General features: G+C 35.7%; 1 protein-coding gene and 1 pseudogene across 1 annotated transcript; one reads left to right on the top strand and one right to left on the bottom strand.

The window, feature by feature from the left end:
* Positions 1 to 33045: 33045 nt before the first annotated feature.
* ER (enhancer of rudimentary protein) lies at positions 33046 to 112126 on the bottom strand. The gene is made up of 4 exons (XM_089832491.1): positions 111683 to 112126; positions 47824 to 47917; positions 33622 to 33742; positions 33046 to 33518 (listed from the first exon to the last, which is right to left on the bottom strand). The coding sequence occupies exons 1-4, from the start codon at positions 111683 to 111685 to the stop codon at positions 33386 to 33388; spliced, it is 351 nt and encodes a 116-aa protein (XP_089688617.1). The 5' UTR covers positions 111686 to 112126; the 3' UTR covers positions 33046 to 33385.
* LOC149558095 (3-isopropylmalate dehydratase large subunit, chloroplastic pseudogene) lies at positions 91334 to 92669 on the top strand (annotated as a pseudogene).
* Positions 112127 to 144179: the final 32053 nt, after the last annotated feature.

Genomic DNA, 144179 nt, shown 5'->3' with positions numbered 1-144179 from the left:
ATGAATTTCTCTAAGGATGCATCCTATTTATTGGATTTCATAATGTGTAGGGGGTGAGTTTGTGTAACCATGATCAAGGTAGGGTCAAGGTTAAGTTTGATGACGTGTCCCATGTGGAGGGTCAAGACTGATTCTCAAGCTTAAATGCTCAAGATAGAAAATCCTATTTGTGCTCCATATCTTCTCATTCCTCATCTTCCATTGGTTGATTTAATATATCATATAGTGGTTACTGAGAAAATTTATGATAAAAAAGTAAATTAAATTATCCAGGTATGATTAATGAATGTTATGGATTTAATTAATCAAATATGTATATAATCAAAGATTAATTCAATCACATAGTTGCTCAATTTTAATTTTAATTTAACCAATTGGATTGAGTTTAATAAATGTTCTCTATTGGCCATTTTAAGTTGTATGCATTTTCCTCTCTTTGAATCAATGTGTGAAGCACATTGGTTCAAAGAATATTCTAATGCCTAATGTTTGATTGTAACTTTTTAATGATGATTTGGTGATTTGATGCCAAATTGATTCATTGCTTGATTTAAATGATTTAATTAATTTGACTAACTTGATGTTGTCCAATTGATAATAAAACTTTGACATGAACTCCTTATTCAAATTATGATGAATTTTGATGCCCCAATTTAAATTTTTTAATTTGAAGTTTGATGTCCCCGATTTTGAAAAGTGCCCCAATTTCAAAAAAAATAATTCTAATTATGATATGCCCCCTCAAGAAATAAATCAAAATTATGATGTTTTGAATTATTTAGGAATTTAATATGAGGTTTTTTATTTTTTATTTTTTTATTTTTTATTTTTGATTGATTTACATATATAATCAAGAGGATCAAGGATATACTTGGAAAGAAGAGATCTGATATCTAACAGCAGAGTGCTAACTGAATGATCAATGTTGAAACATTCTAATAGGTGAATCTATAAAAATCTCTTAATAGAGTGGTCTTAACAGGCTTTTGTGAATCCTTTAATAGGATGCTTACTTTATTTTGAGTTTAAGGCCTCTAACAAGGCACACTTTTAGTGGGATGTTGAGATCCTTTAACAGTGTGATACCTAATAGGCTTTATAAGCCTTGAACATGGCAGACCTTTCACAGGGTAGATCATAGTTTATGATCAAAAAATTGTAACCTTAATTGGATATACTTTACACCTACAGTAGTGAAGATTTGTGGGTGTCATCCCCACCCTAGTTTTACCTTCTCATTGGAGGGCTTCTTGGTAACCAAATATCTTGTGTCAATTGTTACATTTACTTTATGTTATGGATGATATGATGTAGTTAGCTATTTCATTTTATATGCTATGTGATGAGATGGATGTGTGGTGAATTTTTTATGGTTAGAATTTTGAAGTGTTCATTCACGCCCCCCTCCCCCACCCTACCCCCTTGGTATTCATTTTTTTATTATTATATCTAGAAATTGGTATTAGAGCATTGGTTCTCTTGAAGGAAAGTTTGACAGCTTTGGAGGAACGATCTTGAAGATGGAAGTCTAGTTATTGAAAAAGAACATTGAAAATTAGAAGATTGAAATATAGCTTATCCTACATCAGTTGAATGAAGCAAGGAGTGTGCTACAGAAGTCACTAAAGAAAAGAAAATATTTGGTCATGCAACTGAATGACACACAATACAAAGAGATCGACACAACTGGACTATTTGCAAAAGGAAACTCTAAAGATTTTGATGTAGCCATTACAGATCTAATGGAAAAGAATGGAACCCTAAATGATGAATTTAGGAATCTTGAAAGAGAACAATTGATGCAATCAGTATTGATGTGTGAGATGAATGAAAAGAAAAAGAAAGGTGAGGATAAAAAAGTCATGATTGAAGAAGGCAAAATGGTATTGTCCAATAGAATAGAAGAGAATACATCAAATGTGCAAAAGATTGCTAACATGTAATTGGATACGATGAATCAATTGATGACTACTAATCATGAATTGAATGGAAAGGATATTAAGATCACAACTTTGAAATCACAAAATGATCTAATGCAAAATGAATTGAGAGCTAAAAGAGAAAAGATTAACAAGCCTAGTGAAGCCATAAAGTACTTTGAGAAATTGATGGAGTCACCAAGACCTAAAAATGACACTACTGGATTGGGTTACTGATGACGGGCCAACCCCACCCGTACCTACTCACAACCAAAATCACAACAAGATGGAGATAAAGAGATGACAAAAATGCTTCATAAAGCATCATCCATTAATACTTGAAATTCATTAGAAGAGATTACATTTGAAGAGCTTACAACTCAAGAACTTCTATTTCTCGAACTTGATTACAAATGATAATAAGCCTTGCTTAAATAGGCACTTCTAACCCAAGACATTACAAACACAACCAATGTGGGATAAAAGGTAAATACAACTACCTTTAAATAAATATTAAATTCCCACCCAAATACAACTAAGCACCCAACAAATATTAAATACATGATTTATCCAAAACCTTCTAGAATTTCCACCTACACACCTCGATTAATGGAATGACAACTATTTTTTTTATTTTTCTATTTATGCCACCTATGCACCTTTAAAATAGAAATTCATCTTTTCTCCTTTTTCCCTTATTTTGTTTTTAAATTATTTTTCCTTCTATTTTCGTCACTTTCTCTCTCCTCCACAATTTTTTTTTCTTTTTTTTTCGCTTTTTTTTTTTTTTTTTTTTTTGCTAATAATTTAATTTTCCCATGCAAGATGCTCCTGCATCAGACTCCCTTGGTAGATAGAAAAGTGTGTCCCACACTTTGATGTCAAAAGAAAGATATAGAACCATCTTCATCTTCACCACAAGCTTCCACCTCAATATGGACAAGAAAACCAACATACAAATCTTCCACATTTTTTTTTTGCTGATGCATGATGCTCCTGCATCCGACTCCCATGGTAGGAAAAATTTTGTGAATATGGATTCACAAAATGAAGTAGCCATTGTTGACAGATTTTTTTCCTCTTCCTCCAACACATAGCTGGAACAAGTATCTGATGCTGAAATTTCTCCTTTGCAATGAACTCTATCCAAGTATAAATCTCATCCTCATCCAATCTTGTTGAATTAATCACACCTGTAATAAATCCAGCAACACCATACCAATCTTCCTTTGCATACCATACATCACGAACAAGATCCTCATGCAAACCATCATTAATATCTTTTAAACTCATATCAAAGACAACATCCCATGATTCATAAGAATTTACCTGTTTGACATCTTCATCTTCACTTGCCTCTTTTATGTCTTCAACAATGCACGTAACTACTCCACTTGCTTGATCTCCAACTAAGGCACTATACTCTTCCTCCATTGTTTTAGTCTTCCAATCACCTTCATCTACTTTTGGCATACAAATCTGGTTATCTTCATGCTCTTCCTCTTCTCTTTCATCTTCTTCAACTTCTAGTTCGCAAATAATTTTCTCTTCATCCACTTGCTCTTCCACTGGATCATCTTCCTTTTCCACATCCAAGGAATTATCATCATCTCTTTTCTGGTGACATGCTCTTCGTTCTGCAACTTAGCTTCTAATTCATTCACTTGCTTCTGCAAATCAACTTACAATGATTGTTGATTTCTTGCTCTAAATTTCTCAAGTCGAGGAATCCTTAGAATCCATCCAATCACAAAAGTCATCTTCTTCTTTCTCTTCTCCATAATCAAGTCTTTAGAAGACAAATCTCGTCCAAAACAAGAACCTCATGCAAACTGCCTCACAGTCGGCGATCTGTCTACACAATCAAGAACTTCTTGACAAACTTCACCCAACTCAAGGTCCTGGTGAAAATTGCCTCATGCTCAACGATCTATTTTCACACTCAGGAACTCCTGCTCTGATACCACTGATGACGGGCCAACCCCACCCGTACCTACTCACAACCAAAATCACAACAAGATGGAGATAAAGAGATGACAAAAATGCTTCATAAAGCATCATCCATTAATACTTGAAATTCATTAGAAGAGATTACATTTGAAGAGCTTACAACTCATGAACTTCTATTTCTCAAACTTGATTACAAATGATAATAAGCCTTGCTTAAATAGGCACTTCTAACCCAAGACATTACAAACACAACCAATGTGGGATAAAAGGTAAATACAACTACCTTTAAATAAATATTAAATTCCCACCCAAATACAACTAAGCACCCAACAAATATTAAATACATGATTTATCCAAAACCTTCTATAATTTCCACCTACACACCTCGATTAGTGGAATGACAACTATTTTTTTTATTTTTCTATTTAGGCCACCTATGCACCTTGAAAATAGAAATTCCACTTTTCTCCTTTTTCCCTTATTTTGTTTTTAAATTATTTTTCCTTCTATTTTCTTCACTTTCTCTCTCCTCCACAATTTTTTTTTTTCTCTCTTTTTTTTTTTTTTTTTTCTAATAATTTAATTTTCCCATGCAAGATGCTCCTGCATCAAATGGCACCGTACCAACTCATAACCAAAACTGCAACAATATGGAGATAGAGAGATGACAAAAATGCTTCATAAAGCATCCATTAATACTTGAAATTCATTACAATATTCTTCCAAATGGAAAAACTCCAAATTCTTACAATATAAGAGAGATTCCTCACTAATGGCTTCCAACTAGAAGAGCTTACAACAAAAGAGCTTCTTCTTGAAGACTTCTACTTCCCAAGAGATTACATTAGAAGAGCTTCTATTTCCCAAACTTCTAATTCTCAAGCTTCCTTAAAAGAGATTACATTCGAAGAGCTTCCATTAGAAGAGCTTACAATTCAAGAACTTCTATTTCTCGAACTTCCATTAGAAGACCTTCCATTTCTTGAACTTGATTACAAATGATAATAAGCCTTCCTTAAATAGGCACTTCTAACCCAAGACATTACAAACACAACCAATGTGGGATAAAAGGTAAATACAACTACCTTTAAATAAATATTAAATTCCCACCCAAATACAACTAAGCACCCAACAAATATTAAATACATGATTTAAGGATCTTTCCACAAACTTTCTAAAATGCCACCTGCACACCTCGATTAATGGAATGTCCATTGGAAGAGATTACATTTGAAGAGCTTACAATGCAAGAACTTCTATTTCTCGAACTTTCTTACAAGAGATTACATAAAAAGAGCTTCTACTTGAAGAGCTTCTATTTCTCCAACTTATGCATCCCCACTCAGGTCACAAGCATGCATCAGTTACAACTCTATTAAAGAAGGAGAATCATTGAGAATTGGTGAATAAAGGAGTAATTTTGTCAACCAAACCCACTTGTCATAATTATGAAAAGCTAGGTAGTATAGAATATGTCTAGAGGAGTAATTTTTTCAACCAAAGTCCTAAGAAGAGATACAGAGGAGTTTTCTATAACTGCAACAAGAAAGGACATCATGCACATGGATGCAAGACCAAGACCATGAACACTCAAATATTTGAAGGAGAAAAACCACTTTTCATAATTATGAAAGGCTAGGTCATACAGCTAATGTCTATAGGAGTAAGTTTGTCAACCAAAATCCTAAGAAGAGATACAAAGGAGTTTTCTACAACTACAACAAGCAAGGACATCATGCACATGAATGCAAGACCAAGACCATGAATACTCAAATATTTGAAGGATACTGTTATAATTTTTAGAAGTGTGGACACAAAGCATATGAGTGCAAATCCAAGCCTAAATGGTCATCAAACAAATAAGCCAAGGTAAATCATAATGGAAAATCTTACAATTGGGATTATAATACAAGATAGATTTGTCACTATTGTCAATAGTATGGAGAAGTTCCTAAGAATTGCATTAAAACAAATTTGAAAAGTGTTTATAGGATATGGTTGAGTTAGACTACATGCTTTAGTTGTTTGAAGACTAGTCATGTAAGTAGGAATTGTCGAACAAGGTCACAAGCACCAAGTAGTGAATTCAATAAGGGTAAAGAGAAGGTTGATGTTGACAAAGTCAAAGTGAAAATGAACAAGACATGGAAGAAAAGAGAAGATTGTAGTACATCAAGTGAATATGAGGTCACTTCATCCAATGGATCAAGCAATTGCATCACCCTCAAATAGGCAATCAAAAGGCATGTGTGGGACTGATACTTCAAAGTTATTTCATACATCAGTTCCAAGAATCTAAGATCTAAAAATATTATATATGCATGAATTATATGCAATGTATTGGTTTGAACCTAGAAGAAATCTATAGTTTTGTTATTTTTTATGTTTTTGCTGAGCATGGAAAATTTCACTTTGGTTATCAAGCATGAAAGGAATTTCAGTTGATACCTATCTATTAAGTATGATAGTATTGGTTGAGCTCTCTATGTTTGTCAAGAATAATGGAAATCATGTGTAAGCTAAGTGAGTTGAAGTTGCTATGATAGTCGAGCTTACAGCTATATAAGCACTAAGCATTTATTGCTGAATATCAAGGGTTATATAGTCATTTTTTGACTCATTTGCATTCATCAGAGAATGAAGAGAGCATGGAGAGCACAAGGTGAACTAAGCAGGAAGATTCAAGTTTTTGTGAATTGGATTCAATTGCTACTCATCATCATTCATTAGATTCATAAGGTATTTATTGAGTGTCGAGTTATGTTGTTTGAATTTTTAAAAACCCTAGTTATTTGAAATGGCATCTAGCTCTTCTACAATTGCTAGAAAGGAAGGGAAAGAAGTTTTTAATGTGCAATTAATTAGCAATGAGGTTACAACCATCCTTCTGAGCTATTCCTGAGATAGCATACAAAGGAGATTTGTCTAGTGTGTTATCAATGATACCACCAAAAAAATTGATGATACAGGATGTCAGATGTTGTTACACTTGTAAGGTGGGAAGTATTGGAGAAATGGAAATTAGGGAGTTATACAGTAAACTTTGTGTAGATGGAGTCTTGAGGGAAGAGAATAAAATCATAGAAACAAGAGGATTAACCCTTTCCTTAGACTTCCCTAATGTATTCAAAATAGAATGGATTAAGATTGTACTTACAGAATAAATGACAACTTCACATGGCTAGAAAATGGAGCCATTAAGATCATAAAGAGGATCATACACCAAGTGTTAGGGTATCCTACCCTTGACAGACTTAAGAGCATGAGAAGTGATATGGAGGAAGTGATGAAGAAGAACACAAACCTATGTAGTACGAAATAAAAGAGGCATGTCAATAGACTCAATTTCAGACCCCTTGCTTGCATTTTTAGTGAGAGTGATAGCTCACTAGTTCTATCAATCTAGAAAATTGAACATTGTATCTTGTATGACAGTGGATTTAGGATATAAGATTGTTAAGAGAGACTGTACCTATGACCTTTTTGAGTTGCAACTTTAGCAATGAAGACAAAAAGTGTATCATAAAAATTTGGTTCTCTACTTATTTGCATATTATTTTATGTGCAAAATACTTTTCCCACATTTGGAAAGGTAGCATGGAAGAAAAATAGGCCAGTGGCAGTGCAGATTGCATAGTTGATTGAGAAACTTGGAGAGAATATTGAGTCAGTTATGAATAGTTACTTTGAAGACTTCAAGAAATCTATGAAGGAGAGATTACAGATTATAGTGTTACTAGTAGAATAGTACTATAATGATCTTTTCTTTCTAGTTGATGTTGATTATACATATGCGCAGGTAGTTATTCCTAGGGTTAGATGGCTCAAGCCCTTGCCTTAAGAAATTAATGTGGATGAGGTATTTGCAGCCATCATAGCTCTATTGGCCAAGGATATAGATAAGAGTGCCACCTCATTTGGTAATTATGAGGAATCCAAGTCCAAATTTACAATTGACTTGAAGACACCTTCTGTGGTGATGAAGAAGAATAAACTTGTGAAGAAGTTGAAAGAGAGATTTGGCAAAGGGGGAGAAGGAGAAGAAGAAGATGAAGATGAGGAAGAACAAGGCCAAGCCCCATTGGCACTCACACAAGGTCAAGGTGAAGACCAAGAAGTAAATGTAGAAGGTGCCAAGGAAGAAGAAGTCAAGGAAGCACCCAAACCTAAAAATAAGAAAAGGAAGCCAAAGGATCCTTTAACAAATAAACCAAAAAAAGTTGTGAAGTCTACACAACATAAGCCAGAAGTACCTATTACCAGGGCTAGCACAAGGGAAGCTACTAAAAAAGTAAAGGAAGTTGAGAAACCAAATGGGTAAAAGGACTATTGCTACTACAGAGCAAAGTTAGCTTGAGAAAAGGAAGAGAAGAAAGTATGTAGCTCCATATGAGTCAGAAGAGGAGAAGATAGAATCAGATGACATGAGTCAATTCAAGGTGCTAAGCAAGAGTCCCTCCTCTACCTTAGACAACTTGTGTGATAATATTAAGCATAATGTTGATTTGTCAAGATTCACACACATTGAGTTTGAAAATTTATGAAAGTTAGATATGAATAAGGTGGAAGAGGCTATATATGAGATGATGGCTATATTCAATACCACACCTATTGAGATTGTCAACTCCTTACCCAAAAGTCTATATGACAGAGTTGAGAAAAAATAGCAATTCATTTTGCAAATGAAAGATAGATTAGGGAAATCACATTAGCCCAAATAATTCTTGAATTTCCCAAGGAAATGATAGATGCGGCTATGGATTTGCACAAAGGTAAATTTACTTCCAAATATAGAGCATTTCATATCTTGAAGAAAAATATAGAGGATGTGATAACTAAAAGAAAATCTATGTGGAGATCTATTTAAAATTTACTCATTCCTACTATAACAAAAAAAGGTGACCAAGACATGCAAGAGCCTAAGAAAGATGAGCAATAAGTAGTAGAGACTGCAAAAGATGAGATAGTCAAAGATGGTAGTGTGTGAGGCACTAAGGAAAAAATAGAATAAGAGGTCATAGTTGAGGAAGAGTAACAAGATGATCAAAATGTACAAGATGTACAAGTTTCAAGTAATAATCCCCCACACATAGACCAAATGAGTCAGCATGAGTAATAATCCTTACTTACAATTGAGAAGGATGGAACTAAAGTAAAACTAGGTCAAGAAGCAAGTCCTGCACCTAAACCACAAGCACAAGGTAAAGAGCAGAAAGAGGAAAGTCAAGTTAACAAGTGCGAAGAGTTGAAGGTGACTACTACCATAGAGGAACAAGTTACTATACAGACTCTGGTTACTCTACCATTTCTTGTTACTCTATTATTATTCAAGCTCTTCAGTGGTTGAGCACTCATGACACACCATTGCAAATATCAAGGCCAAGTACAAAAACATCCAAAAGATCAAAATTTACATCTTATAGATATATAAGTCTTGATAAGGTGATTAAACTACCCAAGTTTGATCTCAACAGATTCACCATTGAGAAAATGAGCATTCTATAAGAAGTCACTAAGAGTTTCTAAGAAGGGAGAAAAAGCATAAGCAAGTGCTTCATGATATAAAAGACATATTACTTGATGCTTTCAGTCTCCCAGCCCCTAATGAAGAGAAACCTATTCTTGAGCAACTAGTGAATATTGTTGATAAGATAAATGATCAATACCTAGACTCAAACACCAAACTATTAGAATGGTCTGAGAAGAAGTTTCACACAAAAGTACAAGAGAATATATCAAGTGCCATTTCACTATGATAGGCTAAGCTAGCAACCAAGATAGAGAGGGTGAAGAAGGTGTTGGAGAATATATTTTCTCTGTATGAAAGACTTTGTGGTGTGAATTTATTCACACAAGATGTTCAGAGGGCTATTGACCTTCTACAAGGAGACCTACAAACAATAGATAATACTCTTAAGTTGTCTCTTGGTCAAATCCAAGCTCATTTTCAAAGATTGTTGTCTAATCAAGGTTAGTTAGCCATGTTACATACAAAAGATGCAAACATAAGGGCTACCTTGATTAGGATCCAGTCTATGTTGATCTCACAAGTAAAGGTGTTTCATAAGGAACTAACCTATGCTGAAATGTTGATGAAGAAAGATTCCCATCTTTCTACTCATGATGGCTTAGTAGACCTTTCCAACCAGCTAGATGTTTAGTACCAATCTCTAGAGGTGGCATGCAACAATTGCGATGCAACATTAAAGATCATTATGGAGGTCCATCAAACATTTTTGGACAAACACACTATCAATGTACCACCCCTGACATAAGTGTCAAAAAAGGGGGATGGTAGTTATGGGAGATAGTGAATAAAAGGGGATAGTAAAGGAAATACACATGCAAAACACATTTTTGAGAAAGAAACAAGGGATGGTAGTAGTACAACACATTTACTCAGCAAGAGTTATACAAAATTCAAATACAAAAAGGAACACTCAACTTAGGGGGAGTTATGAAGTTTCGGAGAGGTGTGACTATTAAGTCATCAATTGTGCAAAATATTGAAATTTTGTATGTGAGTCGAGTAATGTATATAGATTGTCTAAGTTATGCTCATATTGAGGTTAAATATGCATGATCAAGTGTTTTTATTGATCTCATTTTAGTTTTGACATATGAGTGACAACACACTTAAGTCATTACTTAACAGAACTTATTGCATGACGAGTAAGTAGTGTATGTCGAGCATAAGTTGTTAGGCAATACATGTCAAATAATATACTTAATTACTATCAAGCACCAGTATGTGTCAAGCAAATAGTTAGTGTTGAGTCACTCCAATGCCAAGCAAGTTAATATATGCTGAGTGATTTAGGTGTCGAGTAAAAGAGTGGATGTCAAGTGATTCAGGAGCCCAAGTTACAACATTAAGGATATAGTGAATGTTGAGCATCAGAGCTTTCAAGTGCTTAGTAAAGTAGTTTTGGGCATAGTTGTTTGTAATGGCACAAACTCTTATGTAAACCATTTTTGCAATGACTTAAGGATTATTTTTCAATTCTAAATGATATATACAGAGGTATATTAAGAATCCCTATGTAGTACATGCAACCAATTAGAAAAAAGGATGTATTAAGTGGCAAAATGGATGAATTAAAATCATTGATTTCTATCTAACCCTAGTCTACCAAAGATTTTATAAGGAGGAAAAGCCCTAAAAAATTTGTGAGTCTTGTATGCATCTGTAAGAGAATAAGGATGAATGCTAAGATCATAGAGAGCATTCATGGTGACTATGAAGGTTATAGCAGATATATGAATTACAAAATTGGTTAGAGAGAAAAAAATAGAGAAGTTAAAGGATAGAGGAGACATATCTGATCAAGAGGATCAGGGATATACTTTGAAAGAGGAGATCCAATATCTAGTAGCAGAGTATTAACCAAAGGATCAATGCTGGAACATTCTAATAAGTGAATCAATGAAAATCTCTTAACAAAGTGGTCTTAAAGGGATTTTGTAAGTCCTTTAATAGCATGCTTACTTTATTGTGAGTTTAAGTCCTCCAACAAGGTACACTTCTAGCAAGGTGTTGAAATCCTTTATCAGGGTGAGCTAGCATTCTTTGTAATCCTTTAACATGGTAGACCTTTCATAGGTAGATCATAGTTTATGATCAAACAATTGTAACCTTAATTGGATACACTTTACAACTGCAGTAGTGAAGATTTGTGGGTGTCATCCCCACCCCAATTTTACCTTCTCATTAGAGGGCTTCTAGGTAACCAAATATCTATGTCAAATGTTGCATTTACTTTATGTTATGGATGTTATGATGTAGTTAGCTATTTTAGTTTACATGATATGTGATGAGATGGATGTGTGGTGAATGTTTTATGGTTAGAATTTTGAAGTGTTGATTCAACCACTGCGCCCCCCCGTGCCTCGGCCCCCTTTCAGTATTAAGTTTTTCAAGTCAGGGCATACATCAAACAAATGTTGGAGTAATGGAAAGTCAAGTTTTAATGGTAAATGTTGTAGTGTAACAAATATGGACATAGAGAAAGTGAATACATAGAGAGAACTAAGTTTGAAGGAAAATGTTTCACATGCAACAAACAAGGTCATAAGTCTTCAGAGTGCAAAACCAAGAATTGGAATCCTACTAAAAAAATTGTGAAAGAAATCTTTGCTTGGGATAACAACACTTGGTACAACTGTTATCTTTGTGGAGAGTATGAACTCATTGGAGCTAACTGCATGAGGACTTAGTTCAAAAAAAGGAATCCTGCCAAAAGATGTTATGTATGCAAAGAACTTGGTCATCTAGCAAAGAACTACATGAATAGAGCTACAGTTGAAGATGAACAAAAATCAAAGGCTGATAAAATTAGGACTCAAATAAAGCAGCAATGGGTGAGAAAATCTCTAGAGAATTCAAGTGAAAATACTGAGGTTATTGACACCCAAGGAAATGAATTGCGTGAGGACCATTGGAGCTATGAACAAAATCATATTCTACATCAGTTCCAGTCATCCAAGCAAGAAAGTCAAGATCAACATATGATATGCACTTGGATAGAAGGAAGTCAGACTTGATCAAGCTCTTAGTTCTAACCAATTCCCTCCTTAGGCCTACCCAAGCTATTAGTTCTAAATAAGTTACTCCTTAGACCTAACAGAGTGTGGATAGACTCAACTGAGCGTGGTCAGTTAGTATTAGTCAATCTTTGAGATGCATTCAAGGTTTGAAGACCAAACCAAGCCCCATTCAACTACCTAGGTACAAAGCATTAATGGGGCCCTAAAATTTAAAATTTGATATCAAAGATTCATTTTTCACCGCAAATTCATGGTTTTTATAGAGCACAACATTCTTCAACCCCCCAAAGAAATTTAGAGGAAATTTTTTGAAGGAAAATCTCAAGCAAAGTCACCATTTTCAATCCTTCATCAAGCAAGCATTATGGCAGCATCTTTGAGAACAAAGGTCAAAAGGGGTTCTAAAATGTTGATAAAGATTTTAGACTGCATTCCACCAAAATTCAAGTTGTATCCAGTGATTACAAAGAATGATCCAAAAGGGGCACACTTGTCAATTCCTCCCAATGTACTTCTCATTCATGGTGTCAGAACAATTTATCATTGTTTTATTCAAGTACTTGGTAATTTTGATTCGGATTAGGCATATGGTGCATTATGCAAAAATGATGTGTTGAAGTGAGAAACAAGCATCTAGAGGTCAAGGGTTTGATCCACATCATCCACATGTCAAGAAATTTTTTAATCAAATGGATTAGGCTTATACTAAGACGAGTCCATGACATGACATTCTAGCTCGAGAAGACCTATCCCATCATAAAGAAGATGATTCATAGGATAACTGGGTATACAATGATGGGGAAGTCAAAGGCTACCAAAACCCTAGGATGGGAAGAACTAGAAAAGATAACCCTAGTTGAATGGGATGGCAGAGACTAACATGGAAATAAAGTTTGGCATCCATGTCATAAAACATAAAATTTATAGTTTAATTTGTTCAAATAGTGTGTCATGTGAAGCAGTGGACCTAGCATACAAGATTGTGGACAAGAATCTATGCTTTGACCTCACCGAGCTCCAGAGCATCTAGTTGAGAAAGAACATGGAGAGAAATTGGGCCTCCAAGAACAACTCATGTAAGTTTAGTTCAATCTTAGTTTGTTGTTCCTTTATGTGAAAAAAATGATTCCCTCAAAAGGAAGTATTGTTTGGAGGAAGGAAACCCCATTATTATATCAAATTAATGAGTTCATAGATGAGATGGGTGAGAATTTTAAGGCATCGTAGATGCATACTTTGATAACTTTAAGAAAAGGATGCAAAGTAGGCTTCAGATCCCTAAGAAACTAGTAGATGATTATGAGTAGGATATATGCTTCCTGGTTGACTATACAAAGTTCATATACAGGCAATCAAACCTAGGATTTCATCGATAAAACCTACGGCATATGAGGTAAATATTGATGAAACTAGAGACATTATTGAGGCTCTTGTCAATGAACCTGTGGACCCCAAGGCTACATATTTTGGAACATATGAACAATCCAAGACCATAATATCACTTGAGATTCAAATTCCTCAAATCCTAAAGAGATGAAAAAAAAGGTTGGAAAGCATTGAGAAGAAACTTGCAAAAATGGATTCATGACTCATGCTCACTAAAGGAGAGGGTGATGATATAGAAGAGTAAGATGAAAAGGAAGGTGATTAATAAGAACAAGAAGAGGAACCTTCTAAGAAAAAATCCAAATCAAAGACTCCACAAAAGAAACCAGCAGGTCTAGTCCTGTGATCAATGCCACAAAGCCAAGGAAACCAACGAAGAATTAAGGCTTAAGGATGAGCATCAGGATGATGATGATGATGAAGATGAAGACAAAACTTCAATAATTTCTTTGAAAAAGGCATCATCTAACTTTGAGAAAAAATTAAAAATAATAAGGGAAGGAAGTGGTATGGTAGGGTTTAAATTATTTAAGTATGATACTAGAATCCAAGAGGAGCATAAATAAGTTGAAGAAGCATTAGTTGAGAAGATGGCTAGATGGAAGTATGACCCTTCTGAAATAAAAGGACATGCTCTTGAAACCCTATTGAAGGTTGTTTCTCATCATTGGGCTAATGCAATAAAAATAGAGAAGGATAGTACAAAGAAGACTCTAAGGAATCTCATACCAAATCTCTCTAACAAAGAAATCGAGGAGGCTATGTCCAAGTATAAAACAAACAAACTCCTAGATTTAAAGCTTTTCAAGTTTTGTCAAATAAGATAGAAGATGTTGTACAGTCCATAACAAATATGTGCAAGACCATTTTTGATATCAAAGAGGAGGGTGACCTACCAAATGTTCAGACAATTAAAGAGTTTGATCTTGAGAAGATTGTTGCAGAGGTCATGGCATCTCTTCGTAACACTCCACCTAAGGTAGCACATAAGCAATAATCCATTGAGTTGAATCAATTTCAACCAAGCAGTGAAGTGAATAATGTTACATCTTCATCAAGCTCTCTCCCAGAGTCAACTGAGCTATAGTAGGAGAAGGACTTAGTTGAAAAAGAAAAAGAGAACATGCCTTCATTAGTTGTTAAGAGAAAAGGTAAAGGGAAGATAGTTGATGGAATTGATATAGATGAAGAGATTGTGATCCCAAATTGGGACCAATCCAATCTATCTGCTGAGTAAATGGATATTTTGGTAGAACTATGGAAGAAAAGGGCTAAGAAATGAATACTAAGGGTTGAAAGAGATAGAAGTAAATTTTTGGAGGACATCAAAGAAATATTTGTGGATTTTTTATCTATAGATGTAAATGAAAATCCCCCTATCATTGATCAATTGATTGATATTGTACATAAGTTCAATGGAGATACTAATGGGCAAGACAAACTCCTTGAGAAAGATGAAAGGAAGTTAGAGAATAAAGTGCTAGAGAATGTAGCACAAAAGAGAGAAATTGATCAAGTAGAATTATCAAATTTTTGCATTAGAAAATGTTGTAAATAATGTCGTGTCTTTATTTGTAGAGTTGAGTGATTCCACTAAATTTACCAAGGAAATAAAAGATAAACTGGCCAAGGTTGACATGCTTGAAGGATAGTGCAAATTAGTTGGCACTCAATCCAAGCTCCAGCTTAGATCATTTTGCAAAAACCAAAATTTTTGATAGATCTTTAGGAAGAACTACTAAGGGAAGAGGCCAAAATAAGGGCAACATTGGTTGATAGACAAAGTATGATACTTCCCCACATGGACATTATGTAGAAGAGAATGGATCATGCAAGGACACTAGTTTGAATTATAGTTACAGATCACATGTTTGAGTTATCGGCAAAGCTTCAAATTGATCTGCACATTCTAAAGGTGCTACAAGATAATTGGGACAAGAATTTGTCCTTAATTTTGAAGGTACACCATGATTTTCTTTCTTATTTTTGCATAACCTTGTAAATTTTTGGCATTTATAACCAAAACAAGGGGAAAAGTATTTAAGGGAAATTGCATATATATTTCTCTACATGTGTGCATATAAAGGGAGATATGTATAGGAAGGAGAAAATGTGTATGGTAGACAATATATGTAAAAAGAAAGATAAACAAAAACAATTTTCAAAAATAAAAAGTAGAGTTTTTAGTTCAAACCATGTTTAGAGTCTTTAGTGCAAACCAAACTAAACAATAGGGCATACTCAAAGGGGAAGCTTGACTGAAGAATTTTGATTTCATATTTTGTTCATGATAAGTTCTTTTGTCACTAATTACAAAGGGGGATATTGTTAATCTCATGACAAGATATATTTTCAATTAGTGCCAAAACACTTAGTCATTAATGGGAAGATAGTAGTAATAGACCTACCAATCAGCATTGCTAATCAAGCTCACAAATGAACCAAGCCAACAGTGTTAACCTAACAGGAAGGAAGCAATGTCAACTAAGTTTCAGTGTCAACTGAATTGATAGCTCCCACCAAGCTATAATGTCAACCGAGTTGAAAGTATCTACCGAGCTCCAGTGTAAATCGAGTCAGCTAAGTATTCTAGTTTCAAGATAATAACCAAGTAGGTAGAGCAATGTAAATCAAGCCAATAGTGTTTACCGATTGATCAATATCAATCGAGCATCTAGTATCAATTGAGTGCCAAAGTTAGCCAAGGTGATAATGTTCTCGAGTGTCTACAGTATCACGTGAGTAAGCCATTGGACCCAAGTTTTAGCACTGAGTTAACTTGGTGATTATTTTCGGAACTATTAATGTTGTACCCAACTATGATGCTATTATTTGGATGGATATAAGGTATTTTGTTTATCTAAATGGGATACTATGATTTGAAGAACATTTTATAGAAGTGAATATGGAAGAGAAGAATATTTAGAAGGCTATAAGCAACATAAGAAAAGGCAAAGACTCATCTATCACAGCTAGGTGATCAATTTACTTCAAAGGATCTTCATCAATAATCAGAGTTGCATATTAGAGATCAATCCACTAATTCACCCTAACAGGTGCATCAGTCTCAAATCCCTTAATAGGGTGACTTAACAGTCCTTTGAAGAAACTCCTAACAAAGTACATACTTGATTGTATTATATAAATCATTTCACAAGGTGCTCCTAATAGTCCTTCTTACTCTTATCTGATTATATCACCAGAAGTGATCAATTTTAAGCCTTAATAGGCCAACTTTATTATTACAGTAGTGAAGCATTGTGGGTGTCATCACCACCCCATTTTTAGCTTCTACTTGGAGGATTTTTGGGTTACCAAATATTGTGTTATGGTGTTGCTACTTTATTTCTTTGTATTTCATGTATGCAAGTAGATTAGATAAAATAACAAAGTGGATTAAGTGAAAGAATTTTAAGTGGTATCACCTAGCTTACATTTCCAATAGGGATCATCTTTGTAAACATATATGTTGAATTATAAATTTTGTGTATCTTTTCCAATCTTAGGTGTCTATCACCCAAAACTGGTCAAAGTAAATGGTATTGCAACTACATATTTTTTTGTCTTGCAAAGAAGAATTCTTGGCAAGATGAATGGCACTCTAGCTATCTGTATATAGATAATTTCTAGTCTATGAGTGTCCCAGTTCTTCCATGAAAGAATGTATCCATATCATTGTCTTGACTACCTTGGTGGTAGAAACATATTATACCTCTCTAGTGGATAAAGAATTTACAATTCATAGTTGTCCCATAAATAGTAAATACATATCCTATAGTACTTTTCTTGGTATCTATATCCCCTGTGAAAATTTGAGTCAACCTTGTAAATCACTAGTAGAGACCCTAAAATGAAAACATTTGTTGGATGTATCTCTCAAACATTTGAGAATTCATTTGACTACATCCCATTGCTCAATTCTAGGATGAAAAATATACCTACTAACGAATCCCACAACATGTGCAATATATGGCCTAGTGCATACCATGGCATACATTAAACTACCTATTGTTGAAGCAAAGGTACCTTGGATATTTTATTGTCCTCTTCTTTTGTCTTTGGGCACATCTCCCTAGTCAATCTCAAATGACTAGGCAAAGGTATGCTAACATTTTTTTCATTTTCTATATTAAATCTCTACAATACTTTTTCAACATAATCAACCTAAGATAGGGTTAATTTTTTGTTCTTCCTATCTCTGCAAATTTTCATACCAAGGATTTTTTTTTGGAAATGAATTTTCTAACTATTGTTTCAACCCCTTATTGTGATCTATGTTAGAGCCCTCCACAAGCATATCATAAATATATAATTATAAAATATAGCTATCATTATCTATGCTCTTAAAATTAATACAATGGTCTAAATGGCACTGACTATATCCATGCTCATTCATAAAGTTTTCAAACTTAATATATCATTTTTGACGTGCTTGCTTCAAATCATTTAGACTTTTCTTCAATCTATGCACTAAGTTCTCCTTACCTTTGACCTTAAATTCTTGTGGTTGTTCCATATATATTTCTTCTTCCAAATCACCATGGAAAATTTGTTTTAATGTCAAGTTGTTCAAGATGAAAATATTTTGTAGATGCAATACTTAAAATAGTATGAATAGAAGTCATTTTAACAATTGGAGAATGAATCTCATCAAAATCAATGCATTTTTTCTGTGCAGATCCTTTCACAACTAACCTAGCTTTAAATATTTTTATACCCCCATCTTCCTCTTTCAACCTATAAACCTATTTACTCTGTAAAGCCCTTTTACCTGTAGGCAACTTACATAAATCCTAAGTTTGGTTTTTTTTTATCAAGAAGTCCACTTTTTTCATTCCATGCTCCCACTAAACTTTGCTATCTAGCTACATCATTTCATCATAACATTCTATTTCACCTGCATATGTTAATAAAATAGAATACAAAGGAGAAAATATTTTTGGAAGTCTACTTAGCCTTTTTGATAGTCTAACATTCACTGGGTTTTGTGGTATTTGTTGTTGTTGTTGCAAAATGTGAGGGATCACTAGAATGACATATTTTGGAGTATTATCTAATACTACATAATCATTTTATTTCTTCCCATGCTATTGTAATAGATCTTTTTACAACACTTTCTCATTGAATATCACATGTTTACTTCTTAAAAATTTATGATTTTTAAAATTACAAAGTCTATAGCCAAATTCATCAATATCATATCCAATCAATTCACATTTCATAGATTTAGGTTCCATCATGGTTCTATTTTCATAATCTATATGTACAAATGTTTTATAACCAAAAGTTCTTAAAAAAGAATAACTCACCTTCTTACTTTTCCATGCTTCCTCTAGAATACCGGGACCCAAAGGAGTAGAGGGGCCTCTACTGATTAAATATAGAACATTATTAATATTTTTTATCCACATGTTTAAGGGTAGCCTAGCATGCAATCTTATACTCCTTACACACTCCATTATTGCCATGTCCATGCATTCAACCACTCCATTTTCTTGTCGAGTCCTTGGAATAATTTGTATGCCTACAAATAACTTTAGTGGAGTAATAATATTCAAAATATTTTTTTTCATACTCACCACCATTCTCAAATCTAAGAAATTTTAGTCTTTTATACTAGTATCATGCTCAAACAAGCTTTTCTTTTTTTGAATAAAAAAAAAAACATTAGATTTTTGTGTAAGGAAATAAATTCATACTTTTCTAGTTGCATCATCAATGAATATAATATAATATAGATAACCACCAAGCGAAGATACCTAAGATGGTCCCCATACATTTATATACACAAGCTCTAGTTTCTCATTTTTCTTTTACTTCCCACTCTTCAGAAAACTCATTAGCTTTTTCTTTCCTTACACAAAACTTTATTCACACTTTTTAAACCAAGAAATTTTTGTATCGAATGAAGTAATTTCATACCTTTTTTACTCATGTCCACAAGTCTATTATGTCATAGTGTTGTTTTAGGATCTACAACAACTATTTGATGTTCTTCCTACTCAACTACAACAATTTTTCCTTAACATTGGATTTTCCCTTAAACAATTAAGGTAGAAATAATAGTATGACTTGTACTAAGATATAAAATGTCTACTTTTAGAACTTTTTCTACTACTATGGAACCTTTTCAACCATTCAATCTTTATCATTAAAAGTAATTGTGCAACCCTCATCAACTAGTTGCCCTGGTGAGATTAAATTCCTACTCAACCTTAGGATATACCTTACCTCTTGTAGTACCAATGATTCTCATTCTAAAATTTAATTTTAATTATTCTCTTTCCAACAATTTGACAAAATTAATTATCTCCCAAATAGACTAACCCAAAATCCCCTTGGACTAATCAGTAAAATAACTTCTATGTGGTATAGCATGAAATGAAGTCTGTAACCTAAAACCCATGAATCGTCTGCATTTTCTAGGGAAAGAAGAAAAGAATCATCTTCAAATTTATTATTTACCACATTTTCCTCTTTATTTCTTCTTGCTTATCTCCTTTATTATTCTTCTAAGACCAAAAATCTTTCTTCATGTGACTTGGTTTTCTACAGTACTTGCAATCTCTTGGTCCTTTTGATTAAGACCTCTTTCTCTTTGATTTTCCTCTTAATTTCCTATGATTTCTACAATTATTTTCTCTCTATGTCATTCTATCCCTACTTTTTGCATTCAAAACACTACTTGATGTAGATCATCAAGAGTTTTTCCTATGAATTTTCTCACTTGGAATAACACCAACAACATCATCAAATTTTAGGGTCTTTGAACCAAAAATAAAGTTACTAACAATCATTACCAAGCCATTATAGGTTGTAGGCAAAGCCATAATTTCTTCATCAAAGTTTCTTCATCAAGATTGGCATTTACAAAAATAATTGACTCATTATCATATTAAACTCATTTAATTTATCAGCAATAGACTATCCTTCTATTGTCTTCATATTAAATAAAATCTTTGTGAGAAATACCTTATTTGAAGCTTAAGGCTTTTCATGCAACTTTGGCAGAGTTTCTATGAACTTTTTAGTTGTCCTCGTTTTTGTAATATTAGATGTCACTGCTTGTGCCAAGCATAAACAAATACTTCCAAGTGTCTTTCTATCCAATATATCTTAGTCTTCATCTGACATATTTGAGTATTTGGGTATTTCTTGGATTTTCCTCTTAATGGTTGTTAAAGATAGTCCTCCATTTGTATTTTCCATAATTGGAATTTTTTCCCATCAAATGTCTCAACATTCAACTTACTTTCGTCTACCATTACTCCCACAAAATTGTGAAACCTTCCTACAAAGGATAATTGAAACAACTACTCTTATGCCACTTGTTAGAATTAGATAGATAGAAAATAATAGTTATATGCTAATAAAACCGATATCACAAATGAATTAAAGCACACATAATTTAATAGAAGACACAAAGATTTAACATGATTCACCCAAATACCTAGGCTACATCCACCAAATAGTGAGTCTCATATTATTATCTAGTAATTTCAATCTATTACAATCTTCAACCTCCATTATAGCTCAGTATCATTGCAAGAACCTATATATTCACTTTAGAAAACCCTAACCCTAATCCAATATTACATGACATATGTCGGCTTAATAAATTAGCCCTAAACATACTTGATGAGTCAACCTTGAGAAATGCTTGAAAAAGATTAAGAAAAAGATAATGGATTGGAAACAATTATTGAACCTCAATACAAGAATCATGAAACTATAGTGTAAGAGCACTGGGATGACTTACAGAGATGATAAGATCTAAGGAAGATGTGTTGGGTTGAAGATACCCTCGTTTATAGGTTTGGGAGCCAATGACAAGGATAACCTAAGAGCCAAGTGACTTTGAATCCCCCAGGAGAGCTTGAATCAAACTCAACTTTGAAGGTGCTTCTAGAGGTAACGTAGGCAATGTAAATATGGGTTGTTACCTTCATGATGTTGAGGGTAGAGAGATAGCTAGATTGAAAAAATTCATAGGGGTAGAAACCAACAGCAAAGCAGAACTAGTAACTTTGATGGAGGGACTTCTTCTTAGTAGCAATGTGGGTATAGAGAAGTTGGCCATATATGGTGATTATATTATCATCATTAATGGCCTCAAAAAAGGGTCACTGCCTATTCAATGCAATTCTCTCCAAAAACCTTATCCTTTTGCAATCCTTTAGGAAAATGACTGTTAACCATATTTTTAGTGAGAGCAACTCTAGGAAAGATGAACTTGAAAATTTAGGGGTGGACGGCATCAATATATGATGATCCTATTGTGCTTCAAATAACAAGGTTATTCATTATTAGTGAAAGCTTCTTTAGTTCCACTTATCATATGAGGTAGTAGCATAGGACCATATGTATTAAATTTTTAATTTTACACCCATAGGAATACAACTATGGGTTTGATCTCTCTTTAACATGATAGTGTAGGTTTATCCCTTCTTCGGTCTCATTAGTTTCTTTCCTTTCTCTAAGGTAGATAGTGAACAAATTTTACCACTATCTGTTTTCCTCATCTCCTTGTTAGAAACAATAGTTCACCAAGATAATTGAGAGGTGGGGGGTGAATCAGTTATCCAATGATTAAAACATTTATCAACTTTAAAAAATCTTAACCATTCAACCAAAATCAACAGCCACCATACAAAGATGCGCATACACAATTACACCAAATACGTTAACTAGGGAAGCCCTTGATTAGAGGGAAAACCCTGGTGGGAATGATGCCCACAAGATGGTGTACTAATATAAATATTCCTTGTTAGAGGATGGACTTTGTTAGGAGATTATTACAATATTTAATACATATGAGTCCCTGTTAGGAGATTTTGAATCCTTGTTAAAAGATTCCAACCCTCCTAGGAGTTGTGCTAGCCCTATTAGGAGTTGTGAGAAGATAGAAGGACCCACTATCCAAACATCTTTTGGGGCAAGATCACCGAACTCACTATCCAACTGATCTCTCATTTTAACTCCATTCATCTTTCCTGTCAATCAAACCAATCACTATCAGACATTGTAGTCCTATCAACTGGACCAATCACTGTCAGACATTGTAGACTAGGTCACGAACCTCGGATCCAAGTATCCAACTTTGGATCACATAATAAAACCTCGACAACAAAGATTCCTTCACCTTCACTCTGCTCTACTCAATTTTGCTTTCCGCTCTTTGTGTTGCTTACAATCACTTCGCATCTATCTTTATGATAAAGGAAAATGTTGTCCTTTTATGTTGAATCCGTAAAACAATTCCCTAAGTAAGCTATTAAAATTTCTCAGTTAATTATATTAGGACCACATTAGGAACATGTTACACTTAGTGATAACATTAATCTTCTACCTTACATCTTGAATAACTTTGCATACATGTTTCATTATGATGAGTGAACTTAGCCACATCATCACCAACATGTCTTCTTCACATTTGTAACTTTGACTTCTTAGAATAATAACTCTGCTTAGAGATATAATAAGTTTACCAAAACACACCTCTCTAAACTCTATATCAGAATAGTCATTACCAAAACTTGCATAACTTCTTCCAGACTTAATATCTTATGCTTCTAAGGTTACCTACATATACTAAACACATAGTACAATCTCCCTTTAATCTTGCTTAGTGAAAATTATCAACTATCTATCCATACCAACTTGATCTTCTGACGTTCTTATGTCAAATACCACAAAAAATTGCTATGTTTACATCAATGACAAACACAATCATGAATTTAACATATCATCATGATAAAGATCCAATCATGTTTCCACAATACTCCCCCATAGGAATGTCATCAATATTCATGATTCCAACAATATTCCCCTTTGGCATTGATGGCAACATGGATGAAAAACATCTAGTTCCAAGAATACCAACAAAAGATTATTAATATTTCTTTTGAAATCCTCTTCATCAATCATTCTCCCATGCTAAAATTCTCCCTTCAATTTACTCAAATTTATTTTCATGCTAAAATTCTTCCTCATTGACATCAATGTCAGAGGTTTCAACAACCAACAATCTCTACAACAATTGTCTCTAACTAGCTCAAGTGTCCAAAGACACTATTCAAAAACAACATCCAACAAGAGTCTTAGATGACTCTATCCATCATAGATACTCCCCCATACAAGAAGCATTAGCATTCAGTCCAAACAATAATCATGCCCTGTTACATTGGACTGATGCACTTCTTGCATCATCTATTCTGATGTAGGAATGGGCATAACCCCTAGCATACCTTGCAAATACTCAGAAGTCTCTTTGGGAAGAGGCTTAGTGAAGATATCTGCAACCTTCTCTTTAGTGCTCACATAGTCCAATCTAATTTCCTTTTTGCAACTTTTTCTCTTAGCATGTGATACTTGATAGATATGTGTTTAGTCTTAGAATGCAACACTAGATTCTTAGACATATTTATTGTTCTTGTGTTATCAAAATGTATGCCAACAAGTTCACTAAATTTTATCCTTATATCCTTCATCATCTGCTTCATCCAAACAACTTGATTACAATTGTTTGTTGTTGCAACATATTCTGCTTCCCTTGTACTTTGTGAGGTACAATCCTACTTTTTTCTTAGCCAAGAAACTAATCTTCCTCCAAGAAAGAAGGCTCCACTACTGGTGCTCTTTCTATCATTCATACTACCTGCACAATCAGCATCAGTATAAGCAGATAAAGTGAAATCATTAGATCTGTCATACCACAATCCGAACTCAAATGTTCCTTTCAAGTATCCAAATATCCTTTTGACTATTGCATAATGTGCTTCTATAGGATCAGCTTGAAATCTTGCAACAATTCCAATTGTATTTGCTATATCCGACCTTATGTGAGTCAGATATTGCAATCCTCCAATCATAGATTTGTGCTTCTTCTGCTCAATAGTAGGTGTCTAGTCCTTTGTAGATAACTTGTGTCCAGTTACCATAGGTGTTCCAATGGGTTTACATGTTTCCAAACTAAAAAATTTCAGTAAATCTTTCAAATCCTTAGTCTAAGAAATAAAGATTCCTTCTTTATCCTGTACAATTTGTAATCCTAGAAAATATTTCATCTCTCCTATCATGCTCATTTCAAATTCCTTTTCATTTCTTTTGCAAACTTATCACTTTCATTATCATTTCCTCCAAATAGGATATCATCAACAAATATTACCAAAAGTCATCAATCCATCATCAATTTCTTTCCAATAGAGATTACTATCTGTCATACCTTTGCTATATCCAAGCTTTGTCAAATGCTTGTCCAACCTTGCATACCAAGTTCTGGGTGCTTGCTTCAAACCATACAATGCTTTCTCCAGTCTGCATACTATGTCCTTGTCATCTGTGAAAGGAAAATCTTCAGGTTGTTCTATGTACACCTCTTCTTCAAGTTCTCCATTCATAAATGTTGACTTAACATCCATCAAATATACTTTTAATTTCTTATATGTTGCATATGCTAAAAATATTACTACTTCTATTCTTGCGATGGGAGCATAGGTCTCATCATAGTCTATTCCTTCTTACTATGAGCAACTTTTACATACCAATCTTGCTTTGTTCCTTACAACTTCACCTTGCTCATTCATCTTGATTCTAAATACCCATTTGGTTCCTATCAAATTCTTGTCTATTGGTCTACAAACCAATTCCCATGTCTCATTCTTTACTATATGATCCAATTCCTCTTCCATAACATGTTTCCAATAGTCATTTTTACATGCTTCATTTTCATTCTTAGGTTCAACTTGAGATATCAAACATAGTTCTTCATTGATTCTTCTTTTTGTCATCACACATTTATCTTTGCTTCTGATGATTTGCTCAGGTGGATGATTCTTTGTCATATTCTTACCCGAAGTAGGAGTTGTTATCTCAACTCTTAGCTCTGTTGAAGGTTCTGAGATTTGTTCCTGCCTTAGCTCTCCTTCATTCTACAAATCATTGTTAGTCTCAAAGAATACTTCATCATTCCTTTGTTTAGTAACAACAACATCATCTAAATTGTAATCAACTACTCTTTCTTGTATCCTAAATTTCTCATCAAGTCTTACATTTGCACTTTCCATAATGGTCTTAGTTCTCATATTATAACATCTATAAGCCTTTCTTTTCAATGAATAACCAAAAAACATAATTTCATCACTTCTAGCATCAAACTTACCAATATCATCATCTTTTTTGATATAACACTTATTGCCAAAAATTCTGAAATACTTAACTATAGGTGAGTGACCAAACCACAATTGATAAGGGGTCTTGTATGTGTCTTTCCTAAGTTGCACTTTGATCATAGTGTAGATTGTTGTATTCACAGCTTCTCTCCAAAACATTTTTGATACATCATTCTCAGCTAACATAGCTATTGTTGCTTCTCTTACTAACCTATTTCTTCTCTCTACTATCTTATTCTTTCTCTACCTTGTCTCCTTCGCGAGGTTTGAAAAGGCCTTCCACTACTTCACATTCCAAATCTGTCAAACATTGTACCAATCTTACAGGCAACATCAATCCTATAGGGGTTCTTCACAGCATCCGAAGACTATGGATTGTCCACGAATGTACCTCTCTATTACGGATTTCTTTGTGATAATGAAGGACCCTTAGTCCTTACCTTGTCTTTCTTTCTTTTTGTTGCTTTCTTCCTTTTCAGTCACCGTTTGGTGCCTTTTCTTGGCTGGCTCTTTTGTTTGTATGCTCAGTCCCATAAACCATTTTGGTTTTTTGTGGACATTAATATTTTATCTTATCTTATCTTATCTTATCTTATACCATTCTATTCAAGGGTTCTTAGAGTTGATAACTGTCTTTCGATTCCATTAACTTCACAAAAGAATTAAACGCATTTGAAGTAAATTCTCCTCATCTATCTAATCTTAAACATTTAATCTTCATGCCTAATCCATTTTCAACTCTATTCTTGAATATCTTGAATTTATCAAATGCCTCAGATTTTTCTTTAAGAAATGCAACCCACATCATTCTAAAAAAATCATCAACCAAAATCATGAAATACCTTTCACCATAGAATCCTTTAGTCTTTGTAGGACTGTTGAGATATGTATGTACAATTCTAATTTTGTTGTAGTAGTAAATTTCTTACTGGGAAAAAAAGTTCTGTTATGCTTTGCCAAAACACACTCCTTGCAAATTGTGTTAGTAGGCTTTACAATCTTAGGCAAATCTCTAACTGCAAACATACTACTAGTCTTCACAATACTATCAAAGTTGATATGAAAAAATCTCTTATGCCATAACCAATTGTCATCTACCTTTGCAATGAAAGATGTCATTTCAGTAGGATTCAACTGAAATACATTACCTCTAGATCTAGTTCCTATTCCAATTACCTTTCCATCTTGTCTCTAATCGTGCATGTCTTCTCTATGAACTATAACTGATAACCTTTGTTCACTAGTTGTCCAACACTCAAAAGATTGTGCTTCAAACTATCAACAAAATATACATCCTCAGTGTTAGTCTTACCATCAAGAGTTATAGATCCAATACCTTTAACTTGGCATGTTGCATTGTTTCCAACTCTAACAATGCCCCCATCATAACTTTTGAAGTTCTCAAATTTGTTCATACCACCAATCATATGATGTGAACAATCACTGCCAATTATCCAATGAAATTTATTTTCAACGTGTGATACCAAAGCCATTTAATAGCTACAAATCCAATTTCATCATCACTAGCACTTACTGCTTGTTCATCAGAATCATCTTCTTCATTTGCATACAGACATTCTCTATCTCTTCTAGGTTTAAAATTACCTCTACATTTTTTCTCTCTTTTAGGACACTTAGATGCATAATGACTATATTCATTATGTGTCCAACATTTAATGATTTTCTTACCATCTATTTCTCTTCTTACTAGAAGGGTTATTCCTTCTTCAATCTTTCTATCCTCATTAGTTTTGTTGCTACTAGCAAAATCTCTTCTAGCACTTGTGCTCCTTGATAAACTAGGTCAAATATTCAAGGCACTGAAAGTTGTTTTTGTTCTAGTCAATTCCCCGGACTGCCTAAGCTCATTCTCAACTACTTCAAGTCTTCCAAGCAATGTTTCCTTAGTGAAATCTTTGGTACAAGAGATCAACAACTATATCATTTGAATTGTTGTCTTAAATGGTGGTGTTAAGCTCTTCAATGTCTTCCATATCACCTCATCATCTTCTTTGGTTCCTCCTTGAGATCTAATACCTATAGTAATTTTTGATATTTTGCCTACAAATGTTCTTATAGATTCATCTTCCATTATCTTAGCATCTTGAAATGCACGAATCCAACTTTGTAACCTCAATTTCTTAGAGTGTTCATCACCTTCGAAACTATTTTCCAAAGCTTTCCAAATCATATGAGAAGTAACAAGTGACTTTACCTGATTATACTCAATGTTAGGAACTATAGACAATAGTGCTTCTCTAGCTCTCATGTCACACATGAAAAGATCTCTTTCTTCCTCGATACAAGTTTTCAAATCTTTCTCAGCAATGATCATCTTTTCATATTTTGTCAAGATCCAATATCCTAGACCCATACACAGCAGATGTGTCTTCATCTTTTCCTTCCAACTATCATAATTTGTTCCATCGAACCTCAAACTATTGTTCTTGAATATATTCGCCATAGATCTCCCAAAGTTGTTAAACTTTATCTTCAACGACCTGGTGCTCTGATACCAATTGTTAGAAACAATAGTCCACCAAGATAACTAAGAGGGGGGGTGAATCAGTTATCCAATGATTAAAACATTTATCAACTTTAAACAATCTTAACCATTCAACCAAAATAAACAGCAACCATACATAGATGCACATACACAATTACACAAGATATGTTATCTAGGGAAACCCTTGATCAAAGGGAAAACCCCGGTGGAAATGATGCCCACAAGATGATGCACTAATATAAATATTTGTTGTTAGAGGATGGACCCTGTTAGGAGTCTATTACAACATTTAGTACATATGAGTTCCTATTAGGAGACTTTGAATCCCTGTTAGGAGTTGTGAGAAGACAGAAGTACCCATTGTCCAAACAGCTTCTATGGAAAGATCACCGAACTCACTGTCCAACTGATCTCTCAACTATTCCTTTTAGTCTAATTGAATGTATTGTATTTTAACTCCTTTCCTATGTCTTGTCAACCAGACCAATCACTATCAGACCTTGAAGACTAGGTCATGAACCTTAGATCCAAATATCCAACTTTGGATCACATAATAAAACCTCGGCAATGAAGATTCCTTCTCCTTCACTCTACTCTGCTCAATTTCACTTTTTGCTCTTTGTGTTGCTTACAATCACTTCACATTCATCTTTATGATAAAGAAAAATGTCCTTCCTTTATATTGCATCCATAAAACAATTCCCTGAGTCGATTATTAAACCTTCTCAATTAATTATTATAGGACCACATTAGGAACACATTACACTTGGCAATAACATTAATCTTCTGCCTTGCATTTTGAATAACTTTCCATATATGTGTCATTATGACAAGTGAACTTAGCCACATCATCACCAACGTGTCTTCTTCACATCTATAACTTCGACTTCTCAAAATAATAACTCTGCTAAAAGATATCCAGACCTAATATCTTATGCTTCTGAGGTTAGCTATGTATACTAGACAGATAATGTGATCTCCCTTTAACCTCCCTTAGTGAAAATACTCAACTGTCTATCCATACCAACTTGATCTTTCCATTGTTCTTTTGTCAACTACCACAGAAAACTGCTATGTTAACATCAATGACAAACACAATCATGAATCTAACATATCATCATGATAATAATCCAATCATGTTTCCACAATACTTCCCCATAAGAATATCATCAACATTCATGCTTCCAACACTCCTTACCACATAAAGTTTATAATTCCTATAGCTAATATGTTATCCATGTGGCGTCCCTAGATTAGATTTAAGCATTCTCATGGTTTTTATACTAATAGTACCTTTAGTATCTTTGAGTTTCTTATTAGGACATTCTTATAGAGGTAAGCATTTATCATACATCTAGATTGAACCATGCTTTCTTCAAGAAAACTATATGTTTGTTGGTTAAATGTATTTATGAGATTTTTGTAACATGGGTTTTATGTTATCAAGCTAAGCGATGGTATCCTTTGTATTGCCAATTTTCGATAGATGAGTAATCTTGACGTCTTATTATTATATTTGTAAATTTAAATTATTCTCTGTCACTCTCATAGCCACTATAGGTAGAAGTACAAGCTTTTTAGATGTTTTATATTGCTCTTGCCCAACATTCTAGATGTGGTAGCTAGAAGGTGATGCCTCTTCGTAATATTTGTGTAAAATTTCATAAGATTTATCGAAGGACCTCAAAAGACTCTATTAAGATATTTATGAATGTATTTTAATCATCTTAAAACCTTTTGGCATATATGTAAATATTTTCATGTATGGGGTTTCGCTAAAAGTTTCCTCTTTAAAATCTCATATGTATGCTTGGAAATATATGCTTCCAATTCTGAAGCAACCTTAAAGCGAATGGTGTATTTCAGAACTTTGGGTGGTGGACGAGGTTACCTTAGGAATCGAATAGTAGTCCATCTTGGTTTTCTTTGCTTTCAATCTTTATGCTTCAATTATTCAGAAGTTATCCTCTTCCTTTCTTCTTAACTAAGTGGATGTATATTTAGAAATCAAGATAAGTCGTGCTCTTTCTTTTAAATTAGTTGCATAGTTGAATTTTGTTTGGAAAACACTAACCTCGACGATACAGAAGGATTTGACTACTAACATTTGGCATTGTAGATAACTGACACAGACACATTGTTTTTACAAGTCATGGTTGGGGTCCCAATGTCATCCTGAATTGTTCATGTATCAGAAGTATCATTATGTCTTCATAATATTAAGGCATTTAGGACGCTCTCCTTTATCCCTGCCCAATGGTAATTGTATTGATCTATGTAATCAAACTGTAGCCAAAATTTGGATATGTAAATGAGGACCTTATAGTTCTCATCAGCCAATAGTCTAGGGTGGAGTTTAAATTTTTGTAAATTTGATTTCAGACTGTTAAAGTTTCAGGTTAGCCTAGAGGTTTTCCTTATTCTTTTCTATCGGTACTCACACTAAACAGAGATTGTATTGTATTATAATTTTGATTGTGATTAAAAATATTATCTTTTGACTTAAGCTTTTTACCGAACAAAATACACACAAATAATAGACAAAAACTTAAATACTATTTATAACCACAGTTTAGCATATAAAGAGAATGATGTTTCTAGGTTCAATCTTGTGTGAAATTTTAACATCCGAGTTTAGATCACACATAAAATGATATTTTAAGATGGTGAAGATGGAACACTAAGTGCAACCCAAAATATTGAAGCTATAGTCTCACACAATTGAATCATTAACAACATTCTCTTCATATTATGCTCAATTAAATATTTATTCTATACATAAACAATACCATAATCTTATTTATATTTATTCTATACATAAAGAATACTATAATCTTATAAATTATTTTATATTATATAATATATTAGTAATTTTAATCTAATATATATTAAATCATGATATTGTTTCAATTACTTTGATGCCATTTCTATATTTAAAGAGGACTTTTCACATCATGGGCTCATAGGATTCATTCAAAATATATGCAAGACAATTCAATGCATGTTAATTGTTAACTTTTGTTAATATTGTTTTATGATGCTATAATATAATTACATTTAATTTATGTTTGTATATTAGAAATTTCTAAATATAATTACATAGTATCTTATTTATTATCTTATATTATATAATATATTAGTAATTTATTATCTTATATTATATAATATATTAGTAATTTTAATCTAATATATATTAAATCATGATATTGTTTCAATTACTTTGATGGCATTTCTATATTTAAAGACTTTTCACATCATGGGCTCGTAGGATTCAAGATACATGCAAGACAATTCGATGCATGGCCATTGTTAACTTTTGTTAATATTTTTGTATGATGCTATAATATAATTACATATAATTTATATTTGTATATTAGAAATTTTCTAAATCTCTCTCTCTCCCCCTTGGTTCTCTCCTCTTTTTTCAATCTGCTTCTATCTATTTGTCAATCTCCCTATCCCTCCCTTCTTATTCCCCTCTATTTGTCCTTACATCTCTATCTCTTTATCACTTTATACTACCATCTATATTCTCATCTTCCCTCTCCCTGTATATATTTCTATCTTTTCCTCTCGTTTAATCCCTCTCTATCTCTCTATTCATTCATCATCTTTATATCTCCTCTACCTCTCAATATCTCTCTTTATCTCCACTTGCATCTCTCCCTTGTCTCTCTATATGATTTCTCATTTCTATCCCCCCTTCACTAGTCCTATGTCTCCTCCTCTTAAAAAAATGTATTTATCTACATTATAATTGATTTTAGATAAAATTGATGCTATTTACTTGTTCAATATGTTTTTTTGTCATTTTAGCTAGCCCTCTCTCTCCATATCTACTCTCATTCTTTATTTCCCTTTACAATCTTTAATTTTTTCTCCTCTAGCTATTAAAAGAAACTTTGACACATTACATCTCTTGTTACAAATTTGATTCTCAAAAACCACGACCATATGCATACCAACTCAAAATAATATTAGTTACAATGTAAGTGAACCAACTATAACAAAATATATCAAGCTCATTCACATAAAAAATATACACATAAAATTGTCATGACTTACCTCCTTGTGTGAAAAGGTGATGGATGCATTTGACCTAATGTTGGAACAATGTAGCTTTTATTCAAGAAACCCAAGTTTTATTTTATATTTGCTCAGACTCAAAAGGTTTCATACTTTTTTACGAGACAAACCTCGTGTTAGAATGTTTCATTAGATGAAAGGAACAAGACATGTCGATTTTGTTGTGCTCTGGAAGTAGTGGCATTACAGATGTCACTACGACCAACAATACTGCTCATGGCAGTTCATTCATAAAAAATGGGCCTCGGAAGGGCTTTTGCTCTATCACCTCTCTTACACAGCAAAAAGGAAAAGGAAAAAATCCATTCCCAATACATTTCAGATCAATGTTTATTAACCATTAAATTGAGAAAGATAGTGTGAATGGATACAAAGACATACCACAACCATCTTTTCACAGATTCTTAATCCCTTCAAATCCAGCATTATAAAAGCATGATGTTAACAAATTTTGTGGAGCCTAGTTTTATATTTACCATGATTTTGTTGACAATTTAAAATTGTTTGAATATATTATTTCCCTATTCCGTCACATTAAGGATTTGGTTCAAGTCAAGCAGCTATTGTTAATTTACATACAGAAAACTGCACTAGATACCACATCAAGTAAATGTGGCTCAATAAAAAGCCTGCAATCTAATAAGAAAGAAAACCTAGCAAAATCAATATACAGCTCGGAAAACTGCCAAAATAAGACTAGAGTCGAAGGATGTGAAACTCAAACGTAAATTAATTTCATCACACCCCCCAACAGTTAACAATTATCTAGATGCGAACTCAACTCTTTTAGTCATGGAACCTTATCTTTGTACATATTCCATTTACCACTTATTCCAGTTGTTGACTTTATTGCTATTCCAATCACTGACAGCAAGTTTCTTCAAGTGCTTCAAAAGCTGCTGTTTTATCCACTTCCGATCATTTGGCAGATAAGCATGTATTGAGTGATCCAACCTATAAAGCAAAAGGTTTTTCATGTATAAGAACCATATAAAATACAAGAATATGCAACATCTGGAAGTTTCAAAATGTAACTCTGATATACTATATAACATACACCAGTGCACTCAGATCTGCAAGACCATCGATGAAGCTGTAGATATCTTCAATATCATATGTAATGTTCTGTATAGAAGGGTTCAATTCCTTCAATTTTCGTTCATATAATCCACAAATACCTACACAATGCAGAGATAGTGAGACATTGTACACCACCTAAAACATCATCATAGATCTGATGCACCGTGGTGCTTTTCTGCATGTTCAAACACACACAGTCCAATATGAAACACAAATGATAAACACCTCCAAAGATGATCTGACAAATCAAAATACTTGTAACTTAAATTTGTGAAACTGTGGATGGCACTGGAGCAAGCACAAAATAAAAATGCTATTTCAAATTTCAAACATATATTTTACTCAATTTTAAGATTAAACAGGACACCTGTGACCTGGACTAAACAGAACTCTTATCTAATGATCAGACAATAATATTTTGTCTCCTTACTATTTGTTTTTACTTTTTTGGTTTTCCTATGATGGCAAGAACTTATTTCACATGAAACTGTATTTGATTTTACATCTAGGCAAGAAACTTGCAATTTAACTCATGCAAAAAGAAAAAAGATAGTTCCTTGCAAATACAAATAAAGATTCGCTTATTGGTCATGTTTATCAATGCCACGTCACACTCTGCAGTCAGAAATTTGTTTGCAGAAATTCACACATAGCTCAGAATCAAATGAGAAATGAGTGCTTTCAAACATTTGATGCACATGCCATTGTTATCATTTGAAATTTTTTGTAGCACATTCCTTCTGCATGTAAATCTCCCAAGCAAATTAAAATGTTTCTCCTTGCTTCCTCTCCAGACAGTTTACAGAGGCTTCTTGATGGCTTGGCTTCCTTCTGTGATCTGCGACAGCTTGTGGTTAAATTAAGACAGACTCGGATCGTGATCTTTAATTGTTTAAAGACTTCCCATCTCCATTTCTTTTTTCAGGGTCAAGAAATTGAGATCACTACATCCTATACTTATCTGGGGGTTAAGTATTCTGAACCACGATTCAGTATGAGGCCAGCTATTCAGCCTAGAGTTAATAAGGGCATGGGTTCTCTTGCTTTGCTTGAGAAACAATGTTTCAAACATCACTTTCAGGATACCTCATCTAAAGTATCTCTCTTGGATTCCCTTGTGAGGCCTACTGTTCTATATGGCTTTGTGGTTTGGGGTCTATCTCTTCTCGGTTCTGATTGGGCCTTGATCGAGCGGGTTCAAACTTTATTTTGGAGACGTATTATTAGATATCACAGGTTCACTCCTCATAGTGTTATTCTTGCGGAGTTCCGCGCTCATCCTTTCAGTCTTACGACCATTTTTTATTTGATTTGGTTCCTCCACCATCTTCGTGGTTTTGCGGATCACGTTGATGATTGTGATCGGTACTCCTATTTAGCTTATTGTTCATCTGTGTCTACTGCGAGTGCTGTGTCTGGTTCTCGTGCACATTGTTGGCATGCACAGGCCTCTTCTCTGCTTGATTCACTTGGGATTAATATTGACCGCCTCCCTCCCTTTCAGTTCTCGCTGGATGCCCCAATTCATCTTCTCCCTTCTAGGCAGGAGTTGAATGAGCATGTCAGACTTGACATATATAGACACTACATTGCCACTACCTGGGTTAACCCTCCTGGTGGACTACGCCCACAGATGGCCTTCTACGCGAATCACTTTTTGGAGATATCTGATGGTATTATTGTTCGTCCTAGCTATCTTTCCTAGAGGTGATCTCATGCTTCACGTATCTCTTTGGGGTCTTCCAGAGTTGGTTCTCACCGTCTTCGGGTTCAGACTGACCATCATATCAATAGTGGGGAGCAGATTTGCAAGCTTTGTACTTTGGGTGAGGTGGAGATAGAGACACACTTCATTTTCCATTGCCCCATTTATTATGAGATCAGAGGGAGATATTTCTGTCTGTTCCGGGAATGCTTCTTGCTCTAACTTCTTTAGCTATTATGATCAGCATTGTCTCACACTTCATCTCTGGGAGGCCACTATGCTCTATGATGGTATGATCCAATCAATACTTCCGCATCAGCACTCGTCTACTCAACTCATTACTACCTTCTTCACGCCATTATCCCCTTTGCATGGTGTGAAAAGACCTTCTAGCTCTACTAGATCTACCAAGCATTCCAGATGTGTTAGACCCCAGACCAGATATTTGCACCAGCAACACTCCTCTATCAGTGGTCATAGACAGAGCAGGGCCTTTTCTCTTCGGCATGCTTATCATTTAGTTACTGATTTCTTTTCGCCTAGAAAGGACTCCTAGTCTCCTCCTTGGCCTTCTCTCTGGTTCATTTTTTGCTTTCTCTTGTTGTTGTTTGTATTTATTTTTCGGACACCTTTGTGTGTTCCTGCTGTTGGCAGTCTTATTGTTGTAATCCTGCAGTCCCATAGACCTTTTGTTGGTCTTTTGTTGGACATTAATATCATTATCATATCTTATCTTATCTCCAAGTTTCCTTCACTGATACGATACTAGAACTGGAAATGGAATTTGCTAGTTCTCATAAGATCGGCAAGAGATGCAAAGGAGCAATATCTATTCTTTCATTGGATATGTCAAAATGACAATCACCACATTCAACAATTAATTGTCTTCACAGTTAAAATTATTATTAGTTCTTTAAGTGCAAACTTTCCTAGTTTTAAGTATAAAGACATCTATGAAACAGGGATGCACTGGGGATAGGGAGTTGTCATTCTGGCATTTCCAACAGTGTCACCAGTCCACCACCGTTCTAGCAGAAATAGAGGGACATCCCAGCATCTCCTGAAGGGACAGGGGATGGGCACGCGTCCCTCGAACCCTTCAAGGGACAGCTGGGCATCCCGTCCAAACAAAAAGAATTTCTGTTTTAAAAAATCAAATTTTTAATATCCTATTGGTCATATTGACTATCATATTATGCTGCTGAATGTAATCATCTTTATGACGAGATACTCATACTTTTGATATCTATGACTATTATTATTTAATATTTATATAATATTAGTTAGAACTCTTCCAATTTTTGACTCTAATATTTAAAAAAATTAATAGTTACTGTTCAATGTTTCACTTTCATGTTCAATATTCATGCAATTATTAAATTTAGTAAATTAATATTTTACATCTTCGTGTCTTATGTTGTTATACATCTTTTCATAACAAGCACTTCAAGTACCACATGTATAGTATATAGTATATAAACCCCACCCACCCTTCCATCTCCCATCACTATCCCCAAAGTGAGGCCCCTTTGTCTCCCCACCTAGAAACTATTACAATAATAGATAGCTTCTATTATTGTCAATTATTATTTAATAGTTATAAAGTTGTAATCTATTGTAAATATTAGACTGTTTCTAATATTTAGATAGTTGTTGATTTACTATTTAGCTAGAATAGAATGTTTCTATTCTTTACGATCATTTCTTAAGGCAACGTCATTTATTCTTTTATATATAATGATCTATAAACCCGAATAGGGTTTTTGACTAGGCGTCATTTTTTGTCTAGTTCATGGGTGTGTTATTCCTTGCTCATGAGTTTTATCTTTGGTTTCCACACACAACCATAACTCCATTTTTTGTGGCCCTTTGTCTCCAAAATGCATCTATATTGATGCCATTACTGGGCGACAATCTGCAAATTTTCAGCCTGCAATTTTCTGGAGCGTGCCTGAACCTGTTTTTTTTTAAAACTTGGTTTCTCTTCTTTGATTTTCGACCTTCTTCATGTTTGTCTTTTTCTCTATTAAAGGTGTCTAAGGTTTTTTACAACCCTCAATCTTAGATCCATGCGTAGCAACTGTAATTTTTCTGCCAAATCCACCATAATTTTGAACCTTTTTTCAGCCTAGGTAATTTTTTTGAAACTTAAAATTTTTTTATCGGACACAAAAAATTACCAATTCTTGGTGGGTTTTTGGAGAACTCAACTAGATTGTCTCTTTTTCTAGGTGCCTCAATTTTTGAGCCAGCAGATCCAAAAACCGAAAACATATTCCTTTTGCACTCTCTTCTAGGTAACTCTTCATTCTCTCTGGATCTTCTACTATTTTTTGCCTCGAAGTACGTGCCTTTATAGATTTTTGCATTTTTCACTAAAAAATAGGCCATGGCATCTCTGACAAAAATACTACTTGAGGGAAATCAGAAATTCAATGGTTGAAATTATGGCACATGGAAGCAACGGATGCTAACAATCTTTAAATATTGGAATATTGATCAAATTCTTCTAGGTGTTGCATAGCATCCAACTACGGCTAGTACTAATCAAGATACATGGGGTTAGTATAACCTGGAAGTGGTGATGCTCTCAAATTATCTATAGTTGATCATCAGCTCCCTCAGATTCCATCCAGCAAGACAACTGTCGAGATATGGGAGCATCTCAAGAAACTAAATGAGACTTCAGCCTTCTTTCTCAAGAACTCTCTGTTTTCTATTGTCATGGATGAGAAGAAATTGTTCTAGGAACACTTGAATACAATTCATGATATTGGTGATCAGTTACTTGCCATTGGATGCAAGATAGAGGAAGAAGACATTGTGGTAATAACCCTCAAAAGTTTACCCAAGTCCTATAAGCATTTTATCCAGACTCTCAACATCACTACTATTGGTGTTGATTTGAAGTTCACAGATCTCTACACACTTATGCATCAACAAGATCGGTGGAAACAACAGTTCTATACCAATTCCAACTCTACCTTCACAGAGCAAGCCTTTGTTGCTTAATCCTTTCAAAAGAATAAAGGTGAGTCTCAGTCTTCTCGGCAAAAGCCCTCTTCTCCAACATCAGAAAGCTCCAAGAAAAAGAACATTCAATGCAACTAATGACACAAGTATGGTCACGTGAAGATTGAATATCAGAAATGCTTAGACAGCCCAAAGAAAACAGTGCAAAGCACACTGAGTATAACGAAGGTGCCTTTTACACCTTGATGGTAAAAGACCTGCAGATCATGTGAAGTTGTCTTCCTGGTACAATGATTCAGGCGCTTCTCGTCATTTCACCCACCGCAGAGACTACTTCACTAACTACCAGAATTTTTCAGATTCAATTATTTTTGGTGGAGGGGAAGAGTACACTATTGTTTGGGAGGAATCTCATTTTCGTCAATGCGTACAATGTTCCAAGGATAGAACTCAATCTACTCTCAGTTAGTCAAATGCTGCGACACTCTCCACTATTGAATATCACCTCCAGTTCACATCTGAGCACCATCACTTATAGGGATACTCAATCTGTTGTTGCAGTTGGCCTTGAGGATCATGGTATTTTGAGACTTGTTGATTCCGGTGATTCTCAGGACCTAGCTATAGCTTCTCGACAGTCTTTTGTCAGCTCACTTTGGCATCAGCAATATGGGCACTTAATGTGCATTATCTCTCTCACCTTGCTTGGGAAGCGCTCGTCCTCGATTTGCCACAGATTCAAACTCAACTTGGAGTTTGTGATGCATGTCAAGCTGGGAAGTAACATCGCACACTTTTTCTTGTTAACGATTCATGGTGTGCCTCTTAGGTACTTCAATTTGTTCATGCAAATATCTATGGCCCGATGGCTACTCCTCTTGGGTGTAGTTATTTTCTATTGTTCGTTGATGATTTCAATAGAAAAATGTAGGTATATTTTCTTAAAAACAAATCAGATGTGTTAACTGTATTTCAGAAGTTTAGACCTCTCATTGAAAAAGAGTTTGAAAAATCTATAATTGCGCTTAGGACAGATAATGGGTGGAATTTTTGTTCTACTAAATTATCTAGCTTCTATGATATTTATGGCATAAAGCACCAATTAACCATGCCCCACACACCACAACATAACAGTGTAGTTAAACATCGGAACAAAACAATCACTAAGATGGCTCAATCCATGCTCGAACACAAACATGTTTAGAAGAAATTTTGGACTTAAGCTGTTAAGATTACAGTTTACCTTTTAAACTGATCACCCATTGCGGTAGTCAAAGGTAAGACTCTGGAAGAGGCTTGATCAAGTTGCAAGCCCAAAGTCAATCACTTGAAGGTTTTTGGCTCTCTTGCCTATATTTGGATCCCTGCTACGTCATGCACTAAGTTGGATGCCAAGAGTCAGATACTCGTGCTTACTGGAAACAGTAATCTTCACAAAGCCTACCGCCTGATTGACACTAAGACATCTTGTCTCTTGTACAATTGTGATGTAGTTTTTGATGAACGGCGAGAACCATTCATGCATGTTTCTCTTGTTCCTGATCCAACAGATCAACCTATGAAAGCTCCTAATTTGGGAGTTTGCCTTCCATTAGGTCCAATTGATGGGAGGGCTCTTGTAGCTCTGGTTCTACCAATGATTCCTTTACAGACACCTCCGATGCTTCACCCAAGTTTGATGAAGATTCCTTTGATGACGAACTTGGTCATAGAGCATCTCTTGATGCTAATGTTGGTCCTCCTCTCCGGCCTAAGTGGTGGGCTAAGACACATGTTGATCTTCGAGATGATGAGCTCATTGATAGGAGAACTGCTCAGAAAAAAGGAAAAACCTACACTCAGTTAATTTTGCTTTTTTGGCCAACATTCACAGTGTGTTTGAACCTTAGACATTCTTTGAGGCTAAAGGAATTACAAAGTAAGAACAAGTCATGAAATCAGAACACCAATTGTTGTTTAGTGTGGAGCCTGATTAGTCCCCATGTGAGAGATTGTTAGTTTGTGGTGACTGATCAGGGAAGTACTGTACATACTTCATAATTCTTTGGAGAATTTTGGGCCATGTTGTAATTAATTATAACCCTAAGGCGACAAAAATACTTGTATAAAAAGTGCTTAGGGTTAGGGATTTTCATAATGTGTGATGCGATAATTGTTTCTTGCAACGGTATTGAGCTGTAAGGGATTACAGATTGTAATCAGGTTGTAATCACTGGATCGTAATAATATTGGACTTGTTTGATAGACGTAGCCCAAGGATTGGGTGAACCACTTTAAATCTTGGTGTCTTGTGTTCTCTTTTGTCTGATTCAATATTTTCTGATATTGTTTTATATTTGCATGTAATTGTTATTTCTATCTATGGTTTAATCCTAATACCAAAGCCTGCTAAAGAATCACACCTAGGTACTTTCTGATCTTCCACTAGGGAAGCAACCCATTGGCTGCAAATGGGTTTACAAAATAAATACAAGTTTGATGGTATTTTGGATAAGTACAAAGCTCGTTTAGTTGCAAAGGGTTTTCCTCAACGTCAGGGCATTGATTATGACGAGACCTTTGCTCCTATAGCAAAGATGAGCACTATCAAATTAGTCCTAGCCATAGTAGCACAATTTAGCTAGAAGGTCCATCAGATGGACCTCAAGAGTGTTTTCCCGAATGGTGACCTACAAGAAGGTGTACATGATGCAACCTCTTGGTTTCAATGTTGTTGGTAAAGAACATCAGGTTCTTAGGTTAGTAAAAGCTATTTATGGTTTGTAGCAGGCCTCTTGGGCATGGTATATTAAAATCAATGAGTACCTCAACGATCAAGGCTTCCAGAGGATTTCTTCACACTCAAACTTGTACATCAAGACTACTGACAGTGACATCATTCTTCTGGTCATTTATGTCAATGATTTGATCATCACTTGCCGTTCAACATCTTTGATTCAGGGAATCAAACAGAGTTTATGCCACTCTTTGATATGACTGATCTCAAGCTCATGCATTATTGCCTAGGTGTTGAGGTTTGGCAGCACTTTTCTCCTATATTAATTTCTCAGTTCAAATATGTTAGGGCTCTATTAGAAAAAATTTGTATGCATGATTGCAAGCTTGCATCCACACACATGGAGAAAGGTTTGATGTTATCCGCCAAGTTTGCTTCTCCTTCAGTTGATGATACTACATACAAGCAACTAGTAGGCAACCTCATCTACCTCTCTACTAATAGACCTATAATATTAGTTTAATGAACTACATCTCACATTTTATGACAGCTCCTAAGGCTGATCATTGGATGGCAGCAAAGCGTGTGCTTTGTTATGTGAAGGGCACTATAGATTATGGACTTCTTTACTCTCGGAGTTCTAATCCTAAACTTAGTGGGTTTACATATTTAGATTGGGCAAGTTTTGTTGACGATAAAAAGTCAACTTCTAGATGTGTTCATCTTGGGATCCGATATCATCACATGGAATAGTAAGAGGCAGTAGGTAGTTTTTCTCTCCTCTACAGAGCTTAAATTCAGAGGGACGGTTAAGGTAGGTTGTGAAGTTGTTTAGCTTCGTCGGATGCTTGGGGATATGCAGATCTTACCAATAGGACCGACTACTTTGTTTATTGATAGCAAAGGCGTTCTCAAGTTAGAACGGAATACAGACTTCCATGAATGAACCAAGCTAGTGGATGTTCACTATCACTACATATAGCAACTGGTTGAATACAGGGTAATAGACCTGCAGTATGATCCTACAGAAGATCAGACTACAAACATTCTCACCAAGCTTCTTGGTCCTAATAAGTTTGTCAAATTCAGAGGACAACTTGGTGTTGTGGATAGATTAACCATTAAGGGTATTACGATAATAGATAGCTTCTATTATTGTCAATTATTTTGTAATGGTCATCTATCTGTAATTTATTGTAAATAGTAGAATGTTTCTAATATTTAGTTAGCTATTAGTTTACTATTACCTAGAATAGAATGTTTCTATTCTTTACGATCGTACATCGTTCGAACTTTATTCTTTTGTATATAGTGATCTATTGATCACTGTTAATAACAAGCAAGTATTTTACCAATTATTTTCTAATACTTTGTCCCCCTATAAGATGTCCCACATCCCCTAGGGCGGTGTAACTATGCTTACAACAAACTATGCCAAACAAAAATAAGAGTAAAAACATCCTTGACAAATAGCGAAGTTACCAATTCGAAGTGGACATGTGAATTTTTTTTTTAAATCCAAGGGGGGTTGTTGGATGTGTTTTGTATACACGTCTGTTTGTGTGTGCAAATAATATATAGAATTAAATCATTTGAGAGTGTGATACTTCACATCACTGATCAAAGCCAAATGTTAATCGAGAGTTCACAAATATTCAAATAAGTCATCATAATTGTCTATGTTCATGATTCCAATGGAAATCAAAAAATCATTACAATTACAAGTTTTAGTTCATCATTCATCAGCCATCATAACGATTGTCAAAGAAATCATCTATAGGATCTATTACAAGTTAAGGATTATTTGAACCCAATACAATTTCCCTTGCACTAGATGCACTATGTGTAGGGATGTAATCATCATCGTCATAAGCTATATTAAGTCTAGTATGATCCTCAATGGTTGCATCCAAGTTTGCACATTCAAGGACTACATCCCAAAGATTGTTGCCTCATCCTTGTAGTGTTCCTCCTTATGTGACAAAAGACACGAGTTGGAATGAATATAAAACAAGTTTTTAACTTTTTTTGAACTAGATTGTTACACATCACTTTGTGGATAAAGGAGTATGTACTCCAATTCCGTTCAACGGCACAAGAACTTGCAACTTAGTAGTTTTGACAAAACTTTAAAAAATGCAAGTAAATTAAAGATTGATAAGTATTAAATTGAAGAATACAAGTGATTAAAAAAAAATAGCTTCCATATTGCTTCCATGTTGCATTGGTCATTAATAGTTGTTTTGAGTATGACTTCTTCCTAAGGTAAACATGCCAAATTTTTGTCTAACTTCAATATACGCTTCTTCTTGGAAGAGTCTAGTAAATGCCTACTTGTACCCATGGCAACTTCATCTCTATATGGTGCTAATCTCTTTGGCATAGAAAGTACTTTCTTGCTATAGTACCTTGGAGATGAGGCATATGCAAGGAGGTGCAATGTAGTGGTCATCTTTTCCCAATGATAGTGAATGATATATTCCACTTTATTGCATAAGGTTTCACATTATATGGGGTCGTTCTCATATTTTTTGTAAAATCCAATTTTACCTTCTCTATCATTGTGCTCATGCCATCATAGACATCCCCCAAACAAAATGCATTTGTATCAATGAATCGAAGCATAGTCATGATAGGCTCGGTGCATTCAAATACATATTCCACACGAGCCCACCAATTATCATCAAAGAAGAAAGATTTGACCTTTTGGGCCCTCTCTGAATGTAAAGCCTGTTATACACCCCATTGGTCGTAACCATTTGACCCAACACCTCTTTCACCTTGAGAACTCATCTCATAACAATAGTATGAGATGCAAATCGAGTCTCAACAAGCTAAGCAAGTTAACAACAATATCATTATGTAAAAAAAACTTTAAAAACATATAAATTATTAAGCAAATTTATATAAAAATTGATAAATGATCATGACAAATAAAATTATTAAAATTTAATATTTACCCTCAACAACTCCAATCTTGACAAAAATTGAATATTGATTGTAACATTTGGTGGTCTTTCACAAACATTTGGATCTCCTTGCCCTCTATGTATATCCATTTTACCCGCTCTATTTGAGTGCCTATTTGTTTCATCGTTAAGTTGAGGGAGTGTACAATGCATGGTGTCCAAAAAATGTGCTCATATTGACTCTCAACCTAAGCACCTGCACCCTAAAATTTTTTGGATTGTTTATGATTACCCAAGGCACATTCTCACCACCCACTATCTCAATGGACTCAATGAGAATTCTGGAAATGAACTATTCATCCTTCCACTTCCCCTTCACAATCAACTACCCTCAAAAACATTGCCCCTTTGGGAGACACTGCAATAACACTAATCAATAAACAGTTTATGGCATCTCCCATCCATCAAAAACCATAGAAACACTTGGTTCAATCCAAAAATATATAACTGGTTGAAGAAAGCTCGTCTAGGGTTGTTTTAGGGTATTGTAAAGAAGAAAAAAACTCATAATTAAACGTGTTGTTTTTAGTGAAATTTTTTTTTTTTTTAATTGAGTAAAAAATGTGCATTGGACATCTGAATGCGCCCAATTGTGCACTAATGCTTAGAGGGAGCATGTTTTCTCCTTTTGAGTGCATCCTAATACGCAACACCTATTAGAAATAGGAAATACTAATAGGGTGGGGGGTGAATCAATATTCCACAAACTTTTGTCCAACTATGGATATCTTTAACAATCTTTAAGCATGCATATAAATTAAACTGAAAAGTAAACATAATGCAACTCATAACACCATTATTTGTTGACTAGGGAAACCCTGGCTAGCAGAAAACCCTGGTGGGGATGGTACCTACAAATTGATCCACTAATCAAAAGTGTATTTGACCCTGTTAGAAGTCTATTACATCCATATAGTGTATTTGTCCCTTGTTAGGGGACTACACCTTGTTAGAGGACTAGGCCTTGTTAGAAGACTCAACCCTATTAGGAGTTGGTATTACAATTACAAAAGTAGCAAGCTGAGCCCACTGCTCAAACATGCATATACAATGATATCTTTTCTACACAAAAAAGTATAGATACAAAAACCTTTTTGATAGTGTTGATATCTTCAATATCTAATTTTTCCTTGGTGGCTCTCTTCACAAAACTTCGCACGTACTGGTTTTTTTCTATTATGACACAAAGTTTACATCTTATAATAATCATAATACAATGACATAGTCATCATACAACTTCGCATACAAAACTTTTTCCTTATACCCAATTGTATCGTCCAATCGGCCTTAAATCTCCTTGCACGCTTCCAAAAGATAAAATCACTTCATGCTAAGTTAGGGTTAACATCTCGGATGTCATCCCATTATAGTTAAGTAATTACTTTGTTAAACCAAACTAACTCCTTAACACAATTAATCAGTGTCTCAACTTTGTCATGTTCTGCCTATGCAAACTTGTAACTAGTAAATCATTGATATCTCTGTCCATACAAGTCATAATGACTTGTGCTCTCAGGTATAGAATCCTCATACCCTGTACTTTCTTTTGTCAAGTGTGCACGTGCTAAAATGTTATCAATGAAGTGCACTAACCAAAAAGGTGTCTTAGCTGGAAGTCAATCTTCATAACACTTGGACAATTTTCTAAGTCTTCAGACAATTTTCTAAGTCTTCATACCAAAAATATGTCCTCATATCTTGCTGACTTAATACAAGTTATTTGTTGCCATAAATGACAACAATGAAGTATATCAATACTATGCTCTTAGCAAAACTACCAACATCACCCACAAGGAGAAAACACACTCCTTGTGAATATCCATGCACACCACATACTAGGATCCAAACCCAAATAGATCCACATCTAGATGTAGGGTTAGGGTACACACAATCAATAACGAAGACAAAAAGTAAATAAAAAGAAACAGTGTAAATATGAGAGAATTATATGTTCATGACTTGAAGTAATTGCATTATCTTATTCATAAGTATACAGTGTGCATACAGCAATTTACATGACGGTGTTCTAAAAAGAACAAATAGTTTAACTAAGCTTCAAATTGAAGCTAAAAATAGCACCTACGTCTTCTATTAAAAGAAGCCACTAAATGACCATTAACAGAACAAGTAAAAATGAAGGACAAAATATAATTAAATATTCTAATACCATCCATTAGTGGGCATTATATCAACTACCCTACAGAAGACAACCTACAAGTCTTTTGGTCACAAATGCATATAAGACCCTTTGGGTCAAAAATGCATAGAATGTTCTGTAAAATGAGTCTGCTTCTAAGACCATCCCTAATTCTATAGTACTTTTGAAAATGACCAGTAAAACCAAAATCCTTCCAACCTGATGTTGGGAAACAAAACCTGTCCCTCCCTATAGCTAGAGATACCAAGAACAAGTTCTCAAACTGAAACCGTGATTTTGAGGAAAAAACAGAAAACCCTTATGCAAGTCATTGCCCTAGCAACTGTAGGTGCGATACAAAACAGCTGCAAGCCACCACAATTTTTGTGGAGAAAAATGGAAAAAAAAACTGCAAAAGAAACCTTTGAAACTCATTTTCATGAACTCATCCTAAAAATCTCTGAGCCCTTCCATGAGGGAGCTAAACCCAACAGACTCCCACTTTGATACCATGCTCAGATAATTGCTTTATCTTTTTCATGAATACACAAGGTATATATAGCAATTTGCATGAAAAACAGTCTTCTAATTAAATAAGCCACCAAATAACCATTACTAGAAATAGTAAAAATTACGGACTAAATATAGCTAAATATTCTAATAAGAAAGGATTTGCCTAAAAGCCCTTGATATCACATAGAATATAGGCATGAACTACCTAGAGGAAGTGCACACAAAAATGGTCATGAGTCTTTGTGGCAGCATGAAATTAAATTCGAAGTATTAAAAATGTCAGCAAGGGTAAACCCATTATTTAACCATAGTACTTAAATGAGCATAATAGGAATTAGTATTCAGGGTCAGAGTATCTCAGCGAGACTTAGAAGAGTTGACATTTGTCCATTTTGTCCCAATTGCCAAGAAATTATAACATAATATCTAGGCAAGAGCTGTCTAGAAGACACACATAAATACTTAGTCATGACTGCAGCAGCATTAGATTCTGTATCCTCATCTAGTGAAATATTTACAGTAGAGTACTAGAATATCATCACCCATAATTGGTTATAAAAAACTAGGAACTGAAGTGAGCATAATAGCAATTAGTAATCAAGACCAGTTAAAAGAATGACAAGAGGTAACAGTTGTCCATTCTGTTCAGCTGTTTTTTGTTGTTGAGCATTCTGATTTGTTGAACCGGGGATTTGAGGAGATCTTCCACTGTAAGTGCAGCAAAAAGATCATTGCTTTGTAATGAAGATTATGCGGTTGCTGAGTAAACTCGGTTCTCTGTGACTCTAGATTGTCCATATTTAAATCCTTCAATTCCCAAAACTTCCTGTCCATTAAGGAGACATTTCTTCTGGTGCTAAACTATGACTTGTCCCTATAAGTAGCTTGATGAAGCAGCCAAGCATCAACACCTCAGTCATCCGTCATCATGTCAAATCAAGTGATATATAATTTATCCAATGTTGTTTTGTAGAAAGCTGGTGTGTGAAGCTACCAATTTCACTATAACTAAGGGTTTGCCTCATTCTATAAATTTGTTTTATTCGTATAAAAAAAAAATACAACTATATGTGATTTTTCACATCCTTGGAAAAAGCATAATCTACAGTATACTAAATGTTTTTCCACGTATGAAATAGCATTAAAAAACCAACTAATTTTCATACCATCCATAGCTAGACTGACTGAATCAAAATCCATGAATGTCCGTGTTGCACGGTTTTGACCTGTTTGCATCAAAATGATGGTGTGCCTGTTAGCCTGCAAAAAAGCAAACATGAGACATTGCCAGTGCATTTAAAGTTCACAAAATAAGTAGGTTATATTATAGCACTACTTTAATTGTGAAAAAATTCAATTTTCTTGTGCTATAGTAAGAACAATAGAAGTGCAGTGTAGGTACACTTTTTAAGCCTGATATATTAACATGATTTGACTTAGCTTGTAAATATGTTCTTACAGAACAAAGGAACAAAGTATTAGTAGTAGCAGTCAACCTTAAGCATGGTCCTAATAAATGTAAAGGAATTTTACACTGTCACCTGACTCCCAATGAAAATAAGAATCCATTCAAGCACATAAAAAAAGTGAAATGTGGATTATGAACTTAAAGCAAATCGCAGCAGTTTGAAAAACAATCATAAGAACCTGCCCAGAAAAATTGTTGGCTTTAGGTGTGCTTTCTTTACCATCCCACCCTGCATGGAAAGAAAGTAGGGAGAAAAGCCTACAATTCTATGGGGCCTATGGTTCATGGGAAACTCTAGCTGTTCCTAAATTAAATTCCTAGAGGGGCGAATAGTGGGCTAATTGGAGAACCTCCCTGCATGCAAGGGTGGACCTCACCTTCACTATCGTCCAGGTGAGTCCCTTCAAAGAGTAGGGGGCTCTGCATGCACCACCCCATCGCAGATATATAATACCCTCTGCATTCACGGCAAATATAGTAACCTCTGCACCAGGTTTTAAGATGCATACCCTCCCTGCAGGGGGGGCCGATGCATGCGTGCGCACGTGCAGAGGGTGGCTTCTATTATATTGCCGGTGCATGCAGAGGGTTCCATGAAATTTAGGCGAATGCATGCAGAGGGCTGCTATAGCCCCTACCCCTACAAACAATCAGACATGTCAATGCCATGGTCCTTGGGATCAAAGTTCCACCCAAGTGAGGACAACAAAAAATTGATCCAAGAAGAGTACCCCTAGATATATCTTCCATTAAAGAGTTATTCTTCAATAGTTCCACATAAATTAAAAGCCAAAATACAATAATCATTATTGAACATTGCCTTACAATCCACATTTAAATCTTTGTTGTAGCAAGGTCAGAAAAAGAAATGAAACATGTATACCATAACCAGTAAAGAGAGGTCAGCCCACAATTCCAAAACATGAACAAACTGGAACGAATGGATTTTCTAACAGCAATATAAACTGACAATTAACTAATTAAATGTAATAGCTGTCCATTTATAACCATATACGATGCACTTGACCTACATCCTAAGCATTCTCACGTACGGAATACAAGGAAACTGCTGTAATGTACATTGTATATAATAATTGATGAAGTCAATTGCACAATGCAAACACAATACAAGGTACTCTCCTGACAAAGTTAACCTGACTGCATATTTGTTTGAGGCACAGTTGTTCTAGAACTCTGACAGTTTAATATTTGACTCCCCAGATTTCACAAGATTCTTACAGAAATCTGGAAAATAAGTCTCAAAGGATTTGCTACTTGGTTTTCGTCCAAACATGCAAAATATGGAAAAGAGGGGAAATTGGAACACGAATAGATGAGAATATACAAACAAAAAGAAAATTACTAAACAATTATCAGTCAAAAGGATCTTGGAGGATTGCATCTCTTCAAAACTTGTAGGCAGCTTCTCCATCATATTTGTAAACCATTACACTCTTCCATGAGTACAACTGCATGCTTGGTTGGAAGTAACTTTAAACTTGACTCTGTCAAAAAGATTTTGCATACGTCCAGCTTGAATAGCATAGGTTGTTCTATGCATTAACTATGTGTGCTGCAGCAAGGAACTCTAAAAAAAATTTAACCTCAAGAAAAATTATTTCCCTTGAGCGTGTGCCAGAAAATATTAATTAAATAAGGCATAGGCGTAAAAAAATTGTCTCATCCTTTAAATATCCTGTTTAAATTGTATTCTCTTTATATCTTCTCTAATAAATCGCATTAAAAGCAGTTCCAAGGAAGACTGGGTGTTTCTAATCTTACATTTTTTTTAATAACAAGAGGCTTATAAAGTCGAATCTCTGTGAAAAGCAATATAATATTTTCATCAAATTTCCTATATTTATTTTCTTCCTTGAAAGCTCTCCTCTGATCAACTTTTGAAAAAATCTATCTCTTACATAGTTGAAATTATCATTATTGGCAACATATCGCCAAGGGCCACAAATAGCAGGCAAAAATCAGAGATTGGTAGGAAACATATTGGCAAAAAAATTGATCGTCATGTGGAATGTTGATTGCTAGCAGCCATACCCTGATAGTTTGAACTTTGAAGAAAACTAAAAATAGCAAATTACCTTTGTAAAACTGGGTAAATACAGATAGTCTACATCTTCCTCTTACCCTTCCTAGCAGCTCTAGTAAAAACTATTGGAGGGGTAAGGGGTCTGGTCCTCGAAGTCCATTGTAGTTGTGTCTCTTCCCTCTACACTACTGGTTGTGACTCGACCTCCATCTTGTATATAGATTGTGCTGACACTAGCAATGACTCTTCATCCTTGACCTTCTAATCCTCTTGGATGTCATTCAATTCCATTGCGAACCCACCCTCCTCCATACCTTGCCTCTCCAAATCGCACATATCATCCTCCGTAAACAATGGAGGTTATTCATGTGATATCCAATTACAATAAGGATCTATGTCATCCAAATCAAGTGGACTAACCTGTGTTTCCTCTACCTTTCTTATGCACAACCGAAGGTTATTTTGTACAAAGACGAATTCATTGAAGCATTTATGCACTAACCTGTTTCTCTTATTCATGGAGATGGCCTCGAACAAGCTCCAATTGCACTCACAACAGGATGAACTACAAAGATGGCATAAGATTCGCCACCAAGCATTTCCAAAATAAAATATTGAAGAGTTTGAAAGCAAGGTGAAAAAATATATTTTAGTTTTTATCTAATTATCATGGATGTGAAAGACTTCAGATATTGCATCTCAGATTTGAATGTTTCTTTGTAATGTCCCCATTTTTGTCATTATCGAAGTTTGAGAGATTAGCCTACTATTGTGATCCAAGGATATTGTTGCAGATAGAGGGTCTTCTGAGGCAGTGGCTTGGCTTGGGATGGTCCTATCTTCTCCACAACTCAGTAAGTTACAGGTTGGTTTTCGTTTCGCTCAAGTCAGACTTCATTTGGACTTAGTTTTGTGTACTCACTATTTATGGTAAGTTGGGTGTTGATTGAGATGGACCCTTTCTATTTTTGGAAAATGCATTTGGTCACATGGGGAAAAATTAGGAGTGACTCCTATTTCAGATGGCATATTTAAATGATGCATATTGTGGGAGTTGTAATTATTTTAGTGGCCAAATTATTATTAAATCATTAAATGACTTATTATGAAGTTATAATTTAACTTTATAATAAAACTTAAGTTGGGGGTGAGTCGTCACTGGAAGGGGTCATTTATTTCATTAATACTATGCCTAAGTCAAGTATTAAATGTTGCCAAAAGAGTTAAGTTGGAAAGTTTCAAAAGTTGAGTTCTTTTGGGAAACTTTCACAATTTTAGAAGTTCAGTTCTTTTGGAAACTTTTGAAAACAAAGGCATTATAAATATGAGCTCATTTCATTGGGAAAAGCATGCTTGAATATTTTGTTTTATTTTGATTCATTTGTGGCTTTTTGTGAGGTTCTGAAGTTTGTGCCCTTGCTGAAGTATAAGGGTTTGTTCTAAGGATTTGTTATTCACTACTGAAGTATAGTGGAAGATTGCCTGAAATTGGTAGTGCAAATTGTTGCTGAAGTATAGCAATTTGATTTGTCTTCTCAACTATATTAATTGTGCAAGAGAAGCTGATGTTTGTGAGTGAATTGGTTTGATTCAAAAGGGTTTGGAGAAAGAAATTATAAGTTGCAGACCTGTGTTTCCTTTGGATTTCGATGTTTTCTTTATTGGGGCAACGTCTATTACATGCTAACTGCGATCTACCTTAAGTTGGAGGGAGCATACTGTTGTACGTTTTTTTCCTTATACAAATCTACTACAATTTGATATCTACAGAAGTCACCTACAGATTCTTCCTTTAATTGCAAATTTCATGAGAGTTTTAGTTATGTGTTTCAATCATTAGATTGCATGCCAAACGTTTGTAAAAATGTCTATTGGCTGTAGATGCACATCTCACAGGCTGAAATCATATGTATGTATTTGAATGGTCAAAAAAGATTGCATTTGTACTTCAGCTTCTTTGTTTGGACACCTAATAACAATTTGCATGCGTCTAAACTAAATTTGAACCATTACAAGCAAGTGGAAGTAACCTAAAGATAAAAGATAGCAAGATAGAGATTTCATGCAAAGTGTTTGACGAAATGTCAAACCATTAATCTTGTGAAGGAAATTTGATGTTTAATTAAGCTATCACCTGTTGAGGGTTATTACAATGGTATCAAAGCGGTTTCCTGCCATCCTGTGGGGTAGGAAAGTTTTTTTCAGATTTGTTGTTACATTTGGAGGGACCAGCACTCTAGCATTTTCTAGCCATGGACAGACCTAGGACTGGCAGTTTTAGAAGTCGGTGGAGTAATGAGGAAGTTAGCGCAAAAATGAATGCTTTGCAGGAGAGTATGGAGAAACTTAAGCTTCATCAACAGAGGTTGGCAGAAAGCTTATCAGATCCAAAGACAGTTGAGAGGGCAGTGAGGTATATGGTTTCCGCCTTTAAAAGGCCAACATCAAGGTTGCAAGGAAAGAAGGCTTGAGTTTTCCCCGACAAGTGTCCATAATGTAGATGTACCTATATTTAGTATGACACCTACTAGTCCTATCCGCAGTGTTGATGATGGACTCATTTCACAAGGACATGTGGATGTGTTGGTGCCCGTGGTGGATAGCAACACTACGCTTCAACGGGTTGAAGCTCCCAAAGTAGTCGCTATGGTAAGTTCAGAGGCAATTGATGATGTAGTTGTCACTAACTGTTCAGACTCACCACAAGAGGGGGTTGTTATTGGAGACTTATATGTCAGGTACCGTAGTGTTGCTCCAGTATAGGAGAAAGTCGCTTCCTTAGGTGGGACTGAGGCACGTATAGAGTCACCCAACTGTGAAGTTGGTGATATGGGTGTTACAACGAAGTCGAGAGATGTGGATGCAGATAGTATGGACACATCTGATGATACATTTGATGATGCTATGAGCTGCACTGAGTATGATATCCCTTGCCAGGTATCAGTTGATGACTCCTAGGAGGTTTTGGATGGGTCCCAGGATCAGTGTTTACAGGATCTATCTTTTGAGGTGGAAGCTAAGACATGCGGGGATATTGATATTGTGAGGGCTTCCATTTCTTCAGATGAGGAGTTAATACTGGTACATAGTAGTTGTATCTTGGATGCAAAGTTGTACAAGGACGATAGCACACGTATGAGCAATCTTGTGGTGGGCAGTTCTAATTCGGTTTCCTATCACAGTGCAATTAGTGAGACAGGGAGCTTGTATAGGAGTCAAGGGTTACAAAGGCATCATGTGACTTGTCAATTGAAGGTGAGTGATAGTGACATTCTTTCAGCTCTTGAGCATTATGATATTATCCGTCAGATGCTAGCTACATCTGGTTGGGGTGCCCCTGTGTTAGATGAGCACGGTGATAGTACTCTTTCTCTAGCAGAGGTTCATGTGCTTCGAAAGGCTGTCAGGATCTTGAAGCATAACTATTCACAGCTAGTTGCTGACAGGGATTACCTTATGGAGTGGGGTAGCACCTGTTATCAAACATTGTTAGAGAGAAAGGAGGTGGTTGAGCTCACCCAAGAGCTTGAGTTGACTATGGACTCTCTTTAGTGTACTCAGTTGGCTCTTCAGAAGTCACAATCACAATTGGATAAGGTGACCGTGGAGTTGGAGCATGTTCAAACCACACCAGCCCCAAATCCAGTTCAGTTGCATATTGTGGTTGGTCGTCAGTTTGCTTCTATGATTGGGGATGATGGACGTGATAATGTGGCCGACACACTCATCCAGCATATGGGTGTAGTAGGTGCAGAGGATGTGAGAGCATCAGTGGAGACGAGCTCTCATGGTGATTTCTTCCTTCTGCTAGAAGCGAATCTATTTCTTCATTTCATATAGCTAGTACCATTGGACAGTTGGCAGTGCCACATTTGTAGAGGGATCAGTTGTGGGTCTCAGGGGAGCAGGTTGATGCTTCCACATATAATTTCTACTACACACATTCTTTCATGGAGTATCTTTTGGAGACTTCGGATGTGTGGGAGGATTCATATTGAGTGTTTGAGGGTATTCTCATCCGAGGCTCTCGTGCTATTTAAAGATTGGTGGTCAAGATTGTAGAGACTCTGTCTACCATGCTTCCCCACAGGGATTTTGAGGTTGGGTTTGCTGAGAGGGTTGCCCTAGATCCTACCCAACCAATAGTTCGGAATCAGAGATTAGAGTCGTCTCCTAATTCCTGGTTTTGTACTAATGAGCCATTGGCAGAGATTGGAGCTTTCTACCAACATTCTATAGTGGGGTGTGCTCATCATTTTTCTTTTAACCCCTAGGTAGAGGATTTGGTTTCACATATGTCTGGATTGGCTCCAATTTCATATCATCCATTATGGAATGGATTAGCACCATCTTTTGCAGATGGGATTGACATCTGCAAGTTAGGTCACTTGCAGTATCTACATACCCTGGATAGTTCAATAGAGGTTGGAATTGATATCAGTGTTTTAGGTATCCATGGTTATTACCATTGCCACAATGCAGTTGGGTATGAGTGTCAGTTTGATGGGGACCCAGGTGTGGACCGAGTTGGTATTTCAATTGGGTTGAGTTCTGATGTGTTGTTTCCTTCCTCAGCACCTAGAGTCGGTTTTCAGATGATTTTGATGTTGATGTCAACTATTTGGGTACTAGTGCTACAGGAGTTGCTTGTACATTGCAGGGATACTACACAGTTCTACCCTTGGGATCTAGGTGGTGTGTGGTTCATTTTGCTCTAGAATTTCTTGAGGACAAGCAATCTTAGGGAGGGAGAACTGTAATGTCCCCATTTTTGCCATTATCAGAGTTTGAGAGATTCGCCTATTATTGTGATCCTCGTAGGCTAATTATTGTGGAACGAGGGTCTTCTGAGGTAGTGGCTTGGCTTGTGATGGTCTTATCTTCTCCACAACTCGGTAGGTTGATCTTCGTTTGGCACAGATCTGACTTCATTTGGGCTTAGTTTTGTGTACTTACTATTTGTGGTAAGTTGGGTGTTGATTAAGATGGACCCTTTCTATTTTTCGAAAGTGCATTTGGTCACATGAAGAAAAATTAGGAGTAACTCCTATTTCAGACGACATATTTATATGAGTATTTTGGGAGTTATAATATTTTTAGTGGCCAAATTATTATTAAATCATTAAATGACTTATTATAAAGTTATAATTTAACTTTATAATATCACCAAAGTTGAGGGTGAGTCATCATTGGAAGGGGCCATTTATTTCATTAATACTATGCTTAAGTATTAAATGTTGCCAAAAGAGTTAAGTTGGAAAGTTCAAGAGTTGAGTTCTTTTGGGAAACTTTCACAATTTCAGAGGTGAGTTCTTTTGGAAACTTTTGTGAACAAAGGCATTATAAATATGAGCACATTTCATTGGGAAAAGCATGCTTGGATATTTTATTTTATTTTGATGCCTTTGTGGCTTTTTTTTGAGGTTCTAAAGTTTGTACCCTTGCTGAAGTATAAGGGTCTGTTCTGAGGATTTTTATCCACTGCTGAAGTATAGTGGAAGATTGTCTGAAATTTTTAGTGCAAATTGTTGCTCAAGTATAGCAATTTGATATGTCTTCTGATGTTTTCTTTATTGAGGCAGCGTCTATTACATGCTAATTGCGATCTACCTTAAGTTGGAGGGAGCATACTGTTGTACGTTTTTTTCCTCATACAAATCTGTTGCAATTTGATATCTACAGCAGTCACCTACAGGTTCTTCCTTTAATTGCAAATTTCATGAGAGTTTTCGTTATGTGTTTCAGTCATTAGATTGCATGCCAAGTGTTTGTAAAAATGTCTACTGGCTGTAGATGCACATTTCACAGGCTGAAATCATATGTATGTATTTGAATGGTCAAAAAAGATTGCATTTGTCCTTCGGCTTCTTTGTTCGGACATCTAATAACCATTTGCATGTGTCTAAACTAAATTTGAACCATTACAAGCAAGCAGAAGTAACCTAAAGATAAAAGACAGCAAGATAGAGATTTCATGCTAAGTGTTTGATGAATGTCAAACCATTAATCTTGGGAAGGAAAATCGATGTTTAATTAAGCTATCACCTATTGAAGGTTATTACATTCTTCCTCTCTTCATCATGTTTGAAGGGAACAGCTTGCCCCTTACATTTTGATACTTGTCCAATTCGAACACAATGAGGTCTCTCACCTCAACCTAGGGAATGATCCTCTACATGCAATTAATGAGGCCCTCTGTCACCTATTAAGCAATTGTTGCCAATAAATAATGGTCTTATAACCATTTTACTGGCGATAAGTTCACAACTCATCAGCAATAATTATCAGCGCTAAAATGGTGTATTTTATCACCCAGCAACTTTTATCACAATAAATACACTTATCACCTACGTCTCTTGCAATTGAGTTTAAGCATATTTTTGTTTAGGACTCAAAATGGATATTTTAGCTTTAAGCCTTGGAGCTTGTAGCTTTTTTACAAGCAAGAGCCCTCTGCATTGGTGTCACATCAGTTTGTGGAAAAAAAGTAGTCCCTGTTTATGTTTTCCATGTCCCCCATCAACATAATCAAGTGATTCATCAACCTTAAACCTATGCTTTTATTAAGCTTCTAAGGAATGCTACCTCAATCCTAAACTATCCTATGTACCGTAATTGTAAGTTTCTCATTGTGATCTTTGAAACATTAAAAAAGAAAGTTGTCTAAATAAAGACAAAGTCTAAAAGTAGAACAAATTAAGAAAACTTAATATTAAAACCTAAATAACCATTAACTAAGGTTATAGAATAACAGGTTAAATATGGCAAGTACCTAGGATACTAAAAATAATCTAGTAATGTCCCTTAATGGTCAATCTATCAACTACACTGCAGAAGACAATACATGTCTTGTATTTACAAATTCTTCAGAACAATTTGTTGTTGCTAGGACCCTCCTTATATCTGCAGAATGTCAATATCCAAGAGTACCTTTAGAGAAAAGCAGAGAAGTTGGTCCCTTTCTTCACAATGACAGGCAACAAGAGAATACAGCCCGCCACTTACTCTTCCATTGATAGATAATGGTTTTTTGTTATATCAAATTTTTGGCATAATAAATTCGAAAGTTTTAACAACTCCATCACTCGCAAGCATAGTTGTGTAAATCCTTCACTCCATCCACTCTGGTGAATTGAATCAACCATATCTTCTAATGTTCTGCAATCTGCTCAAGAGGTGTGCAAGCGCAGTTTCTACAGAAGAAAAGTTTTGATTGATTCGTTTAACGGAGATTAACTTTTCTATACAAGTCGACTGCCTACAGTCCCCGATGGCTCTTCTACAATTGCTCTTCTTTGTATTTTAATGTTGTTCATTCACTATGTAGAAACTCTCAACGATGTTAGTGGAATGGGTTCATATGCTTCATATACGTATATTGCTTAAGTCAAAATCTGCTCCATAACCGTTGTTTTCCACAAAAACTTCATGCCACACCATATAAGGTTATTGTCTCTGTGTATGTGTTGTGATTCCAGACTTTTCGATGATGTGGCAAGATTATATTTGAGCCCAACGTGGGGGTAAAAATCTCATCTAACTTTAATATCTCTGCCATGTTTGCAGATATTGAACACACCATCACTTGCATAGCAATATCTTCATATTTCCCACTTTTCTTCTGCAACATATTTTGTATGATAACTCCATCTGTGCCATGTCGTGCATTCTAACTTCTGATTTGACCACTTCCTCTTTTGTTTGCCTGAAGGTCTGATTGACTCATAAATATCATTGTTTGCAAATATATATGAATCGTGTGGACTATTCACTTGAGCAATTTTCTGTCAGCAGGTAATATAATGATCATTGTTTCTGGATATGGAGTTTGACTTGGTCTATGAAGATCTTTGCCTCTATACAAATGCTTAACTATGTGCTGCAGATTATTAACAAGCCCAAACAATAACAAGTTGAACTTAGTGGTTTTTAAGTCTGCAATTAATTGCTCTCCTTTCCTCTATGCCTTCTCTTTATCTGCTACATCTTGATAAAAACCTGGGCACCACAATTTTCCCACTCCAGATAAGAGCAACCTTCAAATATTCTCCTGAGGCTGGTATATCAGCTCTGGTGATAAGGATTAGCTCAGTTTATGATCCTCTTCTTCTATGATAATATTGACCAAAGACAACAGTTAATACTCCCTTTAATATAGCAATATTTGAGGAAGCTCTCTTTTGACGGATCATGGCTGACTGTTCACAATCTGCCGCTTAACAATCCTAGCTAGTTATTCATAGATGAGCATAAGATAGTTGCTCTCAATGGATGTTATATTTCAAATTGTTCTGTGATATCCTTCTTGTAACCTAGGCTCCAACACTAGCTTCCCAGTTTGCTAACTCTTCATAGTAAAAAATGGAGACTAAAATTAAGGCTCCATCAACTGGTCCATGGCTTCTCTGATCACTGCTTCAGTCGTATTGGGTTGGGCATTCTTCATTCTGTATTGTATGTTGTGTTGGCTCTGGATTCCCTTCTCTTCTTCGTGTGGGGTTTGTTTGTTTCAATTTCCTGTCCCTGGATCTCTCTCTCCGTGTTCATTGGTTGTTCTTCTTTGATTTTTGAAACCAAACAGAAAGTGAAATTGAGGGCCTCTCTCTAGAATAACACAGCTGCTACTGTGCCTATAGCAAGTTTGGATAAGATGGTTCAGGGGAAAATAGAGGATGAACATGTGAGACGTACTCGTGAGGTCAACCTACGGATCCGAGGTCTCCCTCCCACTTCTAACCCTCTCTCTGTTAGACACTCTTTCCTTACTGATCAGCTTGGTATCTCTAACATCATACTGGATAAATGCTGGATTGGCCAAGGAGACACACTCTTCATCCGGTTTCTCAATTTTTTTGACAAGCTTCCTGCTCTTAGAACGAAGAGGAAGTTGTTCTCTCTCCCCTCTAAGATTTTTCTTGATGAAGATCTCTCGAAGGCACAGGTTGCAAAGTTGTAACATGCTAGGGGTTTATGGCGGAGGCTAGACATGCTAGGAAATGGGCAGTTATGAGGAACCTTAGAGCAGTCATTCGTGATCCGCCTCAGTGGATGGGAAGCGAGACAGGCCCCCAAGACCGACAGTCTCACCAGCAGTTGAACAAGAGGGAGCCCTCCACTTGTTCTCTTCTTGTTTACTGTTGGAATGGTAATGGTATGTTATGGTCATTGCCTGGTCTCTTTCATGATGCGGCGGGGTCCGCTAATATCCTGGTTATCACTAAGACTCACAAGAGCCCCGTGTGTCCTCTTCAAGGATATGTAGGTTATAAGTAGTTATCAATTTGTAGAGAGGAGGTTCGTGCTTCCGAGGGGTCCGCAGATCTGAGGGTGTGGCTTGCTTGATTAGAGATGATATTTATAGTTCTACCTCTATAGTTCACTCAGACACATATGCCACATTCCTATGGGTCTGTATTGGCCATAAGAATCGTCATCAAAGAGATGTCTTCATTGTTGTGTACTAATTCCCGCCAGCTATTTCTCCTTATGCCATTCACGGACAAGGATCCATTTGCAAACCTTTATGAGTATGTCTCTCAGTTTGCAACTTTGGGGGACATCATCATTCTCAGGGATTTCAATGCATAGACTAAAGAGCTCCAAACTCCTCTATATGACTGTTGTTCTGATTCAATCTGCACTTCAGAGATAGATCCAACCTGTGTCGAACTTCAATGTACTTCTAATGATGTCCTTGGGCCGATTTCCTATTATGGTCACCACCTACTCCATCTTTGTAAGTCTACAGGTCTGGTGATTTTGAACGGTCTCTCATACTTTTCAAGTTTCAAGATCTTTACCTGTTGGCCTTAATGTGGGGGCGCAAGCATTGTGGATTATGCCCTCACCTTTTCTTCCTTCATTCCCTCCATTCATATCTTCACCATCTCACGCCTCCCCTTAGCTGACCATGCTCTCCTCAGTATTGCTCTTCACTTTTCTCCCCACTCATTGCCTTCTCTCTCTTCTCTCCAGCCTCCTCGCCTCTTGTCTATCACTACTCGCCCCTCTGCTAGTTTCCGCTTCCTTGACGATGATAGTGAGCTCTTTTCCTCCCATCTTAGTAGACTCCTTAACCCTGCTTGTTTTTGCGACTCTTGTGAGGCCTACTCCATGTTTGATTTACTTGTTGCTACCATTTGGGAGTCTGCTCTCCTCTCCATCCCTCGCTGCTCTTTGCCCTTCCTTAGAACCAAACCTCGTAACACCTGCCCTATAAACCAATGGTTTGATGCTGACTGCAAATCCTTTCATTGCTCCGTGCCCATTCCCCCGCATATGCTCGCTTGCATTCCTCTTACCTCTGTTTTCTTCACTCCTAGAAATGGTCCTTTGTTGCGTCTCACTGTAAGTCCTTATGCTCCATGCTTATCCGCAATCCCTAGCTCTTTTGGCACACCCTGTTCCCTCATTGGCCCACACCCCCTCCCCCACCCTCCACACTTGACTTTCACTCCCTAACCTCTCACACCATTGCTCTTTATGACATTACTAGCCAGCCATCTATCCACCCCATTCTGCCTCCTTAATGTCACTTAATCACCCCCTCCAACATTTATGAGGCCATTAGATCCATGAGATGTAGTAGAGTGGCTAATGAGAAGGGGTTCCAAGCCGAACTTTTCAAGTTTGATGCCTCGGTCCTTAGCTCCTACCTTCCTATACTCTTTAATAGAGTAGTTTTGTACTGGTTTCCCTTATCCTTGGTCAAGGCACCTAATTTATCCGATTCATAAGACCAGGCATGTTTCGGACCTTGACAACTACTAGACCATCATGATCGGGTATACATTTGCAAAACTTCATGCCATATCCCTAAATTCTATGTTATCTAGAGAGCTTGACAAGAGAGGTTTCAGAGCTAGAGAGCAAGCCGGTTTTCGGGCTAACTACCAGACCATGGATCACATTTTGACACTGCAGGCTATTATTGAGGAGGTTAGACATCGATTGGCGAAAGTTTACTGTTGTTTTGTATATTTTCACAAGGCTTTTGATTCTGTTGCTAGGATGGCTCTATTCCAAAGACTTCATGAGATTGGGATTTCTGAGATGTTAACTGCTATTATGAGGTTGTGTGAAACTGTGATGGGTAGACTGCTGAGGGCTTTTCAAATCCAATCCATAGCACCATTGGGGTGAAGCAGGGCTGCCCTCTCTCCCCCACTCTGTTTGATTTGTATATTGATAAGCTTGAAGACTTCCTTCAGATCTCCTTGCTTCTCGATGATCGGGGTTACTTACATCAGGCCTTATCTCAATCCCCATTTTTGCGAACAACGTGGTTCTTTTATCTTCTTCTCTGGAGGGTCTACAAAGGCTCCTTGATGTTTTGGCTTCTTTTTGAGACTAGCGACAACTTGTGGTCAATCTGGGTAAGACTCGGGGTTATGGTATTTAATTGCTTAAAGATCTCTCACCTTCATTTCCTCTTTCAAGGACAAGAGATTGAGATTACTTCTTCATATATGTACCTCGAAGTGAAGTTTTCTAGACCCCGCATCAGTATGAGACCAGCCATCTAGCCCAGAGTCAGTAAGGGCATTAGATCCCTTGCTATGCTCGAGAGACGATGCTTCAAACATCATTTTCAGGACACTTCATCCAAGCTATCCCTCCTAGATTCCCTGGTGTGACCGATTGTTCTTTACGGCTCCGTGGTTTGGGGGCCTTCTCTTTTGGTCTCGAATTGAGCCTCAATCGAGCGCGTACAGACTTTGCTTTTGCGATGTATCATTAGATGCCAGAGGCTCACCCCTCATAGTATTATATTAGCCAAGTTTGGTGCTTATCCCTTCAAACTTGCGGCCATATTCGACTTGATCTAGTTCCTTCATCGTCTCTGTGGGTTTGCAAATTAGACTGGTGATCAATCTAGATACTCCTACTTGGCCCATTGCTCCTCTATTACGACTGCAAGCTCTGATACTAGTACTAGAGCTCGCTACTAGTATGCTCAAGCAACCTCTCTGCTGAGCTCGATTGGGATTGATATTGATCACCTCCCTCCATATCAGTTCTCATTGGATGCCCCTATTCATCTCCTCCCCTCGCATCAGGAGTTGAATGAACATGTCTTGATATCTACAAAGAGTACATTACTACTACCTAGAGTAATCCTCCTAGAGGTTTACGTCCAAGGATGGCCTTCTATGCTGAGCACTTTATGGAGATCCGTAATGGGGTTATTGTTCATCCTAGCTACCTATCTCGATGTTGGTTTTATGCCCTGCATATCTCTTTGGGCTCCTTCAAAGTTGGTTCTCACCATCTTCGAGGTTAGACCGACCATCATATGGATAGAGATGACCAAATCTGTTAGTTGTGTATTTTAGCTAAAGTAGAGACAAAGACTCACTTTATTTTTCATTGCCCTAACTTTTATGAGATCGGAGGGAGATTTCATTGCCTATTCTATGATTGTTTCTCTTTCAGCATTCTTCAGTTACACTAATCAGCAGTGTCTCGCACTTTACCTTCAAGAAGCCACCCTTCTTCGTGATAGTACTTTGCAGTCACTACTTTCTCACTGTCATACCTCTGATCAGCTCATTACTGTCTTTTTCTCACCCTTGTCTCCGTCACGGGGTGTGAAAAGGTCGTCCATTACTACCACCATCGGTCACTCCAGGTTTGTGAGATCCCGCAACAGTTTTTCCTGACAATGACACTCCAATAGCTCTCAAAGACAGTTCAAGGCTCATTTGCAGTTATATCCTTCTGTGACCAATTTCTTTATGCCAACGAAGAATCCCTAATCCTTTCCTTGGCACTTATCTTCTCTTCTTGTTTCTTGCGTGCTTTTCTCAAACATCATTCGGTACTCCTGCTTCTCTCTGCTATCTTGTTGTCAGATCTCAATCGCATAGGCCCTTTGCACTCTTTTGTTGGACATTAATAATATTATCTTATCTATGCATGTTCTATTAAAAGAATTCGTATTTCCTTACCAGTTGCAGTAATTTATTTTCTCAATGTGTCATTATCTTTACTATCTCTCATCAACAACAAAACCATTCCCCCAAATTTATACATTTTTAATATATCATTGATAGCCTTTTTGTTGTGGCTTAATATACAATTTATCTACAAGAGATTCCTATTTAGATAATTTTGCTATAATTTCATTGTTTATGATGTGTAGAACAATTACTTGACATTACAAGATCCTTAATTATTTTTAAAATGGCATCAAACAACACAGAAACTTTTAAAATACGTTGTAAAAAGTACCCTCCATTTTTCTAATTTAAAAAAAGAAAGAAAAAAATGAAACCCATGAATAGTGTGATATTGACTCCTTGGTGTGAATATTAATTCCCAATGCATTGTTCAAAGAGAACAGCATTACCAAAAGTATGAAATTCTGAAGCCCAGGTATAGATTCATCTCTTCCATATAATCCATCTAACCTCAATATCAAGATAATATAATTCTTAGGTCAAATTATGTAAGCTTATGGTGTCATCAAATATGTCAAACCCCCTTGATAAGAATATGGTATCTTAATTGCTAAGCACCAAGTCATCCCCAGAAATAAAAGTAGCAACACCCTTCCCAATTCTAGAAAGTTGTGTTGGAGAGCTTTTTCTCATACCTTAAGTCCTTCGTTATCTACTTGAAAATTACATATCTTGATTGTTTGCCTTTGCAATGCTACATGAGATGAAACAAATCAATAAGCTCATATTAGCCTTTCACCTAACTCTAATTTTCTTCATCATCAATAAACTTAGAGTTTGTAGAGGTACCAATTATTTATAAAAATTTACATTTGTATAAGGTTCTCATAGACATTTTAGCATTTAACCATGTTTTTACAAAAAAATTGTTTGCTTCTTTACATATATTAAATCCTTGTTTTTGGTTTTTATGAAAATTTGGATATAACTTTTTGACAAAGCTTATAGAAGTGAATATGTCAATACGAGTTTAACTAGCTACCTATATTAATAAAAGGATCAATAGGGTATATGATGCAATAAATAATGTTATTCAATATTTCATACACTTGAAAAGTTTTTTCTTTTCTCACAAGCCAAACAAGATATCTTGTTATCATTCCACCTCTTCTTTTTCCTTTGATTTCAATTTTAAATTTGTCAAGTATAGTCTAAACTTCTTTTGTTGGGTAACCAGTCATACTCCTTTTTGAGCTAAACTTTAATATCCATCCTTACTTTCCCTCAACCTTATTGGATCAATTTATTACATATATAATTTTCATAAGCTTTTTTTAAGGCTTCAAGAAACCTATTGTTGAAGATTGTAGCTACAATAGAGATCTTTATCTCTGATTTTATGAAATAGAAATATGATCGTTATAACCGTTGTGGTCATCTTCAGCTAAAGAAGGCAATTTTGATAATATTTTGAGATAATATTAAATATAGAGACGTGTCATGTGTAAAGGCAAGCATATGGAAATGTGAAGAGTTTTATTTTGGAATTTAAAGAGACCTTCAATCATATAATGAGGTCTCTCTATTCTTTATATATATTACGTCAAGTGAAAAGTATTGTACTTGAATATTTTATTACCAATAAATGAGACATTTTTGTTGGTGTGGTTGGGTTTTTCCCTTCAAGTAGAAGGGTTTTCCTAGGATAGTTTTGTGTGTCTTTTGTATCTATTTTCTTCTTCCTTATTGTTTTCTTTATTTCTAGGCTTATCTTTAACATGGTATCAAAACCAGGTTGTATGTTGTAAGGTTCCTATAACTTGCTACATGGAGTATTAATTTACACAGGTGTATTCTCTTCATGTGTTATCGATTTCATTTGGCTTCTAGAGACATCAATTACCTTTGCTTTCACTACTCCTTTCTACATAGTCTATGTTCCTTATATAGTTGGATTGTCACATTTTTCAGTTGTTCATCATTTGAGAAACTCTCATGCGTTGCATCACATCTAGTAGTATCCTCTATGCAAATTGGTCTCCTTTTGCCTCTCCACATTCAATCCCATCCGCATGTGCAACATTCTTCGCGTTCAAGTTTAGTAGGAAGTCGATCTTCTACTACTCTGCCACTTCTAGCACCGGCGCCCACTAATCATTCATCCACGACCAAGAGGTTGCCTTGTGCTGGTCACGAGCGAGCGTGTGATGAGGTTTTCCTATCGCCTCCTGGCAATCTTCTCGCAATGGATTCCTCTCCAATGGGATCTGATCAACCGATAACAACTCACTATACTAATCTAGAGTATGTCGGACCTCGCTCTCCTCTGCAAATGGATCGTTTTGGAGACAACTGGAAGTCGAGTGCCTATCAAAGGTGCTCTCGTCTCAATGTCGCTCTGTCGTGCGCAACTTTTTCATGGTGTCGTGGCCTTCCACCTATGTAACGTCTATTATTATTAGTCAAATCGTTTGTTTTGATCATTGGCATTTATACCTCTTCGAGCATCTACATATTGTATGCAATTCATGATTTCTTGTTATATCAAACTACTCTTTAGTCGTATGCGAAGAGGAACACTACAATATTATTTTGTACAAAGAGTTTTTTGCAAACAATTAATACTAGTCAGAGAAAATGAAGGGGAAGAGACCATTTGTCTTTCTTAGAGTTTTGATTACAATAACAAGTAAAAGACTTATTGATTGTGGATTTGGTTATTCTGAGATTAATCAAATATCTTTTACAATTCTTTGTGTAATGTCCCTTTATAGTAATGACAAAGATCAAACAGAAGAGAAGACATGGGAGTGCAAGGTTTATGGGAATTATTATCTCTCATTGGTAAATGGGAAGAATGATTATCACTTCATAACATTTCTTCAACGTCGTTGGAAACATGCTCTCAGCAAAGGTTGGAACATCATTGCTATGCTTTAATTATTTGCACTAGTTCAAAGATGATGATTGATTTTTAAAAGGACCTCTCCCTTGGTGAGTCCATTCTTTTCGGCGTAACTGACATGTCTTTCTTTATCTTCATCAATTTTTTCATGTCTTCCATATATTTCATTTATCTCTCTTGTTTCATATGATATTGGTTATTCTTCCTTTCATCTTAACATCAATTGCACAAAAATTTCTTTTGCACATTTCTAAGTTCAATTTGCAACAAAAATGGCTCGAACCTCAATTGATCAAAATGTACATCTACGTCAATTGCTAGTGTAAAAGGTGATTATTGCTTTGTACAATTTTTTTTGGTTTGAAGACATTCTGTGTCAGCGAAGGATTTATGTCTAGAGTTATACCTCTATTATCCCATCAATCTGTTTGTAACCACAACAACTTGTTTTATATTCACAAACATCATAACTGGGATTATTTGGACCTGGCTATGTCCATTCGCATCATGGGTGTCATGGATTCATCTCCCATCCTACCGAGTCTCAAGAAACGGCAGAATTGCCGAAGATGTTCTTAGTTGTCATAGAAGGTGAGCACATAGTTTGTAGAGTCGGACTCAAAAAGTACTCGGCAAGCCCAAAATTTTCAACTCAAAAAAAACTCGGCATATACTCAACAAAAACTCGAGGAAACACGGCAACTCAAAAAGTACTCAAATTTAAAATCTCTTAACAAAACATATATTTTTTCGTAGAATACAATTATAAAATGTATTAAATTAGTAATTGACATTTCAATAGAGAAAATGTATAGTTTTATAACACTAAAATGATATGAAAAATGCATCTAATCCAATGTATTCCCTGCATCAACATTTTTACCTACATTCTTTAACATCTATATATACACAAGAGTTAAACTTGAGAGTAACTTGAGAGTACTCGGCAACTCTGAGAGTACTAGGAGAGTTTGAAAACTATGGGTGAGCATGCTTAACAAGCTAAGTGATTTCTTTTGTTTAATCTACTCTTAAGGAGACTGTGTGATTTATTTAGTTGGAAATCATTTGTTACTTCTAGTGTTGGTAGTTCTACATATGAATACTAGTTGTTGATCCATATTTATGTGCATGTTGAGATTCTTCTTGAGGAAGAGATAGGTGTTCCATGATTATGAATTTTCAATACATAATATATTTTATAAGTTATTATTAATCTCTCTTCATTGCAGGATGCAATGGGATGATGAGAGGTTATGCAAACTATATGGGGGCATTGCTTACTGAAGCAATGATGCATATTTGCATTCAAAATGAGATTTAGAATAAGCTTGTGATTCAGAGGGAGACGTTCAGCCTCAAAGTGAGGTTACATCAGCTATCTTATTGTGTCGATCAAACTTGTCCTTGCTGGGAGGAAGTCTTTAATTAAGAGAGAATCTCAGCCATTATTCATCAACTATCTTATTGTGATTGATCTTCTTGTTCATTATAATTTCTTATTCTTGTTAAGGACAGCTATGATAACTCTTTCACTTATAGTGAACATCATGTAGAGAGAGTCCATGATGTCATCATATTGAGAGATTTTGTGATGGAAGTTAGATCTCATGTTGGGGGATTCCACAATGGCATCATGTTGACATAGTCTATGAAGTAAGTTGGTTGTGATCCTTGCAACCCTGTCATGTTGAGAGATTCCATGACAGCATCACCTTGACAGAGTTTGTGATGTAAGTTGATGTGATCCTTGCATGCCTATCATGTTGAGAGAGTCCATGACTGATAAATTCAGTAAATTTCATATTTACTAAGAGGGAAAGCCCTTGGACCACCCTCTACGAGTAGGCACGGTGAAAGTCATGACTTTAATTTTATGTGCTTATAAAGTAACTATAGTAAATTATGTTATGTTGAGATAACATGTTTTTATATGATAATCTATGTGATGAGAATTCATCATTAACATCTTTGGTTGCAGCTATGAGTGACTATCACTAATATCTCTCTCTTGCTAAGAGGGAGTGTCGAAGATTGTAGCTGCAATAGAGATTTTTATCTCAGATTTTATGAAATAGAAATATGATCGTTATAACCTTATTGGTCATCGTCAGCTGAAGAAGGCAATTGCGATAATATTTGAGATAATATTAAATATAGAGACATGTGTCATGTGTTAGCATAAAGGCGTGTATATGGAAATGTGAAGAGTTTTATTGAGAATCTTGTTACATCCCAAATTTTTGCTTAATTTAAAATAATCTCCTAGGCGTTAAGAATTCATGTGATGTTAGTTGGCTGGTAAAGTTGTTGACATATTTGATCATGTGAAATGGAATTTATGGTTGTTCGTTATTATTTCACATGACATGTCAATTAATTGTTATACTTGAATTTCATATGATATGTTAGTTAATAGTTATACAAGAAATTAAAAATGGATATTATGGAAATTGGAAAATGATTATGTAATATTTTGAAATTTAATTGATATTTTGGAAATCATTGAAATATGTTCTTATTTTGGGATCTTTCTTCTTTTGCAGGAGCACGATGAATGGGGAGAGTGGGAGTTAGGAATGGGACACCAAACCCACTGTCAAAGCATCAGGTTTGAAATATAACCACCTTGATTGAAAGATAAAACAGCTAGACAAGCAAGAATGAACAAAGGATGACCATGAGCTAAACATTTAAATATAACATTAAAATTTACATAAAGAAAATATCCTTCATATGTGAATGATCTCTGTATATCTTGCAATTTCCATCATGTCTTAGTATAATAATATCATATCTATTCTCATACTTGTGAGGGTATAAAATATATACATATGTATATACATATACAGATATATATATATATATATATATATAAAGGCTATTCATACAAGCATGAATATAAAGGGTGATATCATTATGCTAAGGCATGATCATGAGAACATTGTTGTTGCTATCCTTATTATTTTGGACCTTGGTAATAGCTTATTCATTTCGCCTTGAGTGGCCACCTTCTTATTTTCCTTTTTTTTAGTCATCCGACCTTATAATTTATTCAAAATTTTGAACCGATGGCTTAGAGGAACACCTTGTCACCTCTGAATTTTCTTGCGTAACTGAGCATGCATGCAGAAGCCTTTTTGCATATTTTCGCTCACCCTCAGCGATGGACTTTTAATGGCACGGGAGAGACGACACACTCAGCTTTGTCTAGTTACTTTTGCATGTCAAGCTGTACCATTCACCAGGTCATGCATTATAATTTGATTCTCTTTGCATCTTTCCGAAAATATGCATTTGAATAAACCGATTGCAAGAAGGCTTCATTATTCTTTCTTAGTCCAGAATTTGAAATGCTTATCAGCCTGTGTATATCTTTTGTTGTTTCCTATGAAACTGATACAATAAGGAGTCATGATGTTAATAGATAGATATGTTTACCGAGTATGATGTTGCAGTCTTAATAAATCTCTGTTAGAAGTGCTAGCTCATACAGGGGTATTGTCAATATACCTTTAGAGATGAGTGCAGCACCTGTATAATAATGGATTAATCTGAAGTTATAATTCTCATTTATAATGCCATAGGCCAGTTTGGAAGGTTAAGACCATGGCAATGCTTCTCCTCTCTTCTAGATGCCAAGGCTTGCACAACACAAGGATGTTACCTGCATTTTCTTGGGTATCTATTTCATGTTTCTGCATTTCATTTGATGTATATATATTTAGACATGTATTTAGGTTTTGCTATTTCTTTATACTAGTTGTCATGATTCAGTTACATGGAAATGCAAAGGATATGATCGTTTTAACCGAATTTCATGTGATCCTAGAAGTTGAAATGTTAGTTCATCTTTATGTTATATGAATTGTAAGTTATAGTTAACTCGTATTTTCCCTTTCATGTGAATGAGTAGAATAACTGATATAATTGTCACTCATTTCATTCAGTTAAGATTGTAATGGTATTTCATCTAATTAATGGTTAAATAGATTACGAAAAATTAGCATGTTACATATGGTATCAGAGCGTTGGGTTCAGCTCTGAACCTTGGGCTTATCACACTTTTAACCAAACTAGGAAACTGAAAATGTTAAGCAGATGTATACCCGAATGACTCCTCGCAAGTAACCTCGGCATCCCATATTCTTCTACCTGGTTAAGGACATGTTGAAACATGACTACTCCTACTGCTCCACACCAAGGATAATGAAATCTTAGTGCAAGCATTGCAGCAAATCAAGAAATAGAGGGTCAGGTGGACTCCAGCTAGGAAGGCAATAATGAGAGACAAACTTATTCGGGCATGGAATGCCACGCAAACCAATCCTCTTATGACCTATCATAAACCATGTAAGGGGCAGGATCAGCCCAAAGATGAAAAAGGACAGAATACCCAAGAATAGGGTGTCCAATTTATGTTAAGTTTTTCTTTTGTTGTGTCCTCGGGAGAGGAAATTTTGTAAATAATGTTACTGCAATTGCAACAAGCAAAACTATGCTAAAACAATAAAATAAGCAAATGGCAATTCTTCTCTTCTACTGTACTTAATCATTCTAAGCAATCATATATTTTTTGTTTGAAAACAAATGCAAGCATGATATTGATTAAGAAACAATTGAATATTTCAAGAAACCCAAACTTAAAACATGGCCAATAATGGAAAAAAAGTAGAATGAGGTGACCAACGGGGTCAATCCTCATAACTCCTAGGATCTATTGATCCAGGTTTTGCAGAAACAACAAACCAAGTCAGAAAACATAGAAAAGAGAATGAACAAAATGGCAGCCCAGATTGGGCGAGGTCAGAAGGAGACTCACTCCTCGCTTCCTCCTAGGACTGAACCTGAGAATTCTGGCCACAATAAAAAAGAAAATCAAGCTTCATTAACTCCATATGAAAAACAAAAGAAACATGAGATAGTTAGTGACTTATCTACCGATATTAAGAAGATCAAACGTCATAGGTTCTCATGCTCTAAGTATGAAGAAGAAGATGAGGCCTGATTAATGCAATATTTCAAAATCAAGAGGTTTTCTAAAACATCCAAAGCAGTATGCGGAATATATCATCTCTTCAGAGAAGCAGCCACTTGGTGGGAAACACCAAAATAGAGCTCAACATTAAGACAACTGAAATTACATGGGACAAGTTCATCTCCATTTTCATAAAGCGATGGCTGCCAGAGACCTTCTATGACCAGAAGCTATTAGACTTCTAGAATCTCGAGCAAGGGGATCTCACTGTGCACAAGTGCTCAGAGAAGTTCACCCATTTACTAAAGGACACTAGCAAGACAAAGACCTGAAAGTTAGGAGTTTCATCATGGGCTTAGACAATAGGATCAGAGGAGTTGTGAATGTCCTTGCTCCACGAACCATGGAGGAAGCTAGCGAGCCATCCGACAAGAGCACAAAATCAAAACGGATGATTCTGTCCGAGATAACAAGAGGAAGACTAGCGGAACACCGATAGTGCGGATTCAGTGCCACACAAAAAGAGTTCTAAAAACTTCAAGTCCGGCAAACCAGGATTCAAGGGAAACAGCAGTAAGGAGTTTAAGGGTAACTCCAGTAATAACGGAGGCAACAAAGGGAATGAAAAGAAAGGACCACCTAAACATCATTTTACATGTGGCGGGGATCATTACGCCAATCAATGCCCCAATAAGCTTAACACCAACCTGATGGAGCCCTATTTTTGGCAAAAATCGGGACCTCCATTTATGATGTTGGAAACTTGAAAAAAAAAATCATTGATGTCAAATATCATGAGAACATGAGTATGAAGAATCTTACACTGAGTCTCAAGGAATGAAGCAGCAATTATTAGTATATAATGTGAGATAAAGTTTCCAATTATAATGAATTGCTCTGATGAAAACCCTTTCTCAGAGATCTGTTCTGTTCCAGCTTAGACGTCTATATAGTTCTTTGCTACAAATACATAATGGGCTTGCAAAAGATTTGAGATATGATCAATCATACCTAAAATGTTCTGAAACATAAATATCAAAGTATTTTGGACTGAGAACTGATCACAAAAGGCATTGAAGGTTATCTCAGATTTACTTGCTACAGGGGCTCTTCAACCAAAGAAAGATAATGGATTTGGCAGGGAAGCCAGGTGGTCTTTAGTATTTACACATACTCAGCTCCTTCCTCCAGATGGCTTATGTTACGTTGACTTTGTTGAAAGGAGATCAGCTGTATTTGAAACAGCTGGCTTCAAGAAGTTCAATATCCAGTCGAAGCTAATGAAGATGAAGCCTTTGTTATCTAAGACACCTTTGATATTGCATTTCTGCAGAAAGGGTGCAACGTTTGTATCAAATCTACCTTTGATATCAATATTTCAGAGAAATACTGTAACATTGTCTGGGAAGATTCTAGTAGTATTGATATAGAACAATGGACATTGCAATATGATGTTTTTGTCTATTTCTTTCCTCCATTGCAAGGAGCTTGCATTACTAGTGGCATAGGAGACACTGTAGCATTTGTATTGGAGTGCCTGTTGCACAACAAATGACCCAGAAATTCAAATTTTACAGACTGGTTGTTTCCTATTACAAGCAAACTGTATTTCATCAGATAAAGCTTAAACTAAAGACACAAACCAAGTAAGAGAAGAGATTGAAAGGACTCAAGCCAGACAATAATCAACAGATGCCAGTGTACAGGGATTCGAACAAAATAATAATTCCAATGAAGATATGAGTATTTGAAAAAACACAGAATCATTGCTCTATATTCAGATGATCTTCCAGAATCACACAGCCCTCAGAAATAACTTTACTTAGAGAATTTGATTTGTATATGTGCCATGAATGGGGGAAGTTGTGGGTATTAGCAAATATGCTTATTTTATCAACACCAATGACTGGAGACACTCTCTTGGATTCGATGAAAGATTGCAGACAATTTATCATGCTCGATAATAAAGATAGAAGCATTCAAGAATATTCAAATGGTGATAACTAACTCCAAGGAGCAATAGCCGGAAATAAATAGAAAGACAAAGCCTATGTATATGTTCAAAGATGGACATCGATAAAAGTATGACGCAAAAAACTCATTGAAGGAAGCCATAAAACATCTGGAGACAATTTCACTGGACACTGCAATAAAGAACTGGAGTTTGTGGAATAAAAGAGTGACTCGTTTGTGGAAGAGGACAAATAAAGAAGCAAATACAATGAAGTCTCTGTGCTAAATGTAAACAAACAAGGGTGTGTGACATCTTATGATCAACCGCTGGCAAAGAAACATCATTATATTTTGTAGACTGAAATATTGTATCATGCCTGAACAATGATATTGAACATTAACACCATGACACAGAGTAGCGTGAAGAGAACAGGAAAATCTCCACCGGAGGTTTGATATCTGCCAGAGAGCAATTCAAATGGAGTCTCTGAATAAAAACATGCACATAAACCTTCTACGCCAAGCAGGGGTAATAAAGCCTGATAATGACAAAATATAGAAGGAAGCCATCCGAATCCAATACAAGGAAAATCAAATATCATTTATGACACTGAATATGTGAGTGCATATGCAGTAGATAATTATGCCAGAAAACTAAAGCAATAAAATGATAAAGAAAACAAATGCAATCACCACGTATATGTGTGACTTCATAGACAATGGTGATGATGGAAGGTATGAACTAAGACAGAGACATGCGTGAACGGAGCTTCTGAGTGCAGATTAAAATTTATATTAAAGCCATACCACCAACAATGTAATTATAAAGCCAATAGATTTCTTTATTTAATTATCACCAAAACTTGCAACTAAAAGGAAACCATGGGATTATGATTAAGGATAATATATTGAAAAAAAGTGATGAATTATGTTTTAAATTAGAGATGTGTCTTGTTAATTCAAAAGACATGATTCTTAAAAGAGATAAAAGATATATAAATAAATAGTTCATTTTGAGGAAAACAAGGAACAATACAATTCAAGATTCCAACAAGCAATTATAAAGAGATGTAATATATTTATTTGCAAGGCGGAATAAGGTGCTTATAATATGGCTTGGTAATGTAAATTCATATATTTTATTTTAATAATAAAATTAAAGGTCCTTTGTTTATTTTTAAATGGCATGGAGACTAAAACTGCAGATGATTCGTCCTTTGTAATTAATTTTTGAATTATGTGTACAATTTAAATATCAAATAAGTGGGCACGGTCATTTAACATCTTAAACTCGATCATCACAACTATTGTGAAATATCAAATTGTTTTCATATCTATGTCCAGTTTGTCTCCCTACTAGAGGAGTTAAAGTTCAATCTGGACTAATTTAAGATTGCATATATATTTGATCTGTTGCATCTTGACTATTTATTTGTTGGCAATATAAATGTGTAGAACATTGTAAAGTTGTACGTGAAAATCTTCACTAAAGTTGACTCTATTGCCCGAATAAGTTAAAGCAGTGGTCTTTTTATCATTGAAGTCAGAATATCTACATCTTCCTTCTTGCAAGCATCAAATCCATTATTGACAAACCTTATACAATTCAACAATTCAAACACTCAGCATTCAATTTCATTTTGATCGAGTTCGAAGACCTTGCCAGTCAGAGAACTCCAAAGCTTAAATTAACTTTAGAAAAACTCTGAACCAAGTGATCAGGTTTGAGGAAGAGGTCTACCTGCCAAGGTGTAGCGGAGCCTGAAGTGCAGGGGAATCAAGTTGATTCTTGTTGATTGGCCAGAATTGATTGCAAAATCCTACTGAAGAAGTGGCAGGCTCTTAGATTTCCAATCTATGGTTTTGGGAACCAACACAACCAACAACCACGACCCCCACTACCCCCTCAGCATGTTGTTTTATCAACAATAGATTCATGCAATGTTGGACAACTGTCAAGTTGAACATCAATTGGGCCCTATAAAAACTCAAGCCAAGATTTATGGAAATCCCATCTCTATATTAATTGACACAAGAGCAACAGAATGTTTTATCTCCCTAAAATTATTGAATAGATTTCCTAAGCGAACTGGATTTATGGTAAAACATTGGACAATTAAGTATGAAAACTAGACAAGGGCTAGGGTAAAGCAATGTTTGTTTGAGGCCCGAGTAGACTTTTTGAACTTCTCTACTGAGGTAAATTTGTGCGTAGCACCTCTAGGATCTTATGACATCATCATGGGGATAAATTTGTTCAGTGAGCACAAAGCAAAAGTGGATTGTCTTGCAAAGGCAATGGAGTGTCTAGACGATCACAGAAACCTCATAAACATTCAAGAAATTATGCATGAGGTAAAACCTCGTCAAACCTCAGCCATGCGGCTTAAAAGATGCAAAAGGGGTGTGAAATCTTTGCTGTAAAGATAGATAACACTTATTAGGATGATTAGATCTTTGAAGATAGGGAAATTAGAGAAAAACACAATGAATCCTTCGAAGAAAAGTATCCATATCTTAAGAATTTTCAGGATGTATTTCCAGAAGACTTTCCAGACTACATTCGTCTAGAGTATTTGATTTCACTATAGATTTGGTACCTGGGGAACACTATAGATTTTGTACTTGGGGCAAAACCCATATCAAGAGCACCCTATCGAATGACCACTACCAAATTAATGGAATTACAAGTGTAATTGCAAGACCTATTGGATAAGAAACTCGTTTGATCAAGTGTCTCACCTTGGGGAGTTCCAGTGTTGTTCATCAAGGAGGATGGAACTATGAGAATGTGCATAGACTATAGGATGCTTAACAAGGTCACCGTCAAGAATAGATACCCACTTCCCAGAATTAACAATTTATTCGATCAGATGAGGGGAGCAACAATATTTTCTAAGATTGACATAAGATCGGGTTATCACCAACTTTGGATCAAGGAAGAGGACATTCACAAAACTACCTTCAGAGCCCGCTATGGTCACCACAAGTTCACAGTATTACCCTTTGGACTAACCAACACCCTGACAGCCTTCATGAATCTCATGAATAGCATTTTCCAGGATTGTTTGGACAAATTTGTCTTAGTTTTTATTGGTGATATCCTCATTTACTCCCAGAATGAGGAAGAACGCCAGAGGCATCTAGAGATAGTCTTGCAAAGGCTATAGAAGCATAAGTTGCACGGGAAACTATCCAAGTGTTCTTTTCATTAGAAGGAAATTCAATATCTACGACATTATATCAGCCCAAGAAATAGTAGTAGACCTTGCCAAGATCAAGGCCATCAAAATGGTGAGTGCCTAAGAATGTGTCAGAGATCAAGAGCTTCATGGGCTTAGCAGGATTTTACAATAAGTTTGTCAAGGATTTCTCCAGGATCACATACCCCACCACCTCACTTCAAAGGAAAGGGAAGAAGTTTATCTAGACTGAAAAATGCCAAGCAGCCTTCAAATACCTAAAGGATAAATTAACTATTGCACCAATACTTAGGGTACCTGACCCAGAAGGTCAATTCGTAGTTATAACAAATGCATCAAGAGAAGGATTAGGAGGCGCATTGGTGCAAGAAGGCCAGGTTATTGACCATGAATCCAGAAATTTGAAAAAATATGAACAAAATTATGCACCACATGCCCTAGAACTAGTGGCAATTGTTCATGCTCTATAGATGTGGAGGCACTATCTAGTTGGAAAGCCTTTCAAACTTTGGTCGAACATGGACTCAAGTACATACTTACCCAGCCTAACCTCAATGCTTGTCAAAGAAGATGGTTAGAGTTTCTAGCAAATTATGACCTCGAGATCAGGTATATCAAGAGTAAAGCAAATAAGGTAGTAGACGCTCTGAGCGAATGAAGGCATATATCAACTATGGTGGCAATAAATACTGGGCTCAAGGGTAAAGAAAATAAGATAGCAGATGCTCTGGGTGGATAAAGGCATATATCAACTATGGTGGCAATAAATGCTAAGCTCAAAGAGAAAGTACTACAGTGTCTACCAAGAGATGATCTTTATAACAAGATCAGTCAAGCACTTCAGAGGGATCCTCAAGATATGGAGGATACCAACTAGAAGAGGATGGACTCTTGAGATACAAAAGTAGAATGTATATACCCAAGGATCTAGAAATTCAAAGGATGATCTTAGGAAAAATTCATGCTGCTCCATATTCAAGACACCATAGGGTGACTAAGACATTGGCTAATATGACACCCTTGTACTTTTGGAAAGGGATGAAGAAATAAATAGTGGAATACGTGGCAAGATACCTCTAATGTCAGGGGGTCAATACAAAGCACCATTACCCAGCTGGGCTATTACACCCAAATGAGATTCCAAAATGGAAATGGCAAATACCATGGACTTTATTCAAGGGCTACCAATGACCCGAAATAGACATAACACCATCCTAGTAGTTGTTAACATGTTTATTTGTTATAGTAATTTTGATTGCATTAAATGATTTGGAGATATGATATTAACATATTAAATTTCTTCCAACAAGAGCACAACGAAGGGGGGAAGCATTGCCAAAGAGGGAATTGGACACGAGGGCACCAACTTGCCATTGAGCCAACCAATATGAGTCCTAACCACCATGGCCATGGGAAAATGAGCTAGGCAAGCAAGGGTGTACCAAGTGTCCACCATGAGCTAAGCAAGTCAACACATTTAATAAGATATATAAAAGTATTCACTTGAGCATTGAAACGAATTAAGAACAATTGTTACCTTTAAGATTTGTCAATCTCAACCCTTCTTGTTAATGACAAAACATGTTCTAGTATAATGGTACCTATGATACTTTCATACATTTGTACATGTACACACATGTATAGGTATGTATGTATACCTAAAATACAACATATACTCAAAACATGTATATTTGGAGTCTGGACTATTACATATATATTTTTATATGTGTATGTTACATAATACAAATATATGTAAATATAATAACTACCATTATAGTAAAACATAAGGGGTAAATTGTCATTCCATCTTTTGTCAATGCATTATTATTTTAAAGTCCAACGGCTTTTTATTCTTTTCGGCCCTTTGAATTTACAAATCAAGAATGTAACTTATGCGCCACCTTTCAAGTCACCTTGTATGTAACTCCCTTTGGAAGAATTATAATTTTAAAAACGAGAATAGCTCGTAGAAACAGAAGAAAAGCAAACCATTCTAAACACTATGACATTCCTCTTCTTCATACCCAATGATTTATAATAGCAGTAGCAGGAATTTAAGTATATACATCAGAGGGCATGATCCAAGCCAGATTCCAGCAATCTATCCAACAGTCAAGACTAGAGGCACCTGTGCATTTGCAGTCTGTCAGGTCGTGTATCTTTCTATATTTTTCCATTGCATTTCTTATGAGTTTGCAGCTCTGAGATCAAGCTAGTTTTGAATAAGGATTAAAATATATTCTAAATTGTGCTAGTTGGATTAGGGCTATGAATGTATGATCTCTAAATGTGCTTAAGCCTTCCAGTTTGCTTGAATTTATGATCAGAACTGACCAATTGTATGTGCATGTAGTGGGCCTAGATAAGAGTTGATTTACCCGTTGCTTATTTATCATCTTTCAAAACTTCAATAAATACGGAAAAGACCCAAACTGTGCGCTCTTATAGAGTAGCATAAGTAATATACCTCTGAGATGAGATAAGGCACCTTTACAGTGTGTAAATGATATTATTATTGTATGCCATGAGACTTTTTAATATGCATACAAGGCCCAAGTTGGGCAGAGAATTTATGATTGTGGTAAACAGAATTATCCACAATTTAGGACAGCCTCATCCGTGAATCATCAAGGACAACCAAGCATGGTCAAGATGGAAGGTGTGAGCTGATATCAAATGGTTGTGGGAAAATTTGCAAGTCAAGAAATGAAAATCAGTAACAAATCAATCATTACACAAATTATAAGAAAAATGACAAACCATGTCAACTGATGGTGGGTAGCAAGGTATAGTCTTGTTTGTCAAGTCGAGCGGTAGGTGATTGAGTACAAAGTACCCACATAAATCCTGGCCAAGGTAGCTTAGTGGAAAACTTGTTTTTGTGATCACTTGAGGTCAGGATAGCTTGCAGTCGGATGGATGAGCTGATGGGAAGGACTCCACAATCTAGCTGACTGTATAGCTGATACTCTAACACCAAGATGCTCAACTAGCAAGACGAGGTCATGTTCCATAGTTGGGAGGTTAAGCCTCTGACAATGCTTCTCCTCTCCATCAAATGCCAAGACTTGCACAAGACAAAGCAAGACTGCATTCTTATTCACTGCAGTATGCGGGTATCTTTCCTCCTTTCATGTTTATTCAAGTTGAGTTAGTTACGAAATTATTTATGGGGTTGTTGCATTAATTTTCTTTCAGATTTAAAAAGTATTGTTCAATTGTATCAAGTAGGAAGTGATCTCTCTCTTTCATTATATATTGATTAGTTATGATGACAATTTATAAAAGCATTAGTTAGATAATGATTTCTCAATTCCATTTTATAGATTGGTTGTTACATATGTTATCAAAGCTTTGGGTTCAACAGTGAACCTTGGGCTCATCATTTTCTTCAAAACTGAAATGCAATGTTGAAATGAGAATAGGATGTGGACCCGAATGACACCTCGGAAGAAACCTCGTCACCCCATCCATTTCTTTCTAATAAACAATGTGCCCGAATTTGACTATTCACAATGTCCTATGCCCAAAGATAATGAGACATTGGCCCATGCTCTAATCAGGATTAAGAAGGAAAGAACTAGGTGCACTCCTGCCAGGAAGGCAATCATAAGAAAAGAACTCATCAAATATGCAATGCTAAACAAATAAACCCACTCATGAAATATTATGCACCTTGTAAAGGGCAGGATAAGCCCAATGAAGGGAACGGGCAAGATACCCAGGGATAGGGTGTCTGATTTCGTTTAAAAGTTATCATAAAGTTTTTCCTTGTACCCTAAGTAGCGGGAAAGTTATGTGAATAAGTGTGGTTGTTGTTGCAACAGAAAAATATATATCTCATTCAATGAGAATAATGAGAACTAATGGCATTTTGTACTTATTCATTTCTGGAGCAAACAATTATTATCATATCTTCTTCCTTTCAGATGTTAAACATATCCATGTAAACATATTATTGATAAATGAATCAACTATATTTCAGGAAACCTAAATCAAACAAAATGGCATACAGTGAAACTCCCAATAATGACCTCGTGCAAAATGAGGCATCCAAAGAGGTTTTTACTCCTGGGGTTCCATGGACCAATTGGTCCAAGTATTACTTGACACAAACTAGAATGGAGAAAATGGAAAAGAGAATGAATGAACTAGTAACCCAACTTGGGCAAGAACGGGAAGACACTCATTCTTCACCCCATCCTAGAGATAAGCCTAAACCATATGCTCAAAGTGAACAAGAAAACAAACCCCCTCCAACACAATTGGAAAATCAAAAGAAAAGCAAAAAGTTAGTGACTTATCTGTTAATATTAAGAACATCAAGCCCCTTGAGTTTTCAGGATCTGAGTCCAAAGATGTCGCTGAGTGGCTGACTGAAATGGAGCAGTACTTCGACAACATCAAGAGTTTCTTCGAGTTCTCAAAGGCTATCTGGGGAGCTTACTAGGGAAGCTGCGACATGGCGGGGAAGCAGTAAAACAGAATTGAACATCAAGACCATTGACATTATATGGGATAAGTTTGTCACCATCTTAAAAAATTGACGGTTACCTCAGGTCTTTTATGATCAAAAGTTGTTAGATTTTCAAAATTTCAGCCAAGGGGACCTGACAATAAACAGGTATCAAGAAAGGTTCACCTAACTTTTGAAATATGTTCTTGCTTGCTAGCAAGACAGGATCTTCAAGGTCAAAAAATTTATCATGGGCCTAAATAACAGGATTGGGGAAGCCTTGATGTGATAGCATCCCAAACCATGGAAAAGGCCCTTGAAAAGGCCATCCAACTAGAACAAAAGGTAAAGAAGGATGATTCCATTTGTGATAACAAGAGGAAGGACAATTAGAGCCCATTTAGTTCCAAACCAAGAACAAACCAAGAACTCATAAGAGTTATTTAAGAACTTAAAACTAACAAACCCAACTTCAAGGTAAACAATAAAGGGAACTCCAGCAACAACAATGACAGCAATGGAAAAGAATACAAAGACCTACTAAAGGTTGTTGGGTTTCTGGTGGAGACCTTTATATCAACCAATGTCCTAGTAAGGGCACAACCAACCAACAAGCACATCCTCCCTTACAACCTTAGCAAATTGTCTTCCAGCAGAGGATTCATGCAGCCTTGGACAACCGTCAAGCAGAACAGCAACTAGGCCACATAGAAACCCTGAGTAAGATATATGGAAACCCCATTTCTACTAGAGCACAAAGTGTTTTATATCTCCAAAATTATTAAGTAGATTTACAAAAAGAACTAGATTTACGGCAAGTTCTTGGACTGTTGAATATGCAAACTAGTCAAAGGCTCAAGTAGATCAATGTTCTTTTAAGCTCAGGTAGACTTTCCAAACTCCTCTACCGAAGTTAATCTATATTTAGCACCTCTAAGGTCCTATGACATTATAATAGGGATAAATTGGCTTAGGAAGCACAAGGCGAAAGTGGACTATCTAGTGAAGACAGTATAATGTGTAGATGACCTAGGGAATCTAATAAGCATTCAAGGAATATTACATTAAGTAAAAGCACGTTAAATATCAGCTATGCAACTTAAGAGACATAGGAGAAAAGGGTGTGACATATTTGTTGTAAGAGTGGAGGATCTAAGGGAAACCTTGGAAAAAGTATATCAAGATTGTTACATTCTTGAGGATGGTGTGATTAGGGAAGGGATGAAGGAATCCTTTGCAAAAAAAAACCCCAATCTTAGGAACTATCAGGACGTGTTTTCAGAAGAACTATCTAGCTTACCCCCTTCTACGATATTTGATTTTACAATAGATTTGGTACCAAGAGCAGAGCCCATATCAAGAGCTCCATATAGAATGACTAATATAGAAATGATAAGAGTTACGAGTACAGTTATAGGAATTACTGGATAAAAAGCTCATCTGTCCTAGCATCTCTCCTTGGCCCCAATGTTGTTTGTGAAGAGAAAGGATGGAACCATGAGGTTATGAATTGATTATAGGATGCTCAATAAGGTCACCATCAAAAATAGATACCCACTTCTCAGGATAGATGATTTATTCGATTAGATTAGAGGAGCCGCAGTGTTTTCTAAAATTGATCTCAGATCGAGTTACCACCAGCTTCGGATTGAGGAAGACATTCATAAAACTGCTTTTAGAACCTATGCCTTCCATAAAACAATCTATTATGGAAGTTCAGCTTCCTTAGGTGCCTTCGACAAAATAGCTAAAAAGATATGAGAATTCTTGAAGGATCTTCATGAAACGTCCAACAAAAGCCGCACTTTCTTCTAAAAATATGTTGTTTTATGTCATGATGGATGAGAAGATGTCTTTCCAAGCACATCGTAAGAAGATCAAAAACATTCATGACCAGCTCAAGGTTATTAGCTACAAGATGGAAGGATAAGATATGGTAGTGATCATGTTAAAAAGCCTACCCTGATTGTACTAGCATTTCATTGAGATGCTCAACATCAATTCTACTAGTGTTGACTTAATGTTTCCTAATCTTTGTAACAAGCTTCTACGCCACGATAGGTGTAAGTGAAAGATTGGTAGCAATGCTAAAGCCTTAGACAAGAACAAAGGTAAACCTCTATCCTCCCAAAAAAAAAGCTCTGAGTAAATCCTTGGCATCTTTCAAGAAGAGAAGTGTCAAAACAATTATTGCAACAAGTTTGGTCATGTGAAGATAGATTTCAAGAAACAATTGTAATTAGAAGGGTCTCAACACAAGGCCCAAGCTGCTATGCTTTCTAATTAGGAGTCTATCTCCTATGCATTCATAACCACATGCCCATCAAATCATGAGACACCATAGGCTTGTACATTGACTCAAGCGCCTCTTGGCGTTCCACACATCATCAAGACTGGTTCACAAAGTTCACACCTTTCTCTTATTTATGGGTCTTTGGAGGAAGCGAGGGGTATATAATTGTCAACAAAGGCAATGTTTAGATTTCACTTTGTGGGATAGATTTGATCTTTCTCAATATATACTTTTTCAGAGGTATAAAGCTCAATCTATTGTCCTCAATCAGATTATGTATCATTCTCTAGAACTAGATATCGTCTTCAATTTGCAAACATGTAGTATTGTTAATAGGGAGTCCCACATTACAGTTGCAATTAGTCTTGAAGATCATCATCTTTACAAACTTCTTGATACAGAGGATACTTAGGAATAGACCATGTCACCGAAAAGTACTTACAACAACAAACTTTGGCATTAGCGGAATGGGCACTTGAATACCCACTATCTCTCTTTGTTGGCTCTAAATAGTCTAGTTGTTGAATTACCTTAGATTCGGACATGGAATTATGGCATTTGTGGAGCATGCTAGACTAGGAAGCAACATCACACTCCACTTCCAGATAGTGACACTTGAAGGGCTATGACCACTCCATTAATCACACAATTCAAGTATTTTCTGCCATTTGTTGATTACTTCAGCAGGAAAATGTAATTGTATTTTCTTCAGCGTAAATCAAAGGTGTTTTGTATGTTTCATAAGTTAAATGCTTTAGTGAAAAAAGAGTCAAGTTGTCAAATTATCACTCTTTAGTCCAACAATGGTGGAGAATTTTTCTCGTCTAAGTTACCCAACTTTTGTGCATCACATGTCATTAAGCATTAACTTACTACACCTTACACCTCACACTAGATTAATGTTGTGGAGCAAAGGAATCATATAGTCATTGAGATGGCTCTATTGATGTTGAAGCATACAAATGTTCCAAAGAATATTTGGGCAGAGGAGGTATTTAATACATTGTATTCTGAATCAATCTCTCATACAAATCGCTAAGAAGATGACCCCCATAGGAAGCGTGGTCTGGACAAAAGTCCAAAATCAGTCATCTGAAGGTTTTTGGCTCTATAAGTATAGATTATGTTTGGATTCCAAATGCCAAGTGCACCAAACTAGATTCCAAGACTCTAAAACTGATGCTCACAGGGTATAGTTGATGATGATACCAATCATCTCATATTCAGTCCAAATGTGGTGTTTGATGAAGAATGAGGTCCATTTCACCATTCTTCTCAAATTCTGAGCCTTGAGGATCAGTCTCCACGAGTTGCAGGTTTGGATGTTCATCTAATATTTGATGCACCTAATGAGAGGGATTTAGATGACATTGTACCACTTGCCCCTACTTAGGACATTTGGGCTCTACATCCAGATGTTCCAGGTGATGTTCCTCTCAAAACGGATGTTGGTTCTGCTACTCTCTAGCCTAAGTGGTGGGCCAAGACCACTAGTGATTTTCATGATGATGAACTTGTTGAGACTAGATCTGTTCTGAATAGGAGCAAGCAGAGTACCACAGTTAACTTTTCTTGTACAGAGAACTTTTGAACCTCAAACATATTTAAACGCTAAAGGATGCTAGCGGGAGACGAGTTATGGCAGCTGAGCATCAAAGTCTCAGGAAAAATAACACTTGGGTGTTGTTAGATCTTCCACCAGGGAAGAAGCCTATTCGCTGCAAATGGCTGTATAAGAGCAAGTATAAGGTTGATAGCACACTTCAGAATTACGAAGCATGGTTAGTAGCTAAAAGGTTTTCAGGGGAAGAGGGCATTGAATGTAAGAAGATATGCTCCCACTGCTAAAACAAGAACCTTGGTCTTGTCCTTGTCCTAGTCAAGAGTGTTTTTCTCAATGGTAGTTTACAGGAAGAGATGTACATGACACAGCCTCCAGGTCTTCAAGTTGCCAATAAAGACCACTTGGCTTGCAAATATGTAAAAGCTCTCTATGGCCTCAAACGGGCTCCACAAGCATGGTTTGCCAAGATTGATAAGTAATGATAGATCAAAAGTTTCAGCACAATCCTTCTAATTCTTTTGTATGTTAAGCCTATTAGTGGTGAGATTCTTATTCTTGTCATCTATGTTGATTATATGATCATTACCAGTAGTGCAACACATATGGTCGAGTAGGTCCAACAGAATTTGTGCTAGATTTTCGATATAACAGATTTGGAGCTTCTCCCTTATTGTCTTGGTGTAAAGGTTTGGCAAACAAGTTCCTCCATCTTCATTTCTCAATCATATTATGTCAAAAGTTTGTTGGATAAGTATCGGATGCATCAATGCAAACTAGCATTTACACCTGTAGAGAAAGGGCTAAAACTTTCAGCTAAATCAGATTCACTAGTGGTGGACGAATCACCATTCAGGAAACTAGTGGGAGACCTCCTCTATCTCACTACAATTACACCTAACATCAGCTATGTTATGAACTACATTTCTCAATTCATGATAGCTCCAAAAGCTGAATATTGGGTTGTAGGAAAGTGTGTGTTAAGATATGTGAAGGCCATTTCTGATTTTGGCATTCCCTGCGATAAAAGCACAGATCTACAACGCATTGGCTCTACAAACTCAGAATGGGGCAGTTCTACTGACAACAAGAAGTCTACTTATGGGTACATTTTCAGTTTGAGCACAAGTGCAATCACACGGACCAGCAAGAACCAGCACGTAGTAGCTCTCTCCTCTACAGAAACTAAATATTGGGTCATTGTTAAGGCAGCTAGTGAGGTAGTTTGACTTCAACAAATGCCAGTAGACATGCATATGCCTCAAGTCGGACCTACTCCCTTATTCTGTGATAATCAGGAGAATTTTGAAGTTAGTCAAAAATCCAGTCTTCCACGAGCAGATAAAGCATGTTGACCTTCAGTGTCATTTCATCCACCAGCTTGTTGAAGCTGGATAACTGACATTGCAATATGTCCCTACTGAGGACCAGACTGCAGATATAATCACCAAATTTCGCCATCCAGAAACGTTTGTCAAGTTTAGTGGAAAATTGGTGTAGTTGATAGAATGATCATTAAGGGAGGGTACTAAACTATTTTTAATATCCTAGACTCTTGATATTTTAAGCTCGTTATTTTAGAATCTTAGTTAATGGTCATTTTAGTTCTATTTTTTAATTGTCTTAAACATATTTTTATTCGTCGTCTTTATTTACATGGCTCTTCTCAGTTTGTAAACTCTATAATTATTCTTTGTATTTGAATAATACAATAGTCAAGTTTTCTGTTTTTCATTTCATTAGCATATTTGAATCCAGTCCATATCGAAAACTCTTTTTAATCCTTTGTACCATTGAACTTTTGTCAACTGAAATTATACAGAGTCAGCTTTTTTTGCATTTTCCTCAATCATTTGTTTTGTTCAATTATTCCTTCAAGGCATCCTTCTTCATTGGTCCTGATTATTCTTTTTGTTAGAGTGTGTAGCTGCAGAAGACATTTTTCATTCCTACTATGGCTTCAATATTTTGGTTGTATGTATGTGATGCCTATCCTCAGCGATGCATACTAAGACTGCAGTAGGTCCTCAATACTGGATAGTGTTCATATGTAAAGTTACAGTTCTTAAGGTTAATGACGAGCTCTCAGCATTAGAAAAAGAGAAGTCTTGGTTGCGTGGCCATCTGGATCAACAGTCAACATGTTGCAGTTGAAGAGACCTTGTGGACTGTTGAAGTCATTGATTCTATGTGGTGTCATCGATTTTGTAACTGTGGCATCTCTTTGTGTTCTCCGAGTGTTGCATTCTTTGGAAAAAGAAAGACAAAGTTATGGAAGGGTCTTCTTAACGTCTGCAGTTGGAAGGTCATGGAAAAGCATTCGAAGAGTTGACAGTTTCTCTTTCAGCTCATAAGACTAAACAGCAATGCTAGTAGTTTGGTGGTTGATAATATAAGCATTCAATGATATGCAGCGTATTTTGTCTAATGTATGAAGGTAAAAATACTTGTATTGTTCTGAGATTCCAATGAGTGACTATTCATATCTATCATATATAATTACTTGAGTGAATCTTTTGTACATGGTATTGGTTCACCGTGAGTTCTTTGCGTGCTTATTATGTGGTGTAACATCAGAACTATTACGCTAATAGATAGCTTCTATTATCAGTTAATGGTTATCTATTTGTAATCTATTGTAAATATTAGAATGTTTATATTTCTAATATTTAGTTAGGCTGTAGATAACTGTTTGTTTTCTATCAGCTAGAATAGAAAATTTCTATTCTTTACAATCATTTCCTAAGGAAACATCGTTTCATTCTTTTGTATATATTGACCTTTCAGTCTCTATTAATTTAAAGCGAGTATTTTACCAATTACTTCGTGATATGGAATCAATACTTTAGATTTTATCAATAATCATAATTTCTTTGTCAAAATTATCAGATCCTTCATCTTGAAATTATTTCGTGATTTTTTTCTTCCAACAGCATTGGTTCGTGTAGGTTTGTTTTCGTCCATCTGCAACTCACAATTTTTTTTGCAACTGGAAATCACGTCTACTATTTGTTCAAAATCGCAGATGATTTTTTTTGCTAAAAATTGCATCGAATATCTTTTTCAAACTTGCATCTGGTGTGTGCTCAAAATTGCATCTGATATTTGCTCCAAATTGCATCTGATATACTGCTCAGCGACGGTTTTTTGGTGTGCAAATCGCGTGTCTGCAACTCGCATCTAAAACAGCTCGCAATGGGTGTATTGAGTCTGGACAACACCATTATTTTCGTCCAGCTCCTGCGGCCTCAGATCTCTGCAATCTGCCATTTTTCTGGTCCAGTTCTACAATTATTTTGCCTAATCCACCATTGTTGGCTGGCTAGGTTTTTTTGTTTGAAAACACTAATTTTTTGGCTCGATAAATTTTCTAATTACAAATTCTTGTTGGGTTTCTCAAGAGCTTGACTGGGTTGTCAGATTTTTCTGGTTGCCTCAATTTTTTAGCTAGCGGATCCGAAAATCGACAACATATTCTTTTTGGGTTTTTCGAGCTGTCTAGGTACCCCTTCAATTTTTTGGATCTTCCATTTTCTTCCTCGAAGTACGTGTCTTCACAAATTTTCACGCTTTTCCATTGAAAAATGTGTTATGGCATCTCTAACTAATATTCTGCTCGAGGGCAATTCAAAATTCAATGGTCAGAATTATAACACATGGAAGCAGCAAATACTAGCAATCTTTGAATATCGGAATACTAATCAGATTGTTCTGGGTGTTATACAACGTCTGACTACAATTGGTACTAATCAGGATACATGGGATCTAAATAATTGGGAGGCGGTGATGCTTCTCAAATTATCTATAGCTGATGATCAGCTCCCTCAAATTCTATCCAACAAAACAGTTGCCAAGATATGGGAGCATATAAAGAAACTTCAAGAGACTTCAGGCAAAAGCAAAGCCTTCTTTATGAAGAACACTACGTTTTCTATTGTGATGGATGAGCGGAAATTGCTCTAGGAATACCTGAATAGGATTCTGGAAATCCATGATCAATTACTTGCTTGTCATAACCCTCAAAAGTTTGCCCCAAGTCCTACAAGCATTTTATCGAAACTCTCAAAATCACTTCTACTGGTGTTGATTTGAAGTTCACAGACCTCTGCAAACTTTTGCTTCAACAAGATCAGTTAAAACAACAATTCGATAGCAATTCCAACTCCACCTCCACAGAGAAAGCCTTTACTGCTAAATCCTTTCAGAAGGATAAAGGCAAGTCTCAGCAGTCTTCTCAGAAGAAGTCTTCTGCTCCAGCTTCAGAAGGCTCCAAGAAAGAGAGCAATCAATGCAACTATTGCCACAAGTTTGGTGACATGAAGGTTGAATGTCGAAAACACTTAGCTGCACAATCTAAGCAATCTGGTTTGTAGCCCAAAGCGAACAAGGCAGAGCACACTGAGCAGACCAAATTTACCTTGTACGTCTTCATGGCTAAAAGACCTACAGATCATGTGAAGTCATCTCCCTGGTACATTGATTCAAGTACATCTCGTCATTTTACCCACCGCAGAGACTGGTTCACTAACTACCAACCTTATTCAGATTATGTCATTTTTGGTAACAAAGAAGAGTACAATGTTGTCAACAAAGGCAACGTTCAGATTCAGCCTGCTGGGAGGAATCTGATTTTCCTCGATGTGTACTATGTTCCAGGGATGGAACTAAATCTACTCTCAGTTAGTCAGATGGATGTCACCTACAATTCACATCAGTGTACCATCATTAATAGGGTGACTTAGTCTACTGTTGCAGTGGGTCTTGAGGATCCTGGTCTTTTCAGACTTTTTGATTTTGGTGATTTTTGAAACTTAGTTATGGCTACTCAGCGGTCTTCTATCAGCACACTTTGGCATCAATGGTATGGGTACTTAAATGTGCATTATCTCTCTCATCTTGCTTGGGAAGAACTTGTCCTCACTTTGCCAGATATAAAAACTCAGCAGCTTAACGTTTGTGATGCATGCTAGGCCAGGAAGCAACATCGCACACCTTTCACCAGTGGCAATTCATGGCGAGCTACTCAGGTACTTCAGCTTATTCATGTCGATATCAATGGCCCTATGGCCACTCCTTGTGTTCTTGGGTCCAGGTATTTTATTGTTGTTTGTTGATGATATTAGTAGAAGATGTGGGTATATTTTCTTTAAAAGAAATCAGATGCATTTCCTATATTTCAGAAGTTTAAACCTTTAGTTGAAAAAGAGTCTAGGAAATATATTATTACTCTTAGGTCAGACAATGCGGGGGGAGTGCTTTTGTTCTAATGAATTCTCTAATGTCTTGGATACTCATGACATCAAACGCTAGTTGACCACACTTCACACACCACAACATAACAATGTAATTGAACATCAAAACAGAACAATCACCAAGATGGCTCGATCCATGCTCGAACACATAAATGTTTCGAAGACATTTTAGGTAGGAGCAGTTAGAATTGCAGTTTATCTTTCGAACCGATCACCCACAATGGTGGTCAAAGGTAAGACTTTGAAAGAGGCCTAGTCAAGTCACTTGAAGGTTTTTGGCTCTCTTGCATTTGTTTAGATCCTTGATGCAACATGCACCAAGTTGGATGCCAAGAGTCAAAAACTCATACTTACTAGCTACAGTAGACACTGAGACATCTCGTCTCCTATACAATCGTGATGTAGTCTTTGATGAGCAGCGAGGATCATTCATGCATGTTTCTCTTGTTCGTGATCCAGTAGACCAACTTATGAAGGCTCATGATTTAGGAACAAGGCCCCCCAAATGAGAGGGCTCCAGTAGCTCCTATGGCTCCAATTATACCAATGATCCTTGTACAGACACCTCCACCTCCTAAAAGATCACCCAGATAGTAGATGCTTCACATGAGTTTGATCTAGATTCTTCCGATGAGGAACTTGATCATATAGCTTCTCCTAATACTAATGTTGGGCATTCTCCTCTCGCCTAAGTGGTGGGCTAAGACACTTGTTGATCTAACGTGATGATGAGCTCATTGATGGGAGAACTGCTTAGAAAAGAGAAAACCTACAGAGTTTGTTAAATTTGTTCTCATGGCCAACATTCACAAGTGTGTTTGAACCTCAAACATACTCTGAGGCTAAAGAAATTCCAAAGTGGGAACAAGCCATGACATCTGAACACCAGAGCAAAAGGCTTTTCTCAGCATTAGGACATTGATTATGAGGAGACCTTTGCTCCTATTTCAAAGATGAGCACAATTAGATTAGTCCTAGCCATGGCAGCACAATTTGGTTAGAAGGTCCATCAGATGGATGTCAAGAGTACTTTCCTGAATGATGATCTCCATGAGGCAACCTCTTGGTTTCAAGGTTTCCATTAAAGAACATCAAGTTCTCAGACTAGTGAAAGCTCTCTATGGCTTGAAGCAAGCCCCTAGGGCATGGTACATGAAAATCAATAAGTGCCTCAATGATCAAGGCTTCTATAGAAGTTCTTCAGACTCAAATTTGTACATCAAGAATACGGACAATGACATCATCCTTCTGGTTATTTATGTGGATGATTTGATCATCAATGGTAGTTCAGCATCTTTGATTTAAGAAATCAAATAGAACTTATGCCAATCTTTTGATATTACTGACCTTGGGCTCATGCATTATTGCCTAGGTGTGGAGGTTTGGCAACAATCTTCTAGTTATTCATCTCTTAGTCTAAATATGTCAAGGCTCTATTACACAAATTTTGTATGCAGGATTGCAAGCTTGCATCTACACCCTGATGGAGCCTAAACTTTTGGCCTCCATTTATGAAATGCTATTGGAGATAATCATAGATGTCAAAAGCCAAGGATAAAATGGAACGAAGATTTAATGAGTTCAGTAAGATGGGTGAACATAACTCTAGAATTGATGTTGTTATTGATAACATATGAATTCTTAGGACATAGAAATCCCTGATCCAGTAAATCCAGGAATATTGTTGCAGATATGGAAACTTGTCATGCACCTTTGATTAGTTTGGCAAATAGACTTTTGCAAATGGTACCACCAACATTGAGATTTATTTTAGATGGAGAGATGCCACATTACCTGCTTTCAAAGGACCTTATTTTGCACATTATTGGTCAAATAACTATATCTGGAGGAACATATCGAGCATTGGAATTTACTATGGAAGATAGAATGACATTGTGCAACATGGTTGTTGAAGCGGGAGGGAAGAATGGTGTTGTTCCAGCAGATCAGATAACTTTTGATTATCTTGAGGGTAAGGTAACGTCTAGTTTTGAACCACAGTATAGAGATGAAGCAACCAGATATTTCAAAGAATATAAGTTTGATGTTTCCAAATTTAAAACCGTTAGTTGCAAAGCCTCACTCGCCCAACAATCGCGCTTTAGCAAGGGGATGCAGGCATGTACAGATAGACAAAATCTACATTGGTTCATGCACTGGTGGAAAAATACAAGACTTTTTGGCTGTTGCTAAACTTTTCTCTTCTGTGGGCAAAAAGGTCAAAGTGCCAACCTTTCTAGTACCTGCCACACAAAGGGTGTGGATGGATCTTTACACTCTTCTTGTACCAGGAGCCAATGGCAAGACGTGTGCCCAAATTTTTGAGGAAGCGGGTTTGTGATACTCCAGCAAATCCAAACTGTGGAGCTTGCCTCGGGGGGCCTAGAGATGCATATGCTCCCATGAATGAACCTCAGGTTTGTGTTTCCACTACAAATCGGAACTTTCCTGGGAGAATGGGTCATTAAGAAGGTCAAATCTATTTGGCTTCTCTATACACAGCAACGGCATCAGCTCTCATTGGATTTGTTACTGATCCAAGAGATTTCCTATAAACATAAATGAAATCTTTATTATACAGATGAGTTTAATGTGTTTCAGCCATGGAAATATAATTCATGGAGAAGTTACATATTGAGAGCCCTGCTTCAAACGAAAGTATAGGATTGATGTATTCGAGCCCTCATATCGTCGTCATAAGAAGCCATAAGTGTGGACGGCAGCAAACAGAGAAGAACGAATGATACCGCCTATAAACAACTGATTCTCTATGCTTCTTTCTCGCCTCTGTACCAAGCGCCAAGAGATTCACATACAGTGATAAATTTACTTAATGGAGCAATACTAAGCATTGGTTCAAATAGCTGAATGAAATATCAAACATGGAATTCGGGAGAAGGCGTGTAGAAACTAGTATTGTGTATGATGATGTGTCAAGGAGAGACAAAACTGAAGGACACGTAACCATGGTTCCAGCGATTTATCATAGAAGGCGATGGCATGAGTGCCTTCAGGAACCTCTGTGCCTGTGGAAAGAATGAAACAGTATATGTTAAATTATATGCCTTATAAATCCTGAGAGAGTAATAGCAGTAAAACAAAATATTTTGTTTAAGTCAGGATAAACACATTATTATTATTTTTAATAATAATCAATAGTCATGGGGATTAGTTATGAGGAGTCATTGGATTTAAAGAAAGAGAAGCAACTTTTAGAATTAAAGGATATAAGTAGGAGACCTAGACATAAGAAGAAACAAGACATTGTAATATCCACACATCCGAACAACTACATTTATATTCTCTTAGGAGAGAAGTATTTTTATTTTATTATTTTATGGAGGAATAAAGGGTCTATTATGATTTTGTAATATAAATTCCATTATTTTATTTTTAAAATAAAATAAAATGTCTTTTGTTTGTTTTTGAATGGCGTGGAGATTTAAACTACAAGCGAATCGTCCTTTGTAATTAATTTTTGGAATTTTGTATACAATTTTGATATCAGATAAGTGGACATCGTCAATTAGCATTTTAAATTTGATCATCATAGGTGTTGTGAAATATTAAATTGTTTCCGCACCTCGATCCAATTTGTCTCCTTCTCAGTGGAGTTAAAATTCAATCTGGACTAATTTAAGATTGCATTATAATTGGTCTGTCGCATCTGGATTATTAAAATTGTTGGCAGTATAAGTGCATTAAACATTATGAAGTTGTACGTAAAAATTAACCAAAGTTGACTCTATCGCCCAGATTAACAAAGCACTGGTCTTGTTATTAAAGTCAAAAAATTTAAAATATCCTTCCTAAAAAATAATCAAATTCATTATTATTAAAATTTTATCTAAATACTCAACATCCAGTTTCATTTTAATTGAGTTTAAGGACCTTGCCAGTCGGAGAACTCCAAAGTTTAAATTCACTATAGAAAAGCCTTGAATCGGACAGTCAGCGTTTGAGGTGATGGTTTACCTGCCTGGGTGTAGCGGAGCCTGAAGTGCAGGGGAATCTAAGCGATTTTCGTTCGTTGGCCAAAATTTGATTGAGAGATCCTATCGGAGAAAGTGGCAAGCTCTTGGATTTCCAATCCGCAGTTTTGGGAACCAACACACCCATGGAGAAATTCTCAAGTTATCAGCCAAGTCTGATTCTCCTCCGGTTCATCACACTACATGCAAGCAACTAGTATATGCCTCATCTACCTCTCTACTAGTAAGCTTGATATCAGATTTGCGGACAGCTACATCTCCTGCTTTATGACAGCTCACAAGGTTGATCAGTGGATGTCAGCAAAGCGTGTGCTTCATAATGTGAACTACAAATTATGGACTTCTTTACTCTCGGAGTTCTAATCCTAGACTTAGTGGGTTCACATATTCAAATTGGGTTGGCTTTGTTAACGATAAAAAGTCAATTCGTGTTCAGTTTGGGATTTGGTGCCGTCACATGGACCAGTAAGAAGCAGCAAGTAGTTTCTCTCTCCTCCGCAAAGGCTAAATACAAAGGAATTGTTAAGGCGGGATGTAAAGTTGTTTGGCTTCGTCAAATGCTTGGGGATGTACAGACACCAGTAGGACCGACCACCTTGTTTGTTGATAATGAAGGCGTTATCAAATTTGCACGAAATCCAGTCTTCTATGAACGAACCAAGCATGTGAATGTTCACTATCACTACATACGACAATTGGTTCAAGACAGGACAATAGACTTGCAGTATGTTCCTACCATGGATCAGACTGCAGACATTCTTACCAAGCCTCTTGGTCCTAATAAGTTTGTCAAATTTAGAGGACAGCTTGGTGTTGTGGATAAATTAACCATTAAGGGAGGGTATTACGATAATAGATATCTTCTGCTACTAGTTAATGGTTATCTATTTGTGATCTATTGTAAAGATTAGAATGTTCCTAATATTTAGTTGGGTTGTAGATAATTATATGATTTTTGTCAGCTAGAATAGAAAGTTTCTATTCTTTACAATCATTTCCTACGGAAACATCATTTCATTCTTTTGTATACATTGACCTCTCGGTCTCTGTTAATATAAAGCAAGTATTTTACCATAAGAATTGCCTGAAGACATTCATCATTTTTATGTGTGAGATTTATTTGAGTCTATCTATTGTTCGAAAAAATCAGTGTGGTGTTTTTCGTAAGGTTAAATCTGGACTCCTATTATTATTGAATAAAGATCTTTTTGTGTCGCTGTCACCCTCAAGTGGAGGGTTTTCCCAGGATAGTCCTTGTGTCTATCTGATTTTTGTATTTGTTTTAGAAATATTCTCTCTATTTATATTATTTTGGTTCAAATTAACATGCTATCAGAACAGGTTTGTGCAAAGATCCAGAACCAGCATTATTCAAGCAATGAAATATTATTTTCTTCTTTAATTTGAATCTCCCAAGGTTTCAAAATGATGAATAGACTCAGAAGATACATTGGATGGTGCATCTAATCTTACATCATGGAAATTCAGAGTCCTTGCACTAGAAAAGAATGAAATTCTAGACGATGTGACTACTAATGTGGCTTAGAGAACAGATGATACTGAGGTAGCTCAATGGGGGGAAAATAACATTATGGCAAGCAAGATAGTGATTTGAGTCTATAAAGGATCATCTTGTGGCTGTTATATTCAAGTTAAATTCAGCTAAAGAAAATGTTCGACTTTGAAAAGTTTGTTTGAATTCAACAATACCAGCAGATCTCTTGCTCTAAGACATCAGCTTCTCCATATAAAAATGGCTAGAGTAGAACCTGTTATCTCTATCTTATGAAGATTACAGAATTGAAAGATCGGTTGTGTGTCATCGGAGATTAATGGAAGATAAAGACACAGTTATGTTGGCCACAAATGGTCTCCCTCATTCTTGGGAGTCTTTATTGAAGGTACTAGTGGAAGAGATGATTTACCCAAGTTTGATCGTGTCATAGCTGATTGCATTAAAAAGAAATGCAAATTAGAAGCACGAAGAAATGGATGCAAATCACATAATGAAGAAGAAAATAAATTTCAAGAGGAGTAGAGATGGAAATTCAGATTCAGCCGGTGAACTGAAGAAGGAGGATCTCTCTAGAATTCAGTGCTTCAACTATGTCAAGCATAGTCATTTTGTCCATGATTGCTTAATAAGACCAAAACATCAAGCTGCTACTGCAAATATTGATGATGCTTCACCTTATAAAGAATTTAGTAGCAATTCAAAAGGATTTTTATTTATCTCTACCCTTTCAAGCAATGTTCATGTTGATAGTAATAGTTGTCCTATCCAAACTTTAGCACATAATTCCATCAGTACAAGTGAATTGTGCCATAAGAGATTTGCTTATTTCAATTTCAGAACTCTTTCTTCCATGAATGAATGAATGAAGGTATTTTAATGACGTCCACGAGACCAGCCAGCCTATGGGACCCTTTTCATGTCCTTTTTAATGTCAGCCCACCTGATATGAATCTGCTTTAAGAAGCTCATTTTATGTAGTCTTGTTTCCTTAAAAATCTGGTGTAATTGGCCCTCCTTCAAATTGTCCTTGAACTGCTCCATGGAAAAGATGGTGGTTGGGCCTCCAAAACTCAACCAAGGGCATGCTGGTATTAGCAAAGGTTGTGCTCCACGTAAGAATACTAAAGGTCCCATAATATTAAAAGTAGAGCAAAAGAGATTTTAGATTTGATTCATTCTGATTTATGTGCACATATGTTTGTTGCATCCTTGAGTGCTTTTTGGTACTAGTGTAATTTTTCTTGATGATTTTCCCCGAAAAACCTAGACTTATTTTGTGAAACAGTGGAGTCCAATGAAGTGATTTCTAGATTTAAAGAGTTTAAAGCTCAAGATGAGAAGATGTCTGAAAAGCGGATAAAAGCTTTAAGATCAGCTAATGGAGGGGAATATACTCAGGTATTTTTCAACATTTATGTATTGAAGCAGGGATTAAGAGGGAGATTTGTGTTCCATATAATCCACAACAGAATGGAGTTGCAGAAAAACAAGAACCATGTTGAGGCAGAAAAATCCATGATTCATGATCAAAATCTACAAACCTTCCTTTGGGAAGAAGCTTGCAAAACAGTTGTTCATGTTCAAAATCTAAGTCCACATCAAATTTTGGATAATGACTCCAAAAGAGGAATTCACAGGTGTCAAACCAGCAGCTAGTCATTTTAGAATTTTTTGATGTCCTATTTAGATTCATGTACCTCAAGATAAAAGGTCTAGGTTGGAAATTTCAAGCAAGAAAGGAATCTTTGTTGGTTACAGTGAGTCTTCTGATGCCTACAGGATTACATTACAAAACAAAAACAGATTGAAATCTGCAGAGATGTTTCATTTGAATAAGTGGCATTCGATAGATCACAAGGATCTCCCATAGAGATTATTAGAGAAGATCAAGGGATATCTCAAGATACGGACATTGTTGCTCCTGATTCCCCTTCTAAGATTCAGAGGGAGTCTACTGATTTAGAAGATCCTATTGATCCAGTTGATTCCACGGAACCATCCAATGGTTCAAGTAACATACATTAGATAGGAAAAGACCCTTGTGGGTTAGAAAAACTGTGCAAAAAGCTAAAAAAATTGCAACTCCTCCTAGCACTTTCAGAGTAAATAAGGGACCACATAACTTTTGAGGTTATGTTGCATTAATGAATCACATTATTGAATGTGAACCTTCATGTTTGAGAGGCTTCAAATCAACAAGTATGGAAAATATCAATCTATCAATCAAAACAGGTGTTCGAGATTTTGTTCCTAGGCCTAAAAAATATCAGTTGTATCTTCTGTGTGGTAATTCAAAATTAAGCATGCTACTGATGGAAGTATTGAAAAAACTAAAGCAAGGATTGTAGCAGGAGGTATCTCTCAAAAAGAAGGTATAGATTATGAGGAGACATTTACTCCTCTAGCTCCATATACTTCAATCACAACTATCATTGCTATTGCAGCAGTTAAAGGCTAGAAATTACATCGAATGGATGTAAAACGGCATTTCTTAATGGTGTGATTGAAGAAGAGGTGTGTATTGAGCAGCCAGATGGCTTTGTGATTCATGGATTAAAGTCTCATGCATGCAGATTGAAAAAGATATTGTATGGCCATAAGCAAGTGGCATGTGCTTGGTATGAGAGGATTGATTGTTACTTATTGAGCATGGGATTCTCCAAAAATGATGCAGATCCAAATCTTTACGCCAAGGTAATCGATGATTTGTTTTTACTAGAGCTGATAATCTTAGTATCAAATGTAAGAAAAAGTTAGCTTCTGAATTTGAGATGAAAGAACTGTATCTTATGCATTACTTTTTAGGACTAGCAAAGTGGCAAAGGCCTAATGAGATTTATCTGAGTCCATTGAAATACTCTATAGACATTTTGAAGAGATTTGGTATGTTGGATTGGAAGTCTATGTAAACTCCTATGGAAGCAGATTTGAAAAAATTACATGAATGTACAACTAGTTCAGATTTAGTAGATCCCACCATGTACAAGCAATTGAGTGGATCATTGATGTATCTAGTCAATACCCAACAAATTTTTTTTATTGCAGCAAAGCATATTTTAAGATATTTGCATGGTACGGTGAAATATGGTCTGAAATATACTTTTTGTGAAGATCTAAAATTGTAAGGCTTTTTTTATTCTGATTCACAAGGCTTTTCTGGTTCTAATTGGAACAGGTGTGTGCCAGATAGGAAAAGCACCTCCAGTTGTTGTTTCAGCTTAGGTTCAGCTATGATTTCTTGGTGCAACAGAAAACAGTCATATGCAGCTCAAATAGAGCAGAAGCTGAATATTGCAGTTTGTTTGGTCGCTCAAGAAGCAATGTGGCTTCAAAAGCTTCTTGCGAGTCTATTTGGGCAGACTTCGCAATCTACAATTGTGATGGGCAGACTTTGGAATCTACTATTGTGATAAACAAAGTTGTGTGAAGATTTCGGTTAATCCTGCATTTCATGATAAAACCAAACATGTTGAGATTAAATATCATTATTTAAGAGGCATGGTTCAAAGAAAAGCAATTCAACTCAAGTACAATTGTACCAATGAGCAGACAACTAACATTCTCATCAAGCCACTTTCTAGAGAAGTTTTCATATTTTCGAGATAAGCTTGGTATTTTGGAGAATGATGCTCTTGCTAAGAGAAAGCCTCAGCATCGGTGATTTTTGTTACCTGCTTAAAATGTGTTTTTCTCTAAGAGAGAAAAATTTGAGGCGATACTCCTTGTAATGCATTTTTCTCTAAGATGGAGAAATTTGAGGTGAAAGCACTTGTAATGTGTTCTTCTCTATGAGGGATAAAATCGAGGTTAAAGCCATTGTTGCTATTCCAGTTACGGGAGTAGCCATTGTGGATGTCATGTTGAGAGACTCCGTCACCACATCATGTTGAGTAACTCTGTAATAGAGCTTAAGTTTATTTAACATCATGTTGAGTGTATCCATGACGCAATTGCATTGAGAGAATCTGGGATAATTTTTGCTTTTCCCACAAATGGATGCAGCCATTGTGATTGAAGAGAGACCGCATGACATGATAATCTGGAAAAAATGTCTCCCTTGCTAAGTGGAAGTGTTAGAATTTGCACCTGCACAAGACATTTTTCGATCCTGCAATGGCTTCTTCGATATTCTGGTTATATGTATGTGATGCCTATTCTCAGTGATGCATACAAAGAATGCAAAGAATCCTCAATACTAAATGGTTCATATGAGGAGTCATGACTCTTAAAGTTAATGAAGAGCCTCAGCGTTAAAAAATGAAAAGTCTTGGTTGTGTTGCCATTTGAAAATCAACAGTCACCGCATTGTCACCGAAGAGACCTTGCATGACTGTTGAAGTCATTGATTGTATATGGCATCATCAGTCTTGTAACTGTAGCATCTCTTTGTGCTCTCTGGATGCTGCATTCTTTGTTAAAAGAAAGACAAAGTTATGGAAGCTTTACCAACACGTGCAGTCGGAAGGTCATCGAAACACATTTGATCTTAAGCAAGCACCACGTCGTTGGTATGAGACGATTGATCATTGCTTATTAAGCCTAGGATTCTCCAAAAATGATGCAGATCCAAATCTTTACGTCAAGATAATTGATGATTTGTTTCTTACTAGAGCTGATAATCTTATTATCAAATGTAACAAAGAGTTAGCTTCTATATTTGAGATGAAAGATCACAGTCATATGCATTACTTTTTAGGACTAGAAGTGTGGTAAAGGCCTAATGAGATTAATCTGAGTCAAGGGAAATACTCTATAGACAACTTGAAGAGATTTGATATGTTGGATTGCAAGTCTATGGCAACTCCTATGGAAATAAATTTGAAAAAGCTACATGAATGTACAGCTAGTTCAGATTTAGTAGATCCCACCATGTACAGAAAATTGATTGGATCATTGATGTATCTAGTCAATAATAGACCAGGTCAATTCATGTGTGAGCCTCGACAAATTCATTTTATTGCAGCAAAGCATATCTTGAGATGTTTGCTTGGTACAGTGGGATTTGGTCTGAAATATACTTCTTATGAAGATCTAAAACTGTAAGGCTTTTCTGATTCTAATTGGGACAGGTGTGTGCCTGATAGGAAAAGCACCTCTAGTTGTTGTTTCAGGTTAGATTCGGCTATGATTTCTTGATGCGACAAGAAACAGTCATGTGTGGCTCAAAGCACAACAGAAGCTGAATGTATTGCAGCTTGTGTTATAGCTCAAGAAGCTGTATGGTGTTAAAAAGCTTCTTGCAGGCCTATTTGGGGAGGCTCTGGAATCTACAGTGGTTCATTGTGATAGTCAAAGTTGTGTGAAGCTTTCTGTTAATCCTGTATTTGATGATAGAACCAAACATGTGGATATTAAATATCATTATTTAAGAGGCATGGTTCAAAGAAAAGTCATTCAACTCAAGTACATTTGTATTGATGTGCAAACAACTGACATTCTCACCAAGCCACTTTCCAAAGTGAAGTTTTCGTATTTTCAAGATAAGCTTGGTATTTTGGAGAATGGTGCTCTTGCTGAGAGAGGAGTCCCAGCATCGGTGATTTCTACTTCTAATGTGTTTTTCTCTGAGAGAGAAATTTGAGGAGAAAGTCTTTGTAATGCATTTTCTCAGAGATGGAGAAATTTAAGGTGAAAGCCCTTGTAATGCATTTTTCTCTACAAGAGAAAAATTTGGGGTGAAAGCCCTTGTAATGCATTTCTCTCGAAGATGGAGAAATTTGAAGTGAAAAGCCCTTTTTGCAATTTGCACTCATGGGAGTAGCCATAGTGGATGTCACTCCATGACGACATATGTTAAGTAACTCTGTAATGAGAGCTTATGTTTGTTTCACACATGTTAGTCATGATGATCATCATTTTGAGAGACTCCATGACGCTATCACATTGAGAGAATCGGTGATAATTTTTGCTTTTCCCACAAATGAGTGTAGCCATTGTGACTGTCATGTTGAGAGACTCCATGACATTAGAATCTGGGAAATATATCTCCCTTGCTAAGAGGGAGTGTTAGAGTTTGTATTTGCAGACGAAAGTTTTCATACCTAAGATGGCTTCTTCAATAATCTGGTTGTATGTAATAATGTATGTGATGCCTATTCTCAGTGATGCATGCTAAGAGTGCAGAAAAATCCCCGATGCTAGAAGATTCATACGTGGAGTCACATCTCTTAAAGTTAATGAACCGACCTCAGCATTAGAAAATGAAAAGTCTTGGTGCTTGGCCATCTGGAAATCAACAGTCACCACGTTGCTGCTGAAGAGACCTTGTGTGACTGTTGAAGTCATTGAGTCTATGCGGCATCATCAGTCTTGTAACTGTAGCATCTCTTTGTGCTCTCCAGATGCTGCATTCTTTGGAAAAAGGAAGACATAGTTATGGAAGCCTTACCAAGGCCTGCAGTTGAAAGGTCATGAAAATGAATTTGAAGAGTTGTCATTTCAGATTTTCTCTTTCAGCTCATAAGTCTAGACTCTAAACAGCAATATCAGTAGTTTGGTTTGCTGATAATATATGCAGCATGTTTTATCTACCGTGTGCAGGGAAAAATATTAATATTGTTCTGAGATGCTGAGATTCCAGCAAGCAACTGTTAGTATCTATCATATATAATTATCTGTGTGAATCTTTCGCATATGGCACTGATTCATCGTGAGTTCTCTGCAAATGCTTATTATGTTGTGTAACGTCAGAACTGCTTGAAGACGTTCATCATTTTTGCATGTTAGATTTATCTGAGTCTCTATTATTGTTCCGAGAAGTGTAGCGTTTTTCTTAAGGTTGTATCCAGACTATTATTATAGAATAAAGAAGGTCTTTTGGTGTGGTTGGGTTTTCACCCTAAAGTGGAGAGTTTTCCCAGGATAAATCCTTGTCTATCTGATTTTTGTATTTGCTTTAGACACCTGCTCTATGATTATATTATTCTGGTTCAAATTTTACACTTTGGAACTATCTTAATAAATGAATTGGTGTCCAGCATTCTCAAATGTCATATTACAATAATAGATAAGATGTCTATTATTAGTTAATGGTTATCTATTGTAAATATTTAGTTAGCTTTAGTTAGCTTTTGTTTTTTTAGTTTTATTTGTTAGAATAGAATATTTCTATTCTTTCTGCTTTATTCTTTTGTATAAATTGACCTCTTGGTCTCTGTTAATAACAAGCAAGTATTTACCAATTACCTCGTAATATGGTATCAGAGCGTATTTCTTAATTTTTTCGAAAATTATAATTTCTTTTCCGAAATTATCAAAGCTAATTTTTGAAATTATTCTGTGATTCTTGCTTTCTAAAAAAAAACCCTCACATTTTCAACCTGGGTTTTTTGATTTTTTTGAGAAATTCATTTGTGAAAAATCTGAGATTCGGCTGGGTCTTTTTCTGAAAAATCGTGATTTTGAGAACTTGCATTTTTTCCTCCAATTCGCAACCTGCAAATCACGTTTGATTTGTTGTTGGAAACTCGCAATTTCATGGCGGAGGGGCTTGGCCTTGCTATCAAACACGATTCTCCGCAAATCGTGGTCGTTTGACATTTGTTTTACAGCTCGCATCTGCAAATCGGGTCATTTCTTTTATGCAGCGTGAATTGTATCCAGGACCAAGCTCTGCGTTTTAAAAAAAATGACAACTTCTGCCATGTCTGCCAATCATTTGGCAGTCAAACACGATTTTTTTTAGCACCGTCTCAGTCTGTCATCGTGCTCTGGGAAGCAAAATCGACCATTTTTTTAAGAAATTTGCCTTTTTTTTCTAAATCTCCAATCCGACGGCTAGGGTTTTGTTCGAAAACCTAATTTTTGGGGTCGGAAAATTTCTTTGTTTGCAGATTCTTGGTGGGTTTTTTGAGAGCTCAACTGGGTTGTCATCTGTTTTTTCTGGGTGCCTTGTTTTTCATGCCTCAATTTTCGAGCCAGCGAATCCAAAAAACGACAGCAAATTCCTTCTGCGTTTTTTGAGTTCTCTTCTGGGTCATTCTCTGATTCTTTTGGGTCTTCCATATTTTTGCCTCAAACAACATGCCTTCACAAATTTTCACAGATTTTCATTGAATGACGTACCATGGCATCTTTGACAAATATTATGCTCGAGCATAACTCCAAATTCAATGGTCGCAATTATGGAACCTGGAAGCAGCGCATCATCGCAATCTTCGAATATCGGAACACCGATCAACTTGTTCTGGGTGTTACACAGCGTCCGACTTCTCTGGGTCCTGATCAAGATACATGGGATCTGAATAATCGAGAGGCAGTAATGCTTCTCAAATTATCCGTGGTTGATGATTAGCTTTCTCAGATTCCATCCGGCAAGACAGCTGCCGAAATCTAGACACACCTCAAAGGTCTTCATGAGACTACCAACAAGAGCAGAGCCTTCTTTCTGAAAAACACTCTGTTTTCTATTGTCATGGATGAGCGCACCATGCTCCAGGCACACCTGAATCGGATTCAGGAAATCCGTGATCAGCTACTTGCCATCAGTCACAAGATGGAGGAAGAGGATATTGTGGTAATCACTCTTTGGAGTTTACCAAAATCCTATGAGCATTTTATCGAGACTCTCAACATCACATCTACTAGTGTTGATTTGAAGTTCACTGATCTCTACACCCTACTGCTTCAGCAAGATCGGTGGAAACAACAGTTTGGTAGCAGCTCCAGTTCCACCTCCACTGAGCAAGCCTTTGCTGCGAAATCCTTTCAGAAGGATAAGGGCAAGTTTCAGCAACCATCTCAGCAGAAGTCTTCTGCTCCACCATCCGATTGTACCAAAAAGAAGAACATTCAATGCACCTACTGCCACAAGTATGGTCACATGAAAGTTGAATGTCGGAAACGCTTAGCTGCCCAGTGTAAGCAATCAGGTTCACACCCCAAAGCGAACAGTGCACAGCACACTGAGCAGGTGGAATCTACCTTTTACGCCTTCATGGCTAAAAGACCTACAGATCATGTGAAGTCATCTGCCTAGTACATTGATTCAGGTGCCTATCGACATTTCACTCACCGAAGAGACTGGTTTACTGACTACCAGCCTTATTCAGATTATGTTATTTTTGGTGGCGGAGAAGAGTACACGGTTGTCGATGAAGGCAACATTCAGATTCAGTCTGTTGGGAAGAATCTCATATTCCTTGATGTGTACTACGTTCCAGGGATGGAACTCAATCTACTCTCAATCAATCAGTTGCTGCGACATTCTCCACACTTCGCAGTCACCTTCAGTTCACATCAGTGCGCCATTACTAATCGGGCAACTAAGTCTACTGTTGCAGTTGGTCTTGAGGATCATGGTCTTTTCAGACTTACTGATTCTGGTGATTCTCAAGACTTAGCTACGGCTGCTCGACGATCTTCCATCAGCACACTTTTAAATCAGCAATATGGGCACTTAAATGTGCATTATCTCTCACAACTTGCTCGGGATGAACTTGTTCTTGGTTTGCCAGAGATTCAAACTCAACACCTTGGAGTTTGTGATGCATGTCAAGCTGGGAAGCAACATCACACACCTTTCCCCAGTGGCGATTCTTGGCGAGCTTCTCAGGTACTTCAGCTTGTTCATGCTGATATCTGTGGCCCTATGGCCACTCCTTATGTTCTTGGGTCCAGGTATTTTCTATTGTTTGTAGATGATTTCAATAGAAAAATGTGGGTGTATTTCCTTAAAAAGAAATCAGATGCATTTACTATATTTCAGAAGTTTAAACCCTTAGTTGAAAAAGAGTCTGGGAAATCTATTATTACTCTTAGATCAGACAATGGGGGAGAATTTTGTTCTAATGTTTTCTCCAGCTTCTGTGATACACATGGCATCCAACGCCAATTCGCCACACCCCACACGCCACAACAGAATAGTGTAGTTGAACGTCGAAATAGGACAATCACCGAGATGGCTCGTTCCATGCTCGAACACAGACATGTTCTGAAGCAGTTTTGGGCAGAAGCAGTTAACATTGCAATTTATCTGTTGAACCGGTCTCCCACAGTGGCGGTCAAAGGTAAAACTCCGGAAGAGGCCTGGTCAGGTCACAAGCCTAGAATCAGTAAGGTTTTTGGCTCTCTTGCTTTTGTTTGGATCCCTGATGCTTCATGCACCAAGTTGGATGCCAAGAGTCAGAAACTAATGCTTGTTGGATATAGCAGTCTTCACAAAGCCTACCGCTTGATTGATGTTGAGACATCTCGTCTCATATACAGCCGCGATGTAGTCTTTGATGAATGCTTTCAACTGAGGAACTTGGCAAAGACTTGTAACAATCATTTAGTGCTAAAATATAAAATTTCGAATTCAATATCATAATGATTTTGCAGTAAATGGGGTGTTTCATCAATCAATTGTGCTCCTCCGAGATTTTTTATGGGAAGCTATACATGGATTTCTGGATTATCCCAATAAAGTCGTGTGTCTAGTAGATCAATAGCGACAATAGCATTACTAATCTGAAAAGATACCCAGCTTAATGGGAGAAATCATTTAGCAAAAAAAATGAGGGGCTCACAAAGAACATTTTTAGTCATATGTGTAAACTGTCTAGTAGATCAATATAGATGGTACTTGGAAAAGCTACCAAGATTTATGGGAGAGAGTGCCTAACAAGAAAGATGACGGGTGTCAATTTTTCGAACCAGAATAGCATAAAAATAGAACAGATAGACAACTATTTATCCTGGGAAAACCCTCCATTAGAGGGTGAAAAACCCAACCACACCAAAAGTTGATCCTTTACTGAATATTAACAAGGTCCAAAACAAATCTCACAGATTCTTGAGACTTGACACACTTTAAAATAATAACCAATACTCTCCTTACAGGAATGATCAATCTCTACTAGGAAAGAATACAAACTTGTAGAATGCTACAGCTAGTATCAATGACTACCTAAAAAAACAATGTTATACTGAACACTCAGAGCCGATCAAAACCTCTGCTAATCACATGAACTGATAACAACACCCTGCAAATGAGTACAGTAAACTCATGCTCCAAATAAATGGTGGCAATCAAAAGAACCCACATGGCGACCAACCAAAAGTCTCAATAAAAACCCCACTCCCATAAAATAACTAGGTGCAACACTTGGGCCTTTGTCTGCCTCTGCACAAGTGGCTCTTCAATCTCCACCATTACACCAGCATGAGACCTTTCAGTTGCTGAAGGTGATGACACGCATGCTCATGACCTTTCATATTTCAATGTTGTGGACTCTTCAATAATGTTTAGTAACACAATAGCCACAAATATGTTGCACTAGAAACGAAGGCCATTACTCAAACGGCGACTTGGAGTTCAAACACGATACCATAAAGGAGAGCTCTTCAAAATTGGAGATGCTACACTGTCTTAGTCATGACCACAGCACCAGTGACGCTACATTGAATTAGCATCGTAAACAGCAGTTACCATATGCTTGATCACCAATGACCAAGAGTAATGCAACATAGGAATCTTGGTTTACCAAAAACTACACAAGAGCAATTCTTCGATGGCCAGCTGCATATACCCTTTCTTCTGTTGAAGACTCTTGATAGTCTCCAAAGGGCGTGCTTCTTCATATTGAAAATGATTCAGCATTAGACTCTTCCCAGTCTTAGAACAAGAAAGGATTAGATAACACAGCAGAGAATACATAGAAAATATCTCAACCATAATGCTGATACAATCACAAGTATGCAAATATCTCCTGCAGCCACACTCTTCAACAAGGGGCTCACAAAGAAATTATGTTTCTCATTTTTTGGATAACTAGTACGCACCCATTTGTCAAACCAAATAATTTGCTATGTAGCGGTAATATGTACTGTAATATTAATTAAAAATTTGCAACTTTGTGAAGTTTTTGTTGGCAATTTTGAAGCATTATTAACGCTGAAATCATCCCTTAGGTGATTATTTTCCATGAATAGGAATTTTTCTTCAACTTTTTAACATCATGTACATTGGAGGGTAGTCACAAGGGGGGGTGCAAAGTTTACAAGCAAATCTAAGCATTTGATAGCAAGAGATCATTTTTAGAAAATCTGTGTCTTTGGTTTTTCTGCCTATAGCTTCTTTCCCAATTGGCAATGCTTTAAGTGTATAAAAATATCTTACTAGGTTACACTATCTCGCAAATATTTTCTAAGTAGAATGTTCCACACTGATGCAGGGGCATTGCTTTCTGTAATATTTGGTGTGATTAGTTATGCCTCCATTTTGTTTGTCAAATCAGTTTTTGTGTTCAGTTTCTTATGTCCAGGTCATCAACACCTGTCACAACTTAGACAGAATGAAGGATGCTGTTCAAATGTTTGTCAGTTTCTGGTTTCCAATGCGAGACAGAAGGTTGAGCAGTTCTTTGACTGGTTTGGGAAGGAAGAAATGGAGGATGCTTGTTTACGCCTTCATTTTAGAGAGGTACAGAGAAAGGATTGTATTTGGTAAAATAAACAGGAAGGATGAGTCCTTGTTTCCAGTTTGGGGAAAGGCTGGGCAAACCAGAATGCAAGGCAGGAGAAAAGAATGGCTGACAGAAAAGTAATACAATCCTTGGAAAAGGTCAAGAACATTTCATATTCCAAATATGGATAAAATAAATTAAAATCAAACTTCTGTTTCTCAGATTGAGATGTGATTCTCTGGATTCTTTTGTTTGTTGTGCAATGTTAAATTGCTCTGTTTGAATTCCTGTCACTTCCAAATTTTCCATTCTTAATCTGCTTTGGCTTTGTGAGTTAGATTTTATTCATTGTGTAGCACCTGGTTCCCATCACGCACCCAACACAATGCAAATATATTAGTAGTAGTTCCATCAGACATGAGAAGAAAAGGAAATAAATGTTTGAGAGAGAGAGAGAGAGAGAGTTTTTGGATGTATGCGATCTGCTAGGTATAGGGGAATCCCTCCTTGAAGTAGACAATTTTACAGAACAATGCCTCTCTATTTTTATTAACGAAATCCACATTTTTTTCTTCATATCCTGTTTTATTTTTATTTGAGCTTACTGATTAGGACCTTAGGTTGGTATGCTCCACTACAATTTATCATGTAGCTCTGATTGCCAGACTGTAAGATGAAACTTCAAGAGTGAACTTCTATTGCCCTAAAATGAAAATTCCTTGCAAGTTGTTTACCGCCTAATGTTTAAAAATATTAAATATGAAAGAAATCTGTCACTATTACAATATTATTGTAATATTGATATAATGGTCTTCTTGGTATTTAGAAACTTCCTTTTATGTCTTTTGTCTTTAGTTAGTTTTAGGAAGTTTCCTTTTTGTTCTTTAAGTTGTTGAGTTAGTTTAGTAACTTTCTATTTTGTCTTCAATGCTCAATTGTTTCTGTTATGGAAGATCTTCTAGTATTCGTGTTTTTAAGGAGTATTTCACTCCTTTGTTTAACAATAAATATCAATCAATTATCATTTCATGGTATCAGAGCCCATAGGTTACTATTTCAGAGTTTCATATTTGGAATTGAATTTTAAAAGTTTTTAACAATTTTTTATGACAAATTGTGTAGAATCCTATAAATTTTTTAGAAAATTTAAGAAATATTTTTTAATAAAAGTTGAAGGTTTCAAAAACAAGGGTTTTTCGAATTGCAAATTTCTGAAGATTTCAAAAGTTTTCTTTGCATATTTTGAAGGTTTTTCTATCAAGTACCAAAGTATTCTCTATCAGACCTATGTTTGTTTGGAGGGGTTTTATTTGCCAAATTTGAGGGTTTTCCCTGTTCACTCATGGAGGGGTTTCTAATTTTTTCCACAAAACACCATGAAGGTTTTCTGGGTTTTTTTTGACAAAAAATCTTGGAGGAAATTCTGATTTTTTTTCACAAAAAATAATACAAGGGATTCTGATTCATTTCCACAAAAAGATTATGGAATGGTATTTGATTTTTTCCCCACAAAAAATCATGGAGAGGTTTCCAGTTTATTTCCACCAAAAATCATGGAAGGGTTTCTGATTTTTTTTCCACAAAAAACCATGGTAGGATTTTCTATTTTTATCCCACAAAAAACCATGGTGGGTTTTCTCTAGATTTTGGCATTCATGGGCTTTTACCATTTTCCCACCAGAAAAAGGTTTTTGCCAATTTTTCTACAAAATCATGTGTTTTCCATATCCCATCGATGGTTTTCCACTAATAAGTGGTGTTGTCTTACAGCACTTTTTTTGAAGATTTTTGGCAAAAATTGTGGTTTCTTGCACAGCTTATTTTGGCTCACATCTAAGGTTGCTTGAGCGAACAGTTTTCTTCTGCAAATGTTTTTGATGATATTTAATAAAATTGTGCATTTTGCTGCTTTTGACAACTTTTGGCAAAATCATTGTTTTCCAGAATGATGAAGGTTTTTCAAGAAAATCTTAGTGTCTCTAAATTAAGGTAGGGATAGCTCTGTCACTGAGCAACGTGTTGAAAAGATTATGGTAAACTTGGTAATATTCAAAAGTTATGCAGGGCCAGGGAGGGTCTCACCAACAGCCTCATGTCACAGAGAGTTATAAAGAGAAGGGGGCAGCCTTCTATGTGTTCATGACCAAATGACCTACAAATTGTGTCAAGTTTTTTGTAGGGTGATCAAAAGGATGACCATCAAGAAAGGGTACTAAAATAATTGTAATATTGATATAATGGTCATCTTAGTTACTATTTAGAAACTTCCTTTCTTTATTTAGTTTTAGGAAGTTTACTTTATATCCTTTATGTTGTTTTGTTAGTTTACATGTCTTCGGTTCTCACTTGTTTCCTTATGGAAATATCTTCTTCTAATCTGAATAGTAGCGAGGGCCCTCGGCAAGCTATGGAGCGATCCGACTACATGCACGTGATATTTCTTTTCTAAGGCCTAGCCGATAATAAGGGCCCGTCCCTATAGAATGCTAGGAACTGAGAATTGTAGGGCATGTGCACCCTATCCCTATAATGGTTCTATGGCTATGGTGCCTATAGATAGTAGGGCCATCCCCACAGATGGTAGGAACTAAGAATTGGGTGGGCATGAAGATTCCAAAAGATTCGGTAGAATCATTTTGTCCATCCACTCTCCTTCTCAATACTATTTAAGGAGTATTCCTCTCCTTTGTTTAATATTGAATATCAATCGATAATCATTTCAGTCATTTCTTCTCTTCTTCTCAGTCATTTCTTCTCTTCTTCTCTACAGAGTCTTCACTTCAAAAATATTTTGAAGTTTCTAAATTTTATTAAATCTCTTTCTTTTGTCTTTACAAACATGGCTACAATGGTTAAAATTAGAAATAGTAGAGAGTGATGGAATATATTGCATGCTACAATCACAAATGAGACATAATTAAATCAATTTTAAGGTCCAATATGTCATAGTAAAACAGAAAGGACAACGAAAGCATAATGTAGAGTAAAATCCCATCATGTTATAGTATTATGCCACTGTCGTGAATAGCTTATATATTTTTAGCACCAGGTAAAAGGCAACAGAAGCTAGAGAGGACCCACAAGCATGAGGTGAAACCACCAAATATGTTAGAACAAACGAGACAGGGAATGCTAACACATCAATATGGAGATTTGCACACTACAACCTGCTTCCAGAATGCCATAATGTTTGGTGGAGATAATGCCTCAAAAAACACCTCTTTTAAGGGTCGTAGCCATAAGGATGACCCCGGAGTAAACTCAGCTAAGCTTCCTTCCCTGATAATAAACTGGACGCTAATTAATTGAACAGGCAACAGATAAATCCAGATTGTTCTATTAATGTTTCACTATTTTTCATAACATAAAGCAAATCAAAGCACAACAAACAACACAGTGTCTGCCGATCTGAAATTAAACTTGAGGTACAAGACCTTGACATGTTACGTTAACATCCGCTCTCTATCACGACAATACTTTCGATGTCAAACCTTGTGGGACCTCCTTAGCTTGATGTTGTTATCTAAGTAATGTCTCTTAATTGATAAGGTATCTTAACAAGGGCATTCGCAAGGACAGATTTTTGTTCCAAATTACTAATCATGTCCTCCCCAGGTAAGTTGGCACTGTAATACAGTTCAAACCCTGCAAACCACCAAATTTCGAACGGTAGTTTTACAAAAAGTGGTTTAATTATAACCTCTAAGGCAACATTTCGAGTTTTTTGTACATGTAAGTGCGGTGCAGCCTACAGAAGCCGCGGTCCATTTACTTGAGGTGCTATATTCAAATCCCTTTGGCGATGAATCAATGCAAAAGAAAAGAGAAGGAAAACATTTTCAGTTGTTTATTTTACATTGTACTACTTCAGAAACATTGCACAACACTGACAGAAATTATACTTGGAATAGAATTTCTTTCTAAATTGTAGCGGCACCCAAACAGGGCTTCTGATTATCAGAAGAAGAATGAGAATGCTGTGTATTGAGTAAAAGATTTTTTTTTTAAGTTAAAAAGCGATAAGAAAAATGTATTAAACACACAAAAAGAGACGAGAAACCGAAAAAAGGTCACATCTATTTGCGCAATTCAACAGGAAAAACGAAAAACACTTACCATATGGACAGTGGATTCGTGGTTGCCGAGATTTTGCACTGAATCGTATCGTATAGATATATTATTCAGCGTTAGTTCGATTTTGAAAACCCCAATGAAAAAAATGGGTGTACAGTTGCAGTACACGCGAAGAATAATAAGAGCTCCTTTTATAAGACCATTTATTGTCACCCGATCGTATGGAAGGGAGGAAAGCTGCTTGCAAAAATGAAAGCAGAATACGCTGGTCGTAAGAATCTATCTGGTCGTTCTTTGTGGCTGCGGGCTCCTTGTTTTGGAGTTTGAATTCTAAACTAGCAATCGCACCTTAGTGTGCAATGGGTACGTCGAATAGGTATGAAAGACGAATTAGGTATTTGTTGAATTTTTCATATTTCCCTCTCTTCCTCTCCATATATCTCCTAATGTCCTTAGTGATATCTCTCTCTCCACCCTTCCCCTATACCTTTATCTAACCCTTTTCTTCTCTATTTATCCCTCTCCTCCATATCCATCTCCATCTTTTATCTTCCTCTATTATTTTCTCCTTACCTCTTTCTGCCACTCTTTGCCCTTCTATTCCCACTTCATTCTATTGCTATACCCCATTCTAAATCTCTACCTCTCTCTATATTTTAAACATAACATGACTTTATTTATATTCATAAATGATATCATTATCAAATTTAGCACTAAATAATTATTAACATGATTTAATTGTAAATAAATTTCTTTTATATTGATTATTTATATTTTTAAACCTATAACTTCTATATAATAATATAAGTTTGTAAATAATATTATGTGAACCATAAACTTTAAATATATATTTAATTGAATAAATAACATCAAATTAGAAAGGTTATTTTAATAAAATTTCTATTAAAAATCTTACCCTTTTATTGTAACTCTAACAAAAAAATAAGTTAAGAAGTTTTTCATTTTCTTAAGACTATGAATGTATTTATACTATGTTAAAAAATATACCATTCAAAGAGTTGAGATTTCATTGGTTTTAATGTAGTCTATATTTACTTTGTAATTTAAAACAAAAAGTTATCATTCCATGGGACATTACATTATGAAAGATAGTTCATTTATATGAAAAAAGGTGTGAAACTAGTGTGCTGATACGAAAAAAGGTGTGAAAATAGTGTGTTGATACATTCGATTGGACAAATTAGTTTTTTAAATAATTAGTTTTTTTGTTCAAAATGGTGGAAAAGGATTTTGAACCTAACTTTACACTTATCAATATAATATTTATGCTTCCCTAACTCCTCTAAATTCCAATTTTGAGAGTTTTATTGATCTAAATTATTTCCATTGACCATTGTTTTGTTCTCTTGTCTAGAGGATCTACGTAATAAATTGATAAGATGGTTGTTTGATCTAAAGTTTCCATTTTTTTTCTCATTTTAGGTTATTGTTCTTCATAGTGTTGTGCTCTGTACAACTTGACATGTTTAATGGCAGTTGCAAGAAAAAATGTCATTTCTACTTGTAAATAAACAATAAGAATTATATATATACATCCTACTGTACATATTTCCACTGCTTTCGGAGATAATTTCCATGGAGGGGCCAAAAGCGTTGTACTCAACCTGTGAGTTGGGGGAGATCCAATGACATGAATTCCAATTTTTCTATCATCTTCCACGATATCTAAGAAATAAATTGATAAATGGTGGAGAAGTTGAATTATAAATTTCTAAGTTGTTGCACTTGTTTGAAATCATAAGAAGATCTAGCTTGTATTAGTAATTAATATCTTTAACAAGGCAAAATTAATAGTTTATGGATGAAAGTTTTGCACAAGCTAATATCTATCTTCAATAGCAACTTTGGTCCTATGAAGCTCATCTCATCAATAAGGAGATATTTTATATGTCTCGTGTCTACTTTAAAAATTAATAGTGATTTTCTCTTTCGTCGTTGCATTTCTCATATTGGAGTATTAATGGCAACATATATAGTAGAGACATGTATGTTGGATGTGGCAATTCTTGTAGGAGCAAGAAGGGGTGAACTATATTTTGACAATTGCCTTTTTTCTCCTAGCTTTCCACTTGCACCCTTTTACAAGTGGATGAAAATCAAAAGGATCAAGAAAACTCAATTAATCTTATTGATTTCATCTCAATAAGTCAATGTATGTAGGAGTGTAGATAGCTCAATTGCAATGCATTTTCAAATCCTAGGTTGTTACAATTGTTCAAAAGATGAAGATTAATGTTAAGGAGATTTAACATGTATCAACAATTAATAGCTTTAACAAGTTAACACTAAGATTTTATGGGAGAAATGTTCACACCATCTATTATCTATTTTCACTAGCAACTTTGGTCCTATTCAATTCATCTCATCAATGAGGAGGTATTTATATGTCTCGTGTCTTCTTGAAAAATTAATATTGATTGTCCATTTAGTGGTTGCATTTCCCATATTGGAATCTTAAGGGAAACACATGTATACAGTTGAGACATGTATGTTGAACATGGTCATCCCTATAGGAGCAACAAGGAGTGAACTATATTTTTTATGCTAACATCCAAAGTGTATATCTATACAATGTATTAGGTAGGATTTTCTTGCATTGGCTATTCCTTGCATGCTCATATGCAAGGTTTCTTTAATGTATGATCAGTAAAATGTTCTATAACAATGGTAAATTTTTCTAGTTCTTGTTTTTGAGATTATGGATCATTCAACTCAAATGTGCATTGTTCATCTTGCGGGGGCATCATTCTTGTTGTTATGAAATATGATATGTGTTAAGTTCCTTCTTATAACATAACATTACCTCTCTCTAGCTCTCTCTGTAATGCCCCGCCCGGAGATCCTTGGAAACAAGGATTCAAATCAAGCCAAGATATTTTTTTTTACAAGTATGAATGCACAAGACAACATCATACAGGGATCACAAAGATCGCAACGGAAGACTTCAACACCATCTCGGCAACCAACGAATCTACGAACGCCACTACCCAACTGACACACCCAAACAAAAGCCAACAACCACCACAACAAGATGAGGGCACAAGAAATGACCACTCATCAACAAAACACCAAGCTGGGGTAAAATGCAGAATCTCAAAATTTGGCTAAGCCTGAAATCTTGAAGCCCTGAAAATTGGCTAAGTCTGGATTTTTGAAGCCCTGAAATTTCCTAAAATCCATAACTTATCTTCGGGAGGTCTGAAACCTATCTCAAATGATTTGTCGCATATATTAAAATATATCTTAAGTATAAGAAATTAAATATACGATATATTTTAAACCCCAAGAGACTAAACCAGAAACACGAAAACTTGATTTCAAGAGAAACCGACAGAATTCAAAATGCAACAGCATAGGGTCGAAGAACGCCCAAAAGGGTATCCAAAACCACTCTCACAAAAATTGGATCACGAAGAAAAGTGCCCGCTGATAGCACGCGCAGATTTTTCACAAAAATCGTGCGACACTTTTTACTAAGGGAGGGCAACACTTCTCCCTTACTGCGTGCGACACTTCTCAAGAAGGCGCGCAATACTGGAAAAGTATTGCGCGACATTTCTCATAAAGTCGTGTGACACTCTTCCAGTGTCGTACGACACTTCTCTAGTAATGTGTGCGATACTTTACAGTATCGTACAATATTCTTTCTATGGGCGTGCGATACTTTATCAGTGTCACACAATGCTGAACAAATGTCGCCCATAGAAACACGAAAACACTCCCAAAAGCAAAAAGGATCAAAATAGAGCAAAGAACCTCCACACGAGGGAGTACCGGATCCACAAAGGCTCGAGGAATGAACACTCGAGTGCAGGAACAACACAGAAAGAAGAACATCAAACCATCTAAACTATAGCAGCAAAGAACACACTGAATTAAACATCGCAGAGAACAAAAGCAACATCGCAATGTACAGAAATACATCTCAGGAACAAAACAACCAAACTAAGTACGCGGTTCCTCCCAACCGTCAATAGCATCATAAGACCATCGTGGATCCTAGCCATCCCCCGCGCATAATATCCCAAGCCACCGACCAAATCGTCGGTACTGTCGTAATAGGGATATCACTACTAAAAACATGCAACAATATAAGCATAAGGAAATCTAACATGCTAGTGATAACGCATAAGATAATCCTACCGTAGATAACATCACCTATCACATGCTAAACAGCAATAAGCAACAGATATGATAATACAATAATTCACAGCATCTAATCATATGCTAAACATCATAATAAGGGAATGCGCCAAATAAAATAACATCATCTAAACATGATATACAAGCATCCCAATGAAAGCATAAATCACAAGAAAGCATACTCTGGAACCCGAAGTACCAAGTGAAGACATCCAGCAATGGTCACACTAGGACAAAAGATCGTCTTTGTACACCGATCCCTAGCAGTGGTAAAGGTAGCTACGCCTCCCAACCACGTGGCACCCGTAGGTCCACACCCGCCATGCTGATGGAGATAATGATCCAACCACAAACACACATAAAGCACAACATCCAAGGCTAACACTCACGCCAGACAGTATGATGGCTGCAACCAAGAACCTAAGATAATGCAAGGAGTACAGGTCTTGGTCAGACACTCAAAAGGCTGCTAAGTAGGGGTTGACATCATGGAGAGTCGCTTGGCATCCAAAAGCCCAAGCTAGTATAGGCAGCTACTCTTCTCGACAGAAGGCACACAACCTAGGGCAGCAACTCTTCACGACGGAAGGCGCACAACCCAGGGCAGCTACTCTTCTCGACAGAAGGCGCACAACCTAGGGCAGCTACTCTTCTCAACAGAAGGCGCACAACCCACACATTTTAATTATCTTGTATTTATTACCACCCAAAGTTTTAATTTAATTATCACTTATATAAAACTTCTTTTGCCAACCGAGGAATAGTCACCAGGTTGCAGGATAGAAGCCCCTCCATATGCTACCCTACCCTACCCATGCTCATCCTACGAAAAGTGCCCATGGGCATGCATACTCCCATCCCAACCCTAATGATCATAACTTTCGAAAGTACCACGAAAGATTGAGCCTCTCAAGTCACTCGACAAATGTACGCGGACGTACTCGTGTGTGGCGCACCACCATCACGAAGATCATAACATAAGGACAGGAATGAGAACACAATGCAAAGAAAACACCCAACTGAAAGCAACACAGGAAGGATGGATTCTACATGAATCCCAAGCCAATAAAATCATACATCATGAAATCACTCAACCGGCCTCAATCCGAGAGTATGGATTCTACACGAATCCCAATGATGTAACAAGACCAAACATCATGAACTCACTCAATCGGCCTCAATCCGAGAGTATGGATTCTACACGAATCCTAGCATTCACGAACAAAAGCAAAGGTCTAAAAGAAACAATAACAACAAGTATAACATCACTCAACCGAACACAATGTCGAGAGTACGGATGCAACACGCATCCCAATGTAACATAAATGTGTAAAAGTGGTCTGACTGATATCCAAATGGATCATCCAAGTCCACGACCCACATTGTGCTAAGAAAACCCGAGAAAACAGGGCGGCACGCAAAACGAGGTAAAAATCTCAAATTTTGGAAAAACTTCAACATTAAAACCCATTTGGCCTTTGGGTTCAAAAACCCCAAAAATCCAAAAATAAATAGAATCGAACACCGTATGCAAAAACGGCCAGCATAACGGCGTAAAATCCCAAACCCTCATCCCAAAAAACAGGGAAATGTTCATACCCACCCAACCGGGTAGAACTAACATACAGAAATGGAGGGGAACACTAGTTCTCAGCCTCCAAACAAACGGCTACCAAAAACAGAAGCTGAAACGGAGCAGAAACAATAAAACGAGAAAGCCCTACCTTACAGCCAAAAGGGCAAAACAGGAATCTGAACCATAAAATAAATATCTCACAGAAGTAGCTGAAAATTGCGACAATCCAAGGTTTCCCCGAGCTGGATCCAACGAGCCCGAGCTTGCGACGATCCCATGCCCGTAGCTCCCACAACGAACAAAACAGTAAATCCTCATGAAGAGGATTTTTGGGTTTTACTCTCCAACTTTCCAATTCAAAAGTGAGAAGTGAGGAATTAAATTCCTCTTTGGATACTTATTCACTTTTCGGGTGAATAATCGATTAGGGCATTTAACCAACCAATCTAGTTAAACCCCGAATCAACCCAAACGAAAACAGGCTATTCCTTTAAATAGAAATTCATCTATGGCAAAGCTGCCAGAAATTGAAATAAATCAATTAAAAAGCCCGAAAACCCAAAAACACATAAACCTCCTTAATAACTTTCGCGACAATGTGAACCTCTAAATGCACAGACACGCTTACTGGTCTAATCACATAATGCAAATGAGTTCGGATTTAATAATCATCGAAAGGTTTAATTTAAACATTTAATTAAGGATACGTCGACCATACAAGGATGACATTGGTAAAATATGAACGGCTGAATCACTAACTCCATGTGCCACTGCCAGGGATATAAATCCTACACACTAAACAACACGATCAAGTGCAATTGCATATAATAACATAGCCGAAGCAATAAATGCACTAAATCACCTAATTTAACCATTTAATTAATTATATTAAAATAATCTATTTACATCACTCACGTTCGCAAAAGGCATAGCAACGCAGGAATGAAGTAAATAACCATAGCATTAAATCCATCATATAACGAAATCAGAGGTATGTCCAAATACCAGATAACCAGATAACATCATAAAATACATTGTCATCTCAAAATGGCATCATCATGCAATATGATTAACTAAACAACATAGTAGTCTAATATCTATGATACTGGAATCAAAGAGTAACATTTGACCCTCAGGTCATCTCAAATGTAAAACATAACATGAGTAACAAATATCTCTCTAATCAAAAATATAACAAGGTAGATGTTCGTAGCACATAACCAAAGAATCCAACCAGAATAATCCATTTCTAATCATTAATGCATTTAATAAGGCACTTAAAACACATAAACGAACACAGTCATAAACATGACTAACCATTGCTACAGGAACCTAGTCCAGTGTAGCATGGTAATAGTACACAGTGCAATCTTTGCACACATCTTAGGGTAATCATAGAACAACCTCATGATACCACATCAATCCTGGTAACCACTGGCACAAACCTCAGTGAACCAAAAATCACATCATAATCTCAAAGATCAGTCAAAAGCATAATCAACGCAACTGATAAAGAAACATAAATCCAAACACCTCAACGGTGTAGACCACTCAGGGTCACAATCATGATCCATCACAACAAAAGATCATCAAGGTTGCATCCATCAGGACGACTTACAAAAGTCAAATGGGAGAGGCACTACACTCTCTATCATCACATAATATAAATATTTTGGTTAAACTTCTCTAACAAGATATCACTCTCATGTTTCTCCTCTCCATATTTACACCTCCCTTTATATATCCATTTCTCTACATCACCCCCTTTCTTTAAGTTTAAGTATCTTAATCTCTATTCGTCTTCCCTCATCTCTCCCTCTATCTCTATCTATATATATTTTTCTTTTTATCCTTATATATCTCCCTCTCACTATGTCTCTCTATATATGTCTTTCTACCTCTATTTTTTTATCTATATATCACTCATTCCTCTCTCTCTCTCTCTCTCTCTCTCTCTCTCTCTCTCTCTCTCTCTCTCTCTCTCTCTCTCTCTCTCTCTCACACACACACACACACACACACACTTTTTTCCTTCTGTCTCCTATATTTTTATCCATCCCTACCATCTCTATCTATCCATTTTTATTCTCTCGTTGCCCGTCCCTTTTCTTGTCCACATATCCCTCTCCTCTATATCCATATTGTTTTGACAACTCTCCCTCTATATGAATCCATCCCTCTAACCCTATATATCACCCTCTCTACCCTCTATTCTTCATATATTTCATTTCCATGCTCTTCATAAATCTCATCCTCTCAACTTCATATGCCCTTTTCTCTCAATCTCTAGCCCCATAACTCTCTCTATATCTCCTTACTCTCTCTTGCTCTTCCCTTTGCATCTCTCTCTCTCTCTCTCTCTCTCTCTCTCTCTCTCTCTCTCTCTCTCTCTCTCAATTTAATATATAATTTTCAAGTTATGTCAAGAATAACATATAAAATAATTATACATTTTGAAGATAAATTTAAAATAAATTTGATCTACTTATGTATACATTAATTTCATACTATGTGATAGTTTCTAATCAACTATAAAGCCACTTAAAAGGATCCAAACATGTCTTAAGCCAAATCTCTATTAAGAGAAAATAATAATACTCCTTACTCCACTAGAAATAGTTAATGTTTGACATCTTCATCTTCCTCTATCCTTCCATCTCTCTCACCTATATTTTGTAAGTCACATTTATCTCTCTCACCCTCTCTCCCTCTAATCTTTAATTAAATGTTCCTCTCTCTATTAATTGGTACATGTTCTTCTCTACTTCTCTCTCCCTTTCCATATTTTAAAAGTTTGAAATACCACCTAAAATATTATAATAAGTTTTAAAATTTCACTTATAATAAATCTGAAGTGATTAGTCTTTTAAGTATTTTCACATTATTTCCAATGTCACTAGTTGTACTTGTAGGCTTCTCGAAGACCAATTGCAACATTTGATAAATTCCTTTTTGATTATTCATTGATCAATTTCCAATGGTCCTATTTTAGGACACATGGAAAGACTTGTGGAAATACTTGGGGAGACATGCTTTATACCAGCCCATTGCATATTCTTATAGTTTTCCATGACCTTTTCAACAAAAGATTTTGTGCATTTCCTATTATGGTTACAATCCAAGCAATCACACCTCTCTCAACATTTTTATAAATAGTTTACGAATTTCTTGAATGCTTCCATATCTACATACATATCTACAAGGACAATTGCAACCATAACATGTCACAAAAACTCATTTACAATCGTCCTCTAACAAGCACATTTTAAGGCTTAAAATTTGAGCAAAAGGTGTTATCTTTCTAAGTAATAAATATTTTAACTATCTTTCTAATTTTTTAAGTATGTTTTTAAAGGTGTTAAATTAATAAAATAATATTTTATTTTATTTTGATTGGTAAGAGGCCGAGGCCAAGATCAATTGTTATTATATGTTGTGATTCATTATTATTATTATTATTTATTAAGCTTGAGTAGACTCGAACCCAAGACCTCCAGATAGGAGGCTCACAATTTCCCATTGTGTTGTAGGCTCTTGCTTATATATATATATATATATATATATATATATATATATATATATATATATATATATATATATATATATATATATATATATATATATATATATATATATATATATATATATAAGGTTTAAAATATATTTATATATTTAAATCTTGTAAAATTAATAATAATTACATTTAAGATATTTAAGTTATTAATTTTAAAATAATATAATATTTTTAAAATAACATGTTTAAACATATGAATCATGGAAAAAACTCTATCTCTAAGTGTATTTAAGTTGAACTTGTGTTTCACCTCTCTTAACATCACCTAGATCCAACAAGTGTTAACTATTTCATTCATTTTCGTGAGGTAAAATTTCATGTGATATGTTTCATTCATTCTTATGAGATATAGGTTCATGTGAACTCATAAAACATGGATCAATGAATTTGACTCTAAAACTATAGAGTTAAATCGTAATATCAATATACAATTTGACTTCTAGTGGAAAATATATTGTACTTAATGGTAAATATTTTGAAAACTATTCTTCTTTATCTGATTAGTTATTATTTAATGACATACTTAAAATATAAAAAACTTATTTTTTGCATATGTATTTTAGAAGTAAACAAATCTCATTCATTAAAAGAATGTAATATATATTATATATATTTATAATGAGATGATGGGAGTTAACCTAGGTGACATTTGGAAAGGATTATCATCAGCTAGATGCAATTAGTGCTAAGTGTTCTACATCATAATAAATGATATAGTTGTTTATTAAAGTTATATTTAATTTCAAAACTAAATAATTAAACTTTTATTAAATATCAAATAAAAATATCTATATTATAAATTATTTTTCATTGTTTAAATTTGAACATTACAGACAATTATCTCATTATATATAAATTTAATATTTAAATATTTAAATGTTATTATTTAACTTTATATCTTAAATAAATGTATAAAATGAAATAATATCACTATTAAAATTTCTATATAAATTATTTATTAATATTACTATATAACATATAATAGAAAAATAAATGTTTTAACATAATATTATTATTATAAAATTTAAAACTATCAATATATGAAATTTTATTTATGAATATGAATGTTAAAAATCTACCTAATATTCTTACAGTCATTGTCAGTTCATACAATCTCATCATTATTGCTATGTAGGATTATTAATATATATTATTCATTTACTTTTGGACATATATTTTGCTTGGGTAATGATGAGGGTATTGTTGATGATCACCAACTATCGCTTCCTTTTTAGCTAATTTATGTGGTAAGCAAATCGATCTTACCTTTTAATCATTCTTTCTCACTATTTAGACCTCTTCCTATCTATCTCTCCCTCTCCACGTATTGTTTTCTATCTCCCTAGTTCTCTTTTTATCTTTATCTCCTGATTGATTACTAACTCTCTATCTATTTTTCTTCTGCCTCTCACTCTATATTCATCTTCACAAATATCTCTCTCTCTCTCTCCACACACACACACACATACATATATATGTCTACGTACACACACACATACCCCCCCCCCCTCTCTCTCTCTCTCTCTCTCTCTCTCTCTCTCTCTCTCTCTCTCTCTCTCTCTCTCTCTCTCTCTCTCTCCCTCCCTCTCTTCATCTTCATATTTCTTTATCTCTCACTCTCATTCTTTCCTTATGTCTCCTTTATAAATATTTTCTACATTGTAAATTAATTAAAATAATATCAACACAATAGATTGTAGAGTAGACTTCAGATTCAACATTTCAGACTCTATTTTCATCAAATAATATTTTAGATCATACTCAATGATCCATCATCAATAAATTATACCAAGTTAATATTTACAAATCTAATAATATTAATTTCATCTCTATCTTTACTTCTATATTCCAATATATCTCCCACCTTTGTCTTGTTTGTATCTCTTTACGTCTCCTCACCCTCTCTCCCTAAATATGTAGCCTTTCTATCTCCTTATCCTTACCTCTGCGCACCCCTATGCCTACATATTTATCCTTTATATCTCCCTCCTTTATCTCTATCTCAAATTTTGATACATTTTGTTGAAGTTACAATTGGATAGTCATTAAATAACATGGGAGGACACGTGATGCCCCAACTACAATACGTCTAGTGTGGTCATTTGTTAGGCAATGACCTTACTGCCATGTTGTATTCTTCATTTTTGCTTTTCTATAGGCATATTATTGGAGATGAAAAATTTATTGTAGAGGCCATATTATTTTCAAAGTGATAATTTATAATTTGTATTACTCAATGTACTTCCAATCATGCCTCTCAATTTCAAGAAAAATGTCATGTCATAGAGGCTAAAGTTTATTTCTGTCACACTTATTCAATTTGAATGAAAATTGAACAATAGCAGTTCACCCATTCAGTGTGACAAACAAAGGACTCTAGCCCTATTGTCGAATATGAAATTTGCATGAGTTGAATTTGAAAGCAATCACTACATCCTAAATACGAAGATGCATCAAAGTACTACTAATTTTACTTTGATTGTAAGGGATCAAGGATAACCAAAGCTAAGAATTTATTCACTCCGTGCCAAAACTTCAAAGTCTAAAATCATGGGTGATTCAATGTAAGGTCAAATGGTAGCTGAATGAGAGCGAACAAAAAGGTCCAATTGATAGATACCTAGAAGATTATCTCAAATCCTTTCAGTAGGGATCTTAAGTCTTTAGATAATAAATTTCATAAGGGATATTAGGAGATGTGTATGTGGGTTCCAGGAAATATAGATAAAAGAGAAATCACTTACTTCCTTCTGCCATCGGCTGCAGCTCGCCTGAGCAGAGAAATGGATCGAGTGTTTACAGGAAGAATGCCAAAACTAATTACCCTCCACTCCACTCCTCTTGACAAGCCTTCAACCTTAATCGCCCACCCTGCTTCTACTGGTAATCCACTTTTTCCCAAACAGGTCGGAGCGTGGGTCGAGAGAAAATGTGACTCTATATACGAAGGAAGTGACAACTGAAAAGACAGAGAGCATGACATCAACAGTGAAATGAAAGTAGGCTTCAATGCCTTACCTAAACCAAATGTCATACAAATGAAAACGTTGGGCTCAAAGGAGATAAAAATATGATTTCAGAATCGGATGACGCTCAAGCTTCCAATGGTTGTCCACTCTCGTGCAATGCTAGAAACCGTTGATCTGAAAAGTTAGCGCTTCCATCTCATTTAGTAAACACAACGAAGAAAATGGAAAAAAAGAGTACGAATTTGAAGTGTGAAGTAGAGAAAAGGCGCATCAAAGATTGGTTTAAAAAATGTCAGAATGAATCAACATTGCAAATGACTTCAATGGTAGTCATTCTGCCTACATAACTTATCACCGTTGGATGCAACATTTAGCTTCTCACCTTCATATAGGGAACGCCTTTGGCATAATTAGGGTCTCAATCTTAAAGCAACAATAGAAGTTCTTAATAAAAGTTTTAATTTATAAATTATAATATTTCATATTTGGAATAGGTGGCTATTCTCCACACTAAATGCATTTTTAATCAAAATTGAAAAAATTGAAAATATAAAATAATGGATTTTGCTGAAGTTTTCAGCTTTTGTTCTTCATAAAAATATCAATATATATATATATATATCATTGTATTGACTTTTGATACATTCTATATGGAAAAGCGATGAGGTTGTAATCATGCCCCGAATGAATTTGATGGAATGGACACCTCTTAAATCCTTGGCTCTTAGGCTCCCGTATCAAGTAGCTAAAATGATTTCAAAGAAGGCCTCTATCAAAAAAAAAAAAAAAGTGTAATAGAAGTAAATAATGAATAAAATCTTTTTCATAATTTATGTATGTTTGATTTCATAATTGTGGTTTAAAATTTTTGTATGGTTTTTTAAAATTTAATATTTACAATAGTATTTTTTTTAAATGATATATATAAATAGAGATAGAGATATGAATAGATTTGTATCTATATTTTTTTGAATATGAGAAGAGTGAAAGGATTTAGGTGATTAGAGTGGTTAATAGATAATTGTCTAATATTTTAATCATATTTATGAACTAGAGTTTAACTAATGTGTGTTGGAAGTAAATAATGAATTTCAATTAGATATTTTTCATATCTTATGTAGATTTGATCGCATATTTATGGTTTTGATCTTTTGTGTGGTTTTAACCCACATAGTTGTTAGAGAAAAAGGTTAATTTAATTTTATTTATTAAATTATCTTTTCTCCCTTCTTAAGATTTCATTTTATGCACCTTGCATTTTCATTTAAGAATTAATTAGTAATTATTAAATGTGATTTACCTCTTAGGACTTCCCTTTTAGGGTTTTGATCTCCTTCATAACGATTGATTGGTTGTTATTTCATTTATTTTGTTTTGCACAAGTAAATTCAATCTTGTTGTTTATCAAGCAAACTCTTCTCTCTTTGTCTTTCTTTCATCCTTATAATAGGTAATAAGCATGTAGGATATCCATGGATCTATGAATTTGTTCATCATCAAATTCTACATGGTATCAGAGTCATGCATGTTGTTGTCTGTTCTTGTCTGAAGAAAAAGAAGAACAAGGGTTTGACAAAAGAAATCTGGGATATTTTTTGTGTGAAAATAGAGGGGTTTCTCATTTTTGGATCACTTTGAGCAAAACGGACCTCATTGTTGTGCTCAGAACATCCAAAAACCCCTATTTTCATATAAGGCACGCCCAATTCAAACACAATTGAAATCTAAGGCAAAACAATTGCCCCTAAATCTGACATGCTTCTCGAGGCGGTGATTTATTTTTTATTAAAAATAAATCAAAATTTTTTTTAAATCGATTTTTTTTTTAAATAGGCATTGGAAAAGCTTTTTAAAAATGGTCCATGCAAATGGTCTTAGAAAAAACAAATGCAAAAAAAAGAATAAAAAAACACTTTAAAAGTGCTGACATCAATGGTATAGTCGTTAACATCAGTGGTACAGTCGCTAACATATGCGTAGTACTAACGTCAGCATTTTTCAAGCCAAAATTTGATGGTCATTAACCCATCATTGTTTAATTTATTTTGTCCTAAAGACCTATTGTTGGGTTTTTTGCAATATCTTGAGCATATGGGGGTCTTTATTCAATCCAAAAGAAGCGTCGAAAAGCTGTTTCAGAGATGGAGAAATGGTATAGGTATTTTTTGGATTTTTTTTCTAGTTTGGTACCTTTTTTATGCTTGAATTTTATTGATGTGTGTCATCTTTCGGGGTGCTTAACTTATTCATTATAGCTCCATTTTTTTATTCAAAAGAAGTGCCAAAAAGCTCTTCATGAACCCTATTCAAATTCTCTCATATTTTTCATTAGTATTACTCAAAGGTACATGTGATTCTCAACTAAAGTTTTTTTCTCTTCTTTTTTATGCATTCCTTCTAGTAGCTAGGGTTCAGTTTTTTGTATTGTGGGGGGTGTTTTGTGTTATTATTTATGTTATTTACATCAATAAACTAGATTTTTTTCAAAAACAATCCAACACCTTCTAAAACAATGGCTGAGACCTCTTCTTGTTTAGAACTTCTGACCCCTCATAACTATCACACATGGAAGACCTTGATGACATGACTTCTCCAATCAAAAGGATTGTAGTCTTGTTTAGATGCAGTGCAACCAGTTTTATAGAGGCCTTTTGAGGTTATGCAACACAGGAACAAGATGGATGAGGCAATAGGATTGATTTCTTTACATGTATCAGATAGTCTACAGTTTCATCTTGATGGGTGCAATATCCCTCTAGCTATGTGGACCAAGCTTGAAGGCTTGTTTGGTACAGTGAATGAGTTCAGGGCACTTTAGATTGAGGCAGAGCTTACCTCTCTTATACCATATTCTCTTCCTTCCATTGAGGAATTCTTGATGAAGTTCAATCAATTGAGATCTTTATTCCAAGCTTGTGGGAAGACCAAGACTAACATTGAGTGCATTTATCTTATTCTTTCTAAGCTTCATAGAAACTTTCGGATTTTTTCTTCTACCTTCTATTCCACCAAAGATGCTTTGGGTAATAGATTTACCATGCCATCCTTTGATTTTTTTGTGATTGTTTAACTCAAGAGCAAGCTAAGCTCTCTTTGTTGGATTCTCTCACAGGCTCACAGACTTATGCATTGGTAGCTCGGCCATCTTTAGGGATGAAGGAGAAGACACAAAAATATCATTCTATAGAGTCTCAGATTTATTCTAGCACTCATAGTTCATCAGGGCCACCTCCTCCTAAGGGGGGTAAACTAAAGCTAGAAAGACTTAAGTGTGCTTATTGTAATAAGCCTAATCATGATGAGTCACATTGCTAAGAGAAGAAGTTAGATGGCTATGCCAAACAGGTTTCAGATTTGATAGCTCTCATTTTGAAGAGCAACATTGATATTTCTTCTACTTCTCACATATCTTCTTCTTCGTCATCATTTCAGTCATATGGTAAAGATATAGGAAAGGGTCATGCACTATGTGCAACTGCTATTCCACCCTCTTCTAGATGGTTACTAGATTCAAGTGCTTCACACCATATGGCATCTTCTTAGGATTTGTTCTCTTCTTTTGAGGCTTCTCCTACTCCACACATTTTGATGGGTAACAACACTGTTGTGATTGTATGTGGGAAATGTTATATTGGCATTGATGATGGTACATTTCATGATGTACTTTGTGTTCCATCTTTGTCCTCTAACCTTCTTTCTATTTATCAGATTAAACACAGTGGAACAGGGAAGACAATTGATTTTGCACAGGATTCAGTGCACATCAGAGATAGTGAGACAGGTAATATTATCGCTATAGAGATTGTTGATCATGCTTCCCACCTATATTCATTCTCACATTTTGGTCCACCATCTCCACTATCAGAGACTCACTCTCTTTTTTCACGAGATTCTACTAAGGTGAAGTCAAGTTGCTTGAACTTATGTGTAGTTCCTGAGACCAGTGTTGTGATTGCTACACCTCCACCTCTTGTTTAGATTCCATCTCTTGCACAAGATCACTCTTCAACATTGCCTACTATTGCAGCTCTAGTCGATTGAGCCACCTACTACAGTTGTTGAGGATATATCAGAGGACACACATCTCCTCTCAGATGACAGATTTAACACACTTGTTATTCCACCTCCATTAGAGATTCTATTTTACGATTCTCATGCTTTCTCCTTTGAGCATTAGCTAGGACTTCCAACTTCACCTTACATACATGGGTTTTATCATCCTTGTCCACTACCTTTGTTTCTTTCAGATTGGAGCCACATTGGTATTTTCATCAACATAGGAGTTCTACCATTTTGGGGGGGGCTATGGAGTCTCAAGCTTCTACCATGGAGGCTTTCATTGTACTTATAGTCTTGAGAGATTCTCTTGAGATGTCTCATTTGTGCATTCTTTTTTATCTCTTTTTGGAATAGAGTTTTTCCCACCAGGTTTTCTCTATTTCTCTATTTCATAGAGATTTGATTGTAATTGGGTACCTCATCGGGCCTCGTTGCTAGGACCCAAATTTTCTTTCAGCATTGCATTGTAGTTTCTTTGCATTGTTTGCAGCTACATCATTGCTCATCTTAAGGGGGATATTAGAGAAAAAGGTTAATTTAATTTAATTTATTAAATTACCTTTTCTCCCTTCTTAAGATTTCACTTTATGCACCTTGCACTTCCATTTAATAATTAATTAGTAATTATTAAATTCCATTTACCTCTTAGGGCTTCCCTTTTTGGGATTTTGATCTCCTTCATAAGGATTGATCAGTTGTTATTTCATTTATTCTGTTTTGCACAAGTAATTTTAATCTTCTTGTTTATCAAGCAAACTGTTCTCTCTCTCTCTCTCTCTCTCTCTCTCTCTCTCTCTCTCTCTCTCTCTCTCTCTCTCTCTCTCTCTCTTGTAATAGGTAATTTGCACATGTAGGATATCCATGGATCTATGAATTTGTTCATCATCAAATTCTACAATAGTGTGGCATTAAACTTTTTGTGTTGCCATAAACTAGTGATGTAGAGCTTTGATGTTTCTGATAAATACTCCCTTAAACCCACACTTACAAATATAAGACTTGGTGGTGTTGAAAATCATCATTCTAATATACCATGCTAGGATATGAAAGCAAATATCTTTATATGGTTTATCATAATCAAATCTTATTCATTAATTTAATGGTTTAAATAAAGTTAGAAAATATATCAAGAACCAAGTATAATTGACAATGGTGGGCTTGAGCTAATGAGGATTTTTAGGCATGGAAAAAAGTGTAATGAGTGATAAGGTGATCTAGTAAAGAAATATATTTTAATACGTATCGACTAAATATAATCAAAATAATTAATGTAAGGAAAAGTCATGATAAAAATACGATTGATTCTAAGTATTATTCATGTTGGTGGTGAGTGACTATAGTTTGCAGATGAAAATTATAAATTATTATGAGGTTATACAATGATGTCCTTTTATACATGTCATAAGCACGTAATTAATATTTTTTAATGCAGGAACAAAAAATAAAAGTACTTAAAAAATAGTGTGAGAGGAGTGGGACACAAAAGGTGATGGATGTACAAAGTAGACCTAATAGAAAAGATAGAATTGTTGATGGATGGAGTTGTAAACAGGATAAACAAGATACTGAAGGGGGGGTGAATCTGAATCTTATACACTTTAAACTTTTCACCAATTCATTCACATCTATCGATAAACTTGTGCATGTAAAGCTTGTGATGATAACTTATTGTAATATGTAAATATGATCTATCATGTGCATGAAAATAAAATACATAACACAATATTTTTTACCTAGAAACCGTCCAAGGTGAAGGTAAAACTGGGGTGGGATGACATCCACAAATCTTCACTACTACGGCAATAAAGTTAACCAGTTAACATTACAATTTTTCATCGTAAGATATGATCTACCCTATGAGGAGTTTTCCCTGTTAAAGGCTTAAGAGATTACTTAAGTCTCACCTTGTTAGAGGATTTAACACTTGCAATGAAGTAAGGGCTCTGTTAGGAGATTTACAAAGATCTGTTAAGACCACTCTATTAAGAGATTTACCTTGATTCCAGTTGACTAGAATTGATTTAGTACCTTACCCTTAGTTTACTCTCTAAGTTGATCTTGAGTCTCCTCCTTACTAATTGATCCTCTTCTCTAATCTAATAATACTTGTCTTCCCCTTTCACTTCACTACTATGAATAGGTTGCTTGCTCTGTTAAGTAATAACAAAACCCTTCACTGACTTCTAATTTGATACCAATCATATAATACTCCTTCATCCCACATATATTATTTTCATATCCCTTCTCCTCTCATCCATCATCATTGATCTAGGTTAAGATCATCATTATTTAAAGAGTTTCGTAAAGAGTTTTCTAGATGCTTCCTTATTTTGCCTCGTCATCTGAATCATTGAACACACAACATAGAGATCTGTGATCTACGTCATGTAAATGTTCTACAACAACCCTTGCATGTATTAAATATTTTGTAACAACCTCTACAAACTTTAAATATTCCTTCCAAGTCGGCCTGATAATCGTTTTGCCTCAAACTTTATTTCATTCCTGGCTTTTATGTAAACTTTGCATTGCTTGGTCTTTATTGTTTCATGATGCTTAGCATTGTTGTTGCTCAGTTTGTATTGTGCTCTTTTGATGCTCAACATGCATTATTTAACTTGACACTTTTATGCTTGAAATTTTTTTAGTTGATGGTGAGCTCAACTTGTATAGAAAATGCTCGATGACCATAACTTACTCGGCTCCTATAGAGCTTGGTACATACATGCTTATGCACATGACTCAGCCTATATAGAGTAGCTCAGTCGCAGTGATGACCATCTGACTATGCCTTGTAAATGATTAAGTGGTTGACACTAATAGACAACAATGGTTAGAGATACCAACAATCTCCCCCTTTGGCATTAGTGAAAATAACACTTTGTCATATTTACATCTTTACAATACAATCTGATAATGAGCTCTCACCCTAAGTCTTATGATTTATGCCAATGAATAATGAATAAACAATGTAAAACTGAATAACAAATTCATTTCCCCTTACTCAAATTGATTTCCTCCTTATGTCCTTTTAATAAATCTATTTCCCCCTTGTCAATTCTATTTCCCCCTTGTTTTGTAACACTATATGTCACATATGTTGGGGATGAATAGGTGGAAGTAATCCATATTGCTTAATGAATTCCTTGTCAACTCTGGAAATCATGGACAATACATTATCCCATGTGGTTCTTGCTACTTCTAAAATTTGATTTTGCAACTGTAGTCTTGCAACCAAATCAATTAAACTATTAGCCACTGATAAATTATGATCTTCTATGATAAGATCATGGGATGTTCTCAACTCGCTCTACATGATCTCCAAATGAGGTATCATCATTGATTGAATAGAGATCAATTTGGATCTCATATGTTGTTAGCTACTTAAAGCTCAGTCAATGTGCCTTGAGCACTCAATAGATTATTGTACTAATCAATACTTGATCCTGTTAACTCTGAAATAATGCTACTAGATCTCTTTATCTCAGTCTAGATTTGATTTATTTGTGCATGAATTCTATTAGTGAATCATGGCACATCTAAAAAATTATGTACAAATGTTGTACCTTATGTATCAGTTCTATCATAACCTGTACCTTCTCTTGTGATTGCACTTCCTACTCTGCAATGGTTATGGAGACTTTGTCCACAACCTTATTTTCAAATCTTCCTATTGACCAATCCATTAGCTTCTCATTTGACTCCATACTACCAGCATTCACTTTATCAACTATATTTACAACCTAGTTGATGATTGGTGCATCTTCATCAAAATTTTGAATGTTAAAAGTATCAACAAAAATATGCTTTACATCATGTAGTGCTTGTTTCTACTTGTGCTCTCTTCTTAGCTCTTATTGTCTCTTCTTCCTTGCCAAAACTTTTTGCAATAAAATTGTTTACTCCAAGGTGATATTTTCTAGGTATAATTGTGGCATCTCAATGATTTCATCCAAACTAACCTCACTATATATTGAAACATCTTTTATTGGTCGTTTCTTGCTTGGTGAAGGAGTGTTGCTACTCAAAACTTCCTTGAGAGTTGGTGAAGGGGTTTCACCACTTAGTTGTACTTGTGCATTTATGCTTGAGACAAAAATTGTTGCACTCAGTTCAACTTTATTTGATTCTTTGCCTTCCTCAATATGAGGTGTTGAAACAATCTTATTATTTGTACTTTTTTCTTTCTCTTCTCCATCTTCCTCTATACAAATGAACCTTGACTGCTCAGCCTCTTGAGTGTTAAGGGTGTCAGCATGTACTGGTACATTCTACCTTTTGGACTCGACACACCTAAACTTTCTCCATTGCTATAATAATCTTTGATGCTTACAGTGTATGTCTCTTTTCTCTTAGTTGATAATCCAAAAATGCTTTTCCAAAGCAACTCATTTTGTTGTTGAACAACTTCCTCTTTATTTTGCAATATCAAAAACATTATGTACTTAGGAACAAATTTTCTCCTATATTGTTCAAAAAATGTGTCATGTTGACCTTGTGACAGATTAGGCATAACTCTGACTAATGTGTTAGTTCTTATCCTTTTCTCTACTTCCTCTACCTGCTGCCATCTTATTTCTCATCTATCATATGGATGTTGAGGTATCTTCTTCTCTATTTCACTAGGAGCTAATTTATTATTTGAAATCATGTCTATCATAGCCTCCTCTATCTTATTTCTATCAAAATTATCTAATGTATCATACTTTACAAATCTAAAGCTAGATAATCCTGGTGATCTTCTTAGATTTGCACAAACCTCATCAATTGACTTAGATTTCCCTTTAGGTGGTCCTTTGACCAATCTCCTTCTTTTGGTTTTTGGGGTACTGGGCTCGGTAGTCTCTGCAACTCTTTGCTTTATAGATTGCTTGGCACTAGAAGTTTCCCTGGTCCTTGGCTTGTTTGGTGGTGGAGAAGAGAGGGGTGTCAGTGCCAATTTCTTCTTTGTTCCTTTAGCCTTCCTACTCGGTGGCATGACAACAACTAGGCTTTTCCCTTGTCACCTTCTTCTTCTTTGTCTTCCTCATCACCACTGTCTTTTTCTTCATCTTCATCAAGACCTTGTTTTAAATGCAATGGTTCTTTTCCCTTGCCTAGGGTGCTCAGTTTAGCTTCTAGGTCTTCAGTCACTTTCTTCCTTTTCTTTTCCTTGGAAGCTATCTTGATGTTCAAAATTATTCTTTCTTTAGCTTCCTCATATTAACCAAAAGGTTCAGCCTCAACATCTATATCCTCCTTCAATAGTGCTTCAATGTTTGCACTTACTATATTACTATCTATTTCATAATCAAACTTTTTAACCAAGCCTTCCTCGACTTTACTACTTGTACAAAATTGTTGTTTGTGTCCATAAGAAAATATATGTCACTATAATACCTTGAGACCAAGTCTTCAAGTATCCTCATCCTCATTTTCATACTTTTCTTAAATTCATCAAAATAAGCATCCATTACATTTTCAAAATTTTCTCCCAATTGAGTAATATACTCATTGATCTGTCTTATTACTAATTTGTCTTGCTCCCACACAACATTACCAATACTAGGAAGATATTTTTGGATATAAAAGAAAATACAAATAGTGAGGGATTCAATCTTACACATTGAATTCTTTACTTTTCTTATGGATGACAGATTCTTAGCAAGTTGTAATATTTGTAGCTCAACATGATCATACTCATGATCTTTCATCACTATCTTCCACACTTGATCCACAACCATATAAGGCACATTGTTCAATCTACTCGATTGATAGAATTGTGAGCTATGACTTTGACTGAAAATTGAATTAGGGGATAAAAAATGTGTGTAATGGATAGATCACGTCCATTCCACTCGGCTCCTATGTTTATCTCTATTTCTTCACAGCTTAAACATCGCATGGTTTTCTTCTTTTCTAGGGTTGGATAGCCAGTAACCCTATGCATCATTTTCTTTATAATCTCCACAGGTCCATTATGTAACCAATACTCCATGTCATGATTTTTTCTCAAAACAACTTTAATCCACTTGATTTTGAAATTTCTCAGGAATTCTAGGGCACAAGTTAACCCTTTCCTTTCAACAACTTTGAATTTGTCCTTCAAGATTCCTTCATTGCACAACTTCTCATAAGCTTCTTTAATCTCATAATCTCCTACTTCCCCAATTTTACACATGTAACAGTTTCTAACATCATGAATCATAATGGCTTTAGGTGGTATCGAGGATAACACACCCATTGAGTCTCCTTTCATCGCAATTTCTAGAATAGCATGAAATGTTGGTGGAGGACAAGCATCACTCTTCACCAGTTGGATTCTACTAACCTCTTGACTCATTCCAGTGGTAGATGAAGCTACCATGATCATAGTTAGGGTTTGAAGTTCTTTCTTCTCTAGATTACTTGACATGATTATGATCTTTACTCGTTCAAGCTTCTTGTTCAAATTGCTCTTGAAATCTTTTGCTTCATCACTCAAATCGCCAAATCACTCTGTGTTTTTGAAATCGGTATGCAAGGTATGAAATAATATCTTCAAAGTTTGTTATATACCTTCTTTTGATCGATTTAGAGTCTCCATTAATGTTTTGTACTCAGGTAAGTGGAAGGCAACTATCTTGATTGGTATTGATTCCTTTTAACTAGGTCTTTACTTTAGAGCTCTATCTCTTCCATATCATTTGATCTCTATCATATCATTTCTAAAGTGCTTAGTCTTTGTTGCAATACTCGGTCAACATAGACAATTTCACTGACAATCACCTTTTAAAATTTTTTTTCTTATGCATCTTCACATATGTAGATATAATCTTTTGGCATATTTTCATGTAAGAGACTGATGCATTATATATCAATTAAGTGTATAGTTCCATACATACCTCTCTTGCTTAGTTTGTGATGACATGATCACCTTCTTCAATGGATTGGGTGACCTTAGCTCCATAAGCTCCATTATTTCCATCTTTTGTTCTCCTTCTCCATTTCTAGTTCATTTTATTCCTAATTTTCTCAATGTCCACTTTGCCTTTGCCTTTGTCTTTTGTCTATTTTTTTGAATGTAATTGAGTCCTACAATTCTTGCTTAGATGTCCAAACTTGTGACATTTGGAATATGCATTGTTAGGTGCATAATTATTTCTCTGATTTGTCCAGTAGGGTTTTTTCTATGATCTAAATTCAAATGCTCTATGTCCATACATTTGACAGTTATAGCAATATCCTTCAAATCTAGGTGTAGTAGATGTATTCCTCAGTTTTTCCCTACACTCAAGTATTTGATGTCCTTATTTCTTGTAGTAAAAATAGTAATTAGTAAACTTAGATTTAAAATTTTGCATACCATGTTTGCTTCAATAGATATTTGCAGTATGACTAAATTTTCCACAATGATAGCATATTGGTTTGTCCTTTGACTTTACATTCCTCAATTCTCCATTTCTAGATGATTTTCCTTTCTCAATGCATGAATGTCCTAACCCATTAGAACAACTAGATGACTTCATAAGTTCTCTAAAGTACTTTATTGCCTCCTTTGGTTTGTTGAATCTCTCCATGGATTATTTCTTAGTTTTTAATTCATTTTTCAGTATGTCCTTTTGTGATTTGACATTTGCAATTTCCACATCCTTGTGATTCAATTCCTCATTTGCAAGCATTAGTTGATTCATCAGATCCAGTTGAGTGTTTGTGAGTTTTTGTACATCTATTATCCTTTCTTCAAGTCTGGTAGCCATTACCCTTTTATCTTCTTTAGCCACAGTCCTATCTTCTTTTATTCAGTCACTTCACATAGTCTTACTGATTGGATTTCATGTTCTCTCTTTTGTCCTCTTATTTCTTTATTCAGGAGTTTGTTCTTATCAAGTAGATCTGTAGATGCTTTGTCATTTTAATTGACTGATTCAAATAGTCCTTCAGTCTCAACTTCTTCATACAAAAATTGTTTTATCTGGATGGCAATTTCTTTCCTCATTTTTAGGGAATCCTTTAAATTTTGTCTTGCTTTCTCGATTTTTTTCAGTTTGAGTTGGATGTCAATCACCCAATTGTCAATAACCTTGTCTAGTTTAAAAGCCTCCATCTATAAGATCTTATCTCCAAGTGATTAATCTTCTCTTAGAAAATCAATGCTCTGATACCAATTGTTGATTGATGGAGTTGTAAATAGGAAAAACAAGATACTGAGAGGGGGGGGTGTGTGTGAATCAAAATATATAACACTTTAAACTTTTCACCAATTCAATCACATCTATCAATAAACTTGTTCATATAAAACTTGTAGTGATAACTTCTTGTAATATGTAAATCCGATCTATCACATCCATGAAAATAAAACACATAACACAATATTTGTTACCTAGAAACCCTCCAAGGTGAAGGTAAAACTGGGGTGGGGATGACACCCACAAATCTTCACTACTATAGTAATAAAGTTAACAAGTTAAGGTTACAATGTTTGATCATAAGATATGATCTACCCTATGAGGAGTTTTCCCTGTTAAAGGATTAAGACACTTCTAGGTCTCACCGTGTTAGAGAATTTAATACTTACAATAAAGTAAGGACTCTCTTAGGAGATTTACAAAGATATGTTAAGACCACTTTGTTAAGAGATTTACCCTAATTCCAGTTGACTAGAATTGATTTAGTACTAGAATTGATTCAGTGCCAGACTCTTAGTTTACTATATAAGTTGATCTTGAGTTTGCTAACTGATCCTCTCCTCTAATCTGATAATACTTGTATTCCCCTTTCACTTTACTAATATGAATAGGTCATTTTCTCTGTTAAGTGCTAACAAAACCCTTCACTGACTTTTGATCTAATATCAATCATATAATACTCCTTGATCATACATATACTCTTTTCATCTCCCTTCTCCTCTCATTTGTCATCATAGATCTAGGTTAAGATCATCTCTATTTAAAGATTTGTGTAAAGGATTTTCCAGATGCTTCTATATTTTGTCTCTTCATTTGAATCGTTGAACACACAACATAGAGATTTGTGATCCATGTCGTGTAAATGTTATGTAACAACCTCTACATGTATTAAATGTTTTTTAACAACCTCTACAAACTTTAAATGTTCCTTCCAAGTTGGCCTGATAATCATTTTTCCTCAAACTCTATTTTATTCCTGACTTTTATGTAAACTTTGCATTACTCAGTCTTTACTATTTCTTGATGCTCAACATTGTTGTTGCTCAGTCTATATTGTGCTCTTCTGATGCTTGGCATGTGTTATGTAACTTGACACTTGTATGCTTGAAACTTGCTCAGTTGTTGTTGAGCTTGGCTTGTATAGAAAATACTTGGTGACCATAACTTACTTAGCTCCTCGATACATGCTTATGTACATGACTCGGCCTATATAGAGTAACTCGGTCGCAATGATGATTGTTTGATTCTGCCTTGTAAATGTCTTAGTGGTTGACACTAATAGACAACAATGGTTAGAGATACCAATAGAATACTCAAGATAGATGGTGAAGGGAGGGATCAGTAAGTTGGAAGAACAAATATATGAAATAAGGAAATAACAACTTTGAGAGAAACAAACATGCTTAGCTAGATATTCCAAAGTTTTCCATGAGGGAAAACAATATAAAAACTTTGAGAACAACATAAATGCTTACTTGAATATACCAAACTTTTTCATGAGGACAAACCGAGCCCTACTAGGTGGAGGGAATGTAAATAGTATCTCATTAGGTAAGGGAAACATAGGCAAGTTCTCATAGAGAGGAGAAAAACATATAAGATCAAAAAACATTAGGAAGGTAGAAGCAATAAATTAGAAAGCTCCTCTCAACAAAAAAAATAGTAAGGAACTTTATCTCTTATAAAATCTTAACTCTTCTTTGGGATCACATAAGAGAGTGTGGTGTCTGTGTCAATTTGAGTAAAATGAGTAACTTAATCAAGGAAATTATCAATTGAGAAATGGAGTATTGTGATGGAGGGTTAAGTGTCAAATTTCTACATAAATGATTTTATTTCTAAAGTCTCTTATTTTTAAAGGTTCAAGTTTATAATGCATAAATTGGGAGACCAACTTTGATCCATCAAAACATAAATATAGAAGGCTCCCAAGATGGATAAGGTTAGAAAACTTATCAATAAAATATTGGAATTTAGAAGCCCTTAGCAAAATTGAGGAGGACCTATATTTCTTCACAAGAGTTGAAAAATATTTCTTCTTAGACAAACCATAATAGAAAGACAAAAAAATGGTAGACATAGAGCTAGATTTGAAATCTAGAGAACCTAGAAATTATCACATGAAGAGGAAAATGTCTATAGAAGGTTGACGTAGACATCTGAATGTTTGAAGGCAAGTGTATTCCAAGGCATGTGCTTTCTACAATATGATCATATAGGGAGGAGATGAGTATTAGGGAAAGGGAAGAGTCAAAGGCATCAACAACACCTTTAATAACCCAAAGAAATGTTAGAGTAATTAGATATTTTCCTAATTAACTCTTGTTTGCTTAAGCTAAACTTTAGGCATCTAATAATTAATTCTTATGATGCAACCTAGGTTAGACCTTTTTAGGGTTTCAATCTCCTTTGTAAGGACAATCTCTCATTGTAAACATTCATTGAGATTAAATTCATTGTTGATAATAGCAAGTTATTTTTTGCTCTTCAAGAATGTCTCACCTATGGATTTGGCAATTCCTACCTCCATAGCTTTTTGCTCCTTGCTTCTATGACAGGTGTTTGCATGAAGGTGATTCTTGGGAGCTATGGGGTTGATCTTTAATCAACTTCAACATGGTATCAGAGCTCCAGATCTTCGTGCCCCAATTTTTTTCTTGACAGATTTGGTATTAGTTTTCAGATCTGAGCTTTCAACTTTTTTTTGGATCAAGGGGGTCAAGGATTTGTGAGGCACTTTGAGAAAAAATAGACATCAGCATTGAGCTCAGAGCACTTGAAAATCCCCATTTCCATATAAAATACATCTAGTTTGGACGCTGTTGAAATTTGAGGTAAAAAAACCCAGGTTGTTTTGACTTGGGCACACAAATCGAGGTAATTATTTTGGATTGCATGTCTCAAGGAGAGTCTTGGGTTGGACATTGGTTTAGAGGGGAGAAAAATATCACCAACCTTCCTATGCACTCATAGCTCAAGTCACCACCCTCGCTTTGGAGATATTTCATTTGTGGAGGGATTTGATCTCAGGCAGTGTTGCCATTGCCACTGCCACTACTTAGAATTTGAATTTGAATTTCTATGTTAGGCTCCTCATTAGGAAAAATTATAGGTTCCAGGTATAAGACATGCTTTAATATGATAAAATTTTCTCCCATTTTCTTATTTGGGGCTCCTCCCACAACCTGCTTGTATGTGAGGCCTATCTCCATTTGGTATGTTGGGATTTTATTTTCCCTACACATGCCAATTTTTTTTGGATTGGGTGCTTTTTTTTGGGCAATGAATGGATTGATGTGCCCACACAGTCTATTGGACCTATCATTCATGTTCCATTTAGTGAGTTTTGGATAAGTTGGAGTTGGTGAGCACCTCTACAGCTTAGGCGTTGGATTTGGATTGGATGCATCCCCTAATTGGTTTGTTGGAAATGTTACTGGAGAGTGACTTACAGGAAATTGCTTTGGTCAAAGGCTTGGCTCTGTTTACTAATCCATCAGAAATGGTACCACAGTGTGACTCATGTGAAAGTAGTTTGGTCAAACACTTAGCTCCAGTTACTGGAGAACATTGATTGATGGAGGGACAATTTATTGTCTTTTTTTTTCTTGTTATGTAGTCTTCTATTCAATATTCAATATTCTTGCTCTGAATTAGAGTGGCCAGATTTCATGGTGTTTTTATTTGCATGGGGTTGGAGATTACATTTTTTTTAAGGAAGGTAATGTTTGAGTCTCATCTGCTACTCAATGTGACCCCCACTACATGTTTGTCTATCTTCATGGAGCGAAATTTTGGGCTTTTTTTGGTGGCCAAACACAAACCTTATACCACCTGCAAGCCCCCTAAATACTAATAGCGCATCACCAGTCAAAGTGTATCTCCTTATGCCAAAGGGAGTCCTCATAGAAGTGCAATCATCTTTAGCTCGTACAGAATGTCAAGCATCTCCCTATGTCTATGGAAGTTCTATTGGCAAAGTTGCATTTGTTTCACTTTTTGGCACCCCATCCTTTGTTCACATGCACCATTCTCTAGTGAAGACTCCATCAAAGCCCATGTAGCAATGCTCTTTATGAGTTTGCTAGTTTAAGATTCTTATTGCATGTGTTTTCTAAGGTGGTGGTTCACCCTACGCCTTGGTGTTTGGCATTTTTTAAGGTGGTGGTTCACCCTGTGCCTTGGTGTTTGGCATTTTTTAACATGTCAAGGCATATTTATTTCCATCAACCAACAATCTTTCCCCTAATGAAGGAGGTCCTTTTGCATCAGATTTATTTCCTTTAATGGTGGTTGTTTTGACATTGTTTTCTAATCACATGCCTTTTTCCTGGCATATTGTGAGCATTTCTAAACATGTGCTAATTTTGGCCATCAATTTTTTAATCCGGCACCGACCCTTTGCTCGACACATATTTCTGGTGATTTGATATTTTTTCTGATAGGGGTCATTTTTAGGTTTTTTTTACCTCGACGGTCATTTTCCCATCAAATTTGGGCTTCTCACTTGCTAATGTTAACACCACATCAACACTTATGTCACCTCTTTAGGCTTTGTTTAGACCTACCTTCACATTTTTTCTCATATCTCAAGCATACAAACTCCATTTTCAGCAAACAAGATATCACTAGAAAGCTAGTTCCAAGCTTGTTCCAATAGTGTAGGTTGTTTTCAATTTTGATGTTTCTTGATGGCTTTTTTTGCTATTAAAGTCAGGCGTAGAATTTCACACTCTTGGAGACATATCTTGAGCATCTAATCTTTGATTTGGAAAATATTTATATCATTGGAAAGGTCTTTCCAAGACCTTTCTAGTGATGTTGGTTATTTTTCTAGATTTTTTTCCAAGCACATTCTATTAAGCCTTCTACATTTTTGCATTTTGGTGGATATCTTGGTTGTTTCAGGTCCAGGGATTAATTTTCTTGCTTTAGATGATTCTTCATGACTTGTACTATCTATTGTATTAGTCTTGTGTCTCTTCTAGTCTATTTTAGACATCATTTGTATGCATTCTTACAAACACACTAAGATAAAGTGTCATACTGCATATGCATTTTTGTTTTAGTTGTTTTGCCTTGTTTTTCCTTCTTATTCGAGCAGTGTCATCTAAGGACACTCATATAGATTACTATATTCTTGGGTATCGTATCTTGTGCCTTATTGTACATGCACTACTTTGATAAAGTGCCTTTGGGGGTTGATGTTTTGCCTTTGTTTGACATCTTCCTTTTTCTGGTGAGTGTCCCTTCCATGACATTAGCCTCATGACATGTCTAAGATTGATCACCTCAATACGCACATATGTACTCTTTTGTGCATCTTGATCATGGTTCCTTGACATGTAGTTCTTTTGGTCCACTTTTCTAGTTGCCTGTCACCTCACCCTTGTCTGCATTAGGGGGGTTCTTCTATTGTTTCTCATGCTTCCTTGGTTTGATTGATCAACTCTTCAGGCTTTCTTGTTTCATGCTATCTATATCTTCGAGTTCAATTATTTCTCCTGATTCGATACAAATTATAGTCTTCTCTACCTGGTCAGGTTTTGTTTCAACAGAGGTTCTTCATATTAGCAATTACTTTTGACAAAGCTTTGCATCTTCTACATGCTTCAGTGATGTTCTTCATGATCATAATTTGTTCCTATCTTTTGGAACATTCCCTAGTCTGGAGGCTTCTTTAGTCCTTCACTATTTTCTTTTTAGCATTATTTCCATCTCTTTTTGGAGTAGGGTTTTTTCCATGTGGTTTTCTCTATTTCTCCTCTTTGCAGAGATTTGGTTGTGCTTGGGTACCTCATCAAGCCTTGTTGATGAGACCCAATTCTACTTTCAGTAGTTGTTTCTAGGTTTTTAGCTACTCCCTAAGTTTATCTTAAGGGGGGGTGTTAGAGTAATTAAATGTTTTCCTAATTAACTCTAGTTTTCTTAAGCTAAACTTTAGGCATCTAATAATTAATTCTTTTATTAATTATTATGATACAACCTAGGTTAGACCTTTTTAGGGTTTTGATCTCCTTTATAAGGATGATCAAACATTCATTGAGATTAAATTCATTGTTGATAATAACAACCTATTTTTCACTCATAAAAAATGTCTCATCTATGGATCTGGCAATTCTTGCTTCCATAGCTTTTTGCTTCTCTCTTTTGTGACAGATGTTTGCATGTAGGTGATTCTTGGGAGTTGTGGGGTTGATCTTTCATCAAGTTCAACAAGAAATCTGTAAGAAATCAAATAGAAAAAATGAAGATCAAATGATGAAGAAGGAAAACAAGGGTAAACATCCAATGGAAGTGTATGCTAAAATGTGAGCACACTTCTGTAAACCATTATTCTCAAAAATCCCATGAAAGGAGAGACTTAAGAGGTGACTTATAGCTCTCTATCCATGACATGAAAGAATCTGAATGATATCATGATGACTCTTAAATGAACCTAAAGATAGAGACCTTTGCAAGGTGCACCATACAATGAGAGTTTCAAATAATACAAACAACGAGGATGAAAGTATCCAAGAATCAAGTAAGTATGCAATGCAAGCTAAATAGAATGAGAGTACAAGGTTAAGCTACTATGTGGTGCAAGAACAAGGAAAGTAAACTAATCTAACAATATATAGATTAAAATTCCTTAATTAATCTATGTAGACTATATTCTAAATACAATAAAAAGAAATGTTAATTTAGAATACAAGTATTCAAGTGTCCAAGTGAGTGCTCAAGTGCTCGATAAATCAAAATGGTAGCATAACATTAGCATGAATTCTAGAGATGAAAAGAGTGAGGAGAGAGCCTCCTTTTAAAGAGATTTGGATGGTTAGAGATTAAGAGGAAAAAGTAATGGTTGATATTTGTTCTTTAGTTGATCCATGTGTAAGAGATTCTCAAGAGGAAAAAGGGATGGATGCAATTAAGAAGAAAAAGCTGAGTGGTGGAGATCAAGACGCAAAAAAGATTCTACTTAGCTTGGAAAGTGTGCATTCAAGTTGTAGACAAATTGCTTTTCATTTTATTTTTAAATTAGAAGTTCCTTTTTCGTGTGAAAATATAGGATAAAAGGGGATTTTGCTTAATTAAAAGGGATCATCTTCTTTTAATTAAATAAAGTATAGGATAAAGTGGTCAAACCATAGGATAAAATAGAAAAAATGATTATGTGATGATTTGATAAAGGATTAATGATTAAATAATTATGCAAAATTGATTAATCATAAGGTGTTTTAGCATAGAGAAAAACAATTGTTGAAAAGGGGGCTTATAGTTTACTAGACCAAAATTGGGTGATTACATTTGCCCCTCTATGAGTTAGTGTGTAAGTGATCTAAGAGAGTACATTAAATTAAAGAATGATGATGTCAGGTTGATTGATAAGAGACCTGACTATGAACTTGGTTGAACAAAGTGAGATAAATACTCTTTAATGTATAGTTTGATGTGAAGTGATGAAACTAAACATTAGGAAAAATTTGGTAAGACAATACCATAAATGATGTGATATGATAAGAACTAATATGTCTAAGAGAAAATAGATTAGATCAAGCATTTGCAGAGTAGAATTTTTTTAAAAGGGTCCCAACTTAATGTAGAGTGATGAAGCTAAGATGTCCCTAGTGACTGATATTAGAGAACAATCACTTTGTAGCATTGAAAGATCAATGATAGATTATTCTTTCCCTCTCAGGATCAAAATCAAAATGTTGTAGAGGAGATGCAAAAATAAGATAGATTTGATCAAATAGAGATAAGATATGGTTAAAGATGATTGATAAATAATTTCAAAAGCTTAGAACCAAGTTTGACCACCAAGCAAATAGAATGTGCCCCAGGTTGACCAAAATGTTAAGATATGAGAATTAGTTCAAATGAAGAAGAAATGTGATGAAGATGAGAAGATAAAGAGGTTGAAATGATGAAATAAATATTGCATCAAAAGATGGGAAATGTTTTCCTCAAAAGGGTTAGTCAACTGCACAAAGAAGAAAGATATTTAAATTTAAATTTTGATAATCAAAATGAATTTGGATTTTGATTTTGATCTCGAAAATAG

Source organism: Cupressus sempervirens, chromosome 5 (genome assembly GCF_028749045.1).
Source record: "Cupressus sempervirens isolate cs-2001-9-10 chromosome 5, ASM2874904v1, whole genome shotgun sequence".
NCBI lineage: Eukaryota > Viridiplantae > Streptophyta > Pinopsida > Cupressales > Cupressaceae > Cupressus > Cupressus sempervirens.
Note: the sequence above shows the minus strand (reverse complement) of the source record. Positions and strands in the feature narration are given on the sequence as shown.

Excerpts from the sequence above, each read along its gene's own strand:
- ER (XM_089832491.1), bottom strand. Across the intron at positions 33,743-47,823 it reads AGTCAGTCTAGCTATGGATG|GTATTTGTGGATTATATGAA; the intron begins GTATGAAAATTA and ends TGCATTGTGTAG. Across the intron at positions 33,519-33,621 it reads GCAGATCTGAGTGCACTGGT|GTTGGATCACTCAATACATG; the intron begins GTATGTTATATA and ends TTTGCTTTATAG.